Genomic DNA, 144,179 nt, shown 5'->3' with positions numbered 1-144,179 from the left:
GAGAGAGAGAGAGAGAGAGAGAAGCTTTTCAGAGGTTATTAAGCACAAGGTTTTGAAGCAGCTCACAGCGGGTAGACGAGGACCTGCGTCGTGATGGGAATAAAGAAAGATTACTTTACATTAACAACCAGTGCTTTTCAATTCTTGGCAAAGGCCGAACAAGAAGGACAGAGAAGGTAATTATTTCTACAAAATCAGCTCAGGAATGATCAGAAAATAACTATTTCAGAGGCAGATCAGCATCCTCTCCACTGAATCAAAATGCAATCTTTATTTACTTTTTTTGTTTTTTTCTAGATACAAATTGAGACTCAGAAATGTGTTGATGTCAGAAAGATTTGTAGTGAATTGTCCTGATTTTGTTATATTGTCTACATACTGTACGTCCTGTTTTGCTCTATTTTTATGTTTTCAATGTAATTTTCAATTGGGGTAAATTTTATTTGTGACAGTAAATATTCTTACTTTGTTATTTTTTACTGTATTTTATTTTAACTTTGTTTCATCTCTTAAGGGCTTTATTATTTTTCACACTTAAATATAGCATTAGCATGCTAACACAACAATGCACCGCGAGTTGTTTTGGTTTCATGCTGGTGATCAAGGGCAACATCTGCTGGATCAAAAAATCACATATAAAGCCTTTAAAGTGAGGTTTTGAGATAAGCCCTCATGGGTTTCTTCCTCACCTGCACATGTGTTTTATTTTTTCATTTGTTTTATTTTTTCTGTTTGACTCTTCTTTCCAAAAATGTGGAAATGAACTAAACTAAACTAAAACTCCAACTCCTGTTCATTCATGAGATAAGCAACTTCTCCTTAGCATAAGGAAGTGTTCATGCAGTGAAAGCACTTCTTCATTTCCTCTGGAGGTCATCAACATGTCAGAAACATTTCCTCACTGTTTTCATATAAAGCAGCTATGTTTTATTAGCCCCCCCCCCCACACTCTAAAATCCAACCTGTTGTTCATTTCTTGACATTTTTTGTCTGACAGTTTCCTCTTGTTATGAATTCATGTGTTGTGCTTTTTTTTTTTTTTTCACACCTCTTCATTATAAAGCTCTCTGCTGCTTGTTTTGGAGCAGAGAGGCAATAAATGAATACAGTGAGTGTGTAGCTCTCCACAAGCTGGCGAGCACATCTATTAATTTAATGATAAGGTAGATGAGATGAAAAGCATGCAGAGGAAAACAAGCTGGAGAGGGTGAGACGGTGTCCATGCCTGGAACACTGTGTTTAAATCAATCTGTATATATCTCCCCAATGGTGTCAACATTTAGAAGAATCTGTAATAATCTGTTTAGTGTGTTTATCTCCATAAGATCTACTGGAAACAAACAAACACTGATCCACATGTGATCACCTTGATTATTTATTTCAGGATGCAAAGCCGGCAGGAAATACTTTCATGTATTCAAACACATCTGTTCCCATGCACAGCACGCAGCTGTCAACACCTTTAGACAATAACAACAAAACTCCTACAACAAGTACCGACCTGTCATGTAGTCTTTGTGTTATCACTTATACTGACAAGCAGAAATGTTTCCTTTAAAGTCTTTATATGTGATTTTTCACACTTAAATATAATATAACTCAAGTATATCCTCTGAAAATAACTCTGTGAGTCATGACTGTCTACAATGGGTGTAACACCCGAGTCCCACTGTCTGTGATGTTTTCAGAGTTTTCAGAGTCCTATCTTCACTTTGTTTACATCGCCCGGACGGCCGGCTGACTCCTCCCCTCGCGAATAAAAGTTGTTTAATTGAGGGACTAGAGAAAAGAAGAATAACATACTGTACTCACTGTTTAACTGTGTTTCTAGATCACGCTCATTTCAGGTAAATTTACATGCAGTGTGAAGATACGAGCATAATAAAGATCGCTAGCATTAGCATGCTAACACAACAATGCAGCGCAAGTTGTTTTGGTTTCATGCTGGTGCTCAAGGGCGACATCTGCTGGATCAAAAAATCACATATAAAGCCTTTAAACTGGAACACAGACATGGACAGCAGCAGTGTGTTTGACTGAACAGTGGATTGAAATATTCTCTGGGAAAGTAATGAAGTTGAAGTAAAACATGTGAGTCCTTATTGAGGACGCTGCTGTGGTGGATCACTGCAAGACACACAGAACTTTGTAAATGTTGATCTATTTAAGAAAGATGAAACACTTTCTTCAGTTTCAGAGTCATCGTTTGAGCTTTAAACTGATGTCATGTAACTTTTAAAAAAAAAATCAATATAACTACAATTCACTTAGCAGACGCTTTTATCCAAAGCGACGTACATCAGAGAGTAAGAACAACACAAGCAAGGATCTAGAAAAAAGGGAACAATGTCAGTAAGAGCAAACGATCAGCTTTGAGTCTGATTGGACACACAGGTGCTGACAGGAAGTGACCAGAGGCAAAGCACAACATTGAGGGCAGTTCTTGAGAGCTCTAATCAGTATAGAAACCATCTTATAAGTCGTCGTTATCAAACAAAAACCATCGTCATTACCATCATCATCATCAATAATATGGAGACCATCATCATTAAGTTAGTAGGTATTCATGAAAGAGCTGGGTCTTTAGCTTTTTCTTAAAGGTGCAGAGGGACTCTGCAGATCGACTGATAAAAAAATAAAATCACTGGGCTGCTATTGTCGCTCACTTATTCCTTGAAACTGTTCATACTTGTTAAGAGTGGATAGGAAAAGTTTATATTCCACATTCTCAGACATGACTACTTTTTATACAAGAGTACAAGTTTTGTTCTCGCCGTTTCAAGGAAATCCCTTGATGACAGAAATGTCAATCCCTGCCTCGGGCTGGAGTAAAAGATCAAGACAATTACTATTTGTATGTCAGACAGCCAAATGCACAAAAAAACATTTGGCCTCACCCCAATCCAATCCAAGGCTTTGATAAGGATGAGACTGAACAATATGGACGACATCTCCTTACAGATATGAGTCATATCAACATCTTTGATGGGGTTAGACATGTTCTGATAAGTCTCTTGTGAAACTATTCATGGATAACAAGATATTTCCTCTGAATTCAATCTCTTACAAATCAACGTGCATTTCACGCTAATGCCAAAAATACATTTCTAAAAAAAAAGTCAACACTGCCTGGAAGTAATCCTGCTCAGTGAGAATCATCCCAGCATGCAAATGTATAATCCATTCAGATGCCTTAATAAGATAACTGTCACAGTATAAACACATCCTACAGATTTTAGGATCATAATGAGCCTAGCAAGCGTCATTTTAAATCTCATTGTCAAAGACTTTACCAGTAAACACAGATACATCACCTTTAATGTGTGACTCTTTATGCATTGTTGTATTCTGATAAGAGGGGTCGGCTCAGGATTCTTCATCAGACTCAGCCTCACATGTAATGTAGCTTTGAGTTACCACAGAGTGAAATGTAAGAATAATCATCAAACAGCATGTTTTATACTGAGCTCGCTCTACACTGAAGTTTTACTGAGCATACATATAGATAGGACACATGCTCAGCTCACTAGTTTATTCAACAAATTGTGAATGAGGAGCCAATGCACGCTGGGGATTTTCAGAAAAAGGGCATGCAGTGAAGGACAACAACAAGATGTCATGTCTGGGAGTCTGCAGGGAATTGGGATGGGAACCAGAGGGTTGCCAGTTTAAGTCCCCGTGGGGACAAAAGTATGGAAGTTGGTCTAGTAGCTGGAGAGGTGCCAGGTCACTTCCTGAGTACTGCCGACGTGCCCTTGAACCTGAACCTGTGAAGCAACCCTGCTCTGCCGACTCTCCACTGATGCATGCCCACAGGTCCTGTTTGTGCATGTCTGTATTTTGGGATTATGTGTGTGAGAAGCATGTCTCTCAGTAACAGAGTGTAAAACCAGAATTTCCCGCCTCAGGGATTCATAAAGTATAAAAAAAAAAAAAAAAAACTATGATCCTGACGTATGAAGGATTACTAGAAAACTGATCGTTAAGTAATGAAGCTTGATCATGTGGAATGGAGAAACAACAAGCATCTTTAAACTAAATATTAAACAAGTATTAATATCAAAACTGTGTTTTTCTGCTGATTATTGTTTATAAAAAGGTGTAGATAAACCATCTGGTCGTATCAAGAAGTTGCTTACATTCACACAACAAAATTTCCTGGAGCCCAAAGTGTGATTTTCCAGGTTGCTTATTATATCTACCAGATCAAACCCAATGACTCACAATGAAGAAGCTTGACTTATTGTGATGCTTTTTCAAATGCTTTGAAGTGTTGAACAACCACAAATCTAAAATCAGAATATTTGGTGATTCGTTTTCTTCTGGTCGATTACTCATTGCAGCTCTTAACTTCAGTACAATGATCAAGACCACAGCATAGAAATATGATGTCATAGACTGTAAATAAAAGTCTTTGTCCTGCATTAAAAACGTCAAAATACATGAAAAACAAAGTACTCATCATGATATGATGGGATGTATCATTTCAGAATAATGTGGGAGCTATTTTCTGATCAGACTGATATATTAGTGTGGACAGTAAATAAAGGAATTACAGATATTTTATGTTTTTGTAAGTTATGTTTTTAACATTTGCATGAATGATATAAATGTCAAGATAAACTTAAAACAAATCTTTGTAAATCAAATGTAGATCAATATATGTAAAAAGCATTACATGGGAATACTAAAGAAAACTCAAAGTATGTCAAAATGCTGCTGAAGTTTCTTACCTGAGAAAAGGGTAGTTTGTTAAATCCATCATTCACTGCCACATTGAGCAGCAGGTTACAAATATGTTTGTTTTTTTTAGTTAATTCTTATGCTATAAAACAGAGCAGTAGTCCTGACAGGTGAATTGTTAAAACCTCTGATGCTTCATGCTCTCTCAGCTTCACAGCACACACACGTGGAGAAAAAAAAAGTGTGTCTGCAATGTAGGCTAAGCTTCTGCTTCCTCTTCCATCTTCTTTGGAAAACGGCCACGCCAACAAAAACAACCATGTGAAACTATTTTTCCACACGTTAGGGAAGCTCTGCCCCATCTTTCTCCGCCAACTATTCATCCAGGGTCTGACTCACTGCCTGCCTGCCTCAAGCTGCAGCCGTCTGCGAGGAGGCGCGCCGGGGCTTGTCTCCCGCCCCCCCACCCCCAACACCACCAGAAGAGCCAGCAAAGGAGGCTGATCCTGACAACTTATCTTTCTCTGTTCAGCGGCTAATTTCTTCTCTCAGGATTAATATTGCACCATGAAAATAAAAATAAACAGAAAGATAAACTCATTTTGCAATGAAAAGTGATTTTCAAAATAAAAGCCTACTTGAGAATGCAACAACATGCAGGCTACAGCACTTTTAAGATGTCTCTCTCTTTATCTATGGTGGAAAACATTAAAAGCTGTCAGTTTGACACACAGGTGGGTGAGTAATTCCCCACTTCTGTGTGAAAGACTGTTGGTCACGTTGACCGAGAGGTTAAAAGAGCAGCGACAAAACAAAAACATCCAGTTTTTCGTTAAAAGCACGGATAAAGTTGTTGTTAAAGACAAAGCCTAATAATGAGAAATGATAATATTAAGAGAGTCTTCTTACATCGCTCTTGGGGTTTTTTCCTCCGCTTTCGTGTCCAGGTTTCTCCTTGAGTCCGGATCAGGAGTTTTGTTCAGGTAAATTGAAATCCAGAATCCAGAGTGCGCATCTGTCAGAGTTCAGTGTCCATGTTTCAGTCCGGCTTGTTGTTTAATTTAACAAACACACTCACTCACACTCACACACACACCGCTGCTGTTTCATAAAGACTGCCCGAGCCCCTCCAGCTGGTGTACAGGAGGAGACTGAAGACTGGAGCAGGAGGGAGAGGCTCACACATGCACAAAGCGGCGAGCCCACTGTGATGCGTTCAGGTGCTCCTCCGGAAAACGGACACTTCAGGTGTTAAGAGCATTTAGCCTACTACTTTAAATAGGCTTATCCGTATTTGGGGTTTAACAATGAAGATAATTGCAGAAGGGAGATGCGATTGAGAAAAAATATGCCGTAGCCTACTTTACTTCAGTAATTTACACTTTACGGCAGCAACCATTTCCAAATGTTTCTAGGCCTATGTTATGCTCCAATACAGTTAGGCTATTTGAAACCATTAGTTAGGCTACTTTAAAGATCCAGATAGTTTGGCTATTAAAATCAAATATGTATCATTATGAATAAAACAGGTAAATAAATGTATAGCCTAGGCCAGGGGTGGGCCCATCAACCCTCAACGTGGCCCTCGGGTTAATTTTTACACATCAATTAGTTGGAAAACATGCCAAAATCTGCCATGAAATCATGAAAACCAGAAATATGTCCACAATAATATTCGATCACTGGTGTATGTCGAGTTAAATTTGAGACATAATTGACCGTAATCGTTTTTGTATTCTACAATTTGGCCCCCTGGCAGTGAGAATTAAATGAATGTGGCCCCTTGCTGCGACCAAAGTTGCACCATCCCTGGCCTGGGCCCAAAGAAATCTGGTTTACCTTTATGAACCTAAACACAGCATTGTTACGTGATGAGGTCGTAATGAGCCATTTGTCAGGATTACTGTCTACCTGTTAATTGGTGAATTTGAATAGTTTGAAGTCTGACTTACTTTAAATGGGGGAAGTGGATGATTGGTTGATACAATCACAGGCGGCTAGCTTTAGCATTGAAGCATGCTAACAAGGTGGATAGGCTACATTACAAATGGAGATTGGACAACTTATACATGTAGAATGAAAAAGGAGGACTGTCAGACTGACCTGCATTCAATCTGTAAGTAAGTGGCACGAGTCTGTTTCTGTTATCTGCTTTTAGACTTGGGCTAATGTTAACTACAACTAGCAGGCAGCTGCCAGCTAGCTAATGTTGTATTTTTACATTTCCATTGTTGTGGTTGATGAAGCTACATGACTCTTTACTTTTACTAAAACATATTTAAAGGCTTTAAATGTGATTTTTTTTGATCCAGCAGATGTCGCCCTTGAGCACCAGCATGAAACCAAAACAACTCGCGGTGCATTGTTGTGTTAGCATGCTAATGCTAGCGATCTTTATTATGCTCGTATCTTCACACTGCATGTAAATTTACCTGAAATGAGCGTGATCTAGAAACACAGTTAAGCAGTGAGTACAGTATGTTATTCTTCTTTTCTCTAGTCCCTCAATTAAACAACTTTTATACACGAGGGGAGGAGTCAGCCGGCCGTCCTGACGATGTAAACAAAGTGAAGATAGGACTCTGAAAACTCTGAAAACATCACAGACAGTGGGACTCGGGTGTTACACCCATTGTAGACAGTCATGACTCACAGAGTTATTTTCAGAGGAGATACTTGATTTCTATTATATTTAAGTGTTAAAAATCACATTTAAAGACTTTAAGAAAAGAAATCAAAGCAATATTCCAGCCTGTTTCTTATCATAAGTTATTTGTGATTCATGACATTGAGAGAGGAAAAGCAGAGTGTGATGGGTGAATGTATACATATAGGGCTACTGGTTGCCCGTCTATAACGGGGCCTGGACGGGAGGAAGAAAAACACTGTCAGATACAGCCAATTTTAATTGATTACGTGTTTTTGTATGCTAGTTTAATTCCCAAGTCTTAGTTGTGTGTCGGCTATAAAGCATCTTGTCTTGGCCAAAACTGTTGCAAAATATGTTGAAGTAAAGTCCCTCTCGACTTGTTTTTCTCAAGAAGCTCTTTTCCCCCAAATAAGTCTGCAGCTGAACACATCTGTATCTCTCATTCTGCTGTTTGTGAGGTGTGAGTTATGAGTTACATACTGGAGGATAGATAACCTGAAGTGAGTGGGACAGTACATACAGATGATTCTGTTTAATCGGGTAAATGTTTTATTTTTCATTGTCATATTCAGTGGCTATAAACTTGAATTACTTTCAGAGCATCACATTGAACGTTGGCTGTTTTTAGTAATTCCTGAAGAAGACTGTTTGCAGCATAAAGGACAACAAAACTCTCCCAAAGGACTCGGTCTTCCTCTGAATATTATGCTGCTGCTGAACCCACTCCTTTGAGTGGAATTACATGAGAACCCCCTCACAGGTATTCTAATATTTCTAAGTGTTTACAAAGAACAAGTTAGTCAATAGACCACAGTAAACATAATGGACAAACAGACCTTCAAAATAAAACAGTCTACGGCTTTCAGGCTTTTTAAAAATTCTTCTTAATAGCCCCCTGTTTCAGCCCTTGGAAAAAGTCTCCATCCAGATGTGGAATCCTTGGCCCCGACATTAAGTCAACATGTTTTTCCAAATGCAAGCAGACAGTTCAGTCAATGAGCCGTTATTTGAAACGGAAAGTATGTCTGTGTCACTTTAGGAACTATGAAGGGAACTCCTCAAAGAAGTGTGAATAGTGAATGATGTTGGTGTTCTGGTGATGTAGCCTGGTGTTGGTCATATTTACATTACGCAGCCAGGTTAACCAAAACTTAAAAAAAGAATCTGTTAGGATGACGCTTCCTGGTGTCTCCAATGTGTCCTCCACATTATATCTTTACATGCCCCATAGTGTGGAAGTGGAGATTCATTTGTTGTGTTTTAAAATAGTTCTCTTTAAATCTGGAAAACTACAGTTTGAGTATTTTAACGTCCTTACTCTGTTATATTGGAGGAAACAGCCACTATTTGAAAAAGGTTAATAAAGTAACCACAAAACAACAACTGCATCAAGTGGCCAGCATGAGCTTAAAAGCTGAATGGCAAAGGAACGTTGAGGAAATGCTGCACAATAGTTGGACGTAAAAGCCAGAACTGTATAATGTCAATGTTGATTTTGAGGAAGGTCCATGCTGTGAGTCCATTTGTGGCCATATTAAAACTGCTGAATTGAGCGTGTGCTCCTGATGTTTTCCTTCATGCTGTGATTTATCTGTCTCTTTTCTGATATGCACCGGCTGAAGTGCACATTCCCCTTCTTTATAATGTAAAAACCTTTCCATGGATAGTGACAGAGACAAGTGGCAAAAAAATAGAGCTATTTTTAACCTTCTGTAAGATTAACATCAAGATTCAGAAATTTTCACTCACATTCTCATGTTTTTATTCAATTTAGAGCTTAGAGCTTCGTCTTTGGAAAAAAAAACACAACAGCATCCAAAATCGATGCAGAATTTAGAAAAGAATTCAATCATGCAGAGGAGGCTACGGCCAAGGTTAGGTACGGAGCAGGGAAAGCCTGATTAAGCCAATAAATTTTCTCTCCGGGTGCAGAAGTGCAGATTCTAGTCTGAGTGATATACCGCCTGCAGTCACTATCAAACTTCATGACGTAGAAAGGGATGCGTCATTGTGTGCTTGCATACATTCGTCTATGCAAAGGAGGAGACTCATTTGCAAAATTGGCTTTCCTTGATCTGCGTCATGATGGTGGCACATCGCTTCGATTTCACAGCTCGCTGATCTTTATAGAGATGGATTTTCACTGTTATAGTCAGCAGCCTGATGTTGCCCATGACGAGCTGCAGTGACTGCTGGGGAGCATCTGGTTTCCCACTCATCCAAAATCCATCCAGAGCATCAGCGTCAGCAAAGAAAATAAGGATGATCATTTTCTGCTTTCACATTTTTATGTTGTTGTTTATGCCAAGTTCAATTACAGTTTTTTTCAGTTTTCTTATGAATGCAATATACAGTACTCCAAGCTGCTTCCTGTAAACCGGTAAGTAATCAAGAAGGCACTGATTGGTCATTTATTTATGTGTAATAAATCATGTTCACAAAATATAAAAAAGATGTGTCGGACAGCAGAAACCACATCTTAAAGAAACTATTTGATTGGATCTATTTCTGATATTGGAAAAACAAGCAGTCTTGTTCTGGTGCATTACTCAATGTCATACTTTGGATGCTGGAGGAAGACTTAGACACACTAACAGGCTGCCAAAGCAAATATTTATGAGGTTATTTCTGGAAACTATGATCTCTAATGCACCTTTTCCACCTTCCTGTCTTTTATTCCTGCCCTCTGAAAATTCTTCCCATTCCCTATCAAGCAGGGCATTAAAGTGATAGATGTCTATGAAAATGTTCAGCTTCCAATGAATGAGGTGTGTATACATTTAGGTCCAAAATGTTTTTCTTCACTGATCAGTCTGCAGTGTGGAGAGAGAGCGTGAGCAGGGGAAACAAAGCCCCGCCCACTGTATGCATTCACAATGAGGAGATGACATCATTCCCTTCAGTGACATCATCCCTAAGCCGAAGCAGCAATGACATCATCCTTAACATTTGACATCCTCATGTTATGATGTTCAAGTGGTTTAAAAAATAATACACATGAAGAAATCTAATATATTTCTAAGAGCCCCTGTGCTGGAAATATTTGTTTTCTATTTTGTATAGTGAAAGATTTGATTTCATAACGAGCTGCAGTTATTCATTCTGAATTCACAATGTATCTAAACTAGATGTGTTGCTATATATTTGACTGCATTATGGACTGCAGCCTTACTATCAACATAATTACTGAAAATATTGAATGAGAAAATTTACCTAATTTGTTCATTTTCTCTGGTCGTAGCAGAATGAACGAATCACAATCACGGAATCATACTTCTTATACAGTGTCTTTTTTTCTTATTTGTCTCCTATATTTGACAATTATCTTCTATTTAGCTCTTAAAGATCTGTCCACCAGCTATAATGTAGGAGCCTTATTGCTCATCATGTTAAATGTATGGATGCATGTAATCCTTTTTGTTCATTGGATCTGGGAGGGGGAGGGGCTTGTGGATTTAATTGGGCTTAGTTTAGACTAGTAGAGAGTGGAGCCACACAGTCTTTTGACCTCTCTCTCCTCACCTCTCTCTTTTTGTATAGTTTTGGACTAACCTGTATCTGTTTTTTGTTTATTTTTGTTTAAGTAAACATTTAAACTTTGATCATTTTGTCCTGTGGATTTAATGGATGAAAATTACGTAAGAGAGGAGTTTTGGGAGCGTCGAGCTACGGCTTCATTCAGTGGATACCTACATATATGTTATTATTATTGAGGTTACTTTTTTTTTTCTTTTTCTATTTAACCAGGAAAACCTCACCGAGAATAAGAATCTCATTTACAAGAGTGTCCTGACCAAGAGGGGCAGCAGTACAACAAAAAGTTACAGACATAAAACACACAGTTTAACATGTCCTGAGTCACAGAGCAGAAAGTCATCAGTCAAAGCATCTACAACCTGAAGCATCTTCCTCCAACACATTCAGTCTACTTTTGAAATGATTTAAAGAAACCAGACACAGATCATCCTGCAGGGGATTCCAGGCCGCCGGAGCAGCGTACCTGAAATTCCTTTTTGAATTGAACAGATAACAACAAGTTTTGTTACGGAGTAGCAGAGAAGAAGACGCTGGCTTCCAGCACTTTTCACAATACACTTTTCAAATACTCCTACACCATGTAGCTTTTAGAACAACATGACATCAGCTCTGTGTTATTATTCCCCTGTCATCATTGCTAATGAGGTGATCTGATAGTAGAGCTTCAGTATCATCTCTGCAGTATGAGTTCACCTGACATGAGCAGCCTGCTGTGTGTGAGTGCCGCACCTCACACAGGGAAGCATTTCCTGAATAATTGATTTGATTCTGCACTTGAGGAAAAAAAAAAAAAAAAAACATTGCAGGGGATGACATACCAAGAGGATGATGTCATGCTTGCAGGCTGGATGGGATGATGTCATGAGGGCGACGTAATCTCTTGTTTTTTATGCAGACAGGATTGAGGATTCCCCTGCTGGCCCCCCTGCTTCACATGCAAATTGAATCTCTTTGAGCGCTGAAGGACGCAGTATTACTGTTTTCCATATTCAACTGTGAATCTCATTTCGTTCTCTCATTTTTGTGAAGGAAGGAAATAATGTCTGTGGAAAAGCTATTGTTTTGGAGCATGTCCCTCAGGAGTCATGAGCTTCGCAGGTATTATGTTTGTGTTGTGTGAAGGTGCAAAGTGCATACAATATGGAACATTTAACACATTCAGAAATGTACTTAATATTTATAAATATCATCTACACCCATCCTATTTTTTTTTTTTTTTTTAGCTTAAACCTGCAGCTCCTTAGCTTAGCATAAATAATAAAGAAGGGGAACCAGCTGGACTGCTTTTGTCCAACTGTTATAAAATTAATCTGACTGTTGGAAACCAATAAGTGTGTTTTCTAAAATATTCTGATTTCATCAAAAATGTTTTCTTGATTTTGCAAAGTCCTTTTTTGGATGAGCAAGAAACTAGAAGTAAACCATTACAAGCAGATTTATCTGATTAAAAAAAAAAAGGTGATGTCATTCATCCTCTCCAGAGAGAAGTCGATATGAACCGGAGAGTCTGCTGATGTCTGAAACTCAAACTAGGTCATCCTCCCAGCGCTCCCTTTTCCTCTGAGAGGACTTCTTACAACGAGCCAGTTGAAGTAAAAGGCCTGAGTGTGCATGCAGAGCTAGTTGAGCAGTACTCATGTAATGTAGTGGTTAGTTTGACTTCCAGCTGGGCAGAGAATCAAAGTTTGTCACTATTTATTCCAGTATTTATAAGAAAGGCTAAAATTGAAGTAAAAAAAAGTTCTTTACCTCACTCTCCTTTATCATCTATGAATCCTAACACTCTTAAAGTTGCACACATGGGACTCTGACAAATAAAAATGTAGCTTTTCAATGTTGTGTGTGAGCGTGTATTGTCATGATTTGGTATTATTTAGTTTTGTATTTTCAGTGTTTCTTTAGGTTCTTGTCTGTTTTCATCAGTCTTGAGTTCTGTGTGTCCTCAGTGTTTCTTGTATTCCTGCCTCTGTGTGTTTCCCTGTGTGATCGCCCTGATTGTCCTCACCTGTGTCTTGTTAGTCTCACCTGTGTCTGATTCCCCTGTGTATTTAGTCTCTGTGTTTCTTCCCTTCCGTGTCAGTTCATTGTTGTATGTTGTATGTAGTTTGGATGTCGTTCATTGGTATGTCAGTTTTTTGCTCGTGCTCCTCTGTGGCTCTCTGGTTTTGATCCCGGTGTTTTTTGTTGAACTTTTGTAAGTAAGTTTTTGTTGCCTTCGGTCCACCTCCCTTGTTTTACACACCGAACCGTAACATGTATAGCGTGCAGAGACCCTGCCATCTGCCTGTAATTTCCTAATTTGCCGTGTTTTGGTCGTTACTGGGTGTCAACTTTTGGGTAGTGGGTGTGGATCCCTCAGCCAATCGCAGCTAGCAGAGTCAATGAGGTCAGGACTCTGTAAAAAAATGTGGCAACCAGGTGCAAGACTGTAAGCACACAAACAAGTTATCACCATCTTTGAAAGTACTTTTTACAAACCTGCACCTTAAAAAAGCCCGACTCATTCTGCCTTTCACTAAGCAGCCGTGTGTGCTGACAAAACTTTTCATTTCCAGTGTGATGTCTTTTCCAGAGCACGGCTCAAACATGTCTCCTCGTAAAAGCTACGGCCTGCTAAAATAAAAGCCGATCCTGCGTTTCTGGACAGTTCTGGTAACTGTGTGGGCAAATTCTGTAGAACGAATCAGACAGTCAACAACACCACGTGCTCATCATGTATGCTGTGAAATAAGACTTGTGAAAGAACTGGACACAGCGCCACCTACTGGCCACTCGTCCATGTGCTACAGTTCCACAATTAATTTAGGCGCTTTTATCCAAAGTGACGACAACAAAAGCAAAGATCTAGAGAGGAGGAAACAACATCAGTAAGAGCAAATGAACTGTTTTAAGTCTGATTGGACAATTTTCTGCAGGATTATTTGAGCGAGCCCTTTCACACTGATTTCACAGTCTCATTTGACAGTTCTGATTAAATATGCATTAAACAGATTGATTTGACTTGTGACCAAAAAGGGAGACCCGGTAGAGAGATACTTTTTCCTCTGTTCTGTGACTGTTTATTGAATTAAGAGAATTTCCAATGGCGGAGCTGCACATGAGACACGGCATCTGCCAAATGTCAAAATCTTGTGGGAGAAGAAACAGACGGACAAAGTGTCTGAGAAGCATCGGAAAGAAACAGAGTGATTCAAACTTCACATGGTGAAGAACAATGAAACATTGTGTTCACGTTTAATGACAATAAGGAGGAAAGCAGGAAAACCTTTTAATGGTGAGGCACGTTTTCTTCGGTGTTAAATCAACTTAAAGGCTTTATATGTGATTTTTTTTTTTGATCCAGCAGATGTCGCCCTTGAGCACCAGCATGAAACCAAAACAACTTGCGCTGCATTGTTGTGTTAGCATGCTAATGCTAGCGATCTTTATTATGCTCGTATCTTCACACTGCATGTAAATTTACCTGAAATGAGCGTGATCTAGAAACACAGTTAAGCAGTGAGTACAGTATGTTATTCTTCTTTTCTCTAGTCCCTCAATTAAACAACTTTTATATGTGAGGGGAGGAGTCAGCCAGCCGTCCCGACGATGTAAACAAAGTGAAGATAGGACTCTGAAAACATCACAGACAGTGGGACTCGGGTGTTACACCCATTGTAGACAGTCATGACTCACAGAGTTATTTTCAGAGGATATACTTGATTTATACATTTAAGTGTGAAAAATCACAAATAAAGTCTTTAAAGTGAGTCCTTTTTGTTGTATGTTCCATTAACATGAGATCTTTCTATCTGGAGCCTTTTCTCTGGAGACCACCATGTTGGACACAGTGCTGCTGGAGAAGCCCATGATGGTTTACTCTAGAGAAGTCCTTTTTTTTTTGCATTCTGCCTAAGATGCATTGTCAGGAATTTGTAAGTATATGAGAGCCAATGGATTGATTGATGTCCAATTATCCCCCCAGAAAACACCAAATATCAAGTAAATTATTCAGTGAAAATACCCCCTTTAGAAACTGCATACAGGTGCTTGTCGAAAAAAGATATAAATTGCAGAAAAAAGGGAAAGGTCCGCACACTGTTCAGCTCCCAATGAGCAACTTTATTAAAGGGCAACGTTTCGATCCTATGAGAAAATGAAACATTAGTCTAAAAGCTAAGCTAGCGAGTTGACTTAAGATTTCATTTGGAATTCAAACCCCAGACAACAGATTTCAAAACCAACAAACAAAACAATTGTTACAAACCTACTGTACTGTTTCTTTTCCTTCTTTGGTCCCTCCTCTCTCTCTATTGGACGAGCAGGTTTTCTTGTCTGTTGCATCACAGCTGAAGCTAAATTCAGGTCATGTTCACACTTATTACACATTAAACCCACCCAATATGACCACTTTGTGTGTGTGTGTGATGTCACACAGGGGTTAACGGGATCGCCACAGCTAATCGGTTGAACGGGTCTTATTAGTCACAATACTCATCTGCTGGAACAAAAACAGGCCTGAAAAACAAAAGGAGCGTGTTTATTTGGGGTTTGTGGGAGCAGCAGAACACATGAACAACACTCATTAGTTCCAGATGTGAGTCGACAACATCTGGTTGTGACCCCGGCAGGGATTGAAGATAACGGTTTGTGGGGCTCAGCATCAGAGACCAAAGCCGGGAGAGCCTGAGGCGTGAGATGAGCATTTCTTACTCATCCTGTGGTCCTTTCCTTTCTCTCTTTGCTTCCCTTTGACATGATCACACGTCAGCACATTCACTGCCACAGTGTGTGCACAATGACGTGATGAAAATGGCAGAACTCAGCTTGTTTTCTGCGCTGATTTCAGCACATCATGACAATGTGAAGGAGTCATTCATAAAACCGTTAACAGTCTCTCTCATGGGACACAATCTCCACCTTGTTTTCAATACATGCACACACACAAAAACACACACACATTCAGCAGATCTGTCATTTATTCCAATCCAAGTTGGTATATTCTCTCACTTTCTTTTCTTTAGAGAGCAGTGGTATCATAAGGGAGTACCCGTCTCTTCTTTCCATCTTCCCAGGGAACAAAAAACAAATGAGAGAAAACGCCCGAAAGAGAGAAAATGCTGAGGTGTCCCAATGCCAAGTCTGTGCGTCATCAGATTTTATTATCTGGAACCTAACTAGCCATCTCCTCCGCAGCCTGCACAACAGCTAGAGGGGGTCGAGGATAGTACATCGTCATCTGCGGGGTCGGAACGGAGACTGTGTTTTATGACTGCGTCGAAACCAATCAGGGTTTGAGAAGAAACAGAGAAATGTTACAAACTGTCCATTTATGCTGCTTTAAAAGAACCATCCTCCATTCAAAGGGGGGAAATGTTTCCCAAAAATGCAAGCCTGTTGTCTGTGTAATCCACCATTCCAGTAATCATTACCTTCAATGTTGCACGGATTTAGTGAAGTGATGTGATTGTGAGGATTTCTTTTTTTTTTTTTTTTTTAAAAAGGCCAAATTATGAATTTCACATGCAGGTGAAGCTACTCAACGAGAATGATGAGTTGTACCCAAGAGGCAACACAAAAAGCAAAAGCAATTTTATCCATGAAGCTCATTTCATTACAGCTCAGCTTAATGTGCTTTACATTGAAGGTTCATAAAAAAGCTCTGACAGGTTTCACCATTGAACATATTAACATCTCCTCTTACTGGGGCTTCCACTTCATTAAACACAACAAAATGAAACAAGTACTTTTTAAAGATGAATTTAACAAGCAGTGTTCCAAATGTGACATAGATTATGCCTGTAGTACAGTGCTTCCTAAAGTGGGGGTCAGGACCCCTTGGGGGGTGTCGCAAAACACAGAGGGGGGTTACGATATTCCTTTCAAAAACATGTACAAAAATTTAAAATAGCATATCTTATCCATTATTGTGAAAATAGAAACAAAAACATAGAACAGATTAATTGTGTTCTGCTTCTAGCGTTTCTGTTTCTATCATTTCTGTTTGTGCTGTTCTAATGCCACTGTTTGGATCGGCCTCATAAACCCTTTTCACACATACAGAAATCTCCTGAAAATCTCCGGAGATTTGGCTACCCGGAGGTTCTGTGTGAACAAACAGCCGCATTTTTCGCACAGTCTTTACCCGGAGTTTCTCCTCCAGACCTCTAGTATTTTATCCGCAGAAAATCCGAGTGAGCTGATGTCTGAACGCTGCAGCATATACTCCAGAGATTTCAACTTGAACCAATAGAAAGAGAATGACGTTTATACAGTGACTGCCTAAAGTGTCTGCACGCGACCTCTACGATCTCCGTGCTCTAATTAAACGTCTGCATTCTGTTTTCTGTTCGTCAGTATGTTGTTCTCCTCTCTTTTGTGGATGTTGTCATTCCATTGGATTACACATAGCATTGATATAAAGACAAATATTCTCATTATAGCGTCGTGTAGCGGACTCTGTTGCTTCGGCTGCTACTTCCGCGTTGTTTATTTACGTCACGTCTTACCTCAGGAAATCCCCCGCCCCCCCCCCCCCCCCCCCTCTGACAGGGAAAGTCCCCCGCTGTGAGGAGCATATGTGAACGACTAGGTCGGGAGAATCTCCGGAGAAGTCCTCCTGTAAAAATCTAGATATTATCCGGAGTGCATATGTGAAAACGGCTATAGCGTGCCGAGCTGTGCGCAAAATTAAATGTAACCTCCTCCAGGGACGACGGGGATCTCCAGTTATAGGTGCTGTAGTTCACACTTATGGTGCGTTCCATTTGGTCTTGGAAGTCGGTCAATTTCGAGTTCCCGTTCTGATACATCATTAGGAACGCCACCCTGATGTTGGAATTCCGACATGGAAAGTCTGAGAACCTTCAGAGCTGAAATCCAACATGGCTGCTACGTGCATCAACAGTAACTTTCAAGCTAACATGAAAGTGTTTATTAGCATAGTCCTCTTTTAGTCTAAATAAATAAATCGCACCGACAGCATTGTGCAAGTTCTATCTGTGGACACGTTGTCATGTTATTTTCATGTGCAAACTCTTACGTAGTGTGTTGTTATTGCCAGTTATTAGATTACAAAACAAAGAGGCTACTCCTGGAGGAGGCCATGTTGCTTGTCTTGTTGCCAACTCGCAACTGGAACACGTTACCCCGGGTGTAGGAGCCAATTTAATGTGTGTGTATGTTGTATTGTATTTTAATGGGTTTGGTTTATATGTTTATTTATTTACTTAATTTGGACACTAGGTGGTTTTAATTGATCATTTGGGTTACAGGTGAACAGGAAACTGGTGTAGGTGGTGGGAATTGTCTCCGCTTCATATGTGACAATAAACTGCAACATCAAAAAGTTATTAAATTTTGGACATTTGTTTATTTTTTTACGCGTCAAGAACTTTCCACACACCTATGCAAGTGACTAAAAGCAAGATATGAAATTTGGACATTTGATAGTCACTACGCCGGGTGTGATGTCATTCCAAGCTCCGAGGCCTGAGGTAAATGGAACGCATCATAATCACCACCAAATATGTTTAAAACATTTTTTTTGAGGTGGGCTACATTACATTAATACATTAATTGAACCATTTTCTGAAATGATTTTAATTAACTAAGTTTCATGACGGAGAGGATTATTAAAAAGAGCAGAAGGATGCAGAGAAACAGGAGTTTGGTTTCTCATCCATCCACTGGGGAGCCTCATATTTCTTCATCATCTCCCACCTACTCGTATATGTTGCATGAGTCGATGTTTTCAAAGTACCGACTAACTCTGAAGCAGTCTGCGTCACTCAAACAACAGGCAATGACATCCAGAAGGTTCTATCTTGGAGTTATACCTGTTTTCTTGCTCTCTGCAGAGCGTCAGTTTTGCACCCTGAGCTATCCAACTCCTCTTAATCTTTTCACACTGACGCACGGAGGTCCTGAAACCTCGCAGGGGAGTGTCATTTCAGTACTGTTTTCTAAATTAAAATGTGCACCTGGCTGGGGCCATAGAGTCGTCTTTTTTTTTTCAGTGAAATGTCTTCCCAGCATTCATGACCCATAAAAGTTTGTAAGAGCGGTTTATAACAGACTGAATCATTTAAAGCTACTCTGAGGAACTTGTGTTTTCTGTTTGTCTTTTTGACACCTGTGAGCCAGGCGCTACATCTTTAGCTCGTACTGTAGATGCTGCATGTAAGGGCTGTCAAACATTACAATTTAAACTGCAATTAATTGCTGAATTTCATGGTTAATCGCAATTAATTGCATCTTTTATTGATTGTCTCAAATTCCACATGTTTGCATTCAGAACGTTTTTGTTCTTTTTTTAATAGAATTAATAATAATAATTAATAGAATAGAATAGAATTACTTTATTGATCCCAAACTGGTAAATTGTGGTGTTACAGCAGCAGGTTATCAAAACAAATAAGACAATATAAGAATAGATACAAAGTAAATAAGCACTTAAAATATTTAAAAAAAATAAGAATAGGAAGAGATTTATACATTAAAGATTTAACTTAACATTCTTACTGGTTAAAAATGAAAATTAAATACAGCATTTATTCAGGCACGTCAACTGAATGTAAAAATACTTGCTGGAGGTGAGAGGTGTAAGTTTGCAAAAACAGTGATGACAGTGGTACATATGTAATAACAATATAAAGGGTTCTCCAGAGCTGAGCAATCAAAGATATATAAGTGCAGTGCAATGTTAACCTTTGTATACTTCCTGTTTGAATAAATAACCTGCTCTGATTTCAAAATAAAATCGGGAACATCTGGTAGATAAGAGGTTCAGGGAACGATCAGCGAAAGGGAAATTGAAAGTGAAATGTGTTGATGTGTCAACCGAGCTGTGCGGAAGCTTTGAGCCATTAAGAGGCGCAGAAGAGTCCTTGGTTTCCATCACTGTGACTGCAGGGAGATGCTTACGTACGGTGCAACGGAAGGGACAAAGTAGCATGCAATTGAAAAAAATGTAAACCATAATTTCTGATCTTAATCACACGACGATTAATGCAATAATGCTGACAGCGGCTTAAAAAATAGTTTTTTTCCCATGAAAAAATCATCCTGCTGTCTTGTAACATTCAGAACTATCACGTACTGTGATTCCTCTCCATCTAAAATGTAAACAAATTTGGCAGCGTGCTGTTTATCTCAGAGGTTATAGATGTTAAAATGAGTCTATATTGCTGCAGATGGTCTAACTTGTAGATCACAAAGAGGCCTGTGTTCTTCTGTTTCAGAAGCTGTTGAAAAACCATAAAAAAAAAATATATATATGATTTTGTTTTCTTTCCAACTTAGGCGCATTCTTCATGAGATTACTGAATAAAAAAACTCCCTAAAAGTTGTCAAAAAAGGGGACAGCAAGATGACAATTTGAACAAGTATGTCATACATCTACACTTATGTTGCATTGTGATTATTATAATTTTATTTTCCCGAAGTAGACTTGTTTCTCCCGTCATGTTTCTCAGCTTCCTATTAATGCAGCCTGACCTTTACACTGCTCAAACAACGACTGAAGGGCAGTCGTGTGTGTGTGTGTGTGTGTGTGTGTGTGTGTGTGTGTGTGTGTGTGTGTGTGTGTGTGTGTGTGTGTGTGTGTGTGTGTGTGTGTGTGTGTGTGTGTGTGTGTGTGCATTTCTCCATGCTCCTTCATCAAACAGATCCCCAACCGGAGCTAAACACAGCATATAACCAGACTAACTGGAAAGTGAGGGTGAACTAGTGAGAGTGCTTTAATGCAGAGGAAAAATAAAGAGGCAAACAACACAGAGGACAGAGAGAATGACAGGAAATGGAAAAAATTGGAGAGGAAGAAAAAAACAAAAACAACATGGAGAATTTAATTTCACGGGAAGTCAATAATGTAGATATTATCCAAAAAGTAAATAATAAGTCATGTTATGGGAAACATTTTCACTGCTGTACTGGAAAAAGCATTATTATCATTAACCGCCACAAACAAACACAAAACTTTGTCAACAAACAACTCCAGGGAGTTGAAGAGCACAGAAACACAAGACTCACTCACACACAGTCACTTTGTGGGTCGACGAGGCCACACTCATTTAAGTAACATCGTTAAACCTTCACCCCAAGGTTGCTGTGGCATTAAATGAAATCTGTTGTCTGGGGTAAAGTGCAAATCGGCAACCTTGAATAGCAATAAGCAGGTATAGAGAATGGACAGGTGGACCTATTTATATGTATATTTTTATATGTATGTATATAACAAAGTGAAGATACGACTCTGAAAACATCACAGGCAGTGGGACTCGGGTGTTACAGCCATTGTATTAAGCCTTTAACATTTCCTGTCTAAAGTATATAAATAGTGTTTTTAAACAGTGAATTTGCCCTTTAAAAAAACCCTCCTAAGTGGCTAAACACCACGAATTCCTAGAAATAATACTCAGGAGAACCCTTAGTGTCCTTAACGACATCTGCATCCCGCCTTGATGTGTACATGAAGATTAAGTGGATTAGCACAGCATTCAGATTCAGTTACACTTTTTAGCTCCTGTGCAGCCTCAAAGCTGAGCAAACAGAAACCTTACAAAAACTTCTATTACCATGGAGATCTCTGTCAACTCCCCCCCCCCCCCCCCCCCCCCCCCACTTTGCACTCCTTGAGTGAGCCAAATGGTCAAATGGGCAGCGAAATGCACCCTGCAAACAGAGCATGGCTGTTAACTCCGACACAGATCGAGAGACCTGATTCTTCACCTCGCAAAGATCTAGCCCTGGACTTGTCGATCGAAGTCAGTCTGGCCAGCTTTCGCCCCAGGCTTGTTTTCAATGTGTCTGTAACCAAAGCACCCAATCCCATAATAAAGCGTGAACATGAGGGCTGTTTCAAGGTCGGGGAAAAAAAGCCTGGAAGCTTCTGTGAGGAGTTTGTAAGTGGTAATAAAACACACTAAAATTAATAATGATAGTTTTACATGAGCAACAAAAGCAAAAAAAAGACCATCAGTGATAAGAATGACTATTTTTTAATTGTATTTTTACGATGTAAGTGACAGCAAGCTGCAGAAGCAACCTTTGTTTATTATTACCACAGCAAACATTCACAGTGAGTGATATATATTTGAACACAAACACAACTTGCACAGGATGAGATCAGTCGAGTGATAAAACGTACCGCCTTGGCCAAAGGGGGGCGCCAAAATTAAAACAAACTAAAAGTTCCTTACGGGATATTTAAGCATAAAACTGAAATATATTGGAGCTACATTTTCTGTTCTGAACAAAAGGGGTCTACAAGTGGCTGCACTCTTGTATTGGTGCAACAGTAAAGTTAAGTTGTTTTTAAATGACAGAATATTTCTGAAATCCAGAGGGAGTTACATTTGGTCTAGGTCAGATATTGAAGGAGTTTCAGTCACAGCTCCTGGACCATTTTCAAAGTAATAACCTTTATTCTGTTTCTGTGAGAAAGTAGAAGATCCACAGCTACTGCATGACTGTGTATTAGAGACATTTTTGACATTTTGCTAAAATGTGTTTACTTGCTTTCCTCGCTCTGAATATCTAGTCTCTGACTAGACTCTTCTCCTCTGTCGCCCCCCGGTGGTGGAATGAACTTCCAAACTCCATTGGATCTGCAGAGTCCCTCTGTGTCCTGTCAGATAGATTATAATCACAATGATGGTGGTTTTAATAGTGAGGAGAACGACTTCCACGATCCCACTGGAGGTTCAAAAGGGCATGACACTGTGTCTTTTATCGATGACGTCATTGAGTCTTGCCCTCTTGCAGCAGAAAACTACATACTTATATGTTTAGACGTACAAGAAACAAAGTGTTGATTGGACACCGATGAGATGGATTTGAGGTGACTTGAGATTTAAAATACGACAGCAGCAGGATGAGTGGCCAGTAGAGTAAATCTGGTTGTTGTTCCCGGTGGTGGAATGAACCTCCAAACTCCATGTGATCTGCAGAGTCCCTCTGCACCTTTAAGAAAAAGCTAAAGACCCAGCTCTTTCATGAATACCTACTAACTTAATGATGATGGTCTCCATATTATTGATGATGATGATGGTAATGACGATGGTTTTTGTTTGATAACGACGACTTATAAGATGGTTTCTATACTGATTAGAGCTCTCAAGAACTGCCCTCAATGTTGTGCTTTGCCTCTGGTCACTTCCTGTCAGCACCTGTGTGTCCAATCAGACTCAAAGCTGATCGTTTGCTCTTACTCACATTGTTCCCTTTTTTCTAGATCCTTGCTTGTGTTGTTCTTACTCTCTGATGTACGTCGCTTTGGATAAAAGAGTCTGCTAAGTGAATTGTAGAATTGAATATCTGTCCTTGATATGAAGCACAGCAAACAGTTAGCTAAATTTGCAAGGTTAAAATAAATCCCAACAGAAGTTCACAAATTACCAAAAAATGTTGTATCACAGATCACATGGGTTGAATCAGATCACTTTAATAGAATACTCCACAGCTAGCTATGACTCAAACTGTCCATCTTGACTTCAAATCTAAATGTATCCCTATGAATCTTAATGTTTCACATCCTCAATTTACTTTGCTAGAATTCCAATAATAATAAAACAAGTAGTTACGTAAACCAGAACTCTCTTTATATTTACAAAATGCTTTTAAAGATCTGAGCATGACAGGCGGTAATGTCAAAAGCTAACCCCCCCCCCAATGTTTCCTTAAAAATGTTATGTATGTTAGAAAACATGATACTTAGTTTTGACAATGTTGAACACGTAACAAAGACACATCGTTCATTTAGTGGATGTGTGTGTGTGTGTGTGTGTGTGTGTGTGTGTGTGTGTGCGTGCACTAGCTGCGTCTGCATCGCGTGGTGTGTGAGTCAGACAAAAACAACCAAAGAGGGTTTCAGGGACATTCAGGGACTTTATCTCCAGCTTTCGACCAAACCCAGCGCTCTGTAACAGAGTACAGCAGGCTGTAACGTTACTAACATTACGTTTCTGATTGTTGATATAAACACAGACACCAGCTGATACCTGCACGATGCATGCTGCGTTCAAAACAAAGCATTTATACACACTGGAATATTAATGCTGTACAACCTGTTTCTGCATGAAAATCTGCAACAAACTCTTGTTAAGAATGTATTTTAAAAGACCAAATAGTCTTCCTGTTGGTACAGCAAATCTCTCTAAATGCTGCCTTCTTTCCACACAGGGAGTTAGCAGCAGTACATTTATTTTACAACATCATGCTATACACTTCCTGTTTATCCATGGATCATTTCCGACCCAAACTCTTGGGGGGGATTATCAGATCTGTGATCCCTTTCACCACAGATCAACCATCCATGCTTCCACTCATAATGCTAAGCTAGGCTAAACAAAGATCCTTCGACGTCTTATTAAGACACATGTTTGTAGCTGCAACTTAACACATATCAGATGTGTTAAAATGAATACTTCAAACCAAACAGACTCAGTTAGAAGCTTCAGTAGCTAAGAGGTAAACAAACAGTGACTAAAACATCTAATATAAACTCATACAGGCTCATTTTAAAACAATAAATGGATTATCTTTCATCTCAGGTTTAGTTGCAGCTAAGTCAGCCTTTGAGGCTGCATTTGAGACGAACCAGCCTCAGAATAATAAAACTAAAAACACTAAAATACTCTTTACACTGTTTATGATTGAGACAAAGATCCTTTTAGTATTTTCTTAAATAGTTTAAACATTTCCCTTCATAAAACAGCTGATTACTTTAAGCCTTGATTATTTAATGATCCATCATTATTTATATTTTGTTTTTGTCAATGGGGTAGAAAATAAGATAAACTTTGTAAAGATTGGCCTTTAATTAAAAAAAACTTTGAGATTAAAATCCTCTCGTCCTTTTTTCACGACACACGAGAGATGTGTTGTTACAAAAAAGTAACTAAGTAACTTTTACTTAAAGTACATTTTAAACAAGTTACTTTTTACTTTTACTTGTACTTAAGTAAAATTGTATTAAAGTAACAGTACTTTTACTTGAGTAGAATATATTAGTACTCTTTACCTCTGCATATTTATGTTTAATTCTATGTAACAAACTCTGGTGGATGTTGTAAATGTGTCTGGAGAATAAGAGGAAGATTTGTGATTCAGTATAAAGAGCAAGAGAGGAAAGATGAGTCGAAAACAAACAAGATATTCACCCAGGAGACATGTGCTCGTGTCTCATATGAACGCCATCACTCAGTGTTCACTTAATGTCAAAGATAACAAATGTGACATGACTAACCTACTAACTACTGAGCGCAACATGTCCTGATACAAGCTGTTTACTTTACACACAGAACACATTCCCAAAATGTATAACCTTTACCTTTACATTTTTTAAAGCTTCTGAAGTTGAAACCATTTTTTTAGCAAGAAAAAAAGATTCACCCTTCGCACATTTTTTAAAAATCTTTTGCTGCGATCACCTTTGATTTGTGACTGCAGCAAAAGATACAAGACTTTATATGCTCCCGCAGTGATTCCTTTTTTTTTTTAATTTACCGCCCCTTTGAAATATGAGGTGAAAAAAATATGGAGTTAGAGGAATAACTTTAGGACAGAAAGCAGCATACGGACGATATGGAAAAGAAGACAAAAGGAAACAGTGAGGTAGGTAGGGAGACGTGTAGTTTCATTGTCAGGGAGGAATCAAAAAATGGAGAGCCAAGAAGAACAAAACTATTTCTCTACACAAACAGCAACAACTCCAGTGACTCAGTGTTAAAACAAAAAGCAAAGCAGTCAGGTGTGAATCATTGTGTAGGCTGCCATTTATGTCACAGCTTTTTGTTCCATGTCTCTTTAGATGTTATTGAGAAAAAATGACTCACCAGCTGCCTGACACCAGCAGATAATATCCACAAGTTCAGCATGATAAATAAAGTTTTCCTTCCACCTGCCGCCCTTGAGTGTTCGTAGTCGCAGACTTGTGAGTGAGATGTGGAAACCACAACGGACTGAGGACTTAAAGTGTGGCAGTGAGTCTCCGGGCATTAGAGGCTATTTCTGCTGCACGGTGTCAGAATACACCACCAATCATGCAGGACACTGCACAAAGGCCAGGATGTGCATGCGTGTGTTTACTTTCCTGTGTATCTACAAGTGTGTGTGTGTGTGTGTGTGTGTGTGTGTGTGTGTGTGTGTGTGTGTGTGTGTGTACACTGTAAATGCAGCAGGGGGATTAGACTTTACTGGATGAAGGCCATCTCTATTTTGATGTGCATATACAAAGACTATATGTGTGTGTATTTTTCAGCTGTGTACAGGAAGGGAATTCACAGAGGCTTAGAGAAAATTTAGAGAGCTGAGTGACAAACCTCCCTTCCGTCAGCGGTCGCATCAAATATTCCCGGCTATTAGAGGTTCACAGAGTGTTTTTCTGTGTGTTTGAGTTGGTGCAGAATGATATTTGATCCCGTAATTTCTCTGACGCACTCTTGCCAAAGCAATGCCCCCACCCCCCCCCCTTCCCCCTGACCACACTGATCAGAGCAGGCCAAACAAACTTACAGGGATACAACTTTGCTTTGCTCCCTTTGCCAAGGAGGTTATGTTTGTGGTGTTGCTCGTGTGTGTCCATGCATTCAAGAGGAAGAATCGGGCTCGATTTTCAAGGGAAATTTGTGGAAGTGTGTGCCGCATGTGTCAGGGAAGAACCCATTACATTTTGTGACTCACAACCCAGTCCTTATGCACATTTTCTTTCAGTGCAGATGGAATATAAAAACTGTATAATTGATTGATTGAGGTCGTACCACTCTGAGCCGTATGAGTGGGATAAAGACTTTTTAACTTTATATATCTGTTGGAGTCTGCTTTTGAAAAGGTAAATCAAATTTTGCTTTTAATTATGGACGGGCATGATGGTTGTTCCCTATGTCCCATGTCCTGAGCGTTCTGTCCACTGGTCATCAGTAGCATGAGCTGGCTCTGGGATATTTCAGGCTAAGATCTCATACAATGAACATAATGGTAACCTCCTCGAGAGTCCATGTCTGTTGTTTATATATGACCCCCCCACAGCTGGTATAGTCGCACTAGAGGTACACTCGTCTTTGCCCAGCATACAGTAGCATTTTAGCATCTTTAAGCTAGTTGTTTTGGTTTCTGGAAGGCAATCTCAAGTTTTGTTATTTATCCATCAGTACATTTTTTATTTATTTAGAAACAAATACAAGCAAAAGTTATCTCATGACCCTCTAGATCCAGACCCGTACTCTTTGTCTTGTTATTTTAAGAGACCTAAAATTAATCCACCAATGAGAAAGCTCTTGAGGACATTTGGCAACGGCAGCGAGGAAAAACATCCCGTTAACAGAAACAGGCAGAAACGTCAAGCAGAAGCAGATTTATTGGTGAGCATTCATTAGTCCTGCAGCATGGCCCAGTTCTCTCATCATTTTTGTTTTTTGAGCAGTTCAATCAAAAAAAAAGCTTCAAAAAGACAAACAAGACTTCATGCACAGCAGCTCCAAACAACATTGAGGCACAGTTAGCGGCATACTCCTACACACACTGCAAAACAGCAAGATGTTTCCCTCACTCTGTTTGTGGTGAGCGATAACAGAGATAAGATAAGTGAGAACCCAACAACAGCTCTTCTATTTTAAAAACCTGAAAGTTATTATGACAGAGCCATGGTTTGGTTTCCATCACAGCTGCGGTTAGATTTAGCCCTCGCTTGTAAAAGTGGCCGAACCAAAGGGAGAAGCTGCTATTTTTATACTACCAGTAAGATCCCAAAACTCTGCCGACCACAGGAGAGAGAGAGAAAGTTCACCTGCTTGGCACCTGCACAGGCTTGAAAACACTATAAAAGTTTGAACTCTGATATGTATGAGTGTACGGCCAAAGACACCTCAGAGAGGCCTGTAAATGATGCAACAACATTTCTTCACAGATTCCAAAAACCAACCATGATCCATCAGTTAATTAACTCTTTATTCACCCTGTAGACGCTGATCATACAAAAAGCTTTAACTGTTCACTTGGCACACAATTATGGGAAAAAATAAAGAATAACACACATTCTTAGATGTGCAGGCAATTCTTCCAGGACGGTTTATTTCGACATCTGGAGGGGAGAACCTAGGGATTGAGTGTTGGTCTTATTTCAAGTCTTTCCTTAGAAAAAAGGTTGGCAAAAGTGACTTTGACCTCAAGAGTTTATCAATACAATATGTCCATCCAACATTCATCACCATATTTCCATTATTAACTTTGGGGGGGGGGGGGGGGGGGGGGGTGCTTAATAAATCAGCTCCTTGCCAGTTGTTTGTTGTCTTCTGTGTAGGAAGAAAATTCCAATGAAAGCATTGAACATTAATCAAATGATCTTTTTTTTGTTACCTGTGTGAAATCTCCACACCCAGGAAGCAAGTATCTGTGTCTTGGCATGCAGGTTATGAATTCCTCTTTATGTAAAGGATCTCAAGCATACCAACGTGGCTTTAATAACTCGTATTGCATCACGTAGTACAGGTAGAAAAATGTTCCTGTCTTTCATGTCGCTGCACGTATAAAAGGAGAGTGTCATTTTAAACTGCAGTCTATTTAATTGTGCTGAAATACATGCTGTGAGTGGCTGATTCAGCAGAAAGTGTAAAGCAGCTTTCTACCTATTCTTTCATGAAGCATCATAATGAAACTGTTCATCTTCAGCAGTTTTATAGGAACATAAAACACATCTTTGATTTTTACAATGCCCCTTTAAACTCGATTCCTTTGGTTGATCAAAAACCAACCCAAGCACTCAATCCGTGATCCATTCATGACATTGAGAAGCTACCAACAGAGGACCTTGAGAGAAGCTTTAGAGAATCTGAATTGACATGAAATGGCTGCATTTTAAACTCTGAACAATGCTGCTGAGTGATTATTTCCATAGCATGGAGTTCATGTTCTGGACAAATGAATGTCATGTCCTTGAGGGGTTTGACAGTATGTAGAAGTCAGAGAGTGCTTTGTTAGATGTCATGAACTCAGCTTGACATGGACTGATTTTCTGATAATAAGAAGAAAGCTTGGCAGCAAAAATTGCTGTGTTTTTTTTTTTGTTTTTTTTACTAGAATATTTTCCTGTTTTTTTCCCCCCACAATAACAAGATGTTCTTCAGGCCTTTGTGATGACACTTAATGGGGATTTTAGTTTTGCTCTGCCAATCTGTAAAACCAGCACTCTGGTCCCGACTCTACATTTTCTACATTAACATCCATGATAGGATGCGTCTTAATAACTTTGGTGATCATGTTCAGGGTCATCAGTAAGTTAAAGATGTAACTTATCCAGTTAAATAAAAGTATCTGAACATCTACACGTCAATGGTGTCAAAACCAGCATAAACATAAACGCTGACTTGCATTTTATGATCCTCATAGCTTGTAGTGATGTAAATTGTAGTACCTTCAAACAGAAAGTGTTTTTTTGCATTATACAAAGCTGTACAGTAAACAAACCTAAGTACACTGTAACTATTTATTTGACCGTACTCAGCTGAGGCCATGAGAAAACATGTTTTCCATTTTCCAAATAAGTCCCCAGACGAGCATCTCTGGAGACGTGTGGATTTACCAGTAAGTCAGCTGGTTTGAGGAAAACCAGAGAGCATAGAGTGTTTCAACATCAGCTTGGAAGTTTGCTTTAAAAAACAAATAAAGAAATGTGAACTGGTCTTTTTGAGTCAGACAATCTTCATGTGGGATTTGATCAAAGAGTATCAGTTCCAGGAGAATTTCACAAACCATCAAAAGTGATTTTCTTGTTCAATCAGTCGACTATTAGGCACAGTGAGTAACCGCATAAAGTAAAACACATTAAGAAATATGCAGCATCAGTAGCTTGCGTGTGTCTGTGGCATCAGATGAGACATGAACCTAACGATGTAGGATATGTAAAATAAAACATCAGCGTTGATAACGATCTACATCCATCAGCGCTGAATCTCTCACAGGAAGTGCGTCAGCAGGGAAAAACTGGAGAGTGCAGCACAAACTTTATTTCACAATGATTCACTGATTGGAGTGAATTTCAATTACCTGAACTAACAACTGACAAAGTGCTGATTTTCCCGGATCTGGGCCCCATAAGGAAAACATATCAACCCTTTAAACTGTCACATATGAGAAGAGTTAAAGATGTAGTTATTGTTATTGTCTACATCTTTTACCATCACCGTGTTGAACAGTGTTTACCTGGAACCACCTGCTGGAAAGCATCATATCTCACCATGTGTAGAGCACAAGGTACTGGCCTCTGTGTTTGAAATGTGCTTTATAAATACATTTGTAAGATACAGTAACTAAGTTATTTTATTTAAGCCAGATATTTTTGGTGTTGTTTTACAGAAAACTTTAATCTAATGCTACTTTATATCTAAAATCCATTATTTTGACAACAATATTTTTCTTACTTAAAGGCTTTATATGTGATTTTTTGATCCAGCAGATGTCGCCCTTGAGCACCAGCATGAAACCAAAACCACTCGCGCTGCATTGTTGTGTTAGCATGCTAATGCTAGCGATCTTTATTATGCTCGTATCTTCACACTGCATGTAAATTTACCTGAAATGAGCGTGATCTAGAAACACAGTTAAGCAGTGAGTACAGTATGTTATTCTTCTTTTCTCTAGTCCCTCAATTAAACAACTTTTATACACGAGGGGAGGAGTCAGCCGGCCGTCCAGGCGATGTAAACAAAGTGAAGATAGGACTCTGAAAACTCTGAAAACATCACAGACAGTGGGACTCGGGTGTTACACCCATTGTAGACAGTCATGACTCACAGAGTTATTTTCAGAGGATATACTTGATTTATATTATATTTAAGTGTTAAAAATCACATAGAAAGACTTTAATAACTGTAAAGCAGTGATTCCTAAAGTGTGGGTCGCAGCCCCCCCCCCCCCCCCCCCGGTGGAATGTGAAGGTACTGCAGGCTGATTGTTGAACTTTGTCATTGCAGAACTTTTTTTTTTTTTTAACAAAAAATCCAAACTTGTTTCCAATTAGTAATTTACAGTGGAAGGGCTTTTTTTTTTTTTTTTTTACCCCTACAACATTGCCATAGCCCATTACCACAAAGAATATGTAATTTTATTAATTGAATATCTCTATATTTTGTGAAGTACCTCAACCAAGTCTGGTGTTTGGTGATAAGAGTACTTGATTCTGTATTTTTGCATCATGGATTCAGTCATGAGGAAGCAGGAAAAAGTACTCGAGTACAGTACAAACGATCTAAGAAGTAGTTATTTTGGGACTGTCACTCAGCTAATTCATTTCTATACTTTGCTGCCCTCTGGTGGACAAGAAAAGAAACACACACACACACACACACACACACAACCTGATTACTGCTGCTCATCAGTGCAGTTTCCTGTTCCTATTTATTGTTGTGCACTGCACTTGATCATTATGTACATCCTGTAATGGTTAACAGAACTAAAAGGAGCACGTGAACAGAATCTTTACACATTATAGTAATACTTGAACAGCAGACAGGCAAACACATGACATACTAGTAGTCTGTATCCAAATCAGATCACTTCCTTACATACCAGAACTGCAGATAACACACATCCATTGACTACACTAAAGAGGTTAGAGTTTTTTTTAACATAGCCGTTAAGATAGGCGCAGATAGAGAATTCAGTCAGCGAGGGAGCTTTAGGAGAGTTATTTCACACGTCGGTCCTCGTTGTAAATCGAGCTCAGGCGCACATCAGACACACTTCTGTGTCAAGTGAGTCACCAGAGAAAGCAGAAGACTTTTAGATCAGAGTTCAACTTTTCAGCCAGGAGCCATTTTTTATAGAAACAGGACGTAATATTCCTCTTGATCCGTTCTTTGTCCCAGCTGTCGTACCAACATCCTCAGTGCAGATGAACAACAGAGAATCAACATGAACAGCGTTGAAGTCCAACAAAGGGATTACACATTATGAACGTTAACAAAGGGTTAAAGACGATGGTTACATGATCACATGCTACTCCTGCATTTCTACAAAAAAAAGGGGGGATTTAAGGTTTTCACAATATTTGATTCTTGATGATATTTGAAACTTTGATGTTTGAAAACAATAAAATCTGCTTTATTTTAGTGATCTATTATTTAGGAAAGAAGTGACGCTTAGAAGAAAAAGACAGATCTGCAGTCATATTGAAACCAAAGCTGCCGCTAGCAGAAGAGAGGGAGGTTCAAATTCAAAGGTCTGCAAATACTGATGTTTCTGAATCCTTTTAATGCATCATAGAGATTAAAAAGTTAAGTTTAAATGTCTCTTATAAACAGACAGGGAGCAGAGGGGGGAGACCGATACATACAAACACATTGCCACTGTATTCGTGCAATGCAAAATTTAATTGCAATTTTTGGTAATGAAAAACAAGATGTTACTCCCTATTTAATGCACATGACTTATATTTTTGTTACAGGTAACCATATTGTTTGATATTTACTGTCAAAGTTTAAAATTCTGGTATTGTGACACTAAGAGGGAGTATTAACAGTCCTGAAACGAATGAAATAATTGTGTAAATGCAAATTTTCTGCACATTTTGTCACTTTTAAAACTGAGGAGCACATTTTTTTTTTTTTTTAATTTATAGCAGATGACAAACAGATTAAATGTGTTTTGGAGTATTTCACTATCAGTAACACAGAGCTGGAAGCTGAGGATGTTCTCGGATAATAACAACAAGTTTCCAGTGAAAACCTCAAATTCTCCAAGAAATGTAGATTTCCCCTTACAGAAATATATATCTTTAGTTTTTGCATGTTCCTTCATCCCAGGGCTACAAATACTCTTCAGAAAAGGAGACAACATCAGGAGTCAAACAGGAGTCTTATCAGCTGAAGCATGTTAGTAAAACTCCATGGAGACAACTGAAGTTTGATCCGGGTACCTTAATGTTGATATGAAATCGTGTTATTTGCTGCGTTCTCACCAAAGTGATCGCCGACTTTTAGAGGAACTCTTTAAAGGCCACAAGACCTCAGGGGAAACTTTAGAGAATCATGGGCTGGAGGAACCTTTTAGTCCCTTTTCAAAAGGAGTTTCCTAAAACTTAAAAGTCCCTGGTGCCTCTGGGGAAAACACAGCTTTTATTACTCTTCAATACAAATAATAATTATAAATAAAATCATTGTCAGTGGTGAACGGAGATGTCCAACAAATGTAAACAAATTGTCAAGTTTTTAAGAAGTTGCAGTCGCTGCATATCAGTGTCTTGATAACAACTGCTGTAATGACGTATAAGGATCTTAGTCTTAATTAAGTAGTAGTCATATACAATTAATCAGATCATGATACAGTATTTTCTCATGATCAATAACCCATCTCTGCAGAATCAGCCTACAACACCTGTCATAAAGTGGCCAATAGAAGAGCAGCACATTAACCTCACTCGTGCTGTTTTTGTAGTTTGGAAATAAGATATTGCTCTCTACAACAGGCTGTGTAACACTTATGATGTAGTCTTAATGATTCCAGTGTTTCTACTAGAGTTGAACATGACGGTCTACATATCCATACATGTCCATATGGTACATTAGTTGACTTCATGTGCAGTTTAAAAAAAATCAAAAACAAAGCAGCACACGTCAGACACACAAATGAAGATGAATTAAATAAATAAGAGTAGCTTTCCTTCACAGCGGCATCGAGGAAAGTTTGTGCTTTCACAGAGCTAACCTCACAAAGGAATACATGTTGTGTATGAGTGAGTACGCATGAGGCCTCGAGGTGCTTCATGTGTGGAACTATACATGTGCTCAACCCTATAGTACAGTAAACAAAGCCCTCAGTCCCGGCACACATGCAAACACACACACGGTTCAATCACATCAATGATAAATCACTCTCCTACAGTACAATGCCTTTTTTTGTTCATCCTATTAAAGGTCACACATTATGCAGAATACACTTCACCTTGGTTTTCTAATATTAATATGCCATAACATATTTATAAAAACAGGCCGTTTGGAGATTTTCCCTTTGTGACATCACAAAGGGCAGTAGCCCCTCCCCCAAGTGGGTGACACTCCCACAGCTAGGTGTTTTTTTCTGCCCTCTGAGTCTGCCTTTCAGCTGTAAACAAGTGGGCATAGTGTAAGAAAGCCAGAGCCACAGCCCATTCCAGAGAGGGGGCGTGGTCAGACACAGCTCATTTACATATTTAAAGGTACAGACACAGAAACAGCCTGTTCTGAGCAGGGCTTAAACAGAGGCATGCTAAAATACAGGATCAGAGTGGATTTTCTTTTTTCTTTTCTTCTATTTAAACTTGTTGAAAAGGAGTATAATATGTGACCCTTAATCATAAGTCAGGAGTGTATATTTTAGCAGCATTCTGATCTGTGTTTTTAATGTGGAGCCGCCTTGTTGTGTTGAATTTAATTAGTCATTTTCAACTTTACACATCCGACTCGTTTTTTAAGTCTAACGCAGACAGACTCCAACCTGCAATCACAACTAGTGTCAAAAGCAGAGATAGCATTTTGATTTCATTTTCTTTCACACACATACACAACATTTGAGATAAATCTCAAAACTGCCTTTCATGGGATGTTTTGAATATGAACCGGGGGGACTTTGGATTTGAGTAAATAAATCAGGGATCCATTTTTCACATGAACTTAAAAGCAAAATACACTTCTCAAACAGAAGTCCTTATGGGTAAATGACGTGTTTGCTGTTAAATGCTTTCTTGTACCCCAAAGACAGTCGGATGCTCTAAATGAGAATTTTGAGCAGTCTGTGAAACGCTCGCTCAGGTCACTCCCTGAAATGTGTTTTTCTGATCACATGATGTCCGTTGTCTCTTTTGATCTTTTTCTAAATCAAGTGTTTTCTTTTTTTGTGTTTTTCCAGACATCCCAGTAACTCTGCTTTGATTGGTGGGTTGGTTCAGGACTAAGGACACCCAACAAGGAAAGACTATGATGCATTACATACATACGGTAGGTAGGAAGGTCACGTTGGAGGTTTTTTTTTTTTTGTTGTGTTTTGCCGTCTTTGCAGATCCATTGGATGTTCTGTTCCTGTGGTAATGAGAGGTACAGGGGGGTAAGCACAGGTATAAAGGCAGATGTCGTCGGGGGTGGCTGGAGTGACCAAACGTTGGTGACACATTTTGAGGTTTAGTTAAGACAGAATCAGCAGGGACGTCCTCCTCTCGCTAAGTTCCTCTCACTGTTTATTTAGTAGAGTGGCTTTTGTCCTTGGCTTTCAAATTCTGACCAGGCGTCGTTTAGTTCCATGAAAATCATCTTGGCATATTGTTCATAGGGCTGCCCTGTCGCCTGTGGGGGGGGGGGGGGGGGGGGGGGACAGAAACACAAAGAGTTAAATCCACAGGACAATCACATTAAAACACCTCATTTTTTTATAAATAAAAATGACAGGTTCAAATAACTTTTTTTTACTCGTAGACTTTATAAAAAGGGGGACAGTTTGTGAGTTTGAAAAGTAATAGGAGATTAAACCTGCATTATGTTTAAATGACCAGCAGGGGGCCTCTATGCACTTGTTGCTACTTGGGCGGCAGTAGCTCAGTCTGTAGGGACTTGGGTTGGGAATCTGAGGGTTGCCGGTTCAAGTCCTGGCATGGACCAAGCCTGGAAGTTAGTCTGGTAGCTGGAGAGGTGTCAGTCCACCTCCTGAGCACTGCCAAGGCACCCTTGAACAAGGTACCAAACCCCAAAAACTGCTCTGGAGCGCTCGCTGTGTGCAGCCCCCCTCACTCTGAGACCTCTCTATTAGTGCATGTCCAGAGGATCCTGTTTGTGCATGTGTGTGTATTTCAGCCTATGTGTGTGTTCATGTTCATTAAACAGAGTGTAAAAACTGAATTTCCCCTCGCGGGATTAATAAAGGATAAATTATTATCAAATGGTCTGTATTGTCTAGAAATAGGTTTCCCAAACTTTTCAGCTCCGTGACCCCCAAAATAAGGTGCTAGTAGAAACTGGGGACCCATACTGTCCATGGAGGTGGTTAACAGAGTGTTGATCTGGGGTTGAAACTCAAACACAAATTATAATGGTTGGCGGGTTCAGGTGGGGCTCGGTTCCTACTGTGTCGGATGCGGGTTGGGTTCATTATGAAACTCGAGGCCTGAGTCACATTCTAACCGCCATGGGGGTCAGGTGTCAGACGAGGTGAATAACAGCACTGCTGTCTTTCTTCAAATGTTTCATGCCAAGATTCTTTGAGTTGCACATTATACATTAAAAATAAAGAAGAATGAGATAATCTTTGTCCGAAAAGAGTTCTTACACAAATTCAACAAAGAGATAAATCGTCCACAGGGGGTCGCCAAAATCAACACAAACCAAAAGTTCCTCACAGGAGCTTTAATAAAAGTTATTTTGTAAGGACAGAGAAGCCTCGTCTCCCTTCCTGACTTCATAAGAATGAATTAATAAAGTACATAATTCAGTTATCATCTGCCTCACCTTGTCTGGGTGGACCACCAGGACTGCTTTGCGGTAGACCTTCTTGACCTGTTCTGGAGTAACCAGGTCAGCCATGCCCACGGGCTTCCAGCGGGTCTCTCCCTCCCACAGCACAGTATGCATGGTGGACAGAAGAGCTCGGATGTTACGCTCCTTCCCCTCGATCCAGTCCAGAATCTGGGTCACAAACCGGGGGGAAGAGGTCAGCCATTATTCAGCGATGACCAGATTTTGAACAATAATTAGCAAAAATTCAGTGTCCAGTGATTTTGGCTGCAGTGAAAAGTTTTTTTTAAAAGAGTAATTAGAGGAAGCAAAGTTTGCTCATGGGAGACCTACATTAGTCGCTTCATTGATTCTGTAAAAAAAAACAGCAAGGCTTTAACTGTTCTTCAGTTCACTACTCTACTTCTGGGAATAGATGAATTCTTTCTGTTGCGCTTCACTGGAAAAACAGACGACAGGAACCCAGTGAACTGATTTAAAACGATGTCCTGGGACTTCCCTCAGAAGAAATAAGGACAACAAACTACTCCTTAAAAAACATGTGTTCCTCAATATCACATCATAAAAAAGATGCCCTGCCTTTATTTTCTCAGGGTCCATTTCTTTGGCCATCTCCTCCTTCCTCATCTCTGCTATAGTCCTGGGCCCTTTCTTCTCTTTGGCCCCTGCAAAGCCCTGACCGGACAGAAGGTCATCAAAGTTGGCATTTGAGGCTTTGGGTTTAGTACCTGACAGAGAGAGAGAGAGATACAAAGACAAAGAGAGGAAACACACATTTGTTTAAACATGAAACTCATCCTGCACATTTACAAAATAACTGAATGAAAATCCCTTTCCACTGAAGAGCTGCATGTTTCTGCATGTCATTCTCACCCATGCTGGCCTGTGCTTTGACACCTGCGCTGGGCGAGCCCCCTCCCATTGCAGAGAAGCTGACGTTGTAGTTGGGTCTGTTCTGGGGCGATGTGTGAGGCATGGGGGCGTGGCTCGGACTGGGCTTTGGCTGTGGGGCTGGACCCTGTCCTTGTTGGGGCTGCCATCCTCCACCGCTCCCAGCACCTGGCTGCCATGAGGGGAAGCCAGCTCCTGTGTGGGCGTGCTGGGGAGAGGGAGGAGGACGCGACGGGGAGCCCATGGGAGGGTGGGAAGGTGTAGTTCCAGTAGGGGTGGTGGGTTTACTGGAGAAGCCAGAACCTGGTTGAGAAAAAAAGATTACAAATTGTGACTTACAGAAGATGCTTTTTGAATGTAACAATGATTACATTTCTGTACTTCAGATCATTTTCAGTGACAGACCTCCAAGGCTTCCCCCCAGGTTGCCTAGGTCAGCGAACGGGTCCAAGGTGTTTGGCTTTGTTTGGTGGGTGGGGGTGCTGTGAACTGAACTAGTGGGACTAGTAGTAGCAGAACGACTACCCATACCAAAGCCTCCTCCTGGACAAATCAAGAAACAAAATACAGGAAGTCAAACCTCTGGAATGAAAAAAACATGTTTTTAGCTTTTGATTCAGTTTTTTTTACAACATTAATTTCCACCAGATTGGCTGCTAATAAGAATACATACAACTGCTGCCAAGATGGCCGTGTTTTCAATGTTAGTCATCGGAAAGTGTATCTGTTAATCTGTCAGCCGGGTTATAGAAAATCTAACTCCCTTATTTTCATGAAACTTGATACAGAGGTGTTACAGAATCCAGTTAACTTTTTCATCACACTCTGGACTCTAAAATTATTTTGTATCCAACTTTGAAACAATTAAAAACATCCTCCTTCAATATTTTTTTTTCTCTCCAAAAAACCTCTTTAATAACTAGATGAGTATTTTATCAGAATCAGAATCAGATTCAGAATCAGAATCAGGGTTTTATTGCCAAGTACATTTACACATACAAGGAATTTGACTTGGTGTATTGGTGCTAAACAATTAACAAGGAAATAAAGCAGAACTAGCAACAACTTAAATAATACAGTAGAAGAAGATATTACAATATATAAAATAGAATTTAAAAATGTGAAAAAATAAATAAATATTATTATTATTATTATTATTATTATTATTATTATTATTATTATTAATAATAATAATAATAATAAAAATAAAATAGAATAGAATAAAATAAAATAAAATAAAATAAAATGTACAAAATGTACAAAAGGTGCAATTATAATGCTGTTTTAATTTAATATTATATTTGCACATACAGACTGGGTAATTATGACTTGTGTATTTTCTTCAGAAAAATTATTTTATTATGTGAAATTTTAGAAATTTTGAAGGACATAACATAATCAGCATTAAGCTGGAACTTAGGAGCGACCATTTTTTCAACATAATTCCTACAGTTTGTAAAATACCCAGACATATCCTGTGCTTGCACTTGCAGATTTGCAGGTCATTGAAAAATGGACTACTGCCGGCCTCGGTGGAGGTCTTGGCTCTTCTTGTACCCGTCTAGTTCTTACCTGTGCTTGTGGTAGCCGGTTTGTTCCAGTCCCATCCTCCCATGGCGTTTTGTTGCTGAATGTTGACCGTAGGTGTTGTGGGTGGGACGGGGGAACTCCGGCCTATCAAGCACAAAACGTTTTGTCAAAGAGCGAGTAGACAGTGAAGTAGAACTGAGCAACATGATTCGATGAATGAAAAGTATTTCCTTTAGGCCAGCCGATGATGTTAGCTGATATTAGCTTATCCAGTGACTATCGGTATCATTTAATTCTCACAATATGCCCCGATATTACTCGATTTATTCACCCGTCAAATAGCGTTTCATTTGAGTTTTGTTGTATTACGCAAGCAGTTCTCTTTCTAGCTGTCACCAGCAGAGTGCATTATGGATTACAACAAGCATTTTTACTCTCTAGAGTGTCAAGCAATGATGCAGTTACTTTCTAGTTAAATGACCATCGTGTCTTCGATATACTGCTTATCTTTTCCACAAGTGTTTGATAACTGCATTTGAGGAATCAACACAATAAATGTGTTTCAATTCAAATTCAAATTCAAATAACTTTATTTATCGGTTAGGAACTTCATTTGTGTAAAAAGAGCATCAGTACGCATACAGCTAGACACAAAAACAACAGCAGAAACACACACATCCAAGTGGCTCTATTAAAAAGCATGATAAATAGGTCAGAAATAATTGTTATAAGCGGTTAAAAGAGTGGTGTTAAATAATAATAAATAAGAAATAGATCATTTGTTCATGAGCCTGATGGATGTGGGAGCAAAGCTTGACAGGGCTGGATTAGTCCGGAAAGTGAGAGATCTGTATCTGAGGCCTGAGGGGAGACGGTTGTAGAGATGGCAGAGTGAGTGTGTGCTGTCTGAGGCTATGTGTTGTCATTTTTGTACATCTATCTATCTTTACAGATCGAATATAAATGTAAGAAAGATATCAGACGATATATTAGTATTGTAGTTATCATTTATCGGCCCCAAACATAATTTGTATACCTCTACAGTTGTTGTTGACTTGCTACATTTTTTTTAAAGAAGCTTGGTAAACATGTTAAGTCTGAGAGAGTTCTAGTACTTCAGGCTGAAATGTTGCTTGGGGATAGGAATGATTCATGCTGGAAGTAATATCAAGCCTCTGAAGTCTCGGTGCCTTCCTTGATAGACTGGCTGCAAAAAAACAACATACATAACGCAAACCCATTCACTAGCGAGCATACAGAAGCAACACAAAAAGCCAGAGTTAAGAGTAAGAGGAGCAAAGCTAGGAGAAAGGAATGGGACATTAAAAACACAATGCAGTCTAATGAATTACAATGCACGTTCATGTAGTAGCAGCCGGGTTGCAGACACTTAATAACTCGCCTTACCCTGACGTGGACTCTTTAAGAAGAGCATCCCAAAAGGCTGTAAGAGCGGTGCAGCAGAGGAGCGACAGAAGCATGCCTTACCAAAGCTTGTAGGCTGCAGGGTGGGTGATGGAGAGCGAGCAGCATGCAGGAAGGGGTCTGGCTGCCCCGCGTTACCTGGTCCGAGGAATGAACCCATCATGTCCTGAGGTTTAGGCATGGGACCCGCCCCAAAGGGGTCAAACGCTGAGAGAAAGACACATACGGATCATTGTTATTGTCACTCCAATGCGTAAAGTTTAGAAGCACCAGAAAAGGCTAGAAAGTGGACCTTGAGGTTATTCTCTTGACCACACTATTTTTGAAAAACTACAACTTTTATGCTCTATTAATTGCATCATTTTTTGGGGGGGGGGATTCCAATATTGGGTAAATGCATAGCAAGCAATCTGAGTTTTCACTTTTTCTAGAGATGTCTGTCACATCAAAGTTTTTATCTAACCTGGCGGTGCAGGAGAAGGACATGGCGAGGCAGTGTTTGGGACTACTTTATGTGGGGTGGACTGAGCAGATGACTGCCCGCTGGTTGGCTGTGTCGGGGTCCCAAACAAATCCCCCAGGAGGTCGGTGGTCGCAGCTGCAGCAGAGGGGGGCTGAGACGAGGGACACGGCCGGTTGATGTCCACCCCGTCGAGACCAAGGAGATCCACCTCCTCGGCAGGAGCCCGGGCAGCAGGAGCAGGGGGGTCCGGTCTGTGGGGGGCTGTGCTGGTGCTGCTTCGCTGGCTGGAGAGGGAGAGCATCTCGTCGTCCGAGGGCTCGCTCTCCTCGCCGTGGCCTCGACTCTCTGGACCTCCGGGGGGCCTGGTTGGCTCTGTAGGAGGATGACACAGAAGTAGAAAGAAGTAGAGAAAGGGAGAGACGGAGGAAACATTTCATGAGTATCTTAAAGAGACAGACACACTGTAGGTGAAGGAGAAGAGCTAAGTAAGGAAAAAGGGGCGACTACATAGGCTATACAAGCATCAGCCATTCTCCTAAAATATACTATGCTGCACACTCTGCAGTTTGCCTGTTGGCTGCTTTTAGCTAATTGGAAGAGGTTCTTTCTAGAACAACAGGATAAATCTTTATTCACAACAATCCAATCAGTATGCTTTCTAGAAAAGGATGGGACTGAAAACAGGCTATTGTTAATCTAGAGAACTATTTCACTTTGGTAGAATATTTTTAATTTGTTACACTTAAAGCTGCAACTTTTTTCTTATCACTGGGATTCATAGTCCAGTTACTTTTTACAGCATGTTTTTTTTTATTTTATATAGTTTATTTCCCGATCAGACACGGAGCAAAGAGGATGTGGGTACAACACACGATCCCAAGGCAGCCGGTGACGTTAACAGCGTCTTTCTGAAAAGTTAAAGATTTGAAACTTGAGGGCTAGGAGCGGCCGCACAAAAAAGGCGGAGCACTTGGGGGGGGGAAAGACCCTGGGCACTTCCCTTTTTCTCCAGGCGGCTGCTTTCTGCTGCGTTGCTGACGCTATTGCCCACAATAGCACAACAACAAAAAACGTTAGGTTGGCAAGGGGCCTTATTAATTTGTATCCATGTTCTTGAAAACATTTCTTTGACAACTGGGAAAAGACAAACATTTATAAGCCAGGGTACGACATTAGATCCTTGAATGAAATAGTATTAATGCTTTGGACGAATTGAAAATATTCTACCAAAATGATACATTACCACTTTACGAGGACTGGGGTTCATTTCAATTCAATCAACAAAGATGTGATTGGAAACAGCCAAGCTGTTTTTACAATAACATGATTCCTCACGAGGTCAATAAGTGTGATTGAATTGAACCAAACCCTGACAAACTAAACATAACTTTACTGTTTTTACTAACAGGTCTGTGGTATTCTTCTACTGTCTTACCTTCCAGGTCAAATCCCTCCATCTCATCTTGCAAGTGCAAAAATCAGAGCTTGTTGATTAGGTTGTTCTTGTGGCTGCATGTAAAAGTATGTACATGTATTTCTACCCAGTGTGTCTTGCAGATTTATTGAATTTTAGTCCTGAATAATCAAGTGTATGGATATAAGTTGAGGCAGGCCTACTTTTATACTACTTACTTGGGTGCATATAATGTGTTTTAATTAGATTAGCCCAATCAGCAGTAGGCTAAATACAATTGGTTCCAGGCTAGCTTTGCTTTTTCTAAATTACAACATTTACGCTTATATATTAAATAATCAATAATAACAGCAAATAGTTTATTGATATTGCCAGGGGCCAATCTGCATTATGTCTTCTTTTACATTGACACTTTTAGGACTCTTTTTTTTTTTACTTTAATCGAGAACTTTCTTTTGATTTTTTGCTACTTTTAGTGAAGTGATAAGGGATTACGATCGTCCTTTTTGTGTAATTATGTCTGTGTTAGTGGGTTAATTCATCATAAATTCAGGTGAGTGTGTGGATCACTTTCACTAACTGTTTCTAGCCTTGTAAGAGCAAGACAAATTGTTAGAAACTTCTAGTAACAATTGTTTAGCAAGTTATCTTAAGCTAGCTGTCTGCTTTCATCAAGTTAGCATAATGTTAGCTTAGAGCTAGCACGTATTTGAAGTTTATGGTTAGCTTTACATAATGTTTAAAAAAGTTGTTTAACATTTTTTTCAAAATGTCTAACGGCCTGGAGTTCAAAAGTAGTCATTTTGAAGTAACAACGTAATGGACTAGGAGACTTTTACCAAGTAGCCAAATCCCCCTGATGTGTGTATAACAAGACAGTCCTACAGCACTTTCATTCCATAACATAAAATATGTTTGACAATTACTTAATTCAATCTAGAGTCATTCATATACGCTGTTGAATTTTTCTAGTACATTTTTTTAATAATGTTACATTTTGCTTGGTATTTTTCTAGTAGGTTAATAGCTTGTTAGCTTGTTAGCTTGCCTACTAGCTTGAATACAATTAACTAGGGTTCTACCATTTCTAACCAACAACAGGCGGCTCCCTTGAGATTTGACATTGCCTACTTTCACAAGACATGTTGCCATTAAAATGTGAAAGTTTAATGTCTTTAACCTTTTTAAAAAGTGTTTATAGCCATTCATCAGTGGAAAGGAAAGATTTACCAGCGATAGCCAGAGCATCCTGATGCTCCTGGTGGCAGGAGAAGAGAACACTGGGGCTGAGGTCTTTGCAGGGGAACTGCTCCCATGGTGGGGTCAGGTCCTTTTGTTTGTCTGTCCCCTCAACCTCAATGTCCACTAACACGTGGAAAAGCTGGGGATACTTCTCAGGAGAGTCACAGGCATCCAGCTCTGGTCTGAGAAGGAAACAGAGAGGATTGTATTTGGCAGGAATGTTGATCATGTTGTTTGGGACATTGTGAAGATTTGAGAAAGGGATCCGCAGAGTTAGTTTTGTGCTGGGATTAAATAGAAGAAATGTCCTTACTTGTTGAAATTTAACACGGTGGTACCAGGAGCAATGAAACCAGTGTGGAACTGGATCTGGAAGATTTGGGTGTTGGACACCTGACGACAGAAAAACAAATGTATATTTGCACCTTGTGAAATTTGTCAACCATCAATTTGTAATGTATTCTCTAAATGCATATCTAACTTAAATTTAGGCATATTTCCACTACATGATAATGCAGGATGTTAAAAAAAAAAGACATTAGATTCTTAATGTTGATAGCATTAAAGGTATTTCATAATGCTGCAGGTAGATGATTTGTACAAAAAGTAATAATCTCAGGAAATGAACAAGCTGCCTTCAATGATTCAGTCTTGTTACTTCTAACCTCCTGACATTTTTTGTTGTACTTGAGATGCATTCATATTCAAATTAGTTGCACCCACATCAGTTTGCTGGCTGTTTAAAATGAACTTGTGCAAACAAAGATTCTCTATATTGACATTTTTAACACCCTGTTCTCGTAAGTTAGTACTATGATGTTGTTAAAAGTCATGCCATATCTTCTAAAGTGCACACTATTTCTGCTGCCCCTACAAAGCACACAGTTTGCAATTCAAACATATCACTTGGACTTAAACTTGTACCCTGCGCTTACACCAGTCACAGATGCATCGTTGTTTGATAAAGTATTAGGAAACACTCAGATTTATTGTGGCATACTGAATAGTATGGAGGTTTGGATATTAGAATGCAGACACTGTTTGTAGTCTGCTCCCCTTAACGAAGGTTACAGTCAAATTACTGTCTAGGATAATGTGTTGAGCACAGGTTTTACCTTGGCCTGCAGACGTCCTCCGATGGTCGACCTCATGTGGTAGACTGAAACAACGACATCTCCTTGGACGCTCACACCCAGAGGGAAAACTACCTTACCCTCTTGGACCCTGTGCTCTCTGGATATACAAAGTGAAGGAGGTGGAAATATAGAGGAAAGAATAATTTGAGGAAGAAAAAAGCATGCATTATGCAAAAAACAATGTTGCAGACTACTATCATATCTTTATATACAACATGTTTTATGGTTTTCACATGTATGGGATTCTTATAAACTCAAATAGGATTCTTTTTGCAATTCTAGGGCGCGGTCACACTGGCTATCAGTACCATGCCGTACTCAAGCACTATTGGCCCCCCGCTGCACCATTGCCATGCTGCCATGCTGCCATCCTCAACAGTTTGAAGCTCCTACCTCATTCTCTCGTATTCCTGTGAAGTGGTGAAGATCTTCGTCTCTCCGATGAGGACGTCGCAGAAGGGTCGACAGCCGCTGCGCTGCTTGTTGAAGCAGGGGACCGGACTGATGGTGAGGCCTTTGATGACCAGGGGCTTAGAGTGGGGGAGACTGGGCTTCTCTGATACCATGCTACACACGTAGCCTATGTACCTGCAAGGGGAGAAGACAAGGTGCTCATTTTTAAAACCATTTTTTAAATGTCCAGTGCATCCCTTACTTTGTGTTGCATCCACATGGAACATGTTTTGTTGGTATCAACAGCAGGGACCATGTGGCTCCTCTGTCCTATCTGCGTAATGAAGACAAAAACTTAAGAAGCCCCCCAAAACAATCTCTAAAAAGAGAATTTTGCAAACCTTCTAATGCTTTTTTTGATGATAATATTTGGACATGTTTTGTTAATTGGTCAAATGTTCATTTAGTGAGATGCAATTTTTATCTATTCCCAGCATAATGGCGACTCATTTCTTTGTAGTTCTATTATTTACTTTGAGTTTTTTCAAAAATCTTTAGCCACTGCTACAAACAATCCAGTCACCTACAATAAAGATTTATACTTTGTCAAATCTACGCTGCAGCATATGCGGTAAGTTTGCATAGCCCTGTACCTCCACAGGAGCCTAAATACTGTATGTAGCCTGACGCGCACCTCCTCAAAAATATAACTTACGCGTTGTTCCGATAAAGACCAGGAGCCCTGTGATCCATATTGTGTGATAGTGTGTGTGTGTTTGTGGTATTGTGTGTACTCTGGTGTGAGATAAGTGGCTGCAGACGATGAACCCATTAGACAAATCTACTTGCCAATATTTGAAAATATCAGAAATGCATTTCCTCATCCATGACTTTTAGTGGCTGAACAAGTACAAAAAAACTCCTCCCCCCGTCCCCCCCCTGTCCCCCCGTCCTCTGCCTCAACTGATTCAGCAGACATGTATTCCATCTCCTCCGATGTCTCCTCTCTTTTCTTCTTATAATAATTGCAATTTAATCCACTGTTGCTCTGGTGATTATTTATCACCTTCAACTACAACACAATAAGCTCAGTTTCAGTCACCATGGTTTCCTCCTGTACAAAAAACAAGCAGAGAAATAGAAACCGCACTGCCAAGTAATATTTGTTAGGCACAAAGTATGTAGTGTACGCAGTAGCTAAATCAAGTCAACGAGCAGAAGTACAGCAAAGTTTGAGGAAGTTGAAACACACAGATAAGTGCAGGCACATTTATTTAATGGCTTTGAAAGGAAAGATATTATTGCCTCCGCTCCTTTTTAAACTCTCGGTCAGCTTGCAGTAAAACTCTGACTCATCGAGGGAGATCTCTCTCCAGCAATGGACTGATAAGTACTACAGCTACTGTCTGGAAGGGCGATAAAATGTCCATCCTTGAAGGTGTGCCAGCTCTGCAGCCTCACATTAAAGCTGAGGAAACAAGAGGAATGTTTGCTGCACTATTTGGCTTCTATATGTTTTCTACATATGGTCTGAAGTTAGGCTAATTGTGCTTTGGATCCATTAAAAGCTTTGCATTTTAAATGTGGTTTATAGTACAACTTTGGAACAATTTCTTCTTTTTCAAAAAAATATCCAGTCAGTCTCGGTGAAAAGTCATCTTTGCATTTATGTACACAACCTGATGTTTGGAAGAGTCAAACATAATCTGCCAAGATTATCAGTCTATTGGTTATTTATTTGATCAGATTTATTATCTCCATAAGATAAGATGCTTCCATGATTCTAATCATCATCAAATCCCTGTCTTCCTCTATTTTTGTCTGAAGCTAATTTTGTTTCTTACACGACCACAAACAACAGGATTTAATAGGAGACAGAACACGAGGAAGATTTGTAAAAGATGTCACCAACAAGTCTCAAGTCTTGTCTTTCAGCTTGAGTTATTGCAGATTGCCATTTTCCACCTTTCAACCAAACACTTTACATACACACAAATGTTCAGGGATGCAAACCTGCGGTGTGAGGGCCACAGTCCAGATCCTGGTCTCTTGGCGCTGAGCAGCTGCATGGCGGGAACCGGGTTGTTGAAGAGGTGGCAGAAGCAGAACATGGCACAGACCAAGACTCCTGAGGGGGCACGACCATCCTGCAAACACATAACACATATTTCAAAGCTTGTTGCTCCCGTCTTCTGTAAATATTAACCACTGAACTGCCTCTGTTCATTTCTTAACACTGCTGCCATGAATGTGAACGTGAACATGTATCAATGTGGCCACTGAATTCACTGACTCAGGCTTTCTCAATGCTCACTGTAGATCACTCTAACTCCAGCTTTAACTGTTTAAGTTTCCAAAAAGTTAAGGAAGTTAGTCTGATCCAACCTTCACAACAGAGTCCTAAGACGCTGACTAGACTCTTCTCCTCTGTCGCCCCCCGGTGGTGGAATGAACTTCCAAACTCCATTGGATCTGCAGAGTCCCTCTGCACCTTTAAGAAAAAGCTAAAGACCCAGCTCTTTCATGAATACCTACTAACTTAATGATGATGGTCTCCATATTATTGATGATGATGATGGTAATGATGATGGTTTTTGTTTGATAACGACGACTTATAAGATGGTTTCTATACTGATTAGAGCTCTCAAGAACTGCCCTCAATGTTGTGCTTTGCCTCTGGTCACTTCCTGTCAGCACCTGTGTGTCCAATCAGACTCAAAGCTGATCGTTTGCTCTTACTCACATTGTTCCCTTTTTTCTAGATCCTTGCTTGTGTTGTTCTTACTCTCTGATGTACGTCGCTTTGGATAAAAGAGTCTGCTAAGTGAATTGTAGTACATTAAATAAGTAAAAGACTTATGTCCAAATAGGCCAACACTAAATGTTGTGACATTTGTATGGCTTTACAGACATAATTTGAGTCTGAGTTCATTTCAGGCCACCGGGGGGAGACAAACACAGTATTGTGTTCTGTAGCAGTGAAAAACAGTGTATAGAAAGGAGCAGTTTGCTCAGAGTTATGCAAGATGGAGCTATTTGCCACGCCGCAGGCTAACCACAGAGACTTGGCAATAACACGCTCCTCCTCCACATGCCAGTGTACAGTGTTGCTGTTACTGAATTAGAGCAGACAGGACGGTCGGTTTTTACTGAATACTTCAGTTGTGACTGTCAAACATACGTGGTGTACTAAAAGTGAAACTGGTTGCTGAGGAAACTTTGTGGACATTTCCAATCTGATCTCCCTCGAGCAGAGTGTGAGCATCAGAATGAAACATGACTCACATCAACACTTAAACTGAATTTGAACCCCAAAGCAAACAGAAGAGGACATTTTCTGGATTCTTTCTTCCCTTTACTTTGTAAGAAACAACACATTCTCTCTTTTGATACCAAAACATTCTGCTGAGCAACATCAGAGTTTAAAAAAAAACCTGACTGGACAAAGAGAGAAAAAAATGAAAGTTATACAACTCCAAGCTTTGTTTCACTTTGTTTCACTAAATTCAAAACGTGTGAAACTAAAAACGTCCACATCCGGGTCTGTCAGTGTTGAGAGGAGAGGAGGAGAGTTACATACTGTTAAATTCCCCCATGAGGTGCAAATAGAGTTTATAAAGATTATCACTTTCTCAAAAGCACTTTGTAATGCAACAGCCAAGATGACAAATCACATGCTTTGGCATTCATGTAGCATACCAAGAATCATGGAGCAGTGAGATGGGGAACACCAGGGGACTTGGGAGTATGATTTAATTCCCTTTCTGGCAGTGTATTCAGACGTTTTGTATTGAGTATGATGTCTGCATGTGATAATTGAAAAACCTTACTCCAAAATCTGGTGTATTTTGGGTCATCAGAGTGGTTTACCAAGCTCGACTATGATTGGTCCACACAGAGATGATAGACTCTCAATAATGTACACAGAAACCACCAAAGTGATGAAGTCTTTAGTCTTGTCCTCTTTTGTTAAAAGCCATTCGACGATTATAATAATTAATAAAGGAGCCTTTCAAAACACTCAAGGTCACCTTACAAATCAGAGATGAAAAATGAAAACAAAGTAACAATAAAGCGATAAAATTAGCATTTAAAAGACACATTTACAGTGTTTAAAGGCTTTATATGTGATTTTTTCTGATCCAGCAGATGTCGCCCTTGAGCACCAGCATGAAACCAAAACAACTCGCGCTGCATTGTTGTGTTAGCATGCTAATGCTAGCGATCTTTATTATGCTCGTATCTTCACACTGCATGTAAATTTACCTGAAATGAGCGTGATCTAGAAACACAGTTAAGCAGTGAGTACAGTATGTTATTCTTCTTTTCTCTAGTCCCTCAATTAAACAACTTTTATACGTGAGGGGAGGAGTCAGCCGGCCGTCCGGGCGATGTAAACAAAGTGAAGATAGGACTCTGAAAACTCTGAAAACATCACAGACAGTGGGACTCGGGTGTTACACCCATTGTAGACAGTCATGACTCACAGAGTTATTTTCAGAGGATATACTTGATTTATATTATATTTAAGTGTGAAACATCACATATAAAGACTTTAAAGTCATTTTGAAGATGACTCTTGAGACAGGACGGATGATGATCAGACTAAACATGCCAGTTTAAAAAGATGTGTTTTGAGACAAGATTTAATAATGGAGAGAGTCAGTGTTACTGATGTCCGGTGGGAGGGAGTTCCAGACACTTTGTGGATGGACTTTAGGGGGAAAAGGGAGTTGCAGTGTGAGAATACTGTTGGGTGTGAGTGACGGGCAGAGGTGATTAATAACAATGTGGGTGGAAATACGCAGACCCGAGTGACATTATTGATGTGAGCTGGCAACGAGAGTGTGCAGGTGTTTAATGTGAGCGTCTTCTTACCGAGCAGGTGATGACACACACATTCTTTGGATTCTGTTTCAGCCAGTTGTGCATGTTCTTACACACAGCGAACAAGTTGTGAAGGCTGGGAGCCTGGCGAGAAGGCCAATTACACTCTGACACCTGGAGAAGAGTTGGCACAAGAAATGAGAGGAGGAGGAGGAAGAGTGAGGAAACAGGGAGGGACATAGAAAGTAGAAGAGGAGAGGCAGAGAGAGAAGGGTGGGGAAAGGTGAAGAAAGAGTAAAAAAAAAAAAAAAAAAAAAGAGAGAGAGAGGAGAGGAGAGGTGGGGGTTAGTAACAGAGCTGCACCAGCAGAGCATGAAAACACATCAGATTCCATAATGAGTCATCTGCATCTGAGATACAGAAACTTCCACAAGCAGACAGGGGGCCATCTTGGCCATGTTAACTCACATTTCATGAATGTTTCTGCCGGAGGGTGGCAGACTTTAAATCTGAACAGATCCCCAAATGTTCATTCTCTTAGATCCAAATATTATCTTTTGGGGTTAGCAGGAGGTTACTGCTGTGGTGGATTATGTAAAAAAATACACTACATGTTGAATCATGGCTGTGTGGCATCAAGTGAGATTATTGAAATGTGTGAAATACACACTGATGTTGCTATGTAACCCAAACGGCCTGAAGAGAGACCCCCCCCCCCCCCCACACACCCCACAATCCATGACTGTATCTTTAGTGTAGACTTAAATAGAAACAGTAATACAACATTACAAAAATACAGTCATGAGTGTGTCTAAATAAAACCTCCTTCATGATATTCAAATAAAAAATACTTTAATAAATACAAATTGCTTTTAATTCTGATTCCAATAAGAAACAACACCTCACTCCTCTGCCACTTCTCCCTCACTGATTTACTTCTTGGTGGTGTACACCCAGAGAGTCTTACAAAAAATCTCTCTATGTAGCTGAAGCAAGCAACCTGCTTAGCATATAATGACACGTAAGCTAGTGATTGATGACACACTCAACACATATGACAAAGAGTAAGGTCTTTGTCCTGCTCTTTTGTTAAGTGTCTGGAGATAATAATAAAGTTCATTTTATATAGTGCTTTTCGCAGACAAAGGTCACAAAGTACTTTACATCAACAAAAAACAACAACAGCATACAAACAATGACAGAATAAAAAATAAAAAATGAGTACGTCATGGACGACATTCTAAAATCCTGCTGTAACCAGGAACAATAATTGGTACAATAAAACGTAGATGAGTAGGTACACTGGGTGGACCTGATTACCCATAGGCCTGTCTAAACATTAACGTTTTTAATTGTTTTTAAAAGACAAAAAGAGAAACAGAGTCAGAAAGACGTAGCGAGATGGGTCGAGAATTCCAGAGGATTGGTGCTATGAACTGCTATAGGGTGTTTGACCTTAGTGAACGGGTGGATAACATTTGTTATGAATTGGCGCTATATACATTAAGATTGATTTCAATGACTCAGAAGAATAATGTGGCTGTAAACATCACAAAACATGACACATAGCTCTTAAATTCATATTACTGTACATTAAGAATAGTTAGCACAACTAAAACATTGTCAAAACATAAATAATAAAGTTATAACTACTACATTTGTTTGCATGCTACAGTGGCCCTGGAGGTCAAAACACAGCAACATTTTAATAACACTACAAAAAAAAAAAAAATGTTGTTTCCTGAACTATCATCTTTTTTAAATACTGTTTTTGCTGTTGGATAATTACAGATTCAGCAGACAAACAGCAAAGCCTCCATTCAATAGGAGTTGTGTTTCTGGAAACTTGATGAATTCAAACATAATTATCATTTTTCCTTTTTGCTTTGTTATTCATCTCCAGAGGAAAAACAGCTTTGTCTGAAGCTGCCAAGAATGCTATTATGCGCCCTTGATAGTTGCTAAACGCTGTTTGTTTTGCTTAGCCTGCAGCTTTATGAAAGGAGCTGAAGAAAAGAAGCAACTTGTTGATACTTGAACTGACACTGACTGGAGTGGTGAAAGTAACTGAAAGCCAAAGTTTAAACCGTCGTTGAAACCAAAATAATGAGAAGGATGCTTAACTCTGTAGAGGCTCAAATGATAGTGTCATGTGATAATGCACAGTGTGTTTGTCACTCAAAGCTTGGCAAGAAATGATAGGACTCTGAATATCCAATCAGAGGCTTCACTCTGCTTAAAAAAAGGTTCTTTGACCACTAACAACTAGGTCCAAACTGTCACACTCACCCTGTTGGAGAATTTGGCGCCGCGGTAGTTTCTCTGTGATAGATTGAAGACAGTGTAGTGGTCGGCATGGCGACTGTCAAGGAAGGAGCGGATGTCCTCCACGTGGTTCTGGTATCCGATCTGAACGGACTCTGCAGGGTAGGTCATCACTGAGAGAAAAACATGTTCATGATATATTAGTGTTCTGGTATAAAATTAATTATAACTTTACATGATGGCCCGTCAGGCCACATTGAAGCACAGCTAACAGCGGCTGCACGCAAAGCATTGTGGGATAGATGCGCTCTGGAGACAGATGACCATTTCACTGTGTTCTGTAAAGGTCAAACTGCTGCTCCACACTGATGAGCATGAATGAATAAGAGAGAAGACAAAGGAGAAGCGTATTGTTCTCAGGTCTCTCTGCATGTTTTTGGAATGTTTGTACAATCATAGGAGACGTAAAGAAACCCGAGTTCTCTGATATAAGACAGGAGTAACAAACTTCAACCTTCTAATCTGTCCTTTTGAGTTTCCTGCATTCTGACCCTTCTTAATGAGCTTTAGGCCAATCAACATGTAGGCGATTATTTTTGAAAACGAAGGTATTTCTGTGCATTTTGACCTTTTGTACACATGCAAACAGCGTTTTAGGTCAGGACTAGGCCTTATATTTAGAACATTGTGATAATAGATGACTAATTCCCACCATGCATTTATGTTTTAGAATATGAACACTTGATTCATTTTTTTTAGACCGTCTATCTTATCTGAGCAAACTAAACAAAAAAAAATCGTAGAGAAGCTAAGTTCACTTTTTTAATGATAAATTATTGCTGATGATGACCTCAGCATTTTTTTTTTACATTAATTGTTTTTTATATAGTCATGGGTAGTTTTTGATGTTCAATGATCACTGAGCTCTCAAAAAAATAAAATGTTTGCCCGACACATAAAAACCAGATGTGTTTACCTATGATCCGTGATGTGATGTAGGAAATGTCCAGCTCCCCTTTGGTGTACCTGTAACAAACACAAAAACAAATGAAGACTATTTCAGATGTTCTGAATGCAGTTTTGTTGGTGCAGCCAAGAAAAATAAAAGATAATTACAAGCAAAAGCTTTAAGGACTATTGGCATTATCACAAGTGTAAAAAAAAAAAGCATATTCCATTAACAACACAATACATGTTTTAAATTAGCACAGTATTAATGAAATAAACACAGTCCACAAGTCTCTGTAACAGTTATATAAGGGATGTTCGGAGCACAAGACCCTGCTCAGAGATGCAACAGTGCCTTAAGAATAAGTATGCCACATCTAAAGAACGATCTAAAGTACAAGTTAGACACTAAATATCATTAGGAGACCGAAAAGAGAGGTTCAATATACAAAACTTTCCTCCGAAAGTATCATATGAGGTGTGATGGCAGATCATGACCTCATAGATAAAGTTTTTGGTTACATCAAAGTAAAATGATGTAAATTAAGTGTAAGAAGCTCAGAGTTTTGGGGATGAGCAGAAATCAGAGAGAGAGAGAGAGAGAGAGTAGGAAAAGACTTGCATGAAAGGAGCCACAGGTCAGGTTCAAACTCAGGCTGCACAATCTAACCACTATGCTACCTGTGCACCAGTTGATTGTTCTCTCACAATTGTGACATTTGTCAATGCCCTGTTCTTCAAAAACATAATTAAACAGAGGAGATCAATGCATGCCAACCCAACATCCAAAAGGTTGACTGTGCTCTCTGCCGCCGGCGCTCAGTGCAGCAGGCTGCATGTCATGCATATACAAGTAATTAGACTCAACAGGCTTCAGAGCAGAAGCCTCCATGTGCCTGAATGTGTCTTTTTCAGGCTCACCACACTAGGCTGAACCGCTCGAGATCAAAGGAGCACCATATGTGAATCCTGCAAGTTGAGCATCATTGCCATCATTGCTGAATTTAGCAATTCCACACAGAGCTTCTTTTAAAAACTCTGAAAGCAGCTGCAGTGCAGACTCATACAAGGACTTCACTACTGTAGCAACCAGAGAAGGGATAGAAAACAGTGAATATGAAACGCTATGACACAGATGTGAAGTGTTATGATTTGCTTTTATCAAACTTTAAAAAATGTTCTTCTTAAAATACACAATATAATGTCACGATTACAAAAATATCAGTTACCTAAATATCTTTAAGAAAAGGCAATATATGCGATTTTTTGATCCAGCACAGCTTTATTATGCTCGTATCTTCACACTGCATGTAAATTTACCTGAAATGAGCGTGATCTAGAAACACAGTTAAGCAGTGAGTACAGTATGTTATTCTTCTTTTCTCTAGTCCCTCAATTAAACAACTTTTATACACGAGGGGAGGAGTCAGCCGGCCGTCCAGGCGATGTAAACAAACTGAAGATAGGACTCTGAAAACTCTGAAAACATCACAGACAGTGGGACTCGGGTGTTACACCCATTGTAGACAGTCATGACTCACAGAGTTATTTTCAGAGGATATACTTGATTTATATTATATTTAAGTGTGAAGAATCACATATAAAGACTTTAAGAAAAATCAAGAGTTACCTTAAAACTTGTATAACAAGCTAAAAAATGGACTTCACAAAGAGTATCCATCTGGAATTGAAAATATAAAATGTAAAGTCTTAAAATAAGAGTTTGTTTTAAGAGTTAAATACATTACATATTATTATTTTTTTTACTTCAGACCGCATGACTACCTCCTGCCCTGGGATTATCAAACAAAACACATTAGTAGGCTAATGTGCTTCAGATTGAGTTGAGTTGTTGCCTACTGTGAAAATCCCCCAAGCAGGGCTGATCTGAGCCAGTCATCTCTGTGTGGTCATGGAGGAGTGCCATATGGCCCTGATGCAATCCCAGACCTGCTTATGTAATGTAGTGAGACTCAACTAGTCTGCTTTGGAGTTAGAGGAAGATCTGAACGTGTCTTGGGATTTTCTAAAGTCTTTCACTTGACTGCATGTTGGATATGTTGCATGTGTGGCAACTCTAAAACAATCATCATTTTCATGTATCATAGTAGTGAAATAACTGCTTATTTTACAGACCAACAATCCATCAGTGAGAAGGCTGGAGGAGGCTACTGTTGTGTCTCTACAGTAAGCCCTCCATAATTAAGGAATTGGGCCACAGTTCGTGTTTCTATTTTCATCCAATTCTGTGTGTTTACCTCAGAATGAATTTCCTGACTGAAGCATTCACAGAGTGACATTAAAGGGGAGTATCTGGACTGCATACTCATATTTAAGCCACTATAAAGTTTAAAAAAAATAAAGAAATAAATAACCTTAATGTGAGTCTGCTTGAGGATATTTTATTTTTTTTGCAAAAAGAAGTGTGTCAGTAACTGAACGTCTGCCTTTAATTATACGTGTTAATTAAATCCAGGCCTAAACTGGAGTGACACGATGAATGCGGTGTGTAAATCCATGGTTTATCCGCTTCTTCTCCAGAAATAGCTACCTGGCTATAAGAGGAGAGAAAGCAGGTCAGGTGTCGGGTTTAAATGGTCACGGCCAATAGCCATGGAGTTTACAAACGAGCATTCTCCCAGACCTCTTGAGAATAAAAACTGCAGCCAATTAAAATGCAGTGCAAGACGTGCGGAGAATAAAATGAGGGAAGGGGCATGAAGCAAAAACTAAGATGTGCCTTGAAGCAGGTTTTTAAGGGTAGGCCTTCCTTATACTCACCACTATCTTTAATTAAATCCCCAAGTGCCCATGATTGAGAACTAGGATATATGTCTTTAAATAGACACCACTGTTTGAATTGTCTGAGGCTAATGTATTGCTAATACATTTAAATATTAGTTCACAGTTAAATAAGTCAGGAGCAGCTGTTTTAATCAAGGCTGTAGAGTAAATTAAAGCATACCTTACATGACATTCATCTTCGGTTTATTCTATGAATTCCCATAATAGAGCAGTGTCATTACTATCTTAATCAAAGCATCATTTTACCACAAGCTAAACAAGCTAGCCACAATATTAGTTGTCTAAGGCTAACGTGTTGCTAATACATGTGTGAACTGTGTTTGACCAGCTGTTAAAGGCTTCATATGCGATTTTTTTTGATCCAGCAGATGTCGCCCTTGAGCACCAGCATGAAACCAAAACAACTCGCGCTGCATTTTTGTGTTAGCATGCTAATGCTAGCGATCTTTATTATGCTCGTATCTTCACTCTGCATGTAAATTTACCTGAAATGAGCGTGATCTAGAAACACAGTTAAGCAGTGAGTACAGTATGTTATTCTTCTTTTCTCTAGTCCCTCAATTAAACAACTTTTATACTTGAGGGGAGGAGTCAGCCGGCTGTCCGGGCGATGTAAACAAACTGAAGATAGGACTCTGAAAAATCTGAAAACATCACAGACAGTGGGACTCGGGTGTTACACCCATTGTAGACAGTCATGACTCACAGAGTTATTTTCAGAGGATATACTTGATTTATATTATATTTAAGAGTGAAAAATCAAATTTAAGCCTTTGAGGTGAGCAAATGGTCACCCTATACTTATGGGTACTCATATTTTGTAACTAGTTTGATAGGAAGCAAACTACTTCTCTTTCTTATGTCACAATGTTACAGCTGCTTCAAGTATAAAACCCAGTTCCAGCATTTGAAGAATTCATAGTGGGTGCAAAAGGATGACAACAAACACACACACATGCAGCTACCCACAAGCACCACACTGCCTGTTGTTGTTTCCTACTTGAAATTCACACTAGGAGCCTGAAAGCCACTTTAGGCCACATTATCAGAGGAGAGGTGCTCTAACTAAGTCTCCAGTAGCCAAGTCACACACACACACTCAAACAAACACGTTATAAGTGGGTTAGATCCCCAATGGACATTCGATTTGGCGTTCTACATTCCCCCCCATGCTTCTCTCCTAAATTCTCCATTTACTGACTTTTTAGAACAGCCATTTAACGGCGGACCACATCTGCTCCGTAAGCAGCAAGTTAAAGAAGAGAGAGTCGACCACTATAAGGGTTATAAAACAAAAAGGCATGGCCAAATATTGCTTGCACTCTGCTCCACAGAGGCCTGATGAAAAGACTTTCTCTCATACAAAAAAATGCTGCCAAAACGTCCCACTACACCATATATTTTCTTCACATTCATTTTGTCCACACTCACCATATTTAGGCCTACGAGGAAGCCATTTTCCTATGATGTCATGCTCAAGACTCAGAAGCTAAAATGCTATTATAGTTTTCTACTTGTGTTTTTACAGCTAGCATCATGTAAATAAACCTAGCATATACGGTACTTTTTATCATGTTAGTGAAACTGAAAAAAAAAAAAACGATTGCAAAATTCTGGAGGTATCGGAGGTATTTCAACGTTAAACAACATATTTGCCAAATACAGATTATTAAAAAAGGCTAATGCCAAGATTCAACATCTTTGTAGCCAACAATACGTAAGCTAGGACTTTCTTTCTTAGTACGTTACTTTATGCTAATGTTAGCTGTTGTCCGATTTAAAGGCATAATATGCGATTTTTTGATCCAGCAGATGTCGCCCTTGAGCACCAGCATGAAACCAAAACAACTTGCGGTGCATTGTTGTGTTAGCATGCTAATGCTAGCGATCTTTATTATGCTCGTATCTTCACACTGCATGTAAATTTACCTGAAATGAGCGTGATCTAGAAACACAGTTAATCAGTGAGTACAGTATGTTATTCTTCTTTTCTCTAGTCCCTCAATTAAACAACTTTTATACACGAGGGGAGGAGTCAGCCGGCCGTCCGGGCGATGTAAACAAACTGAAGATAGGACTCTGAAAACTCTGAAAACATCACAGACAGTGGGACTCGGGTGTTACACCCATTGTAGACAGTCATGACTCACAGAGTTATTTTCAGAGGATATACTTGATTTATATTATATTTAAGTGTGGAAAATCACATATAAAGACTTTAAGCTAATGAGTGATCAAAAACCTTAAAACTTTTACTGCAAATTGTCCTTTCAGTTGTTGATGAAAAGAGAAGCAGTAAAAATATAGAGTTGTCAGATAGAGCCCACCCTAATTTTCTTATGACTTAAAACAAACAGTATAACATTTTTTTAAAAAGAATTTAAGCTTCCAAATGTCAGAGAAAATGGCTGCTGGGTGAATATGGTCAATACTACGATCCTGTTTGATTTAATTAATAAGGGTTATTATGTTAATGTAACGATTGTCATACTGTATGTCAGCTACTGGAAAAGACAGAAAAAATTATTAACAAGGACAAGAGAGATGTTACGTTAAAAGTGAGAGAGGAAGGATAAAAACTTTAAATGTGAAAGAGCCTGAATAGAAAGCAGAATGTTTGTCTGGTGGGTGGGGGTGGGGCGGGGTGCAGACTGGGTGCAAGGACACAGTGCCTTTCACAAACCGTGATCAGCCATCCAGACTACATAGACGTACCGTTTCCCACAGACAGAGGAACACACAGTTGAGCGTGGTTGCCAGATTTGTTTCCCCTGCAAAAATTCCCCTTCAGCCAGGTAAACAAACAAGCAGGCTGCTTTAAATAATTCAGCAACAGTGTTTCGCCTTGATTATATATTACACAGAAGTGGAGAGAAAAAACAGTTAGGGTGAATAAGGGGCCTATAACTGTGCCAGTAGGGTTTTTTTCTTTTTATCCAACTCGCTCAGGGGGATTTCTTCTGAAGTGTTAAAGAAGCCAATAAACTGAAATGAAACTGTTGAAGAAGTCACACATACTGTCGGCTTTTTCAACAACTGGCAGAAATGAAGAACATGTTCAAGCTGCATGAAAGTCAAATATATTTCTGCCAATAGTGTGAGAATACTGTGAGACTGAGCCAAAACATTAAAGTTGCAAGATTTAAAACTAAACCATTGACCTTAAAGGCTTTCTATGTGATTTTTCACACTTAAATATAATAGATATCAAGTATATCCTCTGAAAATAACTCTGTGAGTCATGACTGTCTACAATGGGTGTAACACCCGAGTCCCACTGTCTGTGATGTTTTCAGAGTCCTATCTTCACTTTGTTTACATCGTCAGGACGGCCGGCTGACTCCTCCCCTCGCGTATAAAAGTTGTTTAATTGAGGGACTAGAGAAAAGAAGAATAACATACTGTACTCACTGCTTAACTGTGTTTCTAGATCACGCTCATTTCAGGTAAATTTACATGCAGTGTGAAGATACGGGCATAATAAAGATCGCTAGCATTAGCATGCTAACACAACAATGCACCGCGAGTTGTTTTGGTTTCATGCTGGTGCTCAAGGGCGACATCTGCTGGATCAAAAAAATCACATATAAAGCCTTTAAATATACTTTAAAGCTCCTTAAAGCTGAGGGGAACTGAGGTGGAGTTGGCTAATCCTTTGTGGGGTCACTAGTATTAGTGATCCCTTTGACGAGTTATTTTACTTACACACTTCCTTGAATTACCCTTTTTTGCAGCAGGAGAGAGAGAGAGATGCCTTCCTCTTAGAAATATCACTACATCCTGCAGTTTGTCTCAAATCTCTCACTATTGTTTGCCAACTGTTTGATTCGTTTCCAAGTTAAACTCTGACGGAGCAACGCAGCCAAAGGTTGATGGGCACGACTGAGAAAACCATAATACACTGTCATTATAAACCTGCCATTATGCCTTTAACTGCACTCTAGATCTACTAAACTACGTAGCCAGCCAATGATATAAAGCTCAGCTCATGAGATGTGTTTACTTATTTATAAGTGCAATAAACTACAGAGTCCAACCCTTAACCTTTAAATTGCTTGTCTTGTCACAGTCCTTGCTTCTGCGGTTTTAAAATAAATATTCAATGTTACACACACACAGCAGCAGGATTGTCAATGTTGACACACACCAAAGAAACCTGTCCGAGCACTCTGAAAGTGTGCTTTACTGAACTCTGGTACGTTTTTTATACCTCTGCACATCTAGCTTCCCATAGAGGCTTTCGATTGGTAGCCTCCACCAAATTATCCCGTCCACCTGCTCACAGGTACATCTACAGCCTACACACACACACACACACACACACACACCGCCACACAACAGGGCCCTAATGAAATGAATCCTTCTGTATCAGCAGTGCACTGGCCATTTGGCACAATGAACCGCCATGAATAATTCAGACAGGAGAAGAGAAATAGACGGCAATGAGAGGAGAGGAGAGGAGGGAAGGTGGAGCAGAGATGAGAGGCCGAAGAACACAAAAGGGGACAACAGGACAAGAGTGCAAGTCTGCTAAGATGTGAGCAGCAGAGGAGGGGAATAAACAGAATCAAACTTGCTGAGTCAATAGTGAGAGAGAGAGCGAGTGTATGTGTGTGTGTGTCTCTGACAATACAGAGGCCCCTTTGTTCTGCCCCGTGCAGATGCCTGTGCACAAACACACTGGGGCGAGCGAGCCGTGCCAGACTCCGCTACCCTCCCTCTCTCCTCCTTCCATCTTTACTGCTCTGTTTCCCTTCAAAAAGCTGATGGAGACTCACTTTACACCGGATCGGCAGCTGAAACAACATTCAGTCAATCAAAGTAATTACCACCAGCGTTATATCGATGAGATTCACATTTGCAAGATCCAACTATTTCAATACACAAGTTGGTTTTATGTTCTTCATAATAACACTAATTATTAAAATAACCTCTTGTTAGGGACTTGTTGGGGAGCGACTGGGAGGTCAGAACTTGGTCCAATAAAAGTGTTTTATGTTATGCTCTCATCTGCTCCCAATTCTCTAATACTGCATTTAGATTTGTGTTTTAAAAAATCCTACAGGTAGTTGTGATTTAATATTTATGTCCTGGTTAATGCTGTTTGAACATCGATTCCGCAAAGTTATCAGTATTACAGCATTTCAGATGTAATGATAATGCAATAAAAATGTAGCAGAAGTACCCCTAGTACTAGCCTGAAAGAAAAATAAATAATAAGAGCATCGGTTACGCGGTGAGTCAACAAATTATGACACTGTCAGAGATAGGCTTAACTCTCGTGACAGGATGCAATCAAATACCGTATTTCTAATTGACAACCAAAAGATTTCATAACATTTCCCCTCAAATTTGTCGACCTCACAGCGCTAAACTGATTTATTACTCATTCATATCTGCACTTCTGAACTCTCCAGCCTATAGAGAACAAACCATATGACGTATTTTTGTAGGCCAACCCGGGAGTAGCATCGCCATGGGGTCTAATGAGAATTCTCCTATGGGATGTTTTCATTGGATTTTGGATCATTGCAGAAAATAAGCTCTGTGGCAATACGCAATTTGTTCAGCAGGATAATCTTCACAGATGAACACCATTTTTATGATGTTTGAAGCGTTAATGCGGCCGACAGAAGTAAAAAGCTAACGTTATGCTACAAGCTAACTACACCACGATCGGATGATTGTGACGTCACTAGCGTTACGCTTCAGACGATCTCCGATAAACTAATCCACGTAGCTTAATAAATAGTTTACTAACATAATATTCACCTTAACCTAAAGATTAAACCTACAGGAGACATCTCCGACTAGCGAGAGAGTTCCTGTCCTCTGTGTCCGGCGTGATGACGTTTAATGTCCCCGACGACCACTGTAGTCACATTTAGCCACTTGTTAGCAACCGCCTTTTTAAAGACGAGTAAAAACTTCAAACTTCACAAGTGGGGGTATTACCTAACGTAGTTTATGTGGTCTAACAAAACACCAACATCTCTTCAGCTTGTGTTAACCACAGACTGTTTTAGCTTCTTTAACTTATAGTTTCCCCTTTTCAGATCCTTCAGCAGCAGTTTGCATCATACAAGTCTCCAAATCTCTGTGCACTAAACTAGAAGTAATAACATGTCCAAGTCTGTAAAGTAAAATTTGAGTCAATACTAAAGCTGCAGTTCACTAGGTGCAATGCAGAAGCACATGAATTCACACTGTGTACATGATACGGATGCAACTTACGTGGAGACCTGAGACATGACCTTTGTGGAGGTGTCTTTCAGCGTGTCTTTCAAGTTGTCCTTGAAGTTGCTGAAGAACTTCCCCGCTCCTCCCTTCACCATGTCCAACAGTCCTCCTCCATAATTAGCGTCCATATCTGGAGACAGAGGACATTTAGACAGTCAGTATCCAGAGTGAAACAACAGAGAAGTGAGTTTTCACATAAAAGAAAAGATGCTATCCTACGTTTAGAATGGATAAAATGGTGAAAAATGATGTTCTATGCAGATGATGTGTTTAACTATGTTTACTATCTGAACTGAATAGATGAGATCCTTTGATTTCCTATAACTGGACTTTAGAGTTTTTCATTTGACTTAAGAGTTGAAGAGATGAGTCACTGCACAACATACAAAGTAAACACATGTGTAGGTGTGAAGGCAGAACGGACAAGCACGCATGGGACCTGACACACACCGACTAGAGCTCTGTTTTGCTGGGTATGTGTGTGTGTGGGTGTATGTGTGTGTAGCACACTGTTAAGAGAAAGCCAGTGTTGAATTGAACTCAAGTGTCACAGCTTAGTCAGCAACCCTCTGCTGGTCTGAGATTTTCTCTTCCTCCCCCCTCTCTCTCTCTCTCTCTCTCGCTCTCGCTATCCCTCTCTTCCTATCTCATATCAATTCAAATGGGCTTCATTGGCATCAAAGTATCTCTAACAACGTTGCCAAAGCATAAAAATACAATTTGTCCAAATAATGGACAGTACACAATCTCTCTCTCTCTGTCAGATTATCTCGCTTTCACTCCTGCTCTCTCTCTCTCTCTATCTCTTCCTCTACACTTTATATATCCACAAAGAGCAACCACAGTAGATCACTCGAGATGCAACTTGGCAGTGCTGAGAAATGTACATTAAACACACTGCAGAAGTAGAAAAACAAACTCAACAGGGATTTTTCAGCATGATAGAGTCAGAACGAGTCAAACCCCATAAGCATCTGGAGTGGACTCATTAAAAAGTTCTTTAACTCTTTGAATCTTTGAAAATAACTCCAGAGCTTTGAGTTGGGCTTACGCAGCTGGGATTTGTGCTTTTTTGTTTCCACATAAAATCAACTTAGAAGTCTACAGTCTGTGTGCATTTGACAGAAGGATAGTGCAGTCTTTGTGTTGCCTTAGCATGGAAAGCTAACGCTATCGTTACATTCCCAACAGTACCTGTGTTTACCTTCTTTCATTCAGTATGGTGTATATATATAATCAAAGATCTGCAGCGTTTTATAACTCGATATACAGTGAAACTGATACAACATCTGGTGGTATTAACATTCTGTTATCCCCTTCATGGTGCAGCGATCAATGGTTTCAAGGAAAAACACAAGCAGCCCATACTGACTATAATATATCTGAAGCGTACCTTACAGCTTCACTACAGACGCTATGAGTCAGAACACCCTTATATAAAGCTGTCAGTCACTAATGGAAGAAACTGGCAACACCATGTAAACTGTGAGCTTCTCAAAATCCAGAAGAAGGCAGAATCTTGCCGGTACATTTGATTAAAGTTAGTAAAAAGGTGAACTGGAAAACACTGTGCCATCCTACTTTGCCTTGCTAATACAGACGTGACGCAAATGGTTCATTATAATGAGATTAGATTGTGTTGAGCTGAAGTTTCTGTGACATTATTGCCACTCAATACATCACCTAAGAGGAATATTTGACTTTGGCTGTATGCAAGTGAGACGCTGTGACCACAACCAGAGAAGCTGTTCTTCATAAATGCATCGAAAACACTCCACAAAGCATCAGAATCAGAAATTCTTTATCAATCTCCAGAGGGAAAAGCTGTCATATTTTTTCTCTGTGTCGAAGAAATTAACATTTTGAAAGTTGCCAGTTTTGTCATAGTTTAGAAAACATTTGTGCTGCAATGGAAGCACACATTGTTGATTTTTACCAGCAGACTTTCACACTCAAACAAAGACATTACAAACATTGTCTGAGTGAGTTTCTCTAGAGAGAATCTGGAGGGTGAGAAAAATGTTCCTGATTAATAAATAAACAGTAAATTCACTGTTTTTTTCTCTATCACAAACATCACTCTTTGTCTACTTCTGATTGCTCCATTCCTCTCCTTTTCCAAACTGGTTCTCTTCTTTTTCCTGTGAAGTTACTCGAGACAATTCTTCACTGATGTCTATATTTAGATTCTCTTGACTGCACAGACCTGACAGAGATGTTTTTTACTGAATAAAAAAGCTCATGCTTGTTGAACTCAAACAGCATATGATCCTTTAGAAATTCACAAAACTCATAACGTTAAATCAGATTTGACCAGAGTCAGAGAAATGTTTGAATTTAATGGGCACGCACACACAGTTATTAGATTGTACCAATGGTGGCATCGGGGGAAAAAAAGTGAATGAAATAACTGTCTAGTTGGACTCAACCTTGTGAAAGTCATATCAATCAAAAGGTATTAACAGAAACAACTCATGACTCTTTGTAAAGCCTCTTTTAACCGGTACCTTTTATGTTAAGACTTTTACACTTTAAACGTTGCAATCTTCAGCTGACAGCCGGTCCGGTTCAGTTTTATTTTGGTAAGGTACACATGTATTGGCGTTTCCACTGCCAAAAGTTGGGAAGGGTACCAAAAATAAGGGATCCGTACCGTCCTACTTTTTTGGTACCTTTCTGTTGGCGTGCCAAGGGTACCGATCCGACCCTAAAAGATCCCTTGTTTACTGTGTCCCTGTTCTTCTTGAACGTTTAACTTAATTAATAGCTTCTATGATGTCACACTATTACATAGCTGACACGCCTATCTCCATCTGGCTTACACTCCGCTTATCAAATAAGAGTACGGTTGGCTGTGGATACGCAAGTTCAGGGTTTAATGTACCGAACTGTACTGAACCAAACTGGACTGGACCAAACTGGACTGGACTGAACCAAACCGGACTGCTTGGTGGAAACGGGGCCCGTACCGTTCTACTTTCTTGGTACCCTTCTGTTGGGGTGCTTAGCATACAGAGCCAACCCTAGAGGGTGGAGCTAGACACACTGGAGTCTCATGATTGGTCAAAAGAATCGTCACTTCCTGTTCGACAGCGGTAATAAAGGACAAACACAAAATGCACCATGTTTAAATATCCTGTGGATTTTGAGAGTCATTTGAAGGCTTTTTGAAGGTTTTTGCGACTATTGTTAGCGCGTAGCAACGTCCCGTATACGACCTTGGAGATGCAGACCTTCCTAGGAACAATTGATCTCGGTTTACTTTGTCACATTCTTCTTTGATGAATTTATTGGCGGCCTACACGATGTCGCGCCGCTGTGATTTAGTGATGTGTAAAGGTACGGTTGGCTGTGGAAATCAGGGTTTACCGTACCAAACTGTACTGAACGAAACCGGACCACTTGGTGGAAACGGGGGCTTATTTAATCTTTATTCCTCTGTACAGCAGAGAGTCCACAATGAGATGAAGCATATACTGAGCTCCTCAATAACACGCCTGTATGTACATAAGGTATCCCTCTTAACTCTACTGTTCAGTGAATTCACTTCTAAATCCTGTAATTGTTTGATTGTATCCTGGTCCAGTGCAATGTAATCACAGCTTCTACATTTCAGGACTCTGCTCTTTCGTTTTCTGCCAAAGGGGTCGTAATGAAAGGTCAAAATCAATCTGATGTGGAGCTACAGTCAGCAGGTTGTTAGCTTCGCTTACCAAAGACGGAAAAAGACATCATGTCTCCGTTAAACAGCAACATCATATACTCTCCAGCACCTCTAAAGAAAACATCTTCAATTAACACATGATGTCTCTTTCTCCTGAAATCTGAATGCAAGATTTCTTAGTGCTGTTTTTTTCCAATTTAAATGCTAAACTAAAAGCTCACCTGCTTTTCTAGCTCTACTTTTTACCTTCAGACATTGGAGTGGTTCCAATCTTAGAACCTAAATCTCTGCAAGAAGGAGCTGAACTACTCATTTTACATGTTGTCATACTAAGCATGACTATACTGAGCGGTGCAAACTGCTGTTTCACCAGGCTCTATTTTTAAACCATCTTACTATGCAAATTTCCCAGCCGGTGAGCGTGACACAGCGCATTATAGGAAAACCTGGATCTTGCTCTGCCTTGAAATGCGAGAGCTAAATAAGTTCAGCCTGGATCTGCCAATCATGTTGACACTTTAAAGGGGCAGCTGCAGTGATGGGAGGAAAAACAAGGTAGACAAGGAAGACAGAGGGAGAGAAAAAAGAAAAGGAGAGACAGTTCTAGTTATTTCTACAGGGACGAGTTTGGTCCTGGTCTCCTTCCTCCTGCAGCTCCAAACCTTTCTCTCTCAATATTCTGCGTCGTTTGATATCACAGAAGGAAGTGAACACACAACATAGAACTCTTTCTCAAAGCTACGGCACAGTTAAAGGACGGTTTTTATCCTGGGCCTGCAAAACACTCATCTGATAAATGATATAGATTCTCCTGATGAGACAATGAGTGTGCAATTAATATCTACTGAAGTGCTAAAGCAAAGGAGTATTGAACTGGCAGGCGGTTGCTGCAAACAGACTGCTTAAAGCGTGACACATTATAAGAAGATGAGAACAAATGAAGGTGCCAGATTACAGTTAAGTAGTCAATTCAATTTAAATTCTTACATGCCTGGATTTGGGCTCTCCATTAAGAACCAGGTTTCCACTGCAAGAACTTTCCCCAGTGACTAGGAACCTTTAGAGGAACTTCATTTATTTCCGTTAAGACAACGGTCCAAATCAAGTTCTAGGGACATAATTCACCCACCTAAATAGCCCCCTATCTGGGATTTGGAGGCTTGGGTTTACAGAGCTGAAGATGTGTGATTGTTGTAAAGCCAGTTTTTGTTTTGTTTTTTTTATCTGAGGCTGCAAACAAATGTGTTGTTTTTTGTTCAGTCAACTGATGTAGATTCATTAACTGACGACAAAGTCTGAAATTTCTTGGAGCACTGTCCTAGTATGAGCATTTATGATGTCTGGACTAGTCCCCTAAAAGTCCATGATGTCTTTATATCCCAGCACATTGTAGTGAACCTATAGATCCAGAACAAACCATAATCTGGTCTCCATTGTATTTCTGTGATGCACTGTGGCTTCACTGCATCATGTGCATAAAACCAACAAAACCAAGCACATACATGTGTTCACTCTCAAGGACTGAACAGGTCGTTTTTTTATCATAAAATGTGAAGGGACTGTGTCATTTATTTTGACAAGCAGATGGGGAATAAGAACGACAGAGACGGGCATTGATATGCAATGAGTGCACCCAGACTGACTTGAACCAGCAATGTTGTCGTTCATGGTCACGGTCTTAACCCGCAATAGGAAGCCAAGGTGCAGAGAGACTGCAGACAGAGCCTCCGCAGGGTCTGCATAACAAACTACAGCCATGACTTTAAGAGTCAGGCTGGCTTTTATTCTTATCTATAAAATGACAAACTAGGCCACTGAGAGGTGAGACAAGCTGTCCCTATTCACAGGAAGTTTCATATGTGTGCCTTCAAATCAAAACAAAGGATATTCATCACAAACATTTCACCTTAAAAGAATAGAAAATAGTGTATTTATTTAGCAATATGAGGATGAACTCTGAGTGTAACTTCCCTGTAAAAACTCAACAGCTATCTGTGCGATTCATCCTCAAACATTTTGCATATCCTACTTCTATTTGCATATAGGCTTAAAAGGACTTATTATTTTAGATATTCATGTTTCAATTTTCTTTTGAAACTTTCAAATAAATCAAGCGTCTTTACGTCTATTTGTAAATGTTATCTGTCAGATCATTTCATTGGGATTGGCAAATAGGAGATGTAAAACGTTCTGGTGTTTCACAAGAGACGAGAAACTTCCGGTCAAAAAGAAAAAAGAAAATCAATTTGAATATATGTTCATCTTCTCTATCCTATTTGCAACTCGTGACCCCTTTAGATTCATGTTGAAAGTCCAACATGGGTGCTTTTACCCAGAGGCTTGGGACCTTTTCTATGCAGGTTTAAACCCATGAGGAGATGAATTAGAAGTAAGAGGTAGCTAATTTCTAAATGTGGTCATATTGTCAAGCGATGGATATGAACTTTCTTGAATAGCTGGCCTCTCTACTGGATCATCTCTTAAAAATACAAAAATAATTTGTCTTGTTTATTTGCTGTCCATCTGGGTCTTCCATGTTGCATCATTTCCTTTTATGTCCCTTTGATGATGCTGTTTGAAATCAGTAATATCTACTGTGTGTGCGTGAAGGATTCACACCTTTGCTCCTCAGTTAGTGAGCTCCCTTGCTTCTCCTTTTCATCGTCATCTCTTCATATCTGTGTAAATCTGCCGGCTTGTTGGTTTGTGTGTGCCTCCCTTTTTTCTGAGGCCAGATGGACGTGGGAGTGCGCAGACTGCAGAGCCAGTTACAGTGACAAACCTTGCTATTAAAGACATCAGGGGAGGCTGAGAAAGCAGCCAGGTAATCCAGCAGCAAAGCCCAGCTGCTCACTAAAAAAGAGGGAGCGGGACATCAACCCAAACAAAAAAAAAAGAGAGAGAGAGAGAGCTCTTGGCTTTGCTAGAGACAGAGATCAATGGTTTGTTTGAATGTGTCTCTCTCCTTCTGGAGTGGCAACCTTTAACCCACAGTATCAGGCTTTGTGTGAATGGGGCAGACACAGACAGGGACGGGCACACACACACACACACACACACACACACACACACACACACACACACACACACACACACACACACACACACACATGAAAGAGACCATCCAAAAAGAACAGACCTGGCAGACCAGACAGACATCTGACACCGGAGCCCACCACCCCTTCCACTTCCACCCCAATCCCCCCTTTCCTCATTGAGCGCACTCCCACCTTCCTCATCTTTTGTTTCACATGAGTGTTACATCCCAGAAGGTGGGCTGACTTCACTGAGCACTGCAGTGAGGTGAACACAGGACACACTCCACACCAGATCTAAACCATCGGCTATCTATTAGTCTGATCTGGCCTCTTTTATCATCTCAATTTAGGCCCTTTGATTGTTAAGAAACAGGAATTAATTATTTCATTAAAAAAGCTTTAACTTGTAGATATAAAGATGTTATTTGAAACTCAACATTTGCCATGATGAATAAATAAATACTAAGAAAGCAGTTTACCTTTTTTTTTTACAATTATAGAAGTAATAGTACAGTAATGGTTGCAGTAGAAACATGATCTAATATGATTTATGAATCTCAGTTGACAGAACAGAAGTGATCGTTATGAGGATGAAGTGTCAAAATGAATGACTTAATATGACTGAATCCATCAGAGCATGTTGGGGATTTGTCATCAGATAAATGGTAAACAGATGGATCACAGCGTGCGACTTTATTTTTTTATTGTCTTATTAGCTTTATAATCGATCATTCAAGGCCATTTGACTAAACTTTTGGGGCGTCTGCTGTCTGAAACTGAATCAGGATTTATTTACCATTCCAACACATATTGTAATATATTATGCACAATAAAACATATACTATGTACTTATATATAAATGCATATATTTAAATATATAACCCTCATAATGTATGTCAAATGAATGTCTATAAATGTTTAGATACTGGTCTGATTAATTCAACAATGGGAAAACGTGCAGGACTTGTGAAGTGTAGTTTGTTGACAGTAAATTATATATTTGTGCATTTAATGTTAAATATTCTTTACTGTCACAAAATACATCGAGTGAACGTCAACATAGACTTTTTGATACTTCATACATAAAGAGTATCATGAGGTCTGAGGCTGAACAGACATGCCTTAACATGTCCACAGCATACAATATAAATATTAAGGTCACTGAAAAAGGTTGGAAAATTTGAAAATGTTTGTGCATATTATCTGAAATAGTGTACACTTTTACAAAACAGGCCAAATGTATATCTACTTCCTGTAGAAAGATTTCTGTCAATCTGACACTATTTCTAAGAAACTAAGACATAATGTAAACAAGCCCTTCCCACTATGACCATTAATAATAATAATAATAATAATAATAATAATAATAATAAATTAGATTTATATAGCGCTTTTCTAAATACTCAAAGACGCTTTGACAGGAAACAACAAAAAACAAAGCAAAAACTAAGAGAACAAGGTTGTTCTATGACCTGGTTGAGGTCGTGAAAAAAATTAGCCCTGGAAATTAGATTAAATACATTTTTCAATCTATTTTGACCCTTCGATACACAGTATTTGATGTGCTTATTTATACTAAAGGGCTTCTTAAAACATTGTTTTGAACAGTTTTTCAGTTAATTTATCTAGAAAGCTGTGACTTGTGAAAAACGTTCCAGAAGGCACAATGAAAATTGGCTTTTAAATTTTCAATATCTACATTATTACACACCTTGTGTATGTCCAAATCACGTCTACAAAGACTTTTTGATACTTTTCAAAGATAAAATATATCTTTAAGTCGATTTGTTAGCCTAAATGTAAATGACTTTACAGACAATTTAACCCGTTTACGACGATAATAATCCATGTAAACATGTAGGTGGGGTCTAATGTATAAACCAAGATGGGGATTCCAGGGGGGGGTGCAAAGCATCATATAGTTTCACTGTTGTTAACCATTGTTATTACTGCGTAAAGTCACCACATCTTACTCCACGTCAGCATGCAGACGCGTTGGGGGGGGGACTCTTACCTGAGCTGTCCATGGTGCTGCAGTCCTCCTCTCTCAGCGGGCCTGCCTTCGGTCCAAGAGTGGCCGCTATGGAGCCTGCGAGTGTGCCACTGCTGCCGCCGCCGCTGCTGCCGATGTTGAAGCTCTCTCCCCCGCTATCGACCAACTGCAAAGATTCATAGCCATCGTAACTGGTCTTTTTCTTGTAGGCCCCGAGCAAGCTCATAACCGAAGGACAACAAAATCGCAAAAAATAGACAAAAGAAGAAGACGTAGTAGATTACGCTGCGTAACCACCACCACCACCTCCACCACCACCACCACAGCCTCCTCCTCCTCCTCCTCCTCCGGTGCTGCTACTGCTTCTTCCACATGTCCGAAGAGGAGAGGACGACCCGTCTCCTCTTTTTTTTTTTTTTTTATTAGTACAAAGTAATATCCTGCCGGCCGGGTGGTCTTCTCCCTTTTCTCTCCCTCCCTCTCTTTCTCTCCTTGTTTCCTTTTGTCGCCTCCTCTTCCCTCAGCAGCTCGGAGACGCTTCTTTCTGCTAACGCTGCTGGTGCTGCTATCTGCTATGCTAACTGTCGCTGTAAGTCCCCGACTGAGTAAAAGGGAAATCCACCCCAACACACACAACCCTGTGATGTCAGTGCTGCATCTATTATTCACAAAGGCGTTTCTAAAACACAAGTTGGGGATTCGCTCAAAGCCAAATTATCCTTAAAATAGATCAATACAAGACGATTTCATTAAAAAAATATATATATAACAAAATAAGGACAGATAAAATAATATAATGATATCATGAAGCTGAATACATTTCACAGTTACACTCTTATCCCCAATCTGTTGATACCAAAATACAGTAAATACTAAAACATGGTAATAACATTTATTGGCAACAATATCTTCTTTCAAATTCTAAAATCTTAACATTATTGTTTTGTCTTTTTTATCCGACTACAATTTTAAATATTCTTCTCCTATGTATTCATTTTAATATATTATTGCTTTTATGTGTCTTATTTTATTTTTTCATTTTTATATATGTATTTTTTAATTCTTATTGGTGTGCATTAGTCTCTCAATGATTTTATAAACTACTTTTTCGTCAATAACTTTTCTGCACTCTTGTAAAGCACTTTGACCTGCAATTTAATTTGTCTGAAAGGTGCTTTATAAATAAAGTTTGATTGATTGATTGATTGATTTTTCATCAATATCTAAAAGGTAGCTTTTTTTGTTTGTTTTTTTTTTTTTTTTTTTGTTTTGTGTTGTTTTTTTTCTTTCTGTTCCTGATTTAATTTAATTTGTAATTTATTCTATTTATTCCCATGGTTACTGCTGTGAATGTCAGAGCACTATAGGGTGTTGAATGATCTTTATAATGGTGAAAAAATCAATAAAAATCAATTTAAAAAAAAAAAAAAAATTAAAGGTAGCCCTCTAGAATGATCTGAATAAACAGGTTTGTTTGGACTTTTTAATCTATCGCTTTATTGCTATAATAAATGGGAAATTATCATTTTGTATGACTTTTTATACTATTTTTAAAAGATAGTTCATTCTAACCTGTATACCAAAATTATAAAATTGTGTATTTGGATGTGAAGCCGAGCCTCGATTGCCGTCCAGTTTGCCCACATGCTCCTGTAAATAACAGGGCTCCTTATTTCTACGACTGTGTCACTGTTCCTGTTTTGAGTTGGTTTCCCCTTTAAATGTCGTTCAGGCTTTTAACTAATTATGATTTTTCCATCATGGGGTTTGACAAGAGGAAGGCGATTGTTCCACTTTTAAGCGTTTTTAGTCGTTTTAATGGAATATTTCCTATTTCAATTCAAACTTTGAAGAATTAGGTCAGCTATGATAAATACGTCCATATTCATTGGTTTGCAGATTATTAAGGAAACTGTTCAAAATATCTCAAAGTTCAAATTTTCTCTTAAAAATTCAAAACATGTACTCAGTTTATGTTACTGTAAGAGAGAAAATGTAAAACTCTTCAAATCTTTGGTCTATTTAAGAGTGTAAGGATTTTTAGAACATCTTTGTCACTTTTAAAGACAAAGTGATAAAGCATCTGCTCTATTTAAATGCAAGACAGATGCATCATATGTATATGTATGCAGATGGGTGGAGTCTGCTGTATATATTGTGCAGACAACAGGTGACAAGTGTGCTAAAAGATGCATTGTCATCAATAAAAAAAGTCTTTAGGGAGGGAGCATTTGCAGAAATAAAAAGACGCATGTGTTCATTCATAAAACTACTTTTTTTTTTTTTTACCTTATTCTATAAATAAGGAGCACATTATTGAGTCTTGGCTCATAACAGAGTGGATTTATTTCAGTCCTGTGATGAGAATGGACAAGGACCCGTGGCTTACTCCTCATTAAAAGGTTAAATTAAGAGTAGTCATATTCAGCACTGAGACAACATCAGCATGCTTTGTTGAGAGCCTCGCTCTGCATCACAGGGTATTTTCTCTGCTCCAACTCATCTAATAATATCGTTAGACATCAATAGGCTCTTTGTGACTCAATCAAAATCCAACTTTTTTTAAAATTTAGCTCCAAATTTGTGATTTTGGCTCCCGGGATCAATGAATGTGGGACAAAAAAAACACAGTGACCACTGATGGCATGCTTTCTTCCTTTGGCCTTGTCCCCTTGGCAACTGAAAGCCAGCATGGTTCTGAAAAGGAGGACATGAGCCTGGGAAACTCTTTTGGTCCAGCAGACGGGAGCCCAAAAAGCACAGCGGGAACGGAATGTCCAAAAGGGAGGAACGAACGAAACCCCCTCCGTCACCGGACGCAGAGTGCTGCCGCTCCATTGTGGAAAACTAAAGCTTCCTGTCCGTTTCCTAAAACGTGCCTACCCTGTATTTACCCCTTGATGACTGTTTGGGACAATGATGCAGGTGCAAGAAAAAGCATCACATGATGTCAACGTGTACAGTTTAGGATAGTTGAGTCCACTGACAGAAGTTTCACCAATAACTGTTAAAATCCACTTTTCAAGCAAATTCCCAAAATATTTAAGTTAAGCCCGATTTGTACTTGTCAGACTACGTTTGTAGTCATGCACCTCCTCAAAAAATGTAACTATGCATTGAAACGATGCCAACCTTAAAGGGACACTTCACCCGTTGAAACATGAATCAGTATTGACATTGGGTCATATATGTAGAAATGTGAAATACATTTTGAAGTTGGTGCCTTCTTGACCGAGAAAAGGCAGAAAGTGTCTTTTTGGCTCATGTTGATGAAAGACACCAAATCCCAGAATGCACAGCACCGCAGGCCACTCCCACTAAGATCCTCTATTTCAGAATCTGAATCAGAAATACTTTATTAATCCCAGAGGGAAATTCGAAAATATCAAAATATACAATATATCAGCCGTCTCACTGCTATATTTATATTTTTTCTCCATTATCATCTTTCTCCATAGAGCCTGTTAGCATAGCTTCCAAGCAATATGGCAGACGTTAAGTTTCAATTCTGGGAGTGAGTTCCCACCCACTGATCTGTGATTGGTCTGTAGCTTCAGTGGTCGAAAATATGAAGAACTAGCGTTGTGGTTTCACCCCGCTAACTGCAACAGCTTCCAGTGACGCAATATGACGATAGTCCCACTGTCTGTGATGTTTTCAGAGTTTTCAGAGTCCTATCTTCACTTTGTTTACATCGCCCGGACGGCCGGCTGACTCCTCCTCTCTCGTATAAAAGTTGTTTAATTGAGGGACTAGAGAAAAGAAGAATAACATACTGTACTCACTGCTTAACTGTGTTTCTAGATCACGCTCATTTCAGGTAAATTTACATGCAGTGTGAAGATACAAGCATAATAAAGATCGCTAGCATTAGCATGCTAACACAACAATGCAGCGCGAGTTGTTTTGGTTTCATGCTGGTGCTCAAGGGCGACATCTGCTGGATCAAAAAAAATCACATATAAAGCCTTTAATTTTTAATGTAGAAGATGTTGATGTTGTCTTTTGGGTGAAGAACCCAAGACAAATGTCTCCCTTTGTGGGACAATAAAGTTCATCTTGAATCTTCCCAGCAGCGGTTTTAGGCATTAAAATAACAACAAATAAAGATTGAGCCTTCATGCTGATAGTCTTGTTTACTTTTGCTGCTCATTAAGAGGCATCAGTAATCATTTCAGTCTGTTCAATAACCAGCTGAAAGCTTCTCACGGGAGCTTTAACATTAGCTCTCATCAAAGAGGAAACACAACAGAGCTGGTGTAGTACATGCTTAGTGACCTGCAGTTAAATCTGGAACATTGTAAAGCAGGTTGTAAACATCTATGAAGAGACTTTATAATAACCTTTAAAGGATTCATTCATTCACAATCCTTTATAAGAACTCCTGAAAAGCCTCAACATGGTCATTACATACTGACTATGACTTCATATCAAAGAGTCTCTACCACAGGTTTCCGTGGTTTCTCTCCATGATTCTTGAGGATCGGCTGAGGATTAATGATTATCCTCATAACAGTTAAAGCAGAATCCAGGAATCTGCTGGATCAGCTGCAGGACCCGGCTCAACAAGACTTGACAGGTGGACTTGAATCTGAGGCTTCAGGTCCTGTGATCCAAACACTCTCGTTTTTTTAGCCGTGGAAACTGGATGATAACAGATGAGCATTTTGCTACTATACGTGTCTTTACAGAAAAACTGAACAGTATCCACGCTGCCCTGGTTAGCACACTATAGCACTGAGCTGGCAGCCGGCCCACTTTAGGAACTGAAAGCTGTCGTATTTGTCCTGTTAGCGCTGAGTGAGGCACAGATTCTCCACCTGTTTACTTCCTCTTAGTCCCTTTCTTTAATGGAAAAAGGTCGAATCCATAAATAAGTGAAAGATGCGAGCAGATACTTTTTAGAATTATTCATTTATTAGCGGAACTTTTAAGACGGTTTAATGTAAACAACATATTCCAAATTGTAATCCATGTATCTGGTTACATGCGTAATGCGTCAAGAGGGTGCATTCATTTATCTCTTTTCTCCTGCTCTTAAAGATTCTCCATGACTCGTCTTAAACTCGGATTGGTTGCATAAACGTATCGTTACAAATGTCATTTTTTGGTGAATAGATCTCCACTCCCCGTTATATTAATCCTGAAGGGAGTCAAATGTTAACTTTTGAGGCACATATCTGTGCAGAATCAAAGTTTGGATCAACACGTGTGTTCAGATTCATATATATGTGTTTTCATATAATGCCATATTTCCTAGGCTGTTTGCTTTGTTTCTTACTATATTCCTTTTTACTTTTGTATATTGTGTTGAGTTTTATCGTACATATAAATTACATTTTTCATATTTCTAACTTTTATCTTTTAAGTTATCTGTTGGGCCTTTTTGCCTTTATTGATAGAACAGCTGAAGAGTATATGGGTTCTTTTCTGTTGAATTGTATTTAATTATTTTTAGTATTTTGCATTTGTTATGTTCTTGCTGTTGTTTCTGTTCTTCTGTGTTTGGTTTAGTTTGTTCTTGTTTTTGCTGTTTGTCAAAGCACTTTGTAAACCTGTGTTTTTAAAAGGTGCTATATAAATAAAGTTATTATTATTATTATTATTATTATTATTATTATTATTACTATTATTATTATTACATTATTATTAGGAGAGACAGGAAATGTTGGGAGGAGAGAGTGGGCGGTTAAATGCAGAGGGGGAGGCGAGTTCGGATTTGAACCAACAGCCGCTGCGATGAGGACTACAGCATCAAAACATGGGGCACTCAACCTAACCACTATTAGACTATCTGCCCCCCGTATCTTCTATCTTTACACATATATTCTGTGTAGGAGCTATTGTAACGCCCAAACTCCCCTGTGGTTAATCAACTGTTTCTGATTCTTCACTTTAGTAGGCCTTTTGAAATGTTCTGCTACTTTTTTTATATTTCTAGTCCAATAGAGAAATATTGCATATTTTACTCCACAACATTTATTTTGATAACTAGATGAATAACACAAAATACAGTCATTTAATATAACCATATGTAGCCTATGGAGAATTCACAAACTACCAACATGCATCATGATAATGCTGATTAAAAATGAGCTCAACTTAAATTACATTCAGCTACAACATTTTAGTGCAGCCATCACATAATACATCTACAATTAGAATCCAAAGATAACCACATTATTAATTATGTTCCCCTCATATGTCTGGTCTTTCTCCTCCGGTTCACTGAGACTTTAAAAACTGAATTTCCGTCCAATATGTCACTATTTACTGCACCACACATGAAGCCAGCAAAAGGTGACTCAGTCAACTTTATGATCATCACATGAAAACCCCACAGCAGGCTGCGTTAAGCTGATCACGTGACGTGCGTGACGCAGGTGGTGGTATGCCATTGGACAGTAAGAGAGCTAGCTTTTGATCATGATGCTGTTTTTTTTTCTGGTTACTCTGACAGTTTAAGATTCAACAAATAACAATCAGGTCTAAAAATGACAACAACAAAAAAATAGTGTTATTCTTAAATCAAGACGAAAACCGTTTTTTCAAAGAATAAATCTATTTGCGTAAAATGTGTGATGCGCCTTTAAAATGTGATGTGTCCTGGAATGCCTTTACTGAAACCATGAGCTGAAATGAGAGCCGACATTCATACATTTTAATCTAGCCCTGGGGACACTCGCAAATTACTCCCATGTTAGTTTATAATAAATCTAAACCTCCGGAACAAAAATGATGTCATTTATGTTCGTGTGCGCGTAAAGCAAAAACAGAGGCCCTATACGCAAACATTACCAAGGTTGTGATTTTTAGATGAAATTGAAGAAAGAATCATCATAAAACAGGTGCATCTTGATCGTAACCTCTGTTTCCACTGAGCACAGATGCACTGCGTGTGTGTGGGGGGGGGAGTGATTTTTCCAGAGGTAGCCTGATATTACGTAACACCTCAAAACAGCTCGTGATGCTCACTCTCTCTTCTTCTTCTCCTCTGCCCCGCTCAGAGATGTAACACTGAGCCAATTAACATGCCTCACATTTAAACAAGAGATTATCAGACATGATATATAAGAATCCTGCAGATCGGCTTTACCTGTCAGAGCGCTTCTTACTACCATTCTCTCTGGATCGCCGTCTTGCTTGAAGATGCCTTTTTAAAACCCAAGGCTCCGCTCACACCGACCTTTGATTTGTCATTCGCAGCAGCCAGCCCAAAGGTCAAACCGTAAAAAAACGCCCCCCCACCCCCTGACACACACTGCCCCCGCTCCAAATCAACCTGTCGTTAGATTTACAGAAGCAGCATCAGGATACGGTATCATCATATAATCACTATTTGGCAAATGGGGCAACAAAACAAGGTACCCGCCGCGATGGCGTTTGGTAGATCTGTATATGATGTGGATGAGGTTTAACGACGAGGCAGGAGGCAGAGTGATGGTTTAAATATCTGTGCAGCAGAAACAGCGCCGCTTAGCGCACGCTGCGGGAGTTGCAAGCGAAGACGCGCAAAACCTGGGATGGACTTCACAAACAGGCTGACATGAAATAATGGTAATGTGATACAGGAGAGCTCAAGTGAAATGCACCAATAGAATTCAAGTTATAATGGAGGTTCAAAAAAACAAAAACGTAGTCATTTGTAATCTTGCCTCAAAACAGCAGAGGGCGCCCTTCCTCAACAGGAATCAGAATAATAAAAAAGTAAAAAATGCAACACAAACCCTTCTGCACACTCATATTTAATTATGCAGTAAAGATGCAAAAAACAGCAGCTGAGAGGCTTCTGTCAGAGGTAAACACAGCGAGCGAGGGTGTAATCCTCACAGCCGAGCACTGCTTCATGCACATGGGGTTTATTTACAGATCTGAGAGGATTAGACGAGAGAGAGAGAGAGAGAGAGAGAGGAGGGGATATATAGACAGTACTCCTATGTGCGTGTGTGCATGGATGTGTGTGCATGTGCATGTTATTCTGTAGCCTACTTTGTTTGAAATATCCACCACAGCTTTTGTGTTCCGTGCACGTCAGCACACCCTCCTCCTCCTCCTCCTCCTCCTGCTGCTGCTGCTGCTTCCTGTTTCTCTCACATGATATTATGGAAGATCAAGAAGCAGAAAAGGGAGGAGCAACGCTTCAACTGTTATTGTGAATGTGTGAAAGAAAAGAGAAGAGAAAGAAAAGAGAAAGAAAGACTGCTAAAGTTATAAATCACGTCTGGAGTTTCTGAAAGTTGTAAAAAAAAAAATTTGTTTGATTTGAGGATTTAAACAATTCCTTCCATGTTATTTTGTGACTCATGCTTACATTTGCTTGCAGTTTGTTTGGACTAAGACATAAGGAATTAATATGAATTATCTTATTTTTAAGGCATGGCAAAGAAACCGTACAGATGTGTGACTGCACTATGCTTTTGTGTAAACAGTATCGTTTCAATCATGTGCAAAGAGAGTCAAAGCAGCTTTGAGAAAATAGTTTGAACTGTTCTCCGAAAGCAACATGTTTAGACAGCATAAAAAAACCCACTGTGGTGTTATGCAACGGCCGCGGGGTGTGGTCGTGCAATACTTCCACGACTGAGCATCCAGAAGGCGTGTGTGATCCGCTACAGAGAAACCAAAGTGTAAATCAGACCTCTCCTACAAACCCATCCCACCAAAGCATCTGTTATAGTTCACATGATCGAACAAAGAACATTTTACTGAGTGTTTTTATTCATCTTTACATTTTTTGATCTACAAACTTTCTTACAAGCCGTCAAATCTGTACAAAACACACAAAAAGAAAACTCCACCAAACAAAAAAAACAAAGATAAAAGAAAGTTAGTGCCCCTCCCTGAATGAGGGACATTTGCTAATTTGTGTCATCAAACTGATTTCAGGTGGAAAAATGTTCAAATGTAGTTTTAAAACTGCAGAGCCAGCATCAACAGAGCTGCACAATGAAATCCTATTGGATGCTTTTTTATTGCACAGGTTTTTTTTTTAGGGATTGTGCTTAACTTATTGTGTTGTTAACTCACATGTTGTGCCATTTGGTGACATTGTGACTTCTTTTTTTTTTTAAACTTCAGATGATGGATCAGAATCAAGTGAGGAAGTTGGAAAAAAAAAAAAAGTGTTTTCAGGCCGCAAAAGTGATGATACATTAAAAAAATCGAGAAGAAAAACAAACAATTCAACCATTTACAGCGACGACGTAATCATGCTTAAGAATCAGAGAAGTGGCCTATTATTTCCACATATATATCCAGCGGTACTTCAAAGGCTTTATATGCGAAACCAAAACAAGTCGCGCTGCGCGATGTGAACAAACTGAAGATAGGACTCTGAAAACTCTGAAAACATCACAGACAGTGGGACTCGGGTGTTACACCCATTGTAGACAGTCATGACTCACAGAGTTATTTTCAGAGGATATACTTGATTTCTATTATATTTAAGTGTTAAAAATCACATATAAAGCCTTTAAAGTTGAACAAACGTTGCAAAGCATATATATATACACACAATAATCAGTGACATGTTGGTGATTCAAATCTCACGGCAACTGTATACATCTCAAAGGAATGTAACGACGTTGAAGGCACTCTTTTTATTCTGTGCATTGGTCTTCATCCCAGCCACAGAGCGAGATGCAGAGTGACTGTGAGCAGCAGTGCAGGTACCAGCACCAGTGGAATCCGTCTGTGTGTGTTTGTCAGTGCAGACAGTGTAACATTTTGCAGCATATCCAGCACAAAAGTGGAGAATAGCAGTTTAAAAAGTGCACCATGTTTACCTAGCTGATGGATGTACATCTAGAGACGCTGAGCTGATGACACTGTGGATATAAAAAACTGGTTCTGCATATGTAACAGTTGATTTTATAGGCCTTATATACAGCATTTTACACAGCACTCGGGGCTCACACAGGATTACAAATCTTGGAAAATGTAGCCAAATGATTCATGTACAAGACTTAGATTCTCAGTGATTCTGTCAATGCTCACTGAAAACTACAACTCCCCAGTTTCTGAATGTCACACTGTGCTTGAAGGCTGATTGACAGCTCGAACTCGAACACTGTGTAGCCCATTTTTTATATATTTACAGCATTACATTTCCTTCTTCGTTGCAAAAGTCTAATTTAAAGTGCCACTCATAAAATGTGTACAAAACAGACTGTTAATGTAGTTTATCCTATGTCTGATATCTTTAAAGTTTTCTTTTACAACAATACATTTCTAGGATGTGGTGGAGTGTGACACTGCATTTTGGTCTCGACTGTAGGATTCTCTGTGCCACTGGAGACAACAAAATAAAAGTGATTCCTACTTCACAATTTGAGTTTCTACGCTTTAAGCCTTCAGTTTTTCTTCTGCAGCGTTCCTGAACGAGCCTAATTTAATTTTTTGGGAGTTAGAACAGAAACAAAAAAAAGGACCAAAAAGGTGAAGAATTTGCTGACTAAGTGAACGCTTGCATAATTTAGAAACACTAGTTTTGGATATGGCATAGGAGGATCTGAACATTTCACTACGATAACAGAAATCAACACAATCGATAAAGCTCTTGAAATATTTGCACACACAACCAACCGACATGTAAAAACAAGTTGGATGACTACGGTTTTGATCATCGTCCTTTTTTCCCCCCAATATGTGTATACGCCTCATTACGCATGAGGGAAGTGAAAGTTGTCACCAGCGATTGGAGAAGAATCATCATCCGGCGTCCTCCGGCTGTTTGTCGATGTCTCCCCCCCCCCCCCCCCTGTGGTCCTTTCATTCAGAGGGGTGTCAGGGTGTCTGCGTTTGGACGGCGTCCGCTGGCTGTGTGTGCATCTTGGTGCTGAGCAGAGAGTTGATGTAAGGCCAGATCCGGTCCGTCTCTGTACCGGAAAACGAGTGCAGGATTCCCTGTGACCTGAGGGGAGAGATGAGATAATGAATAACAAGGAAAAGGGTTCAATTTGAAGAATTATAGACGGACTGATTGAGTGGCAGAATGTGGCAGTATGAGCCATGTTTAGACTGCAGGCCAAAGTGTCCAAAATAAAATAAAAACTGTGCACATTCTTGACTCCTTCTGTTTTTATTTAAAGCAGTGTGGACAGCTTCTGGTCCTTGATTAGATACTGGTCTGTTTTGTTTTTCTGCAGTTAATTCTGACCAGTCATATCACATTTGATGTGTCTTAAATGTCACTCCAGATTAAAATCTGCCACAATTTGAACTGGTGGGGAGTTACTATGCAAATACAAGCATGATGTTCTCACACATGCACAACACTCCCACAACACTCCCAGGGGGTTGAGCTGCATGTGTGACCTCAAACGGCTTCATTTTTTTTTTTTTTACACCCTAGTAAAAATTTCAGCACAAAGTCGAGGTGAGTCATTGTGTGAAGGCAGTAGCTAATATTCAAGAAAAAAACGACTCGGGTTGATTGTGTTTATATCGAATCAACCAACTTTTTTTTCCATAATGAAGCTGCTTCTGAACTCTTTTCTGCTCTCCAGTACGTTCATTCCCACTCTTTTGTTCAAACTTCAAATATGTCTAACAACAGGAGGAAGCATTGTTTTAAACTCATTATAGCATCAGACTCTGTTGCTTTGACTGCCATCTTGAATTTCCACAGCATCTATTTAAAGGCTTTATATGTGATTTTTTGATCCAGCAGATGTCGCCCTTGAGCACCAGCATGAAACCAAAACAACTCGCGCTGCATTGTTGAGTTAGCATGCTAATGCTAGCGATCTTTATTATGCTCGTATCTTCACACTGCATGTAAATTTACCTGAAATGAGCGTGATCTAGAAACACAGTTAAGCTGTGAGTACAGTATGTTATTCTTCTTTTCTCTAGTCTCTCAATTAAACAACTTTTATACACGAGGGGAGGAGTCAGCCGGCCGTCCGGGCGATGTAAACAAACTGAAGATAGGACTCTGAAAACTCTGAAAACATCACAGACAGTGGGACTCGGGTGTTACACCCATTGTAGACAGTCATGACTCACAGAGTTATTTTCAGAGGATATACTTGATTTATATTATATTTAAGTGTGAAAAATCACATATAAAGCCTTTAACGTCCCGTCTTGCCTCCTGAGAGTGAGACCCTCACTCACAACATCACACTTGTGTGGGGGATGCGTGTGAATAAGGCAGTCTGGCCTGAATTTTTCAAGAAATTGTCAGGAGTGCGTCTGATTTCTCTCTGCAACTTTGCATATGGATGCTTTTTTTCTCTCTCTCTTTAACACAATATAACCATTATTCCTTGCAAGGATAACATTGGAAAAATAAAAACTATTCACTGAGAACTGTTTGTTCTCATAGATGATCCGTCTGTTTAATCAGTCTTGTGAAGGTAGAAAATTAACTCACTTGTACAAGTTTATGACGGGCTTGGCTACGTCTTTGTAGTGTCTCAGTCTGGACATCAGGGCCTCTGGCTTGTCATCGTCGTGATGAATCAGCGGCTCCCCGGTGATGTCATCCTTACCCTGAGGGGTGCAACACAAAGTCAGGTCATGTCATGCATGCAACAAAGATCCAACAGCTGATTGCAATTTCAAATATTCAGGAGCTGATATGCATCAGAAAGTAACCGCTCCCTACAGGAACATTGGTCATGAAACTTGAGCTTGAACCAGTGATGCACAATACAATGAAAAACGCTATCTGCTCATGGAGATGTACTGGTTTCAAATAACTCCCATGTAGCTTAAAATTGCTTCATTTCTTTTCTCTTTTTTTCTACATTCTGTGAAAATAAGTCAAATTGCCCCAAACAAGTTTTCATTGGACTGATTTTCTGTGATGATGCAATACAGACTGATTCAATATTACTTGTCCTCAGAGTTATGTAGCAACTTAGGTGGTTTATATATATATATATATATATATATATATATATATACTGGAAACAGAGGGCACCAGAAGCCTTCATCAGTCTCCTCTTTTCAAGCAGCTGCACAGTTTTCATCTGGTTATGAAACAGTCTCACTTTTATAGTGTACCTCTGTATCATCTTCATGTGCAGAGTAAATCAATAGCAAGTTGGATAAGTATTATTTAAATGCATGTACTCCTAATGTTGGTAACCAGGTAAAGTTCTACAAAAAATATAAGTCAAAATGATTGAGCAAAGTTTTGCATTGATCGGTGAGTTAACCAGTGAAAGGGGAGCAGGAGGAGATTTTTCTAAAGAGAATTTTTCTTTCTGTTGTTTCTGCTATTCTTTCATGAGAGTTGAATTTAAAGTGAAATCTGCAACAACAATAAAAAAAAGTAAAGAATTGGGGCGCTGGTGCCAGAGTGGTTAGGGTGCGCATGTTATTCCCCGATCTCTCTGTCCGCTGGACTATCTCTACAATAAAGGCTTAAAATGCCCCCAAAAATACATCTTAAAAAGAGAAGAAAGAACTGACAGAGAAAAAAAAAACTACATTGGACAGTGGTAGAGATAAATCAAAGGAAAAACACAAGTTAGCCTTGCTTGTTAATTCAACAGATGGAGGGAATTACAGGATTCTAAAAGGCTGAGGGTTAAAAGACGCGTCCTGAGTTGGCCCTCTTCTTCTTAGACAAATGTGTGTTATTATGATTATTTTTAAAGAATAACATCCTGTGACTTGGTTTTATGTCACTGTAGAAAGTTCCCTCAGGGTAAGGGTCCTGAAAAACAAAACCCCCTTTTGTCCACAGAGGCCGCCAAAATCAAAACAAAATGACTCCCTTGTGGTCGCTATTAAACTTCTCTAATGACGTCTCATTCCCACGAATTTGCTTTTACTAGTTCTTTACTTGCTTACTCATTCCCTTAAGAGGGTCGCTCCTGGTGTGTTTATAAGAATCATGAAAACACCCACTCTCGTTTATATGTCATTGTCAGGTTTTCTTCTCAGGAAAAAGTTTGAGATTCTTTAATCGTTCGTCTTGATTCAATGTGATGTTAAAACTTTAAACTCCTGGATACAAGTTGTCTTCACCTGAATATAGGTCATGTAAAAAACGTTGCTGATCACTTGTGTTTTGTAGGCCCCTGTAAGTATGTTTTTATCCACTACTGTTTTGGCACTTTGTAAACCTGCTTTCTAGAAGTGCTTTATGAACGCTTTGGATTTAATTAAAGTCTTTCTATGTGATTTTTCACACTTAAATATAATAGAAATCAAGTATATCCTCTGAAAATAACTCTGTGAGTCATGACTGTCTACAATGGGTGTAACACCCGAGTCCCACTGTCTGTGATGTTTTCAGAGTCCTATCTTCACTTTGTTTACATCGCCCAGACGGCCGGCTGACTCCTCCCCTCGTGTATAAAAGTTGTTTAATTGAGGGACTAGAGAAAAGAAGAATAACATACTGTACTCACTGCTTAACTGTGTTTCTAGATCACGCTCATTTCAGGTAAATTTACATGCAGTGTGAAGATACGAGCATAATAAAGATCGCTAGCATTAGCATGCTAACACAACAATGCACCGCGAGTTGTTTTGGTTTCATGCTGGTGCTCAAGGGCGACATCTGCTGGATCAAAAAATCGCATATAAAGTCTTTAAGGAAGATAAAAAAAATGAAATAGCTTGATCAGTCAGTGCGACAAGAAGGGACACAGGAAGTGAAGCTAAAAAGCAGCAGGAGGGTTGTTGTTGTTGTCATGCAGGAGGGCGGGTAACCATAGTGACGAGATTGATCTGATTCCAATCTGTCGTTTATACAAGCTTCAACCCTGATTTTAAATTCCAACCAGCTTCAAAACACACTCACACACATTGTGAGGGGTTACTTAAGGTGTAAAAAAAAAAATCAAGATCGTATAATCAGATAATGTTCTTTAAGGTCACATGAACAGAGTGGTGTCTGAAACTGTGACTGAAAACGTCAAACATGACTTTGTCTGTGAAAGTAAGAATCAGTTTTCTCCGTATAAGAGGCGACGTAAGGTATGAACTCAGCTGCTGATTCTGGATGAACGACATAAAGCTGCTCTATCATTCAAATGGAATAGGACAAACAAAGACACACAAACAAAGATAGCGTGGGGAAGGACAGGAGAAGATACCGAAGTGCAACAAAAAAGGTTTTCCAAACATTGTAGGTGTACTGTCCCTTTAACAGCGAGCGGACCTTGACTTTTGGCGGGTTGAAGCCCATGTTGTAGACTCTGCCGCTGGCTGGATGGACCCAGCGGTCGTTCAGTCTGTCCTTCAGGGTCTCGAAGGGGACGTTGAGGCTGATGACCAGGTCGAGCTGACACAGATTGTTCAGAGCCTGGGCCTGAGCCAGAGTCCGGGGGAAACCTAGACAGACAGACAGACAGACAGACAGACAGACAGACAGACAGACAGACAGACAGCAGAGGGGAGGATGTGTGAGGTAATGCTCGACGGGAGACATTCATATTTTAAGTTTAAGTATGACCGTCTTTATTCTAGATTGAGACTATGCACTGATTGAGTCAAATGTATCATCTTAAATGACATATTGAAGACATACATAAGAGAATAGGATGAGCCATTACACATATTTAGAAGCTCATGTTTATCAGAATCAGAATCAGATTTATTGTCCAGGTATGCTTACACACACAAGGAATTTAACTTGGGTGAACTGTGCTCTCTCTTATGTACAGGTACAACATTAAATATCAACAATAAACACAATAAGAAAAAGACTAATATTTACATGACTAAACATGAAACAGTGCAAAAGATGCTGAAGATACATGATAATAAGTAAAATGCAGTTATGTGACAGATGGGTCAATTACAGTATTTACATAAATAAGTGTGCGTATATTATAATTTAAATTAAATAATATATATATATATATATATATATATTCACAGTGACGGTTATATGTATATCTATTGAAAAGTACACTCAGTTTACTGCACATTGCACATATTGCACAAGTTTACTTTTTCTTTAAATTTTATTTACCATTTTGTTTTGTACCTTTTGCACAATTTAGAATTTCTTACTGTAAAATATTATTTATCTTATTTTACTTCATTTTATTTTATCTTATTTTGGTTGTATTGCACCGTGGGACGGAGACAAACGCAATTTCGATTCCACTGTATGTCTGGCATATTTTGAAATTGACAATAAAGTTGACTTTGAAAAAAAAATAATAATAATTATACAATGTATGTCCTGTGTGTTTTCAGATTTGCTAGCTGACAGTGACAAAACTCAAACTCAAGCTGTTTCCAGTTTCCCAGTGAAATGATCTTTGGCTGTGATCAACAACAAACAAAAAAACTTTCAGTGACTTGCCGCTGATGAACAACAAGAGACAAGAGTCACCTTAGCAGCACTCGGAGGTTGTCCTCGGGCACTATGGCACTAAGTTAAATGCTAACATGCTAACAATGGCAACGCTAAAGTTTAACAGGTATGTTTGCTTTCTTAATCAAGCTTGTCAGCATTCCAACATTTGATAATCAACACCAAAGTCAAAGTTTAACTGAGGTTTATGGGACTGCCACATTAGTATGACACATATTTGCTTAATAAGTCATAGCACTGGTAGAGTGAGATTCTGACCTTTTGATGGTTACAGAGGGAAAGATTCCTCAGGGGAACGTGACTTTGTGTATCCAATGTTGCACTACCCATCCGATACTTATGGAGACATTTCACCTCAAAGCCCCCGATGTGAACCTCACGCTGGCACAAGCAGTTAAGTTGCAGGATCTCAAGTCATTTGGAGTCATTGCTTGGGAACCTTGAATGTCAGTATAAAACATGTGCCCCCTCCTCTTATCAAATATTGAGCTATTAATAGGTGCAACCTTAACCTCGTAAATGTTATGTAGGGGATAGCCAAATCAAAAGTGTCAACCCAATGGTGGCACTAGATGAAAAGGTTAAGAGATAATCCTGACCTTTCATCTAGTGCCATATCCTCAAACTCTATTGGGACATCAGCAGTCAATTTACTTACAGAGCAGGTATCCAAGGCCTTGTTTAAGGGGTAGGGGACTTATGTTATGAGCACCTAGTGGTGTAAAGATGACACAGGGACTGGTCAGTATGGAGACAAAGTGTGTCCAAATGCTGGCTTGTTGTAAAAACTGGTCCTATAGTTTTAAAGAGGGCATGTTATCTCCCCTCCTCCACCTTTTCATACATTCCCCCTGTGGTCTAAATGAAACATCTGTGCTGTGCTTTGTTCAAAATATAACATGAATCAAGCACCAGAGGAGGTTTGTGACCCTGTATAAACCAGCTCTCTCAGAACGCTCCGTTTTGGTGTGTGTGTCTCTTTAAATGCAATGAGCCCCGCCCCCTGAGTTTTCCCTGTAGACATCACTCCTCTGTAGCGAGAATAAAAATGGCCGACCTGTGCAAAAGTTTTGTTCTAGGCTGGGGGTGGAGTCCATGGGTGGAGATACCAGGGGAGGGGGAGGGGATTTTTTTTTTTTTTTTTTTACCAGAATCCCACTGTGACATCACAAGGAGAGAAAATTTGAAACGGAGCATTTTTCTCTGTGTTGTAAGACTTATGCAGACCACAAACAAACGAATGGATTGGTGGATTTATTTCACATTTTGTGGGTTGGTAGACTCTCAGGTTACCTAAATATATGTTCAAAATTTTTTCATAATATGTCCCCTTTAAAAGATATTGTCTGTCTCATACCAAAAGCTGTATGAGCTACAAGCATTTGGCCCTCTCCTCAGTTTTTGTTGGTCCCTTCTGGATTGGAGCGGAAACTGGCAACCACTCTGAACTGTAGCTTCCTTTGTTTGACCATTAAAGAGCTGCTGAATCTCTCTAACCAGAAAGCTGTGCATGTTGACAAATGAGTAACGGGAAGGCACCAATTAAAAGTTATGAGAGGGGGAAAACAAACAGAGCGGAAAATGTGAGACATTAAAATTCAGTGTGATTATGGAAAGAGAAATATGCACGAGAGTGTCGATGCAGGAATATCATTTAAATAAATATTCTCCGGGGAATAAAAAACCCAGTCATGGAGATAAACACGACATACTGATAGACGATTGTGTGTTTCCATGAGTGTTTATTTGTGTGTGCAAGTGTGTTTGTGTGTGCGTAACCTTGACGTGGTTGCCCTGTTCCCTCGCTAAACAAAAAGTTATCTGTTTAGTGGACGCTTTTCAAGTACCAACCAGTTTGTTTCATCAATGTTTGGCATCTCTGTCCAGGATAGGAGATAATATTTAACTTGAGCAAACACGTCTGATATAACAGATATATCTGATAAAAATGTTTTTATCTATATTGTGGTATCTATTTTTTTGTACATTCTTATTTTTTCTCTTTTTATTTAAATTGTACTGTGTTCACTTTTTGTTCGCAATCTTTGCTGCTGTAACAATGTAAATTTCCCCGTTGTGGGATAAATAAAGGATTATCTTATCTTATGTTGCAGGATAACATGTTTAAAAAAGACAAGAGATAATGAGACATGCACCTTTGTATTTTAACTTTTAAAAGTTATATTCTAATGATTTGATATCTGTAAAAAATAGACACAGAAACAGAGTTCACTGAGTAAAAGTTTGGCACTGAATATGAGTAAGACTGACTTGGGAAATTTGCAACAACAACAAAAAGGGAACTTGAGCAACCTCCTGGTTTTGACAGCAAATCATAATCATCTTAATTCAATCTTGATGTCTGCTTAAAGTTGAGTAACAGTAGTGAGCATGAGCATGCACAGACCTGCTAATTTCGCACACATGTAGGATAATGCACAGAGTATTTTTCCACTGACTAAGGCTGCTCCTTAGTTTTGAAGATTTGGTGGAACTGCATGTGGCCCTAAAGCCTAAAGGGGGGCGGATGCCTCTGAAAACGCAGAAGTGTAACACAACTAATGCTTTCCTGATGTCCCTGCTTCTAGGATGGCTATCAGTTTGGGCATTTTGGGGGTGGAACCTGGCTTGTCCAATCAGATTGAAGGAGCTTTCTTGCCACAACAAACCATGACACTGCTTCATGGCGATCATGTTCCCTCACGACAAACGATCAAGACAAAAGATAAAGAGGCTGCTGTGGGGATAAATAACACACAAAGCAGGCGTACAATACAACACAAAAGGACATGGACACTCTTACTGGGGAGGGAAAAAATAACTTTTTTTATTTTATTCTCACCATCCAGCAGCCAGCTGTGGCCAATCAGATGTTCCAGTCTGGGCAGCATCAGTCTGGTCATCACATGGTCCGGCACCAACAGGCTTCTTTCTACGTAGCTCCTCACCAGCACACCTGCCTCTGACACACAACACACAGAAAAGTGTTAATGATTGATTGATTGATTGATTGATTGATTGATTGATTGGTCGTGTCTGATTCATGCTCGTGAAATCCAAACACAAGACAGAACACGTCTTGTTTAATGCATGTTCCATCATAAACAAAAAACTCGCTCGGTAACATTTAGAGCATCTTGAGTTACAATTCTCACTCCAACCCTCCTGCCTGGAACCTCTCCCATCATTTCCACAGAAGTTCAAACTGGCACCTCTATGAATAATGAATGCAATGTTTCTGCCAAGTCATTGCCTTCATTAAACATACACTCAACTCACCGGATGTCTGAATCCTGAAACTTTATGCAGCAAAAGCCGCAACTTTACTGAAACAAACCCAGTAAATGACAAACCCCAGCCCACATGTTTTCACTTAGAGGCTCTCTTGCAATGAACTCCAACTTTATTATCAGAACACAAGAGCTTGGCACATCATGCCAGGAGTTAAATGAGTCCAGTTGGGCAGCTCTAATGAGGAAGTTACATGCTACGTGTACATAAATCTTTTAGGGGGGGGGGTCTTTAACTGGACTAACAATGAGTTATTGTGACGATGGAAACCTCTGCAGCAGCTTACATTTTGAACACTTGATCAAAACTATGAAGACAAAAAAATGAGTAAAAATGGTCAAATAATCAAATAATCAAAGTTTTTTCTTTCAAATTGGTTTCTAAAGGGGATTTTATATCAGGAAATGCACTCTTCCCACTACATCCTGCAAACCTCACATCGTCATTCCGCTATGAATGTCTGTTGTGAGTCTAAACATGACAACAAAAGACGAAGATACAAAATAGAGAAATGCACGCATGAAGCACAGAAAATGACGCGTGTGGTTTAACTTCATAGAATTCGAGATAAGAGCTCTCTTCTGCAGACTGCATGGCTTCTTCCTGTATTGACGTGTGGGCTACAGTAGCGTGTTTTAAAGGCAGAGGTATCCTACCTGTGTTCGCCGTTATGCTCTCTCGTAAGAAGTGGCCACTGGACAGGTACTGTAGGCCGAAGCTTTGCGCAATCCTCTTGGAAATCGTTCCTTTCCCTGATCCTGGTGGACCCATGATGGCAGCTCGAAATAACTTAGCCATGTCCTCCACAAACACGAGCTACTGCCACACACAACAACAACAACAACAACAATAAACAAAAAAAACTCCTCTTGGATGCACAAACGACGCTTTTCCTGTTTCCACGCGAAAAATCTACTTCTCCTTAACGCAACTCTTGGTCAGTTGCTCAACTGATCAAACAACTCCCACGCCTGGATGGCTTTTTTAAAACTTCTCTTGCCAATGTGTAAATGTGAGCTTATCTCTCTGGAGTCTGTGCTTCTTTACGCAGAGCCTTTTACTCTCTGCGCACGTTGGAGATGTCCTGCTCTTATTTTTCTCCTTCTTCGTTTTTCCTTTTCCCCCCCTCCCTCTTTCGGCTCGTTTATGAACACATTCAGGTCGTCTACGTCTTTAAGGACAGAGACTTTTTTTCTCTCTCTCTCTGCGAATGAATGAGGGAGTCGCCACAACGCCCTATTTTTCTGCGCACATCATCCAGAAAAAATGCGGATGACTGACTCGCATGAACTTTGAAAGGGTAAACTGGTTACTGTAGTTTTTTTTAGAAGCAAGTTATGTACAAAAGCCTCAATTAAAAAAAAATGTGTAAAAGGGAGGAGGGAACTGTAATAGTCCACATTGTAGTTTCTATCTATCTGTCTATCTATCTATCTATCTGTCTATCTGTTTGTCTGTCTGTCTATCTATCTATCTATCTGTCTGTCTATCTATCTATCTATCTGTCTGTCTGTCTATCTATCTATCTATCTGTCTGTCTGTCTATCTATCTATCTATCTATCTGTCTGTCTATCTATCTATCTATCTGTCTGTCTATCTATCTATCTATCTATCTATCTATCTATCTGTCTGTCTGTCTATCTATCTATCTATCTGTCTGTCTGTCTGTCTGTCTGTCTATCTATCTGTCTATCTATCTATCTGTCTATCTGTTTGTCTGTCTGCCTATCTGTCTGTCTATCTATCTATCTATCTATCTATCTGTCTATCTATCTATCTGTCTATCTATCTACCTGTCTATCTGTCTGTCTGTCTATCTATCTATCTATCTATCTATCTATCTATCTGTCTGTCTGTCTATCTATCTATCTGTCTATCTATCTGTCTGTCTGTCTGTCTGTCTATCTATCTGTCTGTCTATCTATCTATCTGTCTGTCTGTCTATCTATCTATCTGTCTGTCTATCTATCTGTCTGTCTGCACTGAACTAACAATAACCTGCCCTATATATTTGCCTGTTTAAAATGTCATATAGCCTAAAGTTGGGCTCCAGCTCCAAAAGAAAACTGTTTTTATAATCGGATATTCACGCCCTAAATAGCAACATGTTGGGGCTGGTGACTTTGGATTTTTATGGAGAAGTATCATTGCCAAATTGATAACAACACAGAAAAAAAGGCGTGTCAGTTCATTTGATCTTGGTCTCCTATAAGCCAAAAATAAAAAGCTTTACAAACTTAACCCATCCCCCCCTACAGTAATTACATTTTTTCAGTTATTGGAGAAGTTGACATTTTAAGACTCGACGCTGAAAGACAGAAATGAGGCTGGATTGTAAAGTTTCTGTAGGCTACATCATGCATGTTGATTTGATTTGAAGGTGTATTGTTGGATTCCACCACTTGTTGACAGCATTTTCCTATCGCTTTTGGATCATGGGGTTATTTTCTTTTTTTTTTTCTCGTATGGGTTTTGTGCGCACACAAAAAAAAAAGCACATGAGTCGCTGTCATTGCGCGCAACGTTTGCGGACAGGCGAGAGATGTAGTGAGTGAGTACTTGTTGCGAACAGGCAGGGTCAGGGAGCTGTCAAATATTGCGCACAGGCTTCTCACAGCCTTCAGTCAGTGGAGTAAGCAGTCTAATCCGTCAGACAAACAACTCGGCGGGGGGATTAACCTTTTCTCTTTTTTTAGCCTCGCGAAAGTAGTTTTCGTCTTCGCACCCGGAAAAAAAAATCATTATTAATTTGTCACATGGCTTTGGAGAAATTCAATAACAACAAAAAATGGCGACAATCACGTTGCTCCGTGTGCTCTTGCTGCGTCATTAAACATATTCATGTCAACACGGGGAACTGGAGGAGGAAACTGCAGGTATGCGAGTCTATTTTACTCAGTATATTTAATGCGAACTGTTTGCAGCCTAATTAGGAATAAATGGTTATATTTGAATCCTACAGCATGCTGTTTTGTTTTTGCCTGGGAAAAGGGGTGTGTGTGCAATGCTGGGCGTTAACGTTTGGCTGCACAATGTTTCAATACGAACATTTATTTCTTAAGTCGCTTTTTTTGAAGGGGACGTGCAGCTTCCAACACGCAGGTACGCATGGTTTTAATGTAATGGCGTGAATTACGGTGTTGTGTCGATTTGGGCAACTTTTGGTATTGTAGCAACACGCGTTTCAGCTTATTTCAGTTCTTCTTATTATCTTGATTTGTTATCATTCCTGTCTGAGCCATTAATGCGTGTTGATGCATGTTATCCTTTAGTAGATTATAGTTATTTACGTTTGGGATTTAATGCAATATGGACGCGCTTTTCCTCACGCCGTGTCTTTGTAGGCTTCAGACACGTATGATAACAAACGTAGCACCCATGTTTGTCCTCTTGCCTTTTTTTTTATAGTTAATGCACATGTTGCTTTTTTTTTTTTTTCACGTCATTTTTCAACATTTTTTGGCAAAGAGAGGCCGTGCGCGGCGGGACTAATGGAGTTGTTTACATGAAGTGCGGAGGGCGGACTGACTGACTGAGGAGGAGGAGGAGGTGGAGCCGAAAGGGGGGCGGAGCCCTGCGCGGAGAACCATAACAAGTCTGACGTCACTCGGCCTTGTGGTTGGTATGAATAATATACAAGAGTAGTTTGTCTCCGCCGAGTCCAAGCAGAAGGGGAGGTAAGGGGGGAGGAGGGGGGGGGGGGGGGGGCCTGTTATTGTTTTATGAGATGAAACATTAACAACCCCACTGTGGTGCACGAGCAGAATTTTAAAAAACATGGACAACATTAAAATGTTTATCTGGGATTGCAAAATAGTGCCTTCTGCTTAACATGTGCATCGTGTTAATAAAAAAACAAACAAGCCTTTTAAGAGAGAGTAAAGAAAGTCCCCCCATTCTCCAAGAATAGTAAAAATGTTAATGTAATGTGACATTCCTGTCTCGTGGGTCATTGAGTTGACTTTGCATGTGCAGGGTTGTGCATCATTAACAGTCCTTTCCTTCAGACAGACGTTAGTGGAAGTTTCAACAGAATCTGTTTGTTGCAGGTAGGACTGAACTCTTTCTGCTCTTTGGTGGTGCAGTTGGTAAAATGTAAAATGAAATATCTAAATTTGACAAATGCATCAGCTTTGTCCTGATTTGACAACATTAGACCCTGGAGTGATACTTTTTATGTTCCCCAGATTAAATAAATAAATACAGTATTGTTCCTCTTCACACTTAACTTTTTTTTAATTATTTTCTTTAACCATCATTCCCCAGAATCTAATGGCATGTATAGGAAAGGTTTAACCCCTATAGTCAGAGGGCAGAAGACATCTTGCCCTTTGACCACTGTTGAGAAGGATTTCAAATGAGAAATGTTAGTTTACACCCGCCCAAATCAAATGCAAGCAGCCAATTGCAGAAGATCAACTATCTTTTGCACCTGTTGAACACAGATCAATGGGGATTGGATGCCAGATGCTCTGCTAGATTTGACAGGCGGCCCTGGTTCAGTTATCACAGTGCTGATGCTGTCCCCATCAAAGGTACAGTACTGTGATAACTGAAGGATGGCTGCCAACTTGACACGCATGCAGTGAATCCAACAAGCCGAAGGAGCAAAGAGAAGAAGAAGGAACGACATGTTCATCCAAAGAGATATCCAAAAGTGCAAATGTGTTTTTTTTTTAGATTGTTAGCATACTTGATGTTTTCTGACCCAGGACCAGCGGAAACTCAGACTGCTGTACAGACTGGAACACATTGTGTGCTGTCTCTTCAGTGGATTTGATGTTCTCGTGCTATACTTTCAGCACTTTGTTGGATGCAGTTTGAAACTGTAAGTCATTGTTTTATGATACTTTTGCTTTCCTGAAAGAAATAAAGGGAATTTTTCTTAATTTGAATTTCTTACGTGTCTTTATTTATCTCCACTTCTGAAAAGTCAGTGTAACTTAAGTGCAGACATTTGTGGCTGTGAAACACTCCAACTATTAAATGACTATGAATGTTACGGTCAAGAGATTTACTTTGATACTTTATTGAATCCTTCTCTCTAACATCAACAACTTTTTTTTCCTTTAAAGGCTTTATATGCTTTATATTTTTTTGATCCAGCAGATGTCGCCCTTGAGCACCAGCATGAAACCAAAACAACTTGCGCTGCATTGTTGTGTTAGCATGCTAATGCTAGCGATCTTTATTATGCTCGTATCTTCACACTGCATGTAAATTTACCTGAAATGAGCGTGATCTAGAAACACAGTTAAGCAGTGAGTACAGTATGTTATTCTTCTTTTCTCTAGTCCCTCAATTAAACAACTTTTATACACGAGGGGAGGAGTCAGCCGGCCGTCCGGGCGATGTAAACAAAGTGAAGATAGGACTCTGAAAACTCTGAAAACATCACAGACAGTGGGACTCGGGTGTTACACCCATTGTAGACAGTCATGACTCACAGAGTTATTTTCAGAGGATATACTTGATTTATATTATATTTAAGTGTGAAACATCACAGATAAAGACTTTAAGCACAAAAAATATTTGACATCTGCTAAACTTGACAAATAAAGCAAGACATATTCATCAATAGTTTCTCAGCCTCAAGCATATGATGATGCTGACATTGCAGTCTTATCATCTTATAAATGTATTATTAAATAGTTTTTGTCTTCAGTTTGAATTTATTAATTTAGGGATAATGAAATTGAACATAGTTTGAATACATGAAGCTGATGTGCTGCATAAAGAGTATATTACTAATGTTCATTTCTTTGGGTAAACAAACAGTAAAAATGTAGAACATTAAACCGGACTTGTAAGGAATGAGGATCTAGTCCTGAGTGATAACACCACATGATGTCAACAGAGGGTGCTAAAGATCTATTAGAATCATGTGTTTACTGCTTTACATAACAAGTTCAACAGCTTTTTTTTTTTTTTCCACAGCTGTGTTTTCTCTGTGAGTGAAACTTTAACAGAAGATTATGAAGTTGTTAAAGGAAAACAAATATTATTTCTCATGACAAATTTAAACTAGATTTTATCTAAATATTTGGGCTACCGGTCAGGTAAGGTTACTTTATTTGTACCCATAGGTAGGCTACATTTGGTTTACATAACAAGTTCAACAGCTTTTCTTTTTCACTGCTGTGTTTTCTCTGTGAGTGAAACTTTAACAGAAGATTGTGAAGTTGTTAAAGGAAAACAAATATTTAAACTAGATTTTATACGAAATATTTGGCTGCATCTGGTAAGGCAAGGTTTCTTTAATTGTACCTGCAGGTATAGAGTTGATTTACAGTGAGTGAGTCCGCCTCCTTTTACACACAAACAGACAGGAGAAAAAAAAAAGATAAAGTGACAACAGTGTTCGATAGTAGAGTGAAAAAGCCCTTATTTAAATAAGATAAAGTAACACATCAGTAAGGATAAGACAAATAAAAAAACAAGATAAAAACAAGAATATACCACCAATCAGTAAGTTATTTGTATTAAGTTTATAATGTTGGTATCTTTGAGTCTAATGATTGTGTTTTAAGGGCTTACAAATTAGCCACGGTTAGAAACCTCTATACATGGCATCTACTTTGTATTTTTCATAGGACGCAATGTTCATTGCATATGCCCCTGTTAAATAAACAAATTAAATAAAAAAATAAAAAATGGTAAGTAAAAACTAATTAGAAATGAGCCATCAGAAAAAAAAAAAAAAAAAAACAAGGTATAGAAAAGACAGAATAAATTGTGCAGGGAGATGTAGTTTTGACTCCATCAAAAGAAGCGTATCATTATTTTTCCTGTATGTAAATACACAAGATCAGAAAGATGATGTTAGACTTTGTTTTATTGACTCCTATGGGTTACGACCAACAGACTAATAATGTCAATATATAAATGATTTAACACGCTCGCATTGTGAACTTTGATGCCAATACTCTGAATAAGACTTATTTTACCCAGGACTTTTTTCTACAATATTAAAGCACAGTTTGAGTCATGTGTGAAAAAGCACAGGTCACTTTGCACCTATCATTAGTATGTTTCACTCACAGGGAACATAAAATGCAGCGACACTGGAAACCCCCACAGAGTCATCATATTGTTCTTGTCTCACTCTAACCTCAATCTGCTCACCTCGTGTTGTATCGCACGTCCTTTTCTGTAGAACTCTGTGCCAATGTATATATTTTTTTTATTACAAAATAAGAACATTGAAGAGAGGTATATGAGAAATAAAACATGTCTTAATTCCATTGTGATTCTGTGTTTTAACACACACACACAAAGCTTGCCATTGTCATTTGATATCAAGGGGAACTTCCTGCCGTACTTCCTTTAATGAAAGACAATAAAGTGTTAACGGGATGTGACATGGGAAATCCCTGGCTTAAAATGAACCACCACTTTGTTTCCCCCCCCTTACAAAAATCTGCACATCCTTCTTTCACTGAAGTAAAAAACTTTTCCTTTTAGTCAAAACACTTCCTTGTGTGTGGCACATGCTACTGAAACAATAGAGCCATATACTTACTGTACTTGTTTGTGACTGAAGGCTAACACCTTTGTACAGTTATCACCCATGTTGCTACACTGACCACTGCACAGGTTAAAAAAAAAAAAAAGAGATGAAGAAAATACAAAATCACTCGCTCTGTTGTTGTTAAAGTTTGTATGTAAGTATTCAGTAGCAGCACATACACAATATAAACATGGTCAATAACAAACAAACAAACAAACAATGTGGTGTAAGGTTAAACTAGTTATTGCACATTTTTTTCTCAGCAAATATAACTTCTCTGGGTACACATAACTTGGTTGGCTGGTGTAAAATGTTATCAAAGATATATGCAGTATATATTGTTTTACAATATGTTAATAATTTCACACTACAGGTGCAAAACTTCTAGGTCATGCAAACATCCCACACCTTTCTGCTTCTAACATAAGGTACAAAGATTTAGAAAAAAAACAACGATAAATATCAATACAAAAATGCATTTAAGTAACGTACAGTATATTTAATTTTAACATTTAAAAAAACTTACATTAAAGTAGGAAGAAGAAGAAAAAAAGGCTACCTGTGATTAATTGAAAGAAATTCCACATGTCCGTCATTAATTGTCCATCTAGTCTCCTACAATCACTATATTCCCCGAGTCGCAATGCTCGAAAACAAATCAAATGGTTTCACTTCTTTTTTTTTATGGACAAATTGCCTCTGAGTGATTTTTTTTTCTTTTTTCATAGACACACACACTGAGCAGCAGTTCTTAAAAATCCCTCAATGTCTTTATAATTTCAGAGAGAATAGACTGTCTGAAAAATATTGCTTTAAATTATTGGTTTGTTCATGTCAGTATTTACACTTTGTCTCTGTACTTGTTATTTTTTATTAATTTTTTTTATTGGGGAAATGAACATGTACGACGGAGGATTAGGGCCACGTTAAAATTATTATTATTATTTTAAATTTCGAGATTAATGTCATAAATTTACGAGATTAAAGTCTGAATGATGAAAGTAGAACTCTTAAAGTCGTTATTTTACGACTTTATTCTCGTAAATTTACGACTTTATTCTCGTAAATTTACGAGTTTAATCTCAAAATTAAAAAGAGAGAGGAGAGGTGAGAGGAAGACATAGACAATGCATAAATCATACAAACAATAATGGTTACAGTTCAGTTATGTGTGGATCTGGATAGTCAGGTCTGGGGGTTTAGACATATAAAGATGAGAAGACAAGATTTCTAACCGTTAAATCATTGATTTGTTCATGTCAATATTTACACTCTGTCTCTGTACTTGTTATTATGCAGCACTCAGTGCGGGGAAATTCCACTTTTTTAAAAAATGACATCACCACCAGGGTTTGCTGACTCCTGGTTTCAAGGTCACATTGTTGTTATTCTCAAGATTCCCGATTCCTCCCTTTGTTACACATGACAGCAGAGACGGCTGTGACCTTTCTACAGAAGCTCTTCATATTTGATTAAGGATGTGGAAAGCACATTAAGGATATGGGCACAGAGTTTCCACTAAACATCCAAAAGGACAGTGGTGCAAATCTTCAAGAGGTGGGGACCCTTGCACTGGTCATTACGGGAATAGGCTTTGACTGCGTGCTGTAAATATTTAAAGCACAATCATAAAGATAATCTTTTTGTATGTATTCATCAAAGACATTATATTATAATTCTAAAAAGAGCTTAACAAGCCCTGATAATGCAGGAAGAACTCTGCACTCGGTATCCCTCAGGTAACCATGCGACGCTGTCATGATGTATTTTTTAACAACTTAATTTCCTAATGTTTATGTGCTGACTGAATTATAACCTTCTTTAATACAATATTTCCAACAAGAGTGAGCGTCTGTAACTTTTTCCTCCGGTCATTATGTCTTATCAGGTGACATTTCATTGCCCTCTTCGGCCATCTGACACTTTGTTTAATCTAACACCATCTTTACTCAAGAATAGGGTCTGAGTCTGCATATTGTTACCATATTTGGATGTTTGACTGAACAGAAAATATGAGTAGAGTTTGATACTAAAATGATGGAAATGTAAAGTACAATTTCTCTGTGAAATCCCAACAATCATTGAGGTCATTCGTTGTCCAATATGGGTATAATTGACTCTCCAGATAAGAGTAAGACATATCCTTTGCCCAGGAGATTAAAAATATATATTCTGGATTCTTATATTCTGGATTTTTAAATGACGGAGAAGAGTTAGAAAAGTCAGCTGAGCTTTGAGGTGAAAAACAAAACTTAAAAGAAACAAACTATATAATATTTCAAAGCCAATGAGTTTCCCTTTTTTCTTTAACTTTTAACAATTAATATGATACATGGTTAATCCCAACCCCTGCCAAAAAAACAAGTCTTCACCCTTCAATATTGTCAACAGCTGTTGATAACATCAATGTCATCACAGAAACATTTCATTGTTTGATTTCTGTCATACCTCTCAGCCATTCTCTGCAGAAGTTTATTTATCTAAGAAATGTCATTTTCTTCTGAGCTCCCAAATGATCTTTCTAGGTCAAACATGTCGGTGAGAAAAGCTAAAACAAAATGATCATTCTTGAACATGGAAACAGCATTTGAGAAAGTCTTTATTTGTTAACCCTAAGAGGCAATACAAGTTGTAGGGCAAACAGACACTCAAAGGTTTTCCAAAATTATTTTTTTGCATAATATGAAAGAGTTTTTTTATTTAGAAAAGGCTTTTAAAAAGCTGTATAAAGTTATTTTTGAGGCTTATCAGTGCGAAGGATGTATCTGTTACTGTTTTCTTTTCACTTCTGGAAGCTGGTAGCTTAATAAAGAATGTATTAGGATAGGCTTTTATCAGCAGTTTCCTTCTGTTCAGTCACAACATGACTGTTGACTTTGTTTTAACTGTCTATGTTGTTTAAAATTATTGTATTATGTCTATAATGACATAATGTAAAAAAAAAATCACATTAGTTCAGATGACACAAACACAAAATATAAAGTTATCACATTTTCAAATGAAACTTAAGTTACCACGACTAAATGTTTATAAAGTGTAGGTTTTCTATTTCTGTTATTTCAATATTTCCATATGTACTTTTTGCACACACCTTCAGATCAAGGCAATCCCCTTAAAAATACAATTTAATTCACAGTAAATTGAATTATAGCCTATGCAGCATATCCAAATTATTGAATTATTTGAATTAAATTAGTGAAAATTATTCTTTATTTTGTCAATAAAGTGCAGGAAAGTCATTTAGTTTCTTCTCCATTTTCACTAATGAAGCTTCATCGCTGGTCCAAGTCACGTTTAATTAGGCTGATATCTAAAATACGGAGCCCCTGAAGTCCTAATTAAAAAAACAAAAAACAAACCAGAATAATTAAAAAAAAAACAGTTAATATCTTATGCGCTCAAAATAATTATCTTAAAATAATAACGTTTGCAAACAATATGTTAACTTGCGCGCACGAAATATATATCCATTTTAATATATATCTTATTATTTTCTCTACAGCCATTTAACGACAAAGGGGTTGTGACGTCATTGTGAGTGACGGGCTCAGGAGCCAATCAGCGGCCGCCTTGAGAAGAAAGACACTGCGTTGATTTCGGGAAAGGGGTTGTCACTTGACAGGAAGGGTTAGCAAGAACAGAGGTGGACTGCAACAACTCCGTTAAGAGCTACACCGACGACAAAACGACTTCCTTGGAATTTACTTTTACATATTTTTTTATTCCCATTGGATACTGGATATTTTCTTGAGGGCCTCTGGCGAAAAAAAAACAACCCATAAGAGACGAGCTCCAACTTGGTTGAAGCGTATTATGTACTAACCGAAACGGAAGTTATCTGCCAGCTGTCTGGCTACGCTGTCGAGGTGAGTTGATAACTATTTCTGTTTAATTTGTACATTTCGGGATAAAAAAAACAAGTCTGTCTTCTTGTCTGTTTTACGTGTCCACCTATTTGTCCTGTTTTCCAATCGTTGTCAAGTCGGGAACGTATCAAGCTTTAATGTTTGTGACCATTTAAGTTAGCAGGCTAACAAGCTAATGTCAACCCAATGTGAGGGTTAGTCCACTTTGTGCATGTCAGCTATAGACACTCAGGTTGCGTTAATTTGCACAGCATAGATAATAAAAGACTGATTTAGTAGGATACAGGTTAAATTAAACCTCAATAACAGTTAACGTGGGAATTAACAGAGAACATGGGGACTTGGGAGTAAATGAAATGATGCAATCCCCATCACAAAACAAGGGCCTACTTATTGTACAATAAAGTTTTATATAATCTTATATAATCAAAATACAGAGTTTAACACAGTATTTGGTCGTATGTGATGGGATTTTGTTTGTATGTTTTCTCATAAAACCCAACTGTGTTATTCACAGTCTGTTCATAGTGAAAGTGAAGAAGTGAAATCCCCCTCATGAAATAGCCAGACCTTCAATTTCAGAGTTCAATTTAGCTTAATATGGTATAAAATAAAACCGAAACTTATCTTGGGCCATTAACCACGAGTTAATCAGTTATCATATCATATGGACATAATTGATAACTTGATCTTATGATTAAAAAAAACACTGGATTTTTGTCCTGTAAAATATGAAAATGTGCCTGACTTTGTTAAAGTGGGAGGTATCAACAATATCTTTTTTTTTTTTTAATTATCTCTAAAGATAAAAATGTCAATTTGGACTGTTTAAATGTGATTTTCTCTATTTTGTGATCCTGACATTAAAAAGGTAAGTGGCTTCACACATTTGAGGTTGTCAAAAGTAGGTTCTTCCTCCTCCTGAACTCAAAACCGTCCACACACACACACACACACACACACACACACACCCACACACCCACACACCCACACACTTACACACTCGGTTCCTCCAATCAACGAAAGTCAAACAATAAAAGTACGTGTTCTCACAAAGCATATTCCCTTGAGAGAAACCTGAAATATCAGACTCTGCACATTGAACAACATTTGATTTGCATTTACGTCACTTTGGACATGAAGGTCGATGATGGTATTGATGATTTTGGTGATGAGGATATTTTGGATGGTTTTTTGATGCTGATCAGAACTCTTAAGAGCAGCTGTTGATGTTGTTAATGATGATATATTTTAACAATCATCTGGGCCAGGTATGCTTACACACACAGAAGGAATTTAACTTCGGTGAAAAGCTGTTTGCTGACATTGTTTCCTCCTCTCTAGATCCTTCCTTGTGCTGTACTTTCTCTCTGATGTATGTCGATTTGGACAAAAGTGTCTCCTTGTGATTAGTACTATTACTATTACTAATACTATTGTAACATTTAGATGGTATGAAATGTGATTCCAAGTAAGCTATGGTCTACCCACATTCCTATCTAGTTTTTTTCCTAGTCTGTTGCCTCTTGAATAGATGAGTAAAAAATGTACCTGTTAGTTTAGACAGGTGTTCAGGTAACTGGTCTACACATTGCAAGCACACCGTTTACTTTTGTTTTCAGTTGTTTCTGTCATTTTAAATGCTTGTTTCATAATTATTTAATTTCTGTACACTATTTTTTATTTAAAGCAGTATTTATAAAGTACATTTTACTGACTTCCTGGATGTCAAAAGGCAAAGATTTAATACTTTTCTACATCTGCATCGACCAATTAAAAAAAGAAACATTGATGTTAAGTTTGAAATGTTCTTAATCTAAATTACTTTTCAATTTTAATAATGCATTATAAAGTCTGGCTTTTGAGATCGACGCTATTGGGATCAAAGTCAAACACTTAGTAGTTTGATTTTTTGGGGATTTATTAGAAAAAATAGACCAGAAAAAAGCACCAGGTTATAATTTATTTGACCTTTATTAAAGTTCGTATGAAGCCGATGTGACGTTATGTCTGTGACAGCTTATTACCCACCCACTTGTTTTCAATCCGAGCATGTTGGTTTGAATGGCTTCTGGAAAGTAAGACATACCACAGCATGTTTGATGAAGCCAAACAAAAGAATAGTTTTTGAACAACTATCCTGCTTATCGTGATTAAAGGGTGTAGTTTTCCTTCCCCGTATTCTAACTTGTTAAGATTCAGTTGCATATTCAACTGTGGATTAAGAAGATTAGCCACAAATTAGTTTAAACATTCTGTCATTGAAATGTTGTTAAGGTAACATTTAATGTTTAATTACTTTTTTTTGTAGTTTATAGTTTTAAATTAAACTACAAAATAATGTATTTGTTGTTTTTTTCTCTTTAAATCCTGAAAAATAAAAAGAACCCAAAAGGAAGATCAAGACTGTTTGATCCCCTGAAAGAAAAATCCCTTTATTCGTTCTTTCTTTAGTTTCACTTCATCATAACAGTCGAATCTGATTAATGAACATCCTATAAAATAGTTCCAGCTTTTGAGTGAATGTGTGACCTATCTTTGACCGACTGATAGACATACCCATAACCACTAAACAAGGCAAACTGTAAAATATACATTTATATACTTGCATGGCTGCTGAATCTTCAAAAAAACAGATCCAGAAATATTCCTTGCTGGAAAGTGCACTAAATGATTTATGAATGCTGAGACATGTCAGGAAAACACTAACTGATCAAAAATGGTGGGCAAAACATACATTTAAGGAGAAGATTGACACATACAAAAAAAGTGTTTAAAATAAATAATAATGATGAGTATTAAAACATACTTGTGCTCTGTTGGGAACAGTCTGTGCTGCTCAAAAAACCTCAATGAAAAATACAAAAATACCAGATGGAGATAAAGTACCTTGATGGTGTCCAAATACTCCCCTGGTGTCTGGAAGTAAACAAAGATAAAAGCCTTACCTCTGTCTCTAGATGCAGCTATGTGCCAGTTTATTATCTATTCAATCAGAAGTGAAGCTGCACTTTTATTCACTGGATGAACAACATTTCTACTTTAACAGCAGAGCAGATACGAAGGCTTAAAAAACGTTTTATAACATAAACACGATACACTTTATATTTGTCAGCCCTGATTGGCTACAGCACTTTGTGTTGGTGCCAATATTTGGTTCTTTAGTAACAGCAGCTTTTTTTAAAGGGTAAGCATTGTCTTTTGATAAAGATTTAAATTGTAATTTAAAAAGTGTTGAGTCATCTTGGATGAGAAATGAGGGATTTAATGACTCGATTGTCAAAAGATGTGAGTATCTCAGTTCTTCTCTGTGGTCTTGTACATCATTTTCATTTGAAAGGTTAACCTTTAAGCACTGTTTTTGGTTAAACGTGATTGTTATGAAGATGTTCTCAGCTTTGTGAGGCATGGCCAAAGTGCCTTTTTTAAAACAGATTGAGGAATAAGGAAGCAAGAGTTTTTTGATGATAAAGGTAAATTGTCCGTTTCTGAATCATCAACCATCACGATAAAAAGAAAACATAATTGAAGAGAATGTAATGATTTACAGGACTGTTTGAGTTTGTCATGGGTACAGTCACTTACAGAAATCAGCTGAAGGTTCAGCACATTTGTGATATGTGATTGTTTTGTATATGAGCAACGTTCTGTCTGCAGGACATGTTCATCTTCCTGGACAATAGAGCTGTCAGTTCTTTTTGTCCCGTCTCACAGCCCGTCTGTAGCCTTGTTCTGTAAACATATCATAACCTTTATTTGTTACAGGGTTTTGTAATCAAATGGGCATTGTCTGTTGCTCTTCACTTCATGGGAAAACAAACAAACACCATGTCATACACAAATGTCTTCACTGAAAGTATTTTACTGTGAAAAGTAGATTTTGAAACTTCTGTAGTTGTAGGAAAATGATGTGGTGGAGATAAAGAGGCTTGCTCTACTTCAACTTCATTTTTTTGTCCTCATGCTGCTGGTGGTCAGTTTTTATTAGCTTGAAAGACAAACAGAATCCAAATTGATGCAAGAGATGCAAAAGAGCTCATACGTGTGGGTTTACTATTTACTTTGTGTTTTTATGCCTCTGTTTTGGCGACGGTCGAGGTCAGTGGTAAACAAAACTGGCCGTTCGAGGCAAGCAACTGCAAGGGGAAATTCAGTTCTTGTGGTTTTGAGTCGCCCAACCCATAGTGTATAAATTCTTAATCGTCCACAGTATTCATTAAATGCATGTTTAATAGCACAAACACTTGATACATAAGAAAGAGGTCCAGTCCGTCCAAACAAGCAACCTCTATAAACATTATAGATTTATGAGTTCTATTATAGGGTCTTAATGACAACGTGCATTATTTTAAAAAATCACACTTAAACTTGTAAAAAGATGACACGATTAACTCATCCGGGGAGAGGTGCCAGGTTGGATTCGAACCCAGGCCGTCAGCTTCAAGGGAAACAGGCTTTGAACACGGGGCACGCAAACTAACCACTAGGCCACCAGCCCCCCCCTATTTCAGTATTTTATTTCATTTTACAGAAAAATTTAGGCATTTTTAAAATTATTTTATTGAGACTTCATTTCCCCCAACACAACTGTCTAAGTTGTCTGTCAACACCTGGTTAGGGAGGGGTATCAATAGGATTTTATCGATAGCAGTATCCATACCGATTTTATTATTTTGTGCAAAAACTAAAGAAATGACATGAAAGATAAAGATAAAATGTACAACTAGAGATTAATAAGAGGATTAGTTTTATATTTATGCTCCAAGGAAACATTTTTTTAAATCCCTTTATTTTAAGTTGAGACACTTTGGAAATACAGTATGCCATTTTCAATACACTCCCCAGACAGTTTAAGTAACATGGGATCTCTGATGGTAGCATATGAACTCTTATGATTATACTTTGATCTTACCAGTTAATAAGGCTATTAAAAGCCTATGTCATAGTTTACAATGAGCTCTGAGATGCATCTAGTGGTACGTTGGAGTTTTTCTATCACCCAGTAAAACGCTGATGTGTTAAAGTAAGATCATTATTTTACTGAGACAAAACACATCAGGGTGCTGAATATTAACTTAAGAGTAGGATATCCAGACACATGCATGTGGACCAAGCGGCAACCTTGAAACATGAAGCGTCTGATACCAAAATGCAAAATCCTGCAGTTCCTCGAGTGTCCACTAGAGGCTGGCTGCAGAAGCCCTGGAAGTCACATACACACCCATTCAGAAATGGCTTTTTTTTCTGCAGAAATTAACATGTTTACAGTCTGGTTTAAAAAAAAAGAATCTGATCATCTCATGTCTCGATCAGCTCGTGCTTAATCATCAAGCACCTACATTGCCTGAGTGTGAAAGGAACACTTTATCGTGCATGCGTCACATTGTTCCGCCCGAATTTCTGGTGATTTCTGAAGTAGATCGTCGTTACTATAATAACAATAATACAGGTTACACACATTTTATGACATACACACTTTACATTTGAAGGGAATCTCAAAGTGCGAAATTGGAATAAAACCATAAAAACAACAACTAAAGTCAAACGATAAGTGTCCCCTCAGCTGAGCCTCTGCACACAGACACACTGAGGGGTGGGGTCGACACACACACACACACACACACACACACACACACACACACACACACACACACACACACACACACACACACACACACAGACAGACAGACATCCTTACACTGACATTGATTTGAAACGGAGCCGCCTGTCTCTAAAATGTAAAGGAAAAGCGAGTCACAGCATTTTAATCAAAACTATTTAATTGGCTCGACAACAAAAAAAGAAGCAGGTTGTTATAAAGAGACCAGTCGTCTGATTGCTCATGGAAAGTCCTGCATTAAATAAGAGGGGGTTGTTAATTTATCTTTTTATTTATTTATTAATGTTCATTATCAGCTGTTCCAGTCCTTGTAAAAAAAAAAAAAAACTAGAAATAAAAAGTCCCTGTCATTTTAATAATTGTACTTCCTTAACAAGACAAAGTAGAGTGACGTCACCAAGGGGTAAAGGGAAAACTACCCATAAAAATAAATGAATAAATCTGAAGCAGACAAAGGACGGCAACACTGAAACCTTTAAGTAGAACTGATGTCCGATCACTGCTTCTTATCTCAAACTGTTTTTTTCCCAAGTAGTTTTACCATGACCTTTTTATTCACATTTTAAAGATACATTGTCTAATAAACAACACCAAACGTATAACTTTGAACTGAGGTTAAAAAAATGACATCTACAAGAAACATAGTGGTGCTCCTGTTGAATTTGGAAAGAGGAAGAAGAAGGGAAAATTGAAACACTGACTGATTAACTAACATGCTGAAGAGGCAGAGGGATGACTCACTGAAAATCTCTTCTCAAGAAATTCAGCTTTAAGCAAGAAGTGATGAATAAAGAGAGAACGTTCGACAGGGTGTTGCCTCTGCTTACAACGTAATAATCATGTCGAATTGGCTCTTTCCGTATCAGATTATTAAAAAAAAGAGGATGAAGTGGATAGTTTCTTTTTTAGCTTTTGTGGTCTGCAGTATTTATATTTGTATCGAGTGTGAAACACGAGGAGTTCATTGAACTTCAAACGGTGGTTTCAGCAGTTGTAATGATCTTAACACACAAGAGGAGACAGAAAGTCTGGATGAGTTAATCGAAATAAACCAATTAATTGCGTGAAATGCAGGGATTTTTTGTGTGCTTCTCTTCACCATTTATCACTGTAAATGATGAGTATTTGTATTTTGGACTGTTTCATGGACCAAAAAAATATATATATTTGAAGACATCATTCATGAATGTTAGAGCTTTCTTTGTAAAATTTTGTATATTTCAAAAAAGAAACAATTAAATCTTTATTGTAGTTAATCGGCAGATTAATTATTAAAAGTTGCTAGTTTTTGCCCTAACATAAACCCTTTTCACACATACGGAAATCTCCTGAAAAACTCTGGAGATTTGTCTACCCGGAGGTTCTTTAGACTATGTGTGAACGCAAACAGACGCATTTTTCGCGCCGACTTTACCCGGAGTTTCTCCTCCAGACCCCTAGTATTTTATCGGCAGAAAGTCCGAGTGAGCTGATGTCTGAACGCGGCAGAATATACTCCAGAGATTTCCATTCGAGCCAAAAGAAAGAGAATCACGTTTATATAGTGACTGCATAAAGTGTCTGCACGCGACCACTACGATCTCCGTGCTCTAATTAAACGTCTGCATTCTGTTTTCTGTTCCTCAGTATGTTGTTCTCCTCTCTTTTCTGGATGTTGTCATTCCATTGGATTACACATAGCATTGATATAAAGACAAATATTCTCATTATAGCGTCGTCTAGCGGACTCTGTTGCTATGGCCGCTACTTCCGCGTTGTTTATTTACGTCACGTCGTACCTCAGGAAATCCCCCGATCCCCCCTCCCTGACAGGGAAAGTCTCCCGCTGTGAGGAGCACATGTGAACGGCTAGGTCGGGACAATCTCCAGAGAAGTCCTCCTGTAAATATCTAGATATTATCCGGCGTGCATATGTGAAAACGGCTATACTGAGCAGTTTCTGAAAGTAAGGTAAGGAGGGGTTAACTGTGTGGTATGCAGGCTTCATGATTCCGAAAGCATTGTTCTGGAAAGTAGAAAGATGAGAGGAAATAAGAGGAGAGAGATGGGGAACAAACTGCAGCAAATCAAGTCCTCGCTCAGGCGGGAAGAGAAACTGGGGATGTCGCAGCTGAAGGTCAACACCCGGCCTGGACCATGCATTTAAATCAATACAACTCTCCACACAGATCATGTATCATTCTTACTCAACCCCTGTGACTTGAAGTGCTCTTTTAGGGCTTTACATTTATTAAATACACTTATCAACTTAAGTGCCTATTTAGCTACACTCACTGTCAACACACCAAAGTGTGCAAAGCAGTGCTGTCACTCCACAGAGTAAACGCAGATGAAGGTCTCACTGCTGCTACCGCCAACATGCTGCTTCTGCTGAGGCCCAAACTCCCCGCAGCCCCCTACGCAGCAGTGATCTGTCATCAGCTGTGTTGAGAGGCTTGACATAATTTCATCTGCGCTTTTAGTGAGACAACACGGTGTCTGTGGGCTTGTCTGTGTCAGGGCTCTCCGCAGTATTAATGAGTCATCAGGTGAATGATTATTGAGCTCAGGGTTTCTGCTGCCATTTGCTGAGCTCATTGCACAAGCATTACTTTTGCCTTACTGTACCACACACACACACACTTTTTTTTTTTATTGGTGATAAGGTGAACAAAGTTAAACAAGAATATACAGACATGACAACTAAAGCGAGAACAAATTAAAAAAAAGGCAAAAAAATAAATAAATAAAACTGACAAAATAGCAAAACATAAGCAAAGATACAGAGCAACAATACAGACAAATACATTTAAATGAGATGTCAAGCAATGATTTTTATGTTCAGGTAGTGTGTTAGAAAGGTGTGAATGTGTTCGTGGCAGCGGAACTTAGTGGGGGAGTAGCGAGAAAACAAACAAACATATAAATAAATAAATGAAAAATTATTTAGAGAAAAAAAAATGTATATGTATATAAACATTAATGGAAAGAAAATACAATTATATAAATGTAATAATGTGACCATCATAAAAAGAGAGGTCATGGTAATAAATATATATTACACACACACTTGATTGACTCACAGTGGTTGCCCATTTCCTCAGAAATAGATAACTCTTCAATAAAACAAGGGTGGGACAGGCTGATACAAGTATGCTTATTGAGTTTAACATGTCAAAGCTCTTGCTTGATTTCCAAAACACAATATGCAATGATTTGTAGATTTCTGTCTTTAATGCTGCTGGATAGCAATTGTTGCTTGAACAAGGTATAGGACGTTTTTTTTATTATGTGACTGACCCTAAAAGTATGTGAGAGCAGTGTCTGATGTAATATTTGTTCGCTTTATTTTTTTATTTTTTTGTTGCTTTGAAACAGTAAACAAACTTCAAAAAATACATTATAACCTAAATCAAGATACAGTAAGTTGTGGGTAAAAAAAAAATGATTTAGGTATTTTCCTCAATTTCCATGTATTAATCTTCCCTCTGTGTCTTTTATCATGAATTGCATTATACGCAAAAGTTGAATGTGTGTACATGTGAATATATATTAATGACAACTTACAATTCGCCTGTGTCTTTCCTCCTCTCCCAGTGTCTGAATGCCAACCCTGTGGGTAATGGAGTTAGGCAGGCAACTGTGTGGGAAGATGAGGAGGTCCAGTAGGAAAGCCCAGTTCTCCTCTGCTCCTACTTCCACTTGGGGCCTGGAGATTCACTTCTACTCACCTGAGGTGCACCAGCTGGAGTTCTTCAAAGGCTGCTACACCGCTGAGGAGCTCTGTGTGGAGGCTGCCAAGCAATGCTGTGAGTGATGGAGAGGTTGGCTAGTCTGCAAATTCAGAAATCCCCTGCTCTGCTACTCAATATTTTACCTACTTAACGCCGGACATTAAGGGTGTTCTATTGGGAAGTTATTTTTGAATGTGTTACATTAACTGGAGAGTATAAAATCTACACTTATCTGTCACAATCAAACAGACAATTAGGTTGATTATTAATATATTTTTATTTTTCCCTTCTCAGCAATCTCTCCCCTGTGCCATAACCTCTTCGCCATGTACAATGAGACAGATGACATGTGGTATCCCCCCAACTACGAGTTCAAGATCACAGATGATACCAGTCTCAAGTTGCACTATCGCATGAGGTAAGAACGACATCACTACAGACTATGCTTTTTATTTTTCTTGGAAAATAATCTTTAATATGTTTTTGCTTATTGAACCACTTACAAAAACCAGTGTAGTCTTGAAGATAAGCAAATTGATGGCCCACCTTAGGAAAAGGAAACCCTGTCCAGACTGTTGCTACTGGAATACATTTCTCAGTAAAGGATCTAGATGTAGAGCAGGGGTTCTCAACCTTTTTTGGTCTGTGTACCCCCTTTCAGAATTTCTTTCAGCCAAGTACCCCCTTTTCCTGCCAAGAACATTTTTCAGGAAATAATTTGGGAAAAGAACGTGAATAAATCGATGCATGTGGTCTTCATACATTCATATCCTCACGTTGGAAATAGTTCCCTTTTTTATGTTGAATAGAGAACATATGCTGTTAATTAATTTGTCTTTAATCAGTGCATGGATTTTCCTAGAAATCATTATATTTGTTTGTTGTGGTGCAACTTTTTTTTAACAACAATTGTCACGTACCCCTGGCAGTACTCCCATGTACCCCTAGGGGTACACGTACCACCCTTTGAGAAACACTGATGTTGAGGATCTAGGTGATTACTTTTTGAGGAGAGGATTAAATAACACCAAACGAACCGTTTGCCTCAGAGAACAAGCCTGCAGACTCCATCTGAAGTTGATGTTGTCGCTGCCACAGTTCAGACACAATAAGGCTGTTTGGATCATGTCAAAAAAAAAAAAAAGAAGAAGAAGAATCCCATGACTGCCTACCATTATATAGCAGATAGGATGCACTTGCATTGTGACCTCCATTGTGATCACACATATGATGGTGTAGTTTTTTCACCTGGGGTTATTTGAGCCAAAACTTTTAAGTAAGAAACTGAATTTGATACATCATAAAGTGTTTCATTGGAAGTTTCTTCCTTGAGTGAATCAGTCAGATTTGTGTGTCACCTTCATGTCATTAGTGATGGTAACTTGGCACAGCGGTTTGACATGCAGATTTGTGTGCCGCTGGGATTGAGGTGGCCGGTTGTTGAGGGTTCTTGGCCTGAAGATGACCTTAGATTGACCAGTATATTTACAGTACTGTTATCATCTTTGGATCAGGGGCTCTTAGAAATGATCCAGGAATGAGAAGTGGGATGAAGTGGTTGAAATGTGTTGACTGTTTTGATAGAGAAAAGCTGCTCCTTCATGTTGTTATAAACAATCTTACATAAGGATGCTTCAGGCCTTCTTTTGTTGGAACACTAAATGGGAAAATATAGACGACCGTTTGGAATTTAGTCTGGGTGATAAAGAGGTGATTTTAAACATGGCAGTGTCATTGTGTCACATTTCACAAGTGTCATTGTCTCACATTTCAACCACAAACCAGTTTGTGAAGTTCTTTGCCCAACTAGATGCTATCACCTGGATAAAAAACCAACAAGAACGTGTATCCAAGAAGCACTGAAAAAACACCTCGATATCGCATAAGATTAAATTGTGCTTCACTATCTGGCATTCGGAGGAATGACTCTGAGCTCCATGCTGGCAAGAAGAACACTATTCTACTTTCTTCAGAAGTTTGGCCCTTAGGGAAGTGAAGTGAAGGGAGCTCTATTGCAACGCTTGAAGACATATTAGCAATGTTGATGTTAAACATACGACTAGAAGCTGGCTAATCCAAAAGCAACACACTTTCCCCATTTGGGATGTGAAGTGAGTCACATTCATAACTGCACTTTTGTAACCTGTCAGTAATAATACTAATAATAATAGACTTTATAGACCAAAGTTTTGCCCCCTTTGCTGAGAAAGCAGACTGGCCAAAAGATGTCTTGTACGTTGGGACAAGATCACCGCTGATGGAGGCTCATGTGACTGCCCTACCAGAGCTCTGACGCCTAATGGCTAATTCAGATAACAGTGGTGACACATGATTATTTACACATTTAAAAAACAGTTTAAGAATACTAAAATTCATAAAAAAGGTTGTGTGTAGTAAATGTGCTACAATAAAGATTTGTATCATTTTTACTACTACTACTATTACTGAAAGACATCACAGATACATACTTGTCAGTGTTGTCTTGTACAGTCTTGTCAGGAATGTTTTAGGCAGGAAACTGGAGTATGAAGAAATGCATTGTGCTTAATTACACAACACCATAAAACCGAAGGAATGAAGAGAAAACAATCTGCTGGATAATGTGCAGCATGTCTGTTGTGAAGCAGCAGTACTGTGGCTCTCTTCATGTGAGATCATGAAAATGGCATATGGTTTTGAGTGGCTTGGCAAGCTGGGACACATTCCTTCTCTGACTTCCCAAGAGGTTTTTTAGATCTTGATTCTCAGTTTGGCGTAAAGGGAACAAAAAACAGCTAAATATATCTCAAATATTGTTTGGAATTCAGCCAAAGATGAAGGATTGCAGTTTAGCCGGAGAAAGACCTGTAACTTCTGGCTGTATTCAAACTCAGACCTAGGCAGTGAGTCATTGCAGATCTACAGCGAAGGGAAGAGTGAAGTGAAGTGAAGTCAATGCTTGACTAAAGAATCAGACTGAAGTGTTCATTGTATCCATGCTTTAAAGAAATAGAGGCTTTTATTTGAGCTATGACAAGCCTGGAAAAGATAGTTAGTTTTTATGAGGAAAAATCACCATATTCACACCCGTCCCTCTACAGAGAATCTATTCTAGAAGTTATGCGGCATTTTAATCAAAGAGGTAGAGAACTTCTGCGGTGTCGATTGCACTTCCTCTTTCTCAACGCTTTAAGAGAAACAAGTGAAACAAAAGCGAGTGCATGTAGAGCCTGACTGTGGTGTGTGTGTGTGTGTGTATGTGTGTGCATTTTTGTTTTGTTTGCTGCAGCCTGCTGAGTACTGCAGCGCAGTCTGATAAACAAGCAGCGTATTGTGGTCAAGTTTTTAACATAAACAAATGTTAAACATGAACAACACATGCTTTTATTGAGTGATTTACATAAGGTCATTAAGAATGTTACAAAACAAAAAACATGGATATGAGTCAACTGTCGTGCTAGTGGCTCTGTCGGCCTTTATGTAAAACAGCTGGGGTTTTTTTTTTTAGCTGAAGACTTTAGTCAGCACGCCAATAACTGTGCTGGATACATCGTTTGAGTGCCTTGTGTCCACCATATAAGGACTCAATATTGGTGGTCTGTCTCAGGGTCAAAGGTTAGGGGAAGTTGCACTATATGAAGGATCTTTATCCATTGCCGTTTACTAAATAACTTTGAAATGTTCTGCGGATATGGATGACTAGTTTCAGTGTGATCTAATCTATAGAGGTTCTAGACAGCTGTCTGTGGACAGAAGGGATGATGTATTTCCTCTGAAACACAGACTAGCTGAAAAATGGCTTCACTTCAGAGAAAACAGGAAAATGTGTCAATACCTAAAAGTCAAAAACATAGGTGTTGCCTAACACTGCCAAGCGTAAAAGATGGCAGTAGAAGAGAACACTGGCATAAGCAGAGCTCATACGATTCAGACGGATGTTGTAAACTTCATGATTTCACGGTTATATCTTCTCTTCCTTTGGTTTCTTTTTGCATTTCAACACACAATATCCAAAGTCCAGTTCCTCTTATTTGTTATCGTGTTGATGACAGGCACCCCTTTGGCTAAAGGCTCAACTCAAAGCTTATCTTTTTTATTTTAGAAGCGATGTAGACTTCTCCTTGCTTCAAGCAGTCATTTTACATCCTAGGAGCGAGACCCTGGACATGTGACATGTAAAAGGGACCATTCAAGAAAAAAGATGGGTTTCTTGAGTTCACTGGGCACAAGCACTGTTTATTGTGACTGTTATACAAAGCTGTAACCCCGCATTCCATTCTGTTTTAACACGTCTTAACACGTCTGCTGCTCTCTTGTCTGTTGTCAGGTTTTATTTCAGAAACTGGCATGGCACCACTGAAGGAGAGTCCCCAGTTTGGAGACACTGCATCAGCAAACTCAAAGGAGGACTGAGCCCACAGAAAACACCAGAAGGAACCCCCCTACTGGACGAAGCCTCTCTGGACTACCTGTTTGCCCAGGTAGGAAAAAAAATAATAATACAATTCCTGTTTATTGTTGTGAGGATTTGAGACATGCCTCTCGGAGTTGCACAACGGTCAGTGTATCTTTTGGTCATTCGATTTTCCTTTCAGAAACGGATATTTAAAATAAAAAATAATTCATATAACAAAAAATAAAATCACTAGAAAACAGAAACTAAAAAAAGGCCTGTTTTTTCATATTCTGAGACCGGATCTTGTCATTCACAAGGCAATGAGGACGGTGCTGTGTAGAAGAAACAGAAGGCTAGTGCGCTATGGCGGTGTAATCTACTGTGACACATGGACATGGAGCAGTACGCCGTTTTCCGAAACAATAAAAGAGTGAGTCTGTGACGGTCACTGCCTTTAGTCAAGATCTTACTAATTGATTCTGTCCCTAGTTCTAGTAGAGGAGTTGGATGGTCCAATCGAGGGCACTTGGGCCTGTGTCTGACAGGGCATAAAAGCCCCACCCCACGGGTTCGTTGTGCGGGGATAAATTAGGAGTGCGGTGAACGTGGGTGAAGCTTTTGCTTGGGAGCATGTCCGTGGTTTCGGGAAGGTTGCTAGCCTAATAGTCGCCCAACTCTTAAAGTAAAGTTAGAAAGATATTCACAGATTCGGCTTTCCCGGATCAATAACTCATCAGCTGAACATTGCTTTAACAAAACCGACACCTCTCTGCAATCACAGCAAGGTGGACTGCGAGCTACAATCGTATTTTCCTCAAAATGAGCCGTCCTCCCCCACGCTGGGGAACTTCCATTGGCCTCTGCATGTAGCCGGCTGGTGCTCGGATACGCAGGGACCGTCTGCAAATTACAACACAGAAAAAGATGCTACAAAGATATTCAATAACTTCACCCAGCAGAGGTGGTGTCATCAAAATCATTTTACACATATGTGATCTCACGTTTTTTGTACATCTAAGAATACAAAAAACAGGCTTTTTTCCGTATCTGTTTTCTAGTGATTTTATTTTTTTGTTACATGAAATAGAAAATGAAAATCGAATCATTTTTTCAATTTCCCTCATCCCTTTTTGACCATGGAAAAGAAAAACGCCTTGTATTTCAATTTTAATTTTTGTATTTTTAAAACGAAAATCCCAAATCCACCTTTTTTTTTTTTTTTTTTTTTTTTAATACCCGTTTCTGAAAGGAAAATTGAATGACCAAAAGATACACTGACCCCCAACATATCCGGTAAGATCATCTAAAGATCTGACTCAAGACAAAAACATTTCCATGTATGTTTATGATTTGTTTCTTTGAAATCATTTTGAAAAACAAATTCTAAATAAAAAAGCTCACTCATCAGCACAGCTCACTGTCGAGTTTCAAAACATCAACAGCTGCTGGAAGGAAATGTAACAATAGCAGGAAGTGCAGCTTGAAGTTCAACACTAGATAGCATACCCGTGGGTGTAATTCAGAGCGTTGGATGTCAGTTGATGTTTCTAAACTTCAAGTAACAACTTCATTGCATCAGTTTTACATTTTAAGAATTCCAACTGTATTTCCTGTAAATTTTGTAACCCTATCTTGACAAAATTGTACGGTCTTATCTGATCACAGTACTTTCTTTGGTGTCTATTTTCACATGTGTTATGTATGCCTCTTTTCTTTAGAGTTCTAATATAAATATGTTCATTGCGCAGGGCCAGCATGACTTTCAGAAAGGTGTTGTTCCGCTTAGGATCGCCCAGTCAGAAGCAGAGCAACATGAGATTGAAAATGAGTGTTTGGGCATGGCTGTGCTCGCCATCACACACTATGCCAACCGCTTGGATATGCCCCTGTCCACTGCTTCCCATGAAATCAGGTAAAACACACACAAACCTACACACATTATTTCATGTGTATTAAAAGTAGATTTTATAGAGAGGTATGTATCTGAGAGGTGTGGCTTCATCAGACTGTTTATGTGGATCTTTAAGCTTCAGTGAGGAACATTTGGTTTGTGTCCCCTGTGGGAAAATGTAATACATCAGTCTCTTTTTCTAATTATACATAGAATGAACGTGTTTATAGAAAATCTTTTCATTCTTTTTTCCCCATTTTTATCTACACCTCAGCCCATGAGTCTATCATTTAATAATCCTTCCCACATTCAAACCTTTAAAGGCTTTATATGCGTTTTTTTGATCCAGCAGATGTCGCCCTTGAGCACCAACATGAAACCAAAACAACTTGCGGTGCATTGTTGTGTTAGCATGCTAATGCTAGCGATCTTTATTATGCTCGTATCTTCACACTGCATGTAAATTTACCTGAAATGAGCGTGATCTAGAAACAATGTTAAGCAGTGAGTACAGTATGTTATTCTTCTTTTCTCTAGTCCCTCAATTAAACAACTTTTATACACGAGGGGAGGAGTCAGCCGGCCGTCCCGACGATGTAAACAAACTGAAGATAGGACTCTGAAAACTCTGAAAACATCACAGACAGTGGGACTCGGGTGTTACACCCATTGTAGACAGTCATGACTCACAGAGTTATTTTCAGAGGATATACTTGATTTATATTATATTTAAGTGTGAAAAATCACATATAAAGTCTTTAAGACTCAGAAGATACAAAATCCGCTGTACATACCACAGGAAGTATCTCAAGTAAACTTTATTCCTGGGAAGTTTTCTTGTCTAAAAAGGATTTACAATGAGTGTAGAAAGTAAATACTAAAAAATGTGTTTTTATAATTCCTTCTTGTCTTCTCTGTTCACCAGCTACAAACGTTTCATCCCAGAGTCTCTCAATCGCAACATCAAGCAGCGCAATGTCCTGACGCGTATCCGCATCAACAACGTCTTTAAGAAGTTTCTCAGCGAGTTCAACCGTCGCACCATCAAGGACAGTAACATCACGCCGTACGACCTGAAGATCAAGTACCTGGCTACACTGGAGGGTCTGACCAGCGGCCTGGGCAGCGAGTTGATCGAGCCGGTCACACTCAGTGTGACGCAGGATGGAGAGCTGAGCAATGGAGGTTACTATGGTGATATCAGGGGGGAAATATTAAACCTGCAAGCTCTGCGTGGGGTTAAATTTTTAATGCAGTTTAACGAGAAAAACATGAATTCATGATTAAAAAACTTTTACTTTGGTTTCTTAGCCGGCCACCGAAAAACAATTTGACTCTACTGTCTGCAGAGATGATCTCTTATGAACACAAAGATTGCTGAAATTAATCATTAATATAATGACAGTGAGTCGGAATGATGACAAAAAATATAGTTGCCACACTATCTTATGTCACTAAACAGAAACTTTGTTATTTCTTACAGTCCAACTACAACATTTAAATCAGAAAAGAGTTTGTTATGTGTACAGGCAGTGAAGCTGGTGTGTCTTATACCCACAGTTTGAACTTTGTTTACATCTAAAACCACCTGTATCCTGGTGCGCAGATGGTGAAAACCAAAAGCGAAAGACAAAAGATGCTACATATCACAGTAACTCACTGATACCAGAGTAACACAGAATTTCGATTGGTCCTTTTTGAAAGATCATTGAGGGGCAAACCCTCATTTACAATGACATCGAGTCATTACAGAAATAATTAGAAAACAGACATTAAATCAAAAAGAAAAACAGGAGACAGATAATAGAAGACTGCTGAAATCAGTCTGAAATGTACTAAGATGATTAAGCGAGTACAAAACTGCAATAAATAAACACACTTACGTAAAACAGTTCAAATGTTTCTAAAATGCCCAAAAGGTAAAAGGTAATGTCCCTCAAGAAGATGCTGTAAATGAGTCTTGTCATTATGTATAGAAACAATATTGCCATTCAAATAACATAACACACATCTTTTTGGGAGCATTCTCATATGTTGACCTTATTTGTAGCCACTGTGTCGTCATCTATTTTTTTTGGTTTGCTGTTTCTAGGTTACTACAACCAGAGTCAAGAGCAGAGCCCAAGTCAGAACCTGGAGGCGAGCTATGACACAGTGGTCCGGGTTACTGGTACCACTGGCATTTCCTGGAAGAAGAAGACCCCTACAGTGAGTGTGTGCTCTCAGTGTCTGAGCGGATGATCACTTCTAGTTTTTACTGTTTGTAGACATACAGTACTAGCAGCAACAAACAGCTGCCTGGAAGTTTGCTGCTATCTACAAAGCTTTTCTACAGAGGTCAAAGAAATGAAAAAAACACAACATTACAACATTGACCATATTTAAGCACAGAGCATCATCAGTGTTACATTCAGAGCCTGCTTTCCCTCGCTGTTGAGTTCAATCCAGGATGTTGTGTTTTGAGTCGGGTCTGGTCTTTGTGAGCCGAGGACACAATAGTTTCTGTATTCCCAATACCGGGTCAGCATGAGTCCAATTATAGCCATTCTGTCCTGCAGCCACACAGTCAACAGTAATCAGGAGAAAGGCTGGGAAGTAGATCACCCTAGGTCCAAGCTTGGTGAGCTAAGCTCTTATCCTGGCTTCTCTCCCTCTCTTCCTGGATAGGTTAAAGTAGTTACAAGATGCCATTATGTCCGCTAGACTAGACACCATCCCTCTGTTGTCATATGTCATATCTGCTTCAACAGCCAGGGTGAAATCATCACAGTTAAATTACATGTTTCTAATGAAAATTGACCCAAAGTTAAGAACTTAATAACACACACAAAATATTTAAAAAAATCAAGTTCCTACTGATTATTAGGAATGTGTTTTTAGAAATGACGTGCAAAAGTACTAATTCTCCTTTTGTTGTGTTTTATCATGTATATCAAATGCAGCACAGAAGAAGCTTACTGTTAAATTGATTTAACATCTACGTTCCCCATCTTACATTTGCAGATAACCTTGAGCCGCGTCGTCAAGCAGAAGAAAGAGGCAAAAGAAAATGAAGGCTGGGAGGTGTTCTGCGACTTCCACGAGATCACCCACACTGTCATCAAAGACGTCACAGTCACCATCTTCAGACAGGACAACAAGAGGATGGTGAGACGGACGAACAAATGTGACAATCAAAAGATTGACATTCAGCTGCTCAAGCTGTAATTTAATTTACGACCCTTGTTTGTGACTTCATAGTAGGTCAGGATCACACCAAGACAGAATCTAGGAACTAATTATATTTACTTTAAAGGTCACATATTGTGCACTGTGCCATGGTTTTTCTAACACTCACATGAGGCCCGACCCTGCCTACAGACCCCACAATGATGAGAAAAGTCAATCCTCTCTGGATTTGTGCCTGCTCCACTTTTCACAAAAAGTTAGCTCAAACAGGCCGATTGGAGATTTTCCCTTCATGACATCACAAGGGGAAGTAACCCCTCCCCCAGGTGTGTGACACTCCCACAGCTAGGTGTTTGTTCTGCCCTCTCAGTCTGACACAGAACCAGCCTGTTCTGAGTTTAGCTGAAATAGAAACTGGTTCAACTGGTTAAAAAGGAATCTGATATGTGATCTTTGTTATTATTAATAAACCATTATTATGAATTAGTTTGTACAGCTCTCTCTTTGTAAGTACCTAAAACATGTCTGAAGCCTGAATGTATTAACACCTGAGTTTTGTTTACAAATAGTTTAGGTCTTAAAAGATTTAGTTTAAAAAGGGTTTAACGTACAAAATGCCTTTGTCTTTGTTCCCGCAAAGATGTAACACCTGCAGGTCAAAGCAAACACAAACACATAATTCTTTAGTACAGTCATAATCTGCTTGTTCTTCCACTGTCCTCGTTTTCATTCTGTAAACGTGACCAAAGGTTAAATTAGTGTAATATAAGCCTGATCTTGAAGCAAACCTTACTCTCTCTACATGCTTTTAGCCGTGACTAATGGGGATGACTAATGATGCTTTGTCATGGAAATGGATTTCTATCTTTGTAATACATCACTGCTCATTAAGTGATAATTCTCTCTTTCTCTTTCTCTTTCTTTCTCTCTCTCCCTCACTCTCTCTCTCTCTCTCACACTCTCTCTCTCTCTCTCACTCCCTCTCACTCTCTCTCCCTCTGTCTCTCACTCTCTCTCGCGCTCTCTCTCTCTCTCTCACTGTCTATTATCAGGAGCTGCGTATGGCTTCTCGGGCTGAGGCTCAGGCCTTTGCAGCCCTCGTCGACGGTTACTTCAGGCTGACCGTGGATGCACACCACTTCCTGTGCAAGGAGGTGGCTCCTGCTTCGGTGGTGGACAATATCAAAAATGGTTGCCATGGACCCATCTGGTTTGTACAGACAGTTTTATTGCACATATATATCATTAACCACCCGTCTCTAAACTTAATTTTCACTGAATTTATTTGCTTCCTTCCTGTGCTTATAAAGTCTGCTTTTAAATGATGGTTTACGGCAACATATTGTCCAACTTTTCCAATATTGCAATTTAAGGAGACAGTGCAGATTGTCAATTGTTGTGTTTATCTGTCTTTTTGTCATTCTGTATTTGCTATCCTTATGTAGCTGTCATTTTTTAAATGATTAACAAGAAACAAAACTGTGCTCAAACTGATCAATCACAGCACAAATTAAGAACAAAAACGTTCCCTTGATGCACAGGGGAAAAAAATATTTCAAAACCAAAGGTAGACACTGTTTCCTACAATGAACGGCACGCAGTATGAAAACCAAAACATACTCCCATACGTCCCTGTTGACACCCCACTGCTTTGCCTATTTATTGGGTTTTTCTTCTCCCCAGTACGGAGTATGCCATCCACAAGCTGCGCCAGGATGGCAACGAGGAGGGCACCTACATCCTGCGCTGGAGCTGCACAGACTACCAGTACATCATCATCACAGTGGTCTGCACAGAGGTAGAGAACACGTCTTATTTTAGGAAAAACTTGTAGGGAAAAACTGACTCAGATTAAATATTATCTCTGGGAAAGCCAAAAAGTTAGGGGGTGTTCGATATAACGGCTAGGCTATCATACAGCCCCTTTATTTTCCTTCTCATCTAAAATGTGCCCCCTTCACTTCTCTTCTCTTGCTTATTTGATCGCTCTTTCAGCTTTACGTCCCTCCACGTTGGTCACATTCGGGCTAAAAAAACTCTCTTTTTTTCTTCCAGATTGACCTGAGAGAGTCTCGTTCTGTGCGTCAGTACAAGAACTTCCAGGTCGAAGTAGCCTCGGACGGTTTCCGCTTGTACGGCACTGAGACTTTTAGGTCCACTCTCACAGAGCTGCTGGAGCACCTGGAGGGCCAAAGCCTTCGCACCGATAACCTCCAGTTCGAGCTGCTGCGGTGCTGCCCTCCACAACCTAGAGGTTAGTCTAATCCCACAACAGATTAAGAGACATGGTCGTCTAATTTGGTATCTGCCCCCTTAAAAAAACAAAACTAATAAATAGAAACACAGAGTGACTTCAATTTTTTTCATGAATAGGCTGTTCACTTCAAGGAAATCAAGTCTTTAAGCACTGCTCGCTCACTAAGATCTACTTTAGAGAGAAGAATATTTGAAAATGGTATATTTTACACCAGCTTCCATCTTGTTTTGTTTTTTTTTTGCAACAAATTGAAATAACATTTAAGGGGCGCCAGTAGCCTAGTGGGTCTGACGCACACCCTTTGTACAGAGATGGTGATCCTCGTAGCACAGGCCTTAGGTTAGAACCCGGCCCCCGGCCATGTGCTGCATGTCATCCCTCACTCTCTGCCTCCAACATTTCCTGTCTCTCTTCGGCTGTCCTATCTAAGGTGGAAATGGCCAATAAATACCTAAAACAAGAAATAACATTTAAGGCTATCTGAAGTGACACAGGTAAAGTATCCCAAAGCATGTCAAAGAAGATATGTTTGGCAAAGAAAGGCAAACTTTTTTTTATATAGCAAATTTCAGCAACAGGGCATAAAATCACTTGACAAAAGGCACAAAAGGCATCATGAAAAAATGCAAAGGAAGCATGTAAACAATATAAAAGGACAGGAGACTGTGAAGGGACATCATTGTGAGAGATGTGTGGACACCATAGGGATAACAAAACCGGGGAGATTGAGAAAGCTAGCATGAACAATGTGTGTGTCTGTGTGAGTCTGTTTAAAAGGTGTCGGAGAGGAAGAGAGTTGTAAATGTGGGTTTCCGGAGACCAACTAGCAACTCTTATGTATGCCTCACTCAGGGAAAGGTGGAGCTGAGTGTGCATGGATGTGTTGAGCGGATTTTTTTTTTCTGTTTTTTTTTTTTGTTGGTGGTGGTGGTTGTGGTTGTATGTGATTGTTATCACAAGGCACAACTGTTCTGGGTTAGGTATTCAGGCTATGTCTGCTTCAGAGGGAAGATTAAGGACTGAAGAGCTGTGCTGTTGTCTCTGTTAGAATATCTGTAATGAATTATTCAACATCCTTGCTTCTGCAAATACATACCGATATGCCCACATCCTGTGAATATAAAACAATTGATTTTAACTTTGTAGGTTGTTTTTTTTTGGTGTATGCATTGTCTTTAACTTCGGGGACACTTACAGAATAATTGAAAGAGGTCAGGCCTGGATTAGGTCAAGTTATGACAAAGGGGGTGCACTTTAAAAAAAAAAAAAAAAAAGTTATATTTGACGGTAGGTGTGGGTGTAAGAAACACAGATTGCATGTTGTGGAACAGTGCCTTTTAATACTGTTTGGCAGTACATGTAGGGTGATGCTGCGGATGGAGTGCAGATACCTTTTTCCTCCCTTAAACCACACCGCGCTAGTTCTGTCACAACATCAGACGCCCACACACATGTTTTCACTTTATCCTCCCACTCACAGCGCTGTATTCACACAAAAAAATCAACTGAATCAGTATGGTAAGCCAACCTGAAGAGCTCTTCACATCATTGCCACATTGACGTAATTGTTGAGAGCTCGTTTTCACCACATGTAAACACAGTGTTGCTTTCATGTCCAATATCCAGCGTACTACCTTCTATATGCTGTGTGCGCCTCTCTATGTTTGTAGCACACTTGCAATCTGCAGAGGACATTTCTTCCAAGTTTGCCTTCGCTGCAAATTGAATTGTTGCTTCTATTGTCGTTAAATTTCATCGTTGAGTGAATGCAGAGATGCAGACAACCATCTCAAGCTTTGACAGTGTAACAATAACATCACCTTGAAAACAAAACACTTCTCTGTTACCTAACACAAGAAAATAGCAGGTCACTGCAGCTTGATTTTGACAGAGACAAATCTCAAACAAACTTTTTAAAATGTCCAGCACTTAAAAATGTTTTAGCCTTTAAATGTTTCCCTTCCTGTATTAATTTTACTGCTCTTAGTCTTTTTAAATTCCGACTCCTTTTATCGTTTAACTCTTCAGCTCTCTGACGCTTTGTTCATTTAACCAATCTCTTGTTTATCCCTTCTTTTTATCTTCATTCTGTGTTTACAACCTGTGATGTGATGTCGTCCCACTCTCCCTCGATTTAAATTTTGTTCTCTCCTGGTTGATTTTAAACTAATTTTCCTTCATTGTATTGAACTGCCTCTCCACACCTGCCTGTTGAATCTTATTCCTGTTATTTGCATTTTTACAATTTTGCCCTCTCTATTGATCTCTGTTCTGTTGTCGTGTTGCTGTATTTGATTTGTCTGTCACAGCACTTTGTAAACATTTGTTTTTGAAGGTGCTATATAAATAAAGCTATTATTATTATTATTATAAAAAGAAACGACAATAGACATTTCATACAAAAACATCAGCTTGTTTTTGTTTGTGTTGCAGAGGTGTCCAACCTGCTGGTGGTCACTAAAGAGAGAGCACCAGTCCCTCAGACGCCCGTACAGGAGAGCCAGCTCAGCTTCCACCGCATTCTTAAGGAGGAGATCGAACAGGTACACAGCTTCATCTTAATATTTGCCTTCCTCGTTGTTTAGTATGTGACGATGCAGGCCTGATAATGCGACTCAAGGTTATCTGCAAACACTTATAGAAAACGTTGATGTGAATCTATTTAATAAGCTTCTTCTGTGCTGCATGTCATGTCAGAGGTGTTGACAGAAAATAAGCAAACACCTGTCATAAAGTTTGATACACATGATAACTACAAAGAACAGGCTCAAAAACACACTGCAGTTTTGGTCAGCATGCAAACACCTTACGTTTTGCATAGTCATGGGTCTTTGCATTAACAAGCTAGTTCTCTGTCAGAAAATATAACAGTATGTAAATAACTGTTTTTTGACTCATATCCCTCCTTTCAACATACTTTAACATGCATCCAGAAATAGATTTCCAACTTCTGTTTCCTCTTTTACAGTTCTACTAAATGAGAGAAAAGGCATATGTGACTTTATAGACTTAAAAACTGTTCTTTTTGGCAAACTTACAATTGGGGTTATAGTGCAAATGTGAATTCCAAATGACAATCACAGCAAATACTTTGCACTTTGAATACCCTGATGGTGTGCTCATAAAAGTCACTGAATAAAAATGCACCTTCAGCAGTCTCAAGTTTGGCTTAGTAGAGGAAGATGGAGATGTATCATTTGTCTGGCACATTTTTCAGCCTTTGCGTAAAACAGGGATCACACAAATACTTAACTCATTTGTAAACCAGTTGTCAGATGTTTTGTTTTTTTACTGGTAACTGTCGTGGTTAGACATACTCAGAAGTACACAGTGTAATTCACTTAAAGTGTACTAGTGGAACTTTCAAAATAAAGATATTGCACAAAGTTCCCCTGGATGCAAAAATCTTTTCATTATTATCTTCTATCTTCTATCTATCTTTTGGCATATTTTAAAAAAAAAGTTTTCAGTCTGGCTGCACAGAGCCTTTTCTTGCAGTAGCGTTAGTAAGGGATCCTGGTTGTACTCTTTTATGTAATTCTGTGTTTTCTCTGCACTGTTTACTTAGGAGGAGCACCTCGGCCTGGGCACAAGAACCAACATCTACTCGGGCACTTTGAGGGTAAAGAGCGAGGACGAGGAAGATGATGTTGGCTACTCATCCTTCCAGGAAGTCAAGGTGGTCCTAAAGGTGCTGGGTTCTGGACACAGGGACATATCATTGGTAAGAGAAGCTCACACACTGTTCATATGACGACTATGTTTACTTCTATTAGTAAGAAGTAACAGTTAATAAAACACTTCCTGATATGATCTATTTATTCAATCTTCTTTTTTTGTCTCTCTTGACAGGCCTTCTTTGAAACAGCCAGTATGATGCGACAAGTTTCCTACAAACACATAGTGCTGCTGTATGGGGTCTGTGTTCGCCACCAAGAGAGTAAGTTCTGTGCCTGGGTGTGTACGTTTTATACGAGAGTTTGTTGCTGCTTACATTTTTGACACATCATGTCTCCAATTGTGGAAACAGATATCATGGTTGAGGAGTTCGTCCAGCTGGGACCACTGGACTTGTTCATGAGGCGACAGACGAGCCCTCTGAGCACACCGTGGAAGTTCCAGGTGGCCAAGCAGCTGGCATCAGCTCTCAGCTACTTGGTAAAAAAACACACACACACGCATATACATAAATACACATTTACAATCCTATGGTTTGTTTCCATGTAAGTCCTGTGTGCATTAACAGGATGAGTTACAGCACTTCATATCAATTACGTCAGAAATAATCTTTTATATGTGCCCTTAAACTTTTTTATTCTGCGTGTGTTTGCAGGAGGATAAAAAGCTGGTCCATGGCTTTGTGTGTTCTAAAAACATCCTGCTGGCAAGAGACGGTCTGGGCACCGATGAGGGAGGGCCCTTCATCAAACTCAGCGACCCAGGAATACCAATCACAGTGCTCACAAGAGAGGGTGAGTACAAAACAAATACACACACACACACACACACACACACACACACATCTCACTCAGAGTTGGTAAAACTGAAACCAAAATGCTTGGAAAACAGCTATAATGAAAATTTAAGATTGCACAACTTCCACTTTCTTTACCAGTCAGCTGTAAATAACTGAAACTATTATGAGAACAGAGAAACCCAGACTCACGCGCATGCTGACGTTGGCCTGCCAGGTTGAGACTTAAAGCCAAAATGACACGATTGACACATGATAATGCGTTAGGAGGATTCACTTCAGTGTCTTTTTAGCGGTAGGCGTGGTTGGTAGGAGGAGAAGCAGGGTCAGTACTGATGACACACCTGAGGGGGGGGGTGTGGTGGCTCTGTCTCTGTAACCTTCATTAGCAGCACCTGCGGAGGAGCCGGGGGAAATTTAACAACGATTATTGGCCAAACTAATGTGTATTGAGGCGTCATTTATCTGGACCTTGAGTTGGTAAAAAAGTTATGTTTAATTGTACTTTCAACCACTATGTATAAAAACAAATCAAATCTCTAAAGCCAAAATATAGTATTCTTGTCAAACCTGCAGTCTGCTTTAGACGCAGAGGGTACTGTGTTTATTATACTACAGGATACATAAACAAACTGTGCAAAGAAACTTATAAGTAACGTTAGCCTGTACTCATGGATATATAGTTACTTCTAGTATTTCTAATTTTCTCTTGCAACATTACGTTGATGTTTTGCCATTCTAAACCTGTTAGCAAAGGCATAAAGAGAAAATAATCTATAAACAGAAGGGCATTATGCTTAGGCAATAGGAAGCATTACAAACAGGTGGAGAGTATCAAATAAACAAACTCTACGCTGTTATCTCTTCGATGTCTGTGCCGTCAACATTTGGGCTTGCACACTTAAAAATGATCAGCTCTTTACCATCATTTCTTCCCACAAAATGCAGGAAAAAAAACCCACAAAAACTCTGTTCACGGCCAAGCAGAGGTTTACAGAAATAGAAATCACATACTTCAGCTAATCAATACTCATTTTCCTGGACACACTCCCTTCTCACACTGTGATTTGGGATTTAAAAAAATCCAGATCTGAGGTCAGGACAGATAGGACAAGCACAAGGACATTTCTCATATTGCACAGTTCCCCTAAAATGGCTGCCTCTTGTTTCTGTTTGTCTGTTGGAGCGACGAGTTGTGTGATATAACGTAATGCGGCTGTACGAACAGACTGGCAAACCCACAGGACGGACTGGAAATGTTTTCTGTGCAAGGATCCATCAACACACGCCCCCTGGGGATGCTCCTCCCTCGCTCTCTGTTCCCAGAACTCTTAACATTTTTCTGTCTCCAGCTCTTTGCAGAATAATCAGTCTTCCAGTTACACATCGATGTCCTGTGTATAGATTTGATTGAATGCATAGTGGGTAAAGTGCTGGGTAACCCACTGGGACGCGCTCTTCTGTTTTTCCCAGCAATCTCCAATCATCACTTTACTAAAAACCCTCAAGTCCATTCATCACTGATCCTACTCTTGCACTAAATTGTTTCCTTCCCTGCTTACGTCTCCATTATCCCCCCCTCCCGCTTAATTCAGCCCTTTCTCCCCTCTTAACTCCTCCAATCCTCTTGTGTTCCAGCCTGAGCTGCATCCACTTACTAACCGCTGATTTCATGTTATGGATTTCCAAGCCCAAAAAAAAGCTGAACGTGGAGGTCAGCCAATCAGTTGGCTTCCAGTCAGAGTAATATATTTCAGGCAGCCAATGCCGAGGCTTTTAGATTCAGAGCTTTACCGATTTGACTTGTTTCCTGGTGTTAGTACACGGCCAGAGCATGTTACCTGAAATCGTTGAGGACATGTATTAACTATCACTCTCAAAAAGTGTTTAGCCAATTCACAGAGTTTATAGGATTTGATCTTAATGGTCATATTTCTTCCCTACTGTAATTTCTTTACATTTCTATAGGTAAGTTGTTTGATGAACTACTCTTCTTCTGTGAAATCTGGAGTAAAATAAATTGTTTTTTAAAATTTATTTAGCCCCAAATAAACAAATGTCCCTCTAACCAGCTGATAAATGGTGGGGGAGGACTCGGCTGATCTCAGCTTGGCATACAGACTTGCTTTGATAACAAATATAAAGAGAAAGAAACATCAAATGAAAAAAACAATATTTGGAAGGAAAGTAACAATTTAAGAGAAATTTCATGTTAGGATATTTCAGCATCCCAAACAAATGCTAATAGTAATGTGAATGATGCAGCCTGATGAGAAGAGGGTCAGAATAGGTGGAACATAGTTTTTAGTTATTATGATGTTTCTGTCTGTTGAAGGTTTTTGTTTGCTTGAAGTTCAGTGTCTTGATGTGTTGAAGACAGTTTTTAACACCACGTTAATACCATTTTAGAGATAAAAGGGTTCATCCCTCAGAGCATCCCTTATCTCTATCATGGTCAAATAGAAATACATCATTACTGTAGATACTTGATAGATGTTTCAGTTTCTTCCCTTCACTGTTTTGTGTCTGCAGAGTGTGTGCACCGTATACCATGGATCGCTCCCGAGTGTGTGAGGAACACGTCGTCCCTGAGTGTGGCGGCTGATAAATGGGGCTTTGGTACCACCCTGTGGGAGATCTGCTATGATGGAGAGGTCCCCCTAAAGGACAAGAAACTTACAGAGGTCGGTGGCAAACACAAAGAAGTTGTATATAAAGATTACTGTATATATTTATTCATACATCTAAACTCCAGACTTGGGGGGAATTTGATGACTACACTACATTTTTTTATTTAATGTTGTGCGTTGTCTTAGGGCCTTTGTCCGCCTGGCACTTTTTTTTCTGAATTCCAGCTTCTTTTTTCCATTATTCCCAATGAGGAGAGATCATTGAAGAACAGGCGCAGCGCCCGGTGTCTTTCTTTCCAAACTCTCCACCTCTTTTGTGCGGCTACTTCAAGCACTTCTAGCGGAAAATCGTTCAACTTTTCACAAGGGCGCTATTAAAGTCACAGACGTCTTTTCTTAAAGGCTTTATATGTGATTATTTTCTTAAAGGCTTTATATGTGATTTTTTGATCCAGCAGATGTCGCCCTTGAGCACCAGCATGAAACCAAAACAACTCGCGCTGCATTGTTGTGTTAGCATGCTAATGCTAGCGATCTTTATTATGCTCGTATCTTCACACTGCATGTAAATTTACCTGAAATGAGCGTGATCTAGAAACACAGTTAAGCAGTGAGTACAGTATGTTATTCTTCTTTTCTCTAGTCCCTCAATTAAACAACTTTTATACGTGAGGGGAGGAGTCAGCCGGCCGTCCGGGCGATGTAAACAAAGTGAAGATAGGACTCTGAAAACTCTGAAAACATCACAGACAGTGGGACTCGGGTGTTACACCCATTGTAGACAGTCATGACTCACAGAGTTATTTTCAGAGGAGATACTTGATTTATATTATATTTAAGTGTGAAAAATCACATATAAAGATTTTAAGCAGTCAGTCATCATGAAATAAATTGGTCAGCTGGAACCGGGCTTCATCTAACAGCAATTTGGAGAAGGAGATGATATTCCCCATATTCATCCTCCTTGCTCTGTGTCTGGTCGGAGCTGTGATAGCGGGGGCCGTCATTATTATAAAGCTCATCATCCAGACAAAGAAGAAACCTCCGTCTGATGAGAAGGGGGGGGAAACACGATCTCAGATATAAAACATACAGTAAAAATCAAACGGATCAGTTGTCAGTACACTGTTGTCAAAGACACAACATGCACGTGCAGCACTTTTATTCTCGGCACTCAAGCGCTTCATCCAAGAGCGAAAAAACGGCAGGTGGACACAGGCCGTTACTCCTGTTCACATCAGTGATCACACAATGTTTCTGTGCACCTCCTCATTCACATGGTTGTCTTTTTTTTCTTGAGCAGAAGGAGAGGTTTTACGACAGAGAATGCCAACTGGCCACCCCGGACTGCAAAGAGCTGGCCGAACTGATGACCCAGTGCATGAACTACGATCCCAAGAAGAGACCTTTCTTCAGGGCCATCGTGCGAGATATCGACATGCTAGAGAAAAAGAGTACGTGTTTCAGTGTCTATTATATCATTATATACTTGTTGTTTTCATAGTAAGGCTGGTTGTAAATACGTACAATACAATCTAATGTTGTTGCAGTAGTTTTGGCTGCCTTCAAAAACCGTTTAGAATAGAGTAAGATGAGTGTATACTGAAGAACAGGCTCAAGCGGTACAGGTAAAATCAACAAATGGAGGCAGTTATTGACAGTTGGAATTTGAATGTTTTGCATGTTTGGGTTCTCACCTAGCAGCAGCCTGGTAAGCAGTTTAAAGAGTGAGAGTTGTTTACTCAACAGTGATGTTCATGAGGAAGTTCACTGGGTGCACGCTCACTGATCTCCCCCCTCTGACGGGCCCCATGGCAAAAACACAAGACTCCCTTCTCCCACCTGCTGGTCAGAGTAGGACACTGCAGTCAAGTCTCACTGGAGCTAAAGCTTCTTTTATTAAAGTGACAAAACTGCAATAGAATCACCTTCAAATGTAGATATAAACAGAATCCACCATAGAAGATTACAAATATATTCACAAAAGAAGATTACAGATTACCTCTTCTGATCACGGGGGAAGGTGAACGGTTACATAACCGATGACACTGTCAACAACAATGGACTTCCTGTGATGCAAGTGTGATTTTGATGAAAAAAAAAAAAAAGAAGACTTCTCTAAACTGTAAAGTTTTTGTTTATTTTTCAGACCCATCGATTCAACCAAAGCCAACACCAGAGGTGGATCCGACTGTGTTTGAGAAGAGGTTCCTGAGGAGAGTCAGAGATTTGGGAGAGGTAAAGTGTTAGTACTTCATTGAGTAGGTGTTCATCAATATTTTATATAGAATCTATGATTACCTAAAGTCCGTTTTGTATTGGAAGTTATACGACGAGTAGAGACTTCTATCATAACGATCAGATTAGATAACTTTTATTTATTTAGCCCCAAATAAACAAATGTCCCTCTAACCAGCTGATAAATGGTGGGGGAGGACTCGGCTGATCTCAGCTTGGCATACAGACTTGCTTTGATACCAAATATAACGAGACAGGACAAATAAAAAAAAACAATATTTGGAAGAAAAGTAACAATTTAAGAAATATTTCATATTAGGATATTTCAGCATCACACAAAAAAACGTTGCTAGAAATGTGAATGATGACCCCCCCCCCCCCCCCCCCCCACATGGCCTTGGAGATCCATGTGAATGATTACATTTCTGTTCCTCTTGCAGGGCCACTTTGGTAAGGTGGAGCTGTGTCGTTACGATCCTCGGGGAGATGGAACAGGCGAGCTGGTGGCGGTGAAGTCGCTGAAGCCCGAGAACTGCGAGGAGCAGAGCACCAACCTGTCGCGTGAGATCGACATCCTCAAAGGACTTTACCACGATAACATCGTCAAATACAAAGGCATCTGCCTGGAGGAAGGTGAGCTGGGAAGAATTCTTATATATATATATATATACACATACATACACACACACACACAAAACACGCACACAGACACACACAAAATGTATGGAGGCCCGGGTTCACATCCCACCTGTGGCCTCCTCCCGCATGTCACTCCCTGATTTCTGACTCTATCCACTGTCCTATCTCTCCATTAAAGGCATAAAAAGCCCAAAAATAAATCTTAAAAAAACAAAAACACACACACACATAAAAACACACACACACTCAAAAACAAACACACACACACACACACTCAAAAACACACCCACACACACTCAAAAACACACACACACACTGGCCGAGTTCAGAGGTACTTCAGGGGGCAGTCAAATACAGATTGACTAAAAGGATGTCTGGAGGACACTCGAACAGACAAGTGTCAGAAAAAGCCATGGGCCTGACTGCATCACGGGCCGATTACTTAAGAACTGCGGCTTGTTCTTGAGTGGCATTTTTACATTCATCTTCCAGCTTTCTTTATCACAGAAAAAAGTTCCTGCATTATGGAAGGAATCCACTGTAGTACCTGTAGCCAAGGTTACAAACCCCAAAAAGTTGAATGACTATCGCCCTGTGGCGCTCACCTCCATAGTCATGAAAGGTCTGGAAAGTATTGTCAAAAGGAGCTTACTGAACATGTCCGAAAGCATAATTGACCCACTCCAATTTGCTTATCAAGCAAGGAAGGGGGTAGACGATGCCACTGCGACATTATTGGATCTTGTTGTTGGGCACCTGGAGGGCCTGAAAACACATGCTTGTTTGTGCTTTGTGTATTTCTCATCAGCTTTTAATTGCATGCAGCCCCATATTCTTGCTCGTAGGCTGTCTAAAATACCTGACTTTGACTTTGGCACTATATGTTGGCTTGTCGACTTCCTCACAATGAGGTCACAAAGAACACGGGTAAATGACTCTTTCTCTGAAGCATCCATGTGTTCAACAGGTTCACCACAGGGATGTGTTTTGTCACCATTGTTATTCATGCTGTACACAAATGACTGTCAGAGTGAGTTCCAGTGCAGGTTCATAGTTAAATTTGCTGATGATTCTGTGATTGTCAGCCTCCTGCAGGAACACGAGGTGGGCCATGGTCCTGTTCTGGACAATTTCTTAAAATGGAGCAATGACTCCAACCTGCATCTCAATGTCTGTAAAACAAAAGAGATGCTGATCGCCTTTCGCAAAAATCCACCTGACAAAGCACCGACGCTCATTAACAGCACAGCTGTAGAGACAGTGACTCAGTATAAATACCTGGGTACCATCCTTGATGAAAAACTGAACTTTGACGCCATCTGCAAAAAGGCCAATCACAGACGGTTCTTCTTGAGAAAGCTAAGGATTTTTAATGTTGACAAATCTCTTCTGAATATGTTTCATTCAAATTTTATTGAGTCCATTTTGACTTTTGTGATGATCTGCTGGTTTTGGTAACCTCAGCATCGTTAACAAAAACAGGCTGGGAAATACTGTTAAACTTTGCCGAAAGATAGTTGGAGTTGACTTGAATGATCTCGGCCATGTTTTTCAAGTAAGAGCCACTGGAAAGGCAAAGGCCATCTTGGAAGACCCTCAGCACCCCCTGCATGCAGAGTTTAGACTTCTGCCGACAGGGCGGAGGTTCGTTTATGTAAGGAGGTCGAAATCAAATAGATACCTGAGGTTGTTTGTTCCATCAGCTGTTGGGTTTTTAAATAAGCTGTAGGCACTTTTACTATGGACTGTTGGTCCTTTGTCCCTTATCTCACTCACATCCATCATGGTGATATCCATGGTAGTTATGTTTTATATGTATGTATTTATGTCATTGTGCTGTTTTTTATGGATGTATTGACTGTATGGACCTCTGATGTAAAACAAATTGCCCCTCGGGGACAATAAAGATTTTCCAAATCCAAATCCAAAACACACAAAAACACAAACACACACACACACACACACACACACACACGCATACACACACAAACAAACATGCACACACACACACAACGATTTTAGAACAATTTTACATGTTTGGAAAATAATTCCACCAATATAACTGTTAATTGAATCGTTCATGAGGTTCAAACTTGCTGAGTAAGAACATCGATCAGCTGTTTTCAAAAGTGTTTCTGTGTAAATCTGTTTGTAGGGGGTCAGGCCATTAAGCTGATCATGCAGTACGTTCCACTGGGCAGTTTGAAGGACTACCTGCCCCGAAATAGGAACAAGACCAACCTCAACACCCTGCTCAGCTACTCCATCCAGATATGCGAGGTAACCCCGTTTTCTTTTTAGGAAGGCGTGGAGTGTTTTTGAACCATGATGTATCATATGTGGTTTCTGATTATGAGATCGTGTTTTCTGCATCTGGCTGCATTTTAATTACTCTGAACCGGTTAAGACAATGTCCTTGCTTTTGTTTATTTTTTAGGGAATGGCCTATCTGGGATCTAAAAATTACATTCACAGGGACCTGGCCGCCCGAAATGTGCTGGTGGAGAACGAGAGCACGGTGAAGATCGGAGATTTCGGCCTCACCAAGAGCATCAAGGAGAACGAGGGCTATTACACGGTCAAGGATGAAAACGACAGCCCTGTTTTCTGGTGAGTCGAGAGGGGAAGAAGGAGAGAAGATTAGAGTCGGATACAGCCTGAAATGTTCCCCTCTCAAACCTGAACGTGATAGCCGGAATCTTATTAACAGAGAAATGTTTTACAGATAGGACAGAATAAAAAGAGGAGACATTACTGTTCTTTCTATGTGCTGTACTTCACAAGTGATAACATAAATAAACAGCCAGCCAAACTCCTTTTCAAGAGCCAGGAAGTGAGCGTGCTTGCTGCTTTAATTACTTCTTAAAAGTAGACAAGATGACAATGAATCGGAGTGAAACTAGAAAAGAAAATACAAGCTGCATTTAGTAGTTGGCTATGAAACAATAGTAGAGTGTAAATTTAAAGAGAGAAAAAGAAAGAACAAGTACAGAGCAGTCAGTGTCACACCAGATATTAACACAAGGTTGCTCCCAACATGTTGAACTTTAATCATTTAGTAAAGCTTTAACTATTATAAAGAAAATGTAAAGCATCAGCTGTTGGAAGGCTTGAAGTTGTGAATATATTAAAAAAAAATCAACATTTCTTGAGCCTGTTTTGACTCTTTAATAAAATAAAAGTGAAAAAAACATACCGTCAAATATGTTGCGTAAGACGCAGACTTAAAACCTATTTATTTATCTAAAAAGTGGGCGTTGTCCTTTTTTTACTAGTGCGACCATTAGAAGTCAAAATGGACACGGATTTCTAATGTCACTGTGTTGTGTGTATTTCCAGGTATGCTCCTGAGTGTCTGAGTCTCTGCAAGTTCTACCTGGCTTCGGACGTTTGGTCCTTTGGCGTCACCATGTACGAGCTCATCACATACTGCGACTCGTCCAAGAGCCCCATGTCGGTCAGTGAGCTTTCGACAACCCCCTTCTAATCCCTTTTAGAGAAGCTTGGTTAACGAGTCCACATTCATTACATTTCCAGGCTGACAGTGAAGCAGAAAGAAGGAAGTGAATTCACACACAGCCACACACAGACATTTGTATGTAGCAGATGGTGTTGGTCTTCAGCCAGAGTGGCAGATGACAGACTTCACCAGAAGCTGTGTCCAAACTAAAACCTGTGCCAACACTCAAAGCTTAGTCTATCATGAAGCTCTGTTCATTGACATCAGACTGTTATCCTGATTGACCTGTAACTAATACTGGAAGGAAATGAGTCATCTAAACTCGCACAGGTTGAACGAATATCAAAAAGGCTGTGTGTTCAAAGCTCTCTCTGGAGTTATATTATCATGTGTCACATCTGAGCCAGCATTGAACGGTGTGTTTGTTTGTCTTCTTTTTATTCTGAATTGTCTTTGTCTTCGCCCGCGCAGCTCTTCATCGGCATGATCGGTAAAACTCAAGGTCAGATGACGGTCCTCCGCTTGGTGAATCTGTTGGCAGATGGGAGGAGGTTGCCTCGTCCTGATGGCTGCCCGGAGACGGTAAGCATTTCTCTTTTTCTTACCAACAAACACAAAAAAAGTTTGATTATGGTCTTAGCACAACTCAGCTGCTCTGTGACTTTGTGGTCCCACTTAAGAGTTTCAGGCTCTGGTAACACACGGAGCACCTAAAGGAGATCGTCAGCTGCACCTTAGTAAAACATCTCCTGCAGAAGCAGCTCGTTGTGTTCAGAGAAACAATATGTGAAACTGTTTTACTTGGTGAATCAAATTGCAATCGCACAACCAGTCACAGTAATTGCAATTAGATATTTTTTCTAAAACTAAGATACAAAACCACTTCTTTAGATTCTTCCTACCACGGACAAAGACTGAGGAAGCTGTCACATGTTAGCTCTTTGTCACGTGTTATGTTGTCTGCCTGAAGTCTTAACACCCGTTCTGCTCATCAGGTGTACGAGCTGATGCGCAAGTGCTGGGAGCAAACGCCTGAGCAGAGGATCACCTTTGAGCGCCTGATAAAGGAGCTGAAAAACCTGCTGCAGAAGGACCAGCCGCAGAATGACTTTTAAGATGCAGCAGCTGTGGCTCCCGGGAGTGACGCTGACTTTGTTTTTGGGGGTCAGATGTGAACGGAGACAGCTGTCCTTGGATCAGCATCTGCTTGTGAGAGACAGTCGTGAAGGATCAGCACTGCTCCTTCATACACGCATAACAGCCTTCCACATCTTTTCTAGAGACTTTTCTTTCTAATCAACCATCGTTCAAAGGCTTTATATGTGATTTTTCACACTTAAATATAATATAAATCAAGTATCTCCTCTGAAAATAACTCTGTGAGTCATGACTGTCTACAATGGGTGTAACACCCGAGTCCCACTGTCTGTGATGTTTTCAGAGTTTTCAGAGTCCTATCTTCACTTTGTTTACATCGCCGGGACGGTCGGCTGACTCCTCCCCTCACATATAAAAGTTGTTTAATTGAGGGACTAGAGAAAAGAAGAATAACATACTGTACTCACTGCTTAACTGTGTTTCTAGATCACGCTCATTTCAGGTAAATTTACATGCAGTGTGAAGATACGAGCATAATAAAGATCGCTAGCATTAGCATGCTAACACAACAATGCAGCGCGAGTTGTTTTGGTTTCATGCTGGTGCTCAAGGGCGACATCTGCTGGATCAACAAATCACATATAAAGCCTTTAAGTCTGCCATATATTTTTTTTACATGTTTTTATTTCATGCTCTCATATTTGTTATTTCATACTGATGTTTCCTAATTAGAGGGGAGGGGGGGGTGGCTAATGTTAAAGCATTAGACCGGGCTTAATAATCTCCAATCTTACCAAGAACCTCCAAATGTATCTCATGGATGTAAGAGTCTGCGTTAGAAGAAACTTGTGTGGCCCTGTCATGTGCTGAGCTCTGAATGGCCTTACGAGTGTGTGGACAGGTGGAAGAGAGAGAGGAACTCTTTGACGCTCACTTTCTCACAAAGAGAAAGTTAAGTGGCGTTTGTTCTTTAGGTCGATCACAGATGAAGTTCCTGAGGGTTTAAAAAAGGATGAAGAAAATGGGTCAGGCGTCGACACGGACGCTGACGTCTGGAATCTTTCTCTTCTCCGTTTGGAATTCTTTGAGTGAGAGAGTGAGCCGTGGAGTAATTCGATTTTCTGTCTGCGATGTGCAGATGTCAGTGAGCAACGTTCCTTTCATTGATGAGAAATATTGTATTTCTTTTTTTTTTTTAAAAACCATAACATTGATTGTTTTAAGCTTCTCACTTGAGAGGATCATCTGAGTTTCTTTTTTTAGATTGTTGTTTTAACTTGACGCCTTATTTAAAGACCTCCTCATTGAAGTTTGAGAGTCTTTCTAAAGGCATGTTTTTTTATTTTCAGACAACACAGATTTATCGACAATGTGAACTTTTTCTTCAGCATGGTTTTGTGTAAAAAAAAATCCTGATTCTAAGAAAAAACAGACACCATCATCTGCACCAGAACAGGAAATCCTGTGGATCATTGCTCTCTCATCATCTTTGTTTTCATGCTCTGTAAATCAGCCGGTGAATCACTTAAGAAACAATATTTTGGCATCATGTTAAATCTCAATCTCAATCTCCAGATTCTCGAGATTGAGATTGGCAAGATTTCCCCGATTGGGTCGACCTGTTTGCGTCTGATGTTTTCTGCCTACATACACAGCACTTGTTAAGAGAGAGAAGTACCTGTTGGAGACACTTGGGGGCAGCACCACCTCACGTTTCTCCCTGACTCGAGTGTTTTTTTTTTAACATACTTTCACATGTTGATATACTAAACATAACATTGCAAAAAAAAAAAAAAAAAAGAGCGCCTTGTCATATTTGAAGATTGTTTTTTTGAAAGACTTTAAATAGTAAGAATTGTTTGAAGTGAAACAGACGAATCAGTGAAACATGGCATTTTCTTTTACTGTGCATTTTATTTGTATCATTTTTAATCCAACAGAATAACTATAAAAGTGTATTTTATCTGTGTGTATGTTGAAAGGTTTGAGCAGAGGGTTTTTTCTGTTTTGAATCCATCAGCAGCTGTGAGCCGTAGTGTGTGTCTGTGTGTGTGTGTAAAGTCACGCTCAGTCACTATGTTATCAAGACTTCAGCAATGGTCAGTTCTTTTTAATGTTTAACTGTATGGCTTTAACTGTGAAAAGAAAAAAAAGACTTGTCAGGAGGACACAATTGCGCTTCAGTCCACATTTTATTTAGGAATGTAAAAGACAATTCCTTCTGCTCAAAATAAGAGAAAAGAAATATATACTGTATATATATATTTTTCAAAATAAAATAAGATGAAAGACTCCTGGAAGTTAAAAGTATCCATAAAAACACAATGAAAAAATAAATAAAATCAATGTTTGTGTTCTGTCTGCGTCAGTCCAAATGCATGACATCATGAACTACTGAAAACAGTTTTGATATATTACAGTTTTAAGTATGCATGCTCAAATGTGCTGCAGGAATACCTTCTTCACATTAAAACGATAGCAATGATATAAAACTTAGCAAAAATCTACAGTTTATTCCAGTTCCCAAAAAAAAATCCACAATAAAATTTACAAAGCAAGAAGCACGGCAAATCTAGATGAACCTACAATCATTGAAACATGTCGGAGAAATCTGAAATAGAGTATTGCAAAGCTTTGTGATAGACACACACACACACACACACACACACACACATTCACTGTTGCAAAGTTTAGCTTCACCACTGACCTCGAGTCATTTGCAGTTTACATACTCAATGAACTGGAGCTGTGAGTGGGCTCTGTTTACACAAGAATACAAATCAATCTCGATATGATTCTGGAGTTTTTTTGCAGATGAGGTTTCCTATTCTCATGTCAAGTGACACTGAAGCAAAACTACTGAAGCCCAAAGTGGACGTGCATCCATACGTTTGATTTGCTTTTTTTTTTTCTTGAGCTCTCGAATGATTTATTTTACAAAAGCACTAAACAAACATTTGCTTAACCTCCCTCATTAGAGTGGGCAGTGGCAGCATGTAGTCATGGTCTGGTCTCTCACAGTGACCAAACCAAAAATGTAGGAAAGTTGAAATCTTGAGAAAACTACAGGAAGTGTCATGTTCTCAGAGGAAATGGAGTAAATAAAATATAAGGATGCATGTTTGCTTAGTGCTTCCATAAAAACCACATTTAAAAAAAAAAGAGCTGCTGCTGCTGCGGCATACACACAAACAGAATCTATCCTGAACTATCCGATGTGTAACCTGCAGCCGGGTCTCTTACAGGTTGAACTCATCAACATTGTACTAAATAAAAGCATCCTTCCTCTTTTTGTTAATAAGCAGGCTTTTCTTGTGCTGTGTAAACTTTGTGTACAATCATGAAGGGCGTCACATCTGAGTGGCAGAGAGAGGCACGACGAGGAGAGAGAAAGTTTTTCTGAAAGTGCATCTACTCCAGAAAACATTCTGCTATAAATAAAAGATAGGTTTTTCTTCCACCAGTATACATTTATATGTATGATATATATAATGTATTACCATTCTCACACTGTGGTGGGCAGGTTTCTAGATGATATTGGCTAATTTCCAGAATTATACATCCATCATTTTAAAGAAAGGCAACATTAAGAGCTTTAAAGTGAACTAATTTACCATCCACTTCTTAGTATTAAAGTGAAGTGAATTACACTGTGAGGGCGAGAAACTTCAGACTTTGGGGCTATGAGCAAAAGTGGAGGTTAAACGTTCATTAATGTAAGTGTTGCTGAATGAATCACATTTTTTGTTTCAATTTAAATGTTATTGAAACATTTTGAAAATGTGAGTTCACAACAAGATATAAAATAAAGGAGCATTCTTTAGAAAAAAAAAATCCTTTAATCATCAGTAATGTTAACTAAGAACTACACTTCCCAGCTGTCGTATATTGTAAGCATTTTCCATTCAAAGTGTGTCTTCAGTGGGAAGTGAACGAGCTTTAGGATGAACACAACAGACAGGTGGAGGAAGCCATGAACGGAAGTGGAACAAAAACTTTGAAATGTGTCCGTTAGATGTGACTGGTGCCGGTCAAGTGGAGTTATATCGTTCACAAGGGTGCAACGTCAGCACATCCCAGGATTGACAGGTTTGGAGGCCGGGTGCAATCTGTCCCACAGTACAGACGAGGAAGAAATGGTCTATGAGAGTCCGACTCAGAGAAAACACTTTTGAGTGTGCTGGAGTGTGTGACAGCTCTACAGGTGTGTCCTAACTATCACTCTCCACTGAGCGAGAAGACACAAGAGGAGAAAGCAGAACAAAGTCCCTGCAGGCTCAGCGGCTGAACGGCTGAACGGCTGAACGGCTGAAGGCGACTGGAGTTGTTTTTCTATCCATCCGTCTCTCTCTCTTTCTTTCACCATCCTTCTCCTAACCCCTGTTACCTGCCGAGTCAAGAGCACTTTTCTTTCTTTGTATGAACTCACAAACTGAGAGTTCATACAATTACTGATCCAAAACCCTCGCACAGAAAACACGAGTTCAACTCCTCATCTGTAATTCAGTCACATTATGCAAGATCAGGAACAAGGAATCCAGAGACAGTGGTTCCAGTGAAAGCTCGACAAATAGAAGCTTTAACCAATCTGCATGTAAAGACATAGATTTGGTACAGATAGATTGGTTGTGTTTTTTAGCATGTACAGTAGTTAATCCTACATGTATGTATACTGACAATAAATGTTTGGCGCATAGTGTCTCCTTTTACCAAAAACAAAAATGCTCTGCAAGCTATCACCAAATCCCCTGTTCTTAGCCTCATTTTGGTGGAAAATCAACAGACAGATTTACATTTTTTCTTGCAGAAAACAAATATTGGGTGGTTTTTTTCAACCAGTCGTTCACAGTGTTCCTTCAAAAAAAAACTCCACTATACCAGGGTGCATGAACAGTAAGTAAGAACTCTTACAGCCTCTAGAAAACAACTAGAAAAAGTCACCGCTGCAGGCAGCAAGGAAAAAGGACAGCATGCACATTATTGGCTGTCGTAGATGTCTCCAAGTTAGAAAGGTATACAACAGCTATAAATGAGAAATAATCAACAGACTTCAGGCAGTGTAATCACCAAAACACGAAATGTCAACAACCTCAAGGCCTTAAGATAACCACATCTTTCTGTATAGTTGCTATGGCAACACAAAAAGCGATATGAGAAATGTCAGAAATCCCACTCTAACCCAAACCAGATCAACTTCAGACCAAATATCAGATTCTTTGCTTCAATATTTACAGACCAAAACCGTAAAGCTTGTTGTTAAAAGTCTTTATATGTGATTTTTCACACTTAAATATATAAATCAAGTATATCCTCTGAAAATAACTCTGTGAGTCATGACTGTCTACAATGGGTGTAACACCCGAGTCCCACTGTCTGTGATGTTTTCAGAGTTTTCAGAGTCCTATCTTCACTTTGTTTACATCGCCCGGACGGCTGGCTGACTCCTCCCCTCGAGTATAAAAGTTGTTTAATTGAGGGACTAGAGAAAAGAAGAATAACATACTGTACTCACTGCTTAACTGTGTTTCTAGATCACGCTCATTTCAGGTAAATTTACATGCAGTGTGAAGATACGAGCAGAATAAAGATCGCTAGCATTAGCATGCTAACACAACAATGCACCGCGAGTCGTTTTGGTTTCATGCTGGTGCTCAAGGGCGACATCTGCTGGATCAAAAAAATCACATATAAAGCCTTTAAAGAGCCTCAATCTGGTGCAAACGCAGCAAAGTGAACACTGCAGAGCTTTAGGTCGTCAGCAATACGACTGCATCACCTGGTCAGTTTATGAAAACAGGTTCCAGGATCGACGAGGACAGAAAATCTCTCCTTCATAGTTGTAGATCATTTTTCAAGATGGCTTTCTACAGCATATAGTTTTATCTTCTTTTTTTAAAATTGGACTTTCCTCTTTTTTTTTTGTATCGTTTAACTTGATTTCAACATTTCGAGCATATTTCTGCTCGTGAAAATCCTTTGGGCTGCTGCAATGTGTTTTACCTTTTTCAGTCGCTGTAGTTTTTTTTAACTGAACAGTCAAAAAAAAAAAAAAAAAAACATGTTCCGAGACCTTCACAAAAAGCAGGTACAGTGAGTCCAACTCTACAGATCATCTTGAGGTCTCAAAGCTTCAGTTACACTCTTCATTTCTTTCTCAAACAATCTGCACCCTGCTGTCCTGATTCTCTACTTGTTCTTATTTTAGCTCAAACTGATTTCTTCCTCAATATTTATATCGGCACACACGCTGACAACTCCTTAGTGTATATGCATGGCTTTAGAGGAAGTGAGACAAACTGCAGAGAAAAAGCTGACAGTACATTTGGAGCATCACTACAACAATTCAGACCTGACACCTGAATACATTATGGCAGACAGTCGGACCAGAAATCAGACAGACGGGAAGAGAGACATGCAGGCAGACAGAGCTGTCTAAAGTCTGCTGCCTCAGCACTTCACATCTACAAACCCTGAACACAAACCAACACACATTTAAAGAGAGAGGTGGAGGTGAGAGTAACGACCTGTCAGAAAGAGAGCGTCCAGCTGGCTTCTTTATACATCCACTCACACCAACAAGAAAATCAAACCGGAGCAAAGCCATGAGCAGACCCGACAGCCGAGCAGTTCAGAGGAACTCATCAACACACCATGTTCCACAGGGCAGGGGTCCAGGTTTCTGAAAAATTACTCTATGGGGGGGAAATAGAAGTAAGGGGCTCTGTTTATTCCCAACTTTTCAAGTTTCTAAGAAATGAACTGATTTAATGAAAAACAGAATTAAATGAATGAATACAAAAATGTTGTCAGTTCCATTTAACGTTTAGAAATATTTCATGACTTTGTGTTTTTTCTTTGGTGCGTTAAAGCTGATCGGATTCTTACAGGCCGGCAAAAAGCTCGTTAAAAGAGAATCACACTGGTGGCGCAGTGGTTAGTGCGTGCGCCCCACGTACGGAGGCTATAGTCCTCCAAGCGGGCGGCCCAGGTTCAAATGTCATTCCCCACTCTCTCTCTCTCTCCCTGATTTCTGACTCTATCCACTGTACTATCTCTCCATTA

General features: G+C 39.3%; 4 protein-coding genes across 7 annotated transcripts in view; 1 reads left to right on the top strand and 3 right to left on the bottom strand.

Moving 5' to 3' along the window:
- The window catches only part of lepr (leptin receptor), a 58,616-nt gene extending 32,789 nt beyond the window's left edge, over positions 1-25,827 (bottom strand). Inside the window, exon 1 of one of the 2 annotated variants that reach the window (XM_061034565.1) lies at positions 25,687-25,827. The gene's annotated coding sequence lies outside the window, so the exon portion shown is untranslated. Of the gene's footprint in view, positions 1-5,592; positions 5,827-25,686 lie in introns of those variants that run through there. The other variant, XM_061034566.1, reaches the window with a different exon arrangement.
- Positions 25,828-31,210: 5,383 nt separating this feature from the next.
- On the bottom strand, positions 31,211-77,971 carry dnajc6 (DnaJ (Hsp40) homolog, subfamily C, member 6). Of its 3 annotated transcripts, XM_061034564.1 has the most exons (19): positions 77,689-77,971; positions 70,614-70,758; positions 61,892-62,027; positions 52,881-52,930; positions 51,929-52,077; positions 49,691-49,813; positions 46,826-46,959; positions 44,813-45,007; positions 44,399-44,516; positions 43,597-43,676; positions 43,272-43,465; positions 40,628-40,999; positions 40,228-40,371; positions 38,782-38,883; positions 37,615-37,752; positions 37,192-37,512; positions 36,898-37,046; positions 36,313-36,489; positions 31,211-35,157 (listed from the first exon to the last, which is right to left on the bottom strand). In XM_061034564.1, the coding sequence occupies exons 2-19, from the start codon at positions 70,624-70,626 to the stop codon at positions 35,056-35,058; spliced, it is 2,697 nt and encodes an 898-aa protein (XP_060890547.1). In that variant the 5' UTR covers positions 70,627-70,758; positions 77,689-77,971; the 3' UTR covers positions 31,211-35,055. The 3 variants fall into 3 exon arrangements, with proteins under 3 accessions (XP_060890547.1, XP_060890545.1, XP_060890546.1); XM_061034562.1 differs by lacking the exon at positions 77,689-77,971 and having other exon boundaries at positions 70,614-70,904; XM_061034563.1 differs by lacking the exon at positions 77,689-77,971 and having other exon boundaries at positions 40,303-40,371; positions 70,614-70,904.
- A 1,317-nt stretch (positions 77,972-79,288) lies between these two features.
- ak4 (adenylate kinase 4) lies at positions 79,289-91,516 on the bottom strand. The gene is made up of 5 exons (XM_061034984.1): positions 90,834-91,516; positions 89,729-89,848; positions 85,720-85,892; positions 82,972-83,090; positions 79,289-81,504 (listed from the first exon to the last, which is right to left on the bottom strand). The coding sequence occupies exons 1-5, from the start codon at positions 90,973-90,975 to the stop codon at positions 81,378-81,380; spliced, it is 681 nt and encodes a 226-aa protein (XP_060890967.1). The 5' UTR covers positions 90,976-91,516; the 3' UTR covers positions 79,289-81,377.
- Positions 91,517-101,308: 9,792 nt separating this feature from the next.
- Positions 101,309-139,474, top strand: jak1 (Janus kinase 1). The gene is made up of 25 exons (XM_061034958.1): positions 101,309-101,554; positions 110,751-110,962; positions 111,182-111,305; positions 115,194-115,347; positions 117,011-117,174; positions 118,079-118,347; positions 119,246-119,361; positions 120,157-120,300; positions 121,374-121,531; positions 122,005-122,119; positions 122,377-122,575; positions 125,012-125,121; positions 126,147-126,302; positions 126,431-126,518; positions 126,609-126,736; positions 126,912-127,050; positions 129,585-129,736; positions 130,986-131,136; positions 131,832-131,920; positions 132,361-132,553; positions 134,715-134,839; positions 134,997-135,169; positions 135,899-136,016; positions 136,491-136,601; positions 137,015-139,474. Exons 2-25 carry the CDS (start codon positions 110,758-110,760, stop codon positions 137,132-137,134), a joined length of 3,501 nt encoding a protein of 1,166 aa, XP_060890941.1. The 5' UTR covers positions 101,309-101,554; positions 110,751-110,757; the 3' UTR covers positions 137,135-139,474.
- The last annotated feature ends 4,705 nt before the right edge of the window (positions 139,475-144,179 follow it).

This window comes from Labrus mixtus, chromosome 3 (assembly GCF_963584025.1).
Source record: "Labrus mixtus chromosome 3, fLabMix1.1, whole genome shotgun sequence".
Classification (NCBI taxonomy): Eukaryota; Metazoa; Chordata; class Actinopteri; order Labriformes; family Labridae; genus Labrus; species Labrus mixtus.
The sequence above is the reverse complement of the archived record's forward strand: the minus strand, read 5'-3'. Positions and strand labels throughout refer to the sequence as shown.

Excerpts from the sequence above, each read along its gene's own strand:
- dnajc6 (XM_061034562.1), bottom strand. The coding sequence starts at position 70,818 with ATGAGCTTGCTCGGGGCCTACAAGAAAAAGACCAGTTACGATGGCTAT. Across the intron at positions 41,000-43,271 it reads GGATGCTCTGGCTATCGCTG|AGCCAACCAGGCCCCCCGGA; the intron begins GTAAATCTTTCC and ends ATCCTCCTACAG. Across the intron at positions 38,884-40,227 it reads CCTGCAGCCTACAAGCTTTG|GCCGGAGTTCCCCCGTCCCA; the intron begins GTAAGGCATGCT and ends TGTGCTTGATAG.
- ak4 (XM_061034984.1), bottom strand. The coding sequence starts at position 90,975 with ATGGCTAAGTTATTTCGAGCTGCCATCATGGGTCCACCAGGATCAGGG. Across the intron at positions 89,849-90,833 it reads GAGCATAACGGCGAACACAG|AGGCAGGTGTGCTGGTGAGG; the intron begins GTAGGATACCTC and ends GTTGTGTGTCAG. Across the intron at positions 83,091-85,719 it reads TCAACCCGCCAAAAGTCAAG|GGTAAGGATGACATCACCGG; the intron begins GTCCGCTCGCTG and ends TGCACCCCTCAG.
- jak1 (XM_061034958.1), top strand. The coding sequence starts at position 110,758 with ATGCCAACCCTGTGGGTAATGGAGTTAGGCAGGCAACTGTGTGGGAAG. Across the intron at positions 118,348-119,245 it reads GAGCAATGGAGGTTACTATG|GTTACTACAACCAGAGTCAA; the intron begins GTGATATCAGGG and ends TGCTGTTTCTAG. Across the intron at positions 127,051-129,584 it reads CACAGTGCTCACAAGAGAGG|AGTGTGTGCACCGTATACCA; the intron begins GTGAGTACAAAA and ends TTGTGTCTGCAG.